Here is a 143,081-nt window from a genome sequence, read left to right as displayed (position 1 = left end):
CCCCCTACCATCTCCCTCAAACCTCCCCAAAATTATTCTCCCCCATTTCATCAACACATTCCCCAAAGCCAAAGAGGCAATGAGGCTCTCAGAAGTGGTTGATTGAGGAGATCCTGGTATCTGAGCCCCAAGTCCATCCAACACTGCCGCCAACTCATAAAATCCCCAGTCCAGAAAAGAAACCGTCTGTGTCAGCAGGAGAGAATCTGAAGCCAGGCTCTGAGGATCACAAGTGCCATCTGTGGAGGCTGGAACTGCATTTCCTGAAGCCCTGTCCCCTGTAGGACCAGACTGCGGCTGGCCACAGGAGAAATGTACCAGTTATGGAAGGCAAAGGCAGGCAGGGAGACCTTTGAGATGACATTGCTGCCACTTAGCTCACTGGAACACTGATGCTTGAGAGTGGTTGCCCTGTGCCACCATGCTGTGACTGAGCTGCATATGGCCTTCCTTCAGCAGTCCTGGGCTTTAAGTCGTCCCAGCACAGGCTGGGAAGTAGCAGCCATCTCCACTGTTTCCTGGGCAAATTCCTGACCTTCTGAATCAAAAGCATCCTAAAACAGATGCTGAGGGGTAGAGCGACTTGTTAGGCAGTAGCAGTCACTGAAACACTGCCTCTGACAGCAGCAGTTTCATTTTTCTACCCATACCAGAGGTGCAAAGCTTTGGACAAGAAAAAAACCAGAAAAGTCTCTACAAGTGTGATTTGTTCTTGTGCCAAGGAAGAAGCGAAGTGCTTCCCCAGCATTAGCAACTGTTCCACAGCTTCCTTCCTCCCTCTTCCTAAGCAGGAGAGTAAATGGTGTTTGCCAGGCATGAGTAGCCATGCCTCGCCCAGCCTGGCTGTAAGATAGGCAAGTGAGAGAGTGACCAGTTCACCGTCACCATTGAAGGCTGCTGGAGGACAATGCAGACTCCTGGATGGGTTTCCTGGGATTCTTGCTCTTTTGTTTCTCCCTTTCCTGTGGCAGCCTTAGGCAGTTTTCTGTTGACACACCAGTCTTCTCCTGAAGGCTACGCCTTAATTCAGCACAGGGAGGGAGGAGGGTACGCACGGCGTTTAGCAGAGCAGCTTCAGCTGGCGTTCAATTTAGAGAACGTTTATTGCAATAACACACCAAGATGTTTCTTCAAGGGTGTTTGACAGGCAATCTCTGGAGGCCATCTTCCCACATCATTTTTCCAGCAAAAAAACATGATATTTATATCTTTATTCTAGCCATGGAAGATTTACTTCCTTAATAATGGAAATCTTGACGCGGCCAGGCTTTGCTGTTTGTTGGAGTTAATGTTCGCATTTGTGTGTCATTCCATCGTAAGCGTTTAATTGACAACTAGAGGTTTGCCATCGTGCAGCCATGAAACATCTGGGAAGCTTGAGAGACTCATGCTTTTATGGCCTTAAGGCTACTCGCAATTTGATAAACATAAGATATGGATAATTTAGATGTTTAAGCATTTAATTACTAGTAAATGTGAGATGTTTTGTTTTATGATGTGGAGTTTATTCTTTCATAAGTTTTCGTTTAAGCATCGGGTAATGGAAGCCAACTTTCTGTCTTTCAGCCTGGCTCTGCTGAGCCTTCCTTTCTCCGAAGGCAGCACAGGATGCGCTCTGGGAAATGTGAACAAATCCAGGACAGGATTCTACCCTTTGCCTCCAACACCTTGAACAGAACACCTGGCCTGGTGTGGCCACTACTTTTGCAGTGGCCTCTGAGAGCATCACTGTTAGAAGCACTGCCCACCTTCTCTCTTGTTCCCCTTGGGGTGGGAGCCTTCTCATACCAGCTCCTTAGGCTTGGGAGCAGCAGAGGTTGAGGGGAGGCAGGCGCTCCATGGCCCCAGGGAGAAACAGCCAACCTTCCCTTGGCCAGGCACAGACCTTGGCTTTACCCTTAACTAATTGGGACACAAGATCCAACAACAACATAATTTTTTTTAACATTTGTATTAGTATATGATAGTTATTCAGGGGGTTTCATTGTGATATTTCCACATATACATATATTATTACCCTGGTTTGGCTCCTCCCCTCCATTATTCTCCCTCCTACTCCATTCTCCTTCTTAAAATGACTTCAACAGGTTTCAATGTTCCATATTCACACATGTGTAAAAAATCCATCAACCATATCCACTCTCTTTTACCCTCCTCATTTACCCTCCCCATCCTGTTAATACCCTCCTCTTAACATGACCTGTTTTACTTTCCCGCCCTTCATTGTTTGTCTGTTCATTGCTCAGTGGGGTTTTGCCTTGGCATTTTCCCTGTAAACATATTGAACTTAATCAGTCTAACCCCCTCCACCACTCTTCCTCACCCTTTCCCCATCCGGTACTGCTCAACAGTTTTCAGCATTTCATTGTGTCTTGTTCCTACACAGATGTGATGTATTTTATTATTATTCACTCTCTATCATTCTTCTTCTTCTTTTCCTCCTCCCTTATTCTCCTCCAACAGTCCCACTTCTGGAAAAGTGTCTTTATACATACATCCACAGATGTATAATTTAGCCAAATTGCATCTGTGTGCTTGCAACATACGAACTTTAAGTCTAACTTCTTCTATGCTCGCTGTTTTACCACCTCCTTTCTCCTCCTGACTGCTTCTCCTCCAGCCTAAGCTGGTCTTCCCCTGCCCCCAGGTAACCAGTGGTAAAAGCGGGATATGAACATGGAATTTAAAAAGATAGAGAAAAAAGTGGTATATAAATTTGTCCACTTTCAGACATAAGTGCGGTGCTATTTAGGCACATATAATTTAGAGGACTTTTTTTCTCCTTTGTTCTAGAAAATAAGACGATGACTGGTAGGCTTTTCTGACTTTCTTTTCTCCCCTAACAGACCCTGGGCTGCATTTCGTGCTCTGTATTAGCTGGCTGGCCTGCAGCCTGGGTCAGTGTCTGTCTGGACACTTGTGCCCAGGACTCTGCTTCCATGAGCAATGTCCAGCAAGCACTCCAGAAGGAATAGCCTCTGCAGGCACAGCTTTCCATGTATAACGCACATTCGCAGTGGAGTAACTGGGTCAAAGAATGTGTGCATTTTCAGTGCTGGTGGGTTGCTGGGAGATAAAGCAATATCTTGACTGTGAGCAGCAGTCAACATGTGAGTGCAGCCACCGTGAAGGGAATGGCAATGAAGAGTCAGCGAGTGGCAGTCACCTCAGCTGCCTCCAGCTCAGCCCACTGGACTAGGAATAAGGTTCCAGCTCAGCCCACTGGACTAGGGGCTAAGGCTCCAACTCAGTCCACTGGACTAGGGACTAAGGTTCCAAATTCAGCACAATGTCCAGTTGCCACACCCTTTGTTACCGCAGAGTCTGAGATCTGCAAGAATTATTGGCCAAACCTCCAGGCAGCTTCCAACTGTGGCCACTCCAATCTGTCAATGGCTCAATGACTTCTGCTCTCTGTGCACAGAGCTGGTCCCTGAAGACTCCTCTATGACCTGCACACTTGGCCAGCTCCCCAGGCAGGATCCACCTGAAAGTTGCATACTTGTCCCATCCATCATTACCACCGAAAGCCTTCTCAGGCTTAGAGGGGAGATTAGTGCCCAGAGCCCAGCCAGTTACCAGTCACCGGGACACCCCACTGCACCACCTGCTGGTCAATGACTCTGGGGCAGCACTTGGTCATAGGGGCTCCCAGGTGAGCAGGTCAGGCACAGAGAGGTCAGCCAAGTATAGAGAACTGGGAAGAAAGAGACAGGAGGACTTGGTCCAGCCCTGGAGCAGGTGAGGACAGCACAGGATAGCTGCTGTCCCACTGCCCAGCACCTGGACAACAGGGAGGGCAGCTAGGTCCTTCTGGCACAGCTGACACTTCGGGCCATTGACCTCAGCACCACCACAGCACCTACCTACTCTGGTTAAGATTTCATACTCTTGATCCTAAATGTGGTACTTTTAAATTGGGTTGCTTCCATCCCATTAAGTCAGCAAGGAACAAGCTGCAAGGAAGGTTACCACGAAACACAGGGCAGGCTGTGGGTAGCCACCATTCCTGACTCTGGCCACAGGAAGAGTGGCTTTCCCATTACTTACAGCAACACTGAATTCCACCAAAAAAAAAATGGAGAAGCAGGTCAGCAGTGTAATGAAATCAGATCTCATGAGTGGGGCCAGCAGGGGAGAGCCTAGTCCCAGTGCAGACCCCAGGTAACCAGTGCAGAATGCTGACTTGACACTGATTCAGGGCACGAGGTGGAGAAGAAGCTGCTGCTGGGTACATGTGGGAAACACAGAATACTGCAGTCAGGCATGGATTTCTCCCAAGTTCACTATTGGGAGCATCTTAAGAACCAGGCAAATGCAGGAGGAGGACAGGCCGTGTCCAGGCTGAACCTACAACCTTGTGCAAGGCCCTGAGGCCACCCCCTTGTCTGTCCCAGGGAAAACACCCCAGCAACTGCCAGAAAGAGAGAACAGGAGTCACCTGGGCCTCTGGATCTTGAGGACATGAGGGAGAGGGACCACCACACAGCAGCAAAGGGCCATGAGCTCCACCCTGGGTACAGTACCTGCTGGGCCACCTTCCCCTTGGCCACTCCCATAGGATCACACTATGGCCCATACAAAAGCCCAGTCACCTGAACCAAACTATCCTAACTCCTCCTCACTCTGTGAGTCTGGGTCTAAGCTATTTGGTATCCACTGGGTGTAAAGTGTTAGCCAGTCCCCTCGCAAAACCTGCGTCGTCCAGGCTCTGTGGGTCCCACACCATCTGACAGCATCATGAGAACAGAGACACTTGAAATTGAAGTCAACCAGGGAAGGCAGGAAAATCTGAGTGTGATCTTTGTTCCAGCCAGGCAAGAGCAGAAGAGCACCAAGGGTAGTTGTTTAGTTTGGATTTTAAATCATAAGAGAAATTAATGGCTCTTGTACAGCTTATAACTCACTTTGTGCCCTTGGGACAAATGCCATGGAAGGTAAAATAGCACCAGTTGCACCCCCAGTGCCCCCCACATATGCCACCAATCTGCATGGAAACCAGATGGGAAGGGAATGATGGGTGGGGCGTGTGCTGGGGGAGCCCTGCCCCAGAATTGGCCACTCTGCAGTGGCAAAAGCAGGACGGACTCCTCCCTCTGGGCACTGTATGACCAGAGGGCAATCCCATAAAAGCTTCCACAGATCCAGCACCAGAACTGGAAAGTGACCAGTGCCTAGCTGAGTGCTTCCCATGGGATGCTGCCCTGGCTGGACCTGTGCTGTGCTGAACCTGTATGAGGTTCCATCCCTGCCCATTCCTTGAGGGTTCCCAGGACCAAGCACTGAAGATGGTCATTCAGAGGCCAATGGCTCTCCTGTGAGGCAAAGGAATATAAGTCACTTACCTTCAAAATGCATGTTGTCAAGAGCATGGGAGCCAGGCAGATGGATCTGCCACCCTTCACCTTTCTTTAGAAGCAGGGGACATATGGTGCCTAGCTGTCACACTTCCAACATCTGATTCCAAGTGAAAACCACAGACAGGGGAAGGTTGTCTCACTAGGCAGAGTCCGGAATAGGGTGTAGTGACAGAGCCACCTCCCCTTAGCCTCTGTGGACAGCAGGACACATTGCAACTGGCTCTTTCTGCAGGCCTGACCCTGGCAGGAACACATGGACCATGTGTCACTGGAAGCACTGTGCATCTTGTGTGACCCAGTACATTGGGCCCCCTCCCTTCCCTTCCTTTCCATCTGCCACCTGGAGACTTGGCAGGCTCCAGGGACTGTTTTGGAAGGCAGGCCTATTCACAGCAGAAGCAGGAGCCCCAGCTACACACAAATGCACAAAACCACGGGGGAGGATCAATTAGGAATGTGTCTTCTGTACCTGAGAAAAGGAGGGGTGGAGGCAGCTGCAATAAAAGATGCTGAAAGCAGAAACACAGCAGCAGGGAGCAGGAGCAAGGCCAGAGGACAAAGCTCAGTGCTCACCTTGCCGGCTCCAGGCTCCCTTGTAGGGCCCAAAATCCACCCCTGGAGCTGTGCTGGAACAAACACCGGACACTCTCTGTGTGATAGCATGCAGGCTGGCTCTGCAGGGAGCTCATGCAATGCAGGATGGCTCAGGGGACACTGGGGCCTGCATGAATCCCCAAGACAGCCACAAGATTTGGGCCCTGGGCTGCAGGTACATCTGGAGGAGCACACCAGTGCTCTGGCTGAATGACCGGGGCTTTCGAACTCTCTTACATAGAAGCTGGGAGAGCTAGACAGGTAGGTTGACCATACTAGAGGTCACAGGTCACTGGCCAGCCTAGAACTTAGCCACCTTTACCATGGATCCTTGACCCAAGTCTGTGACTGAGTGGCCCCTCGCATGGCTGTGGCCCCCAGCAGTTGGGGAGGGAAGGAAGTTTTCCTGGGACCAAGTAATATAATTACTTAAATAAACTATGTGTCAGTCACTGAAAATGAACAAAAATGCAGTTCTGCTTCCCAATCTCAGCCTCACTGTCCACCCAGGGTGCTGGATGCCATCCTTAAACAGACACCCACAAGAACCAACAGATACCAAGGCCCAGATGGAGTTACCTGCCAGGTTCCCTGGGGTCCATGAAAACAGCTGCCATGGTCCCTCACTGGAGGAAAACTTACTGAAGATCTCCTAGGAGCAGCTGCTTCTGAGATCTCGGCTGTTGTCTTAGGGTGCCATCAAGGCCACCTGCCACCAAGGCCACCTGCCAGGAAGTCCTGGGAAGGATTTTTCCCATAGGCTGACTCAAAAGTCCTTGCTTGGCCGCCCAGGTAGCTTGGGGTGTGAGATGGCTCTGAACACAGAGAAAAATGGCAGTTGGCTTTTCACAGTCACTGCTGTGAAAAAGCCTCTGCTTCTCTTGAAAGCATCAGCTCCATGGAACACCGGCAAACAGTGCAAAGCACTCAGGAAGGATGTGGCTTTACAAACACCCATCACAGAGCCTTTGTCACATGCAAAGGACCTTGATTTCGTCCCAGTAACATGCCTGTATGACAGGCAGCTGCCACAACACAGCCCACACGGGTGACTCAGGAAGAGCAGGCTAACCTTTATGCAGCACCCCGGCTACTGATTCATGGTGATGATGTTATCCTGAGAGCCCGAGAGCCCCTGATCAACAGCTGATCAACATCCACCAGTGAGGAGCAAAGCCAAGCGCCTCAGGCCTGGCTGAGCTGAACCCAGTCTCCCCCTCCGGGCCAAATGATCTAAAAGGCTTACTCCAAGAATAACAAGAAGTAACTAAAAGCTTCCAGAAATCACACAAGGCATACACAAAGAAAGACAAGGTGCCTAAGGAATCAAAATGACACCAAAATTCTCAAAAGCAGCCTAGAAACTGAAAGCCAGTGACGCTATCCTTCACTGTCAACCTAGAATTTGCAACAAAAAATTCAACAAAAAAATATGCTCAAGTGATTTCCAGATCAGCGTTCCATGCCCAGCCAAAGTACAGTTTGGATTTAGAAGAGAGACAATTGCACACACAAGAATCCGCTACCTCACCTGCCACGCACCTTACTCAGGTGCGGTACTCCATCAAAATGAGAAATGAAGCCAAGCCAGAGAAAGACAGAGAGATGGGGTCCAGAAAACCAGGCCCAACACAGGAAAGAGGCAAAAGGATGTCTCAGGAAGATGGTGGTGGAGAAAGTCCCCAGATGACATCTGCATATCCCAGAACAAGAGCCAGGTGGGAATAGGAGGCCAAAGAACTTGGACCGTTGCCTCAGGCAAAGAAAAACACACCAAGGCCCTGCAAACACGGCAGAAAGACTCCAGAGGGTTCAGTTCCCCTGGACAGAAGGGCGAGGGCTAGAAAGGGAGCTGGGACATTGCCCTTGGCTTTGAAATGCTACAAAACTTTTCCAAAAACTCTGCACTTGTAGATTTTTGATAAAAATAAAAATTTGCTTCAAGAAGTAGAATCAGCATTCACAAAGACTTCTCTGTAAGGACAGGCACCGCAGACTTATCAGTCTCTAAAAAGCAGTCTAACTCTCCAGCCGCAGAAGTAAACCTGTGGATTTCACACCAGGCTAGGGGCTGGGAGAGGATCTGCCCTAAAAGCCCTACAATCTTAAAGACACTCATTTGTAGGAGGATTCCAGAGTCGTTTAAATGGGGGGTGGAGGAGCCATGGAAATCCACCCAGTAGAGCTTGCCTTTCTCTGTCTCTCCACCCACCACAGGGGCAGCTCGCAGGGTTGGTGGTCTCTGCCCAGCACCAGGCTCATGGCTGCTGCATCCCTTAGCCACTAAGCATGACTTTGTGTCTATCAGCATCACATGATCCAGACACAACTCCGGACCCACAGAACGTGGAGAATAGCTCATTCCCACCAGCACCTGCAAGGTCAGTGTCTCAAAGCTGGTGACAGCCGTGCTCTGCATGTGCATGGTGAAAGATGCATGCCAACACAGACAGGGATCCTCGATGCAGCGTCCTCTCCTGGCCCCACAATCCCAGTCCCAGAAACTTATCCTTGGGAAGTGCTCAGAGGAGCTCGCAAACATAATTGTCCAGCGATGACAAGGGCACTTTTCAGGCTGGGACTCAGGAGACCATTGAAACACACACTCACCCCCAGCAGTACTGAGAGCTGTCTCCAGGTTGGCATTGCAGGTGAACTTTACCCCTCCCTTGGTATTTTCCTGACCTCACCATTTAAAAAAAAATACTTAATTCTGAAATCAGATGCTATGGCCAAGAATGTGTTCCATTTATATCTTTGAGGAAGTGCCCCCTTGAGGTGTCACCATCCCTAGTGGACACTGATGCTGGGTCCTGCATCTTCCAGGGGGGCTCTGGGGCTTGTCAGATGCTGGATAACTGGGTCTGGTCTCAGGCAAGTGGAAACAAAAACGATCTCAGGAACCACTACCTGTCCCTGCTGAGGTGAGAATCTGCCCTTCTCCAGCACCATGAGTCTTCCCCCAGGATGGCCTGGAGCACAGTGCCCATAGGTGCTTCAGGACAGCTTGGGACCCACCCTCACTCCAGGCTCTTCAGGCTCAAGCTGGCTGCCTTCTTTGCCCAGGAGAGTCACGGGGCCCTTCTCCGGACCTGGAAGCTCCACAGGCACCAGGCTTTGGTCTGAGCAGTTGACAAATTGAAGCCACTATGAGTCCCAACTCAGGAGGCAGGGAGCAGCCTTCCATCTGCATCTGGACACTGCCCTCTGTCGCCTACAGAATGAATGACGCTGCTGCTGGCAGCAGATCTGACTGGTCCCTGGGGTTCACCTCCCCTGTCTGTGCAACGCGGACCCTTAGGCCCTCATGTCCACCCCATGGGGGCCAGGAAAGGATGGCCCCTTGGACCACCCAAGGCTCCAGCACAGCCCAAGAGCAGTTAGTGAACTAACCACCCAACCCCTTCCAGAGGACAGGGATCTTCCCAGGCCTGGATGACCTGAGGCGAAGCTCCCTGGGTCTCCCTTTCTCTCCCATTTTCCTAGGTCTTTGGACAAATCTGCCTCCCTGGGGATGTGGCACTGAGTGCAGACAAGTTTTTAATTGAAACAAGATTCAAGAATCCGATAGCAGCGTTGAGGGGCCAATTCTTACACTTCTGAGAATAAAATCTGCAGGACGGGTATGAATATGCACAGCACTGTATGCATGGAAGTTTCCTTATGCCGGTGGGTACTGACCTTGAGAACAATGGAAGGAACTCAGTGCCCTCCCATCGGGCACTTATTAGGCTGTTATTTAAAATGACATAAAGGCAGAGGCAGCACTTGCCTAGCATGAACAAGGCTCTTGGTTCCAACCTCACCACAAAAGAGACACAAACTCATTTTTAAATATGAGGAGAAGTGGGATATAAAGCAGAATGTATAGTTTAATAACAAATATACTTAAATTGCATAGGAAATAAACTGATTATTTTTAGGGAGGTAAAATGTAGGGTTTTTTCCTCCTTTTATCTGGCTTCCCAATTATGATAGTAACCTACACACAGAAATAAATAATTTTTTTACAGTTGACAGTCAATGCTTCTAAAACTTGAGGTCTCTAGGAAGTCATGGCTCGTTCTGAGCATCTGGGCCCACTCAGAGTTGCATAGACCACAGGCCCGACAGGAGCTGATGGTCAGCACAGAAAACTCCTGCCGGGCCCTCAGGTGAGACAAAGAAGAAACTCCACTGCAGGAGACCAGTCTCAGTCTCATGTCCCCATTTGTGATCCTACATCATGGCCCACCCCCAGGGCCTCTCTCCGTTCTCACACACCCCAAGTGGGACTTCATTCTAGGAAAACAGTGTCGAGAGGCCAGGGAGGGTAGTGACAAGTGACCCACAGCCAGCAGCCCACAGTCAGACAGCTGGGGAGCAGAGGCCAGAGCCAGGAGCCATCTGGGCAGCAGGATCCACATGCTGTAGTTGTTCCTAGGAGGAATGGCAGAAGGACAGTCCTCAGGGTCCCTGAGGAGGCTGAGCTGTCTATGAGCCAGAGTGTGGTGACCACACTGTGTGTGCCACACATACACATCTAGACGACCCTATAAACTTGTGTTCTAAGGGTGAGGGGGACAAGCCAGCAGGTCCTGGCTGTGTGGAGCCCAGCATCGAAGGAGCATTCAGCACCTGCTGTTGCATAGCAAGTCACCTTGGACCTGGAAGCTGAGAAACACCTACTGGCTCACAGGGATGCACTCAGCAGCTGACATCTGCTGGGAAAGCCAGAGGCTCAGATCAGAGACAGCCGGGAGCCCTCATCTGGATGGCCATTCAGGATGCCAGGTACCAGCCATGGGGCAGAGTCCACCCTTGGCTCAGCTCAGTTCCCAGGGCCCCTTCACTGTGCAGGGGCCAAAGCATCCCTTGCACTGAGAGCTTGTCTCTAGCAGGCAACACTTCCAGAGGAAGGGGCAACTTCAGCCCTGACGGCACACCCTTTGCACTGGGGACCCTCCATAAGGTGAGAGAATCAACTGCTGCTTTTAAGGTCCAGTTGTGCCTCTGTTATGGCAGCACTGGCAGGCCAGCACACAGGCTTGAGGGCTCAAACCTCCTCTTCCATCGTGTGTGGTCCCCTCTGTGCCATAGGAGGGCACCTGGCCCAAGTGCTGGAGGCCTAGTGCAGCCTTTGATCCACCTAGAAGGGGCATCTGATGAGATGACCTGGGGTGGGAATGTAGGGGGCGCTGCTCCCTCCAGCTGCCTCATTCCACAATTTACCTGCCAGGTATGGGGCCAGGAGGAGGGGAGCCTCCTGTCAGCTGCAGAAGGAGCCAGTCAGGGACCCAGCTTCCCACTATCCATCCTGACTGGCAACCCAAGTGTAAATAAGCAAGATAAAAGCAGAGAGAGGGATCACTATCTTAATTGGTTTCTCCCTGAACCCATTGAAAAAGCACCTGTGGGTTTCTGTTTCCGCCCCAGGGTTTCCAGAAGTCACTGATAATATCCAATCCTATAACAAATAAGCTTCCTATCTAATAACCCAATCTGGGAGGAATGTGTTCTGGAACGAGGTCCAGGCCCTCTGGAGTACGCTTTCGAGGAAGCCACACTGCTCAATCTTGTTACACGGTGATTGCCAACTGAGATGGCATAACCAGGGAGCTCCCAGTGCCCTTTGACCCTAGGAAGAAAGGGACTTGTTCCAATGCAGAGGAAATAATTCCAGCACACCACAGTGGTCAGAGGACGACAGGAAAATGCTGTCCCCACCACAGATAACAGTGGCTGCCACGGTTCAGATGCCAAGCCACCTTCACTCCTCCAGGACGGTTCTGCTGCTACCACACAGCACCCCAGAACCTACCCAGAACCTTGAATTCACAAAGGCAGCTGTAAAGATAAGATGAAGGATGAGTGTGCAATGGGTTGTATGGGTCTCCCAAATTTGTGTGCTGGAAGTTTGGTCCCCAAGGCCGTGGTGTTGAAGGTGTGGCCTATTAAGAGGTGACTAGGTTATGAGGACAGAGCCCTCATGGATGGATTGAGATCACTCTTGCTCTTGGTCGTTATAAAAGTGAGTCCACCCACTTGTCTTCCCCTTTGCACACGTTCACCCGTCCTTTCACCTCCCCCTACGTGTTACGGACACACATGCAGGCCTCTGCCAGACACCACTGCTATGCCCTTGGACCTCTCAGCCTCCAGAGTCAAGAGCTTCTCTTTACAAATCACCTGGCTTGCAGCGTCCTATTACAACAGCAAAAAAATGGACTAGGATGTCCACAGAGCAGCAATAATGCTGAACAGCAGCAAGGAGGCCTTTCCCTTTGTTCAGCCTCCCTTCACCGAGCAGGCACTGGGGACTCCCGGGGCCAGGTCCCATCCTGGGTCTAAGGAAAAATAGGGACAGCAAATTCAAACATCTCTTCCCGTGAAGGTTGCATTCCCAGGGGGGGAAAGACACTAGCGGGTCTAGATGTGATAAGAGGTTTGTAGCAAGATTATTTAGTGAGGGGGCGGGGAGGGAGGAGGAAGCAAATGTACAGGTGGATGGGACAGTTCAGTGCCTGGACCCCATACAGGTCTGTTGGGACATTCAAAGTGGCTGTAGACACGTCCAGGAGTGCACCTGTCACTAGAGAGGCTGATGATGACCTAGGCCAAGGCTGACTAGTAGCCTCACAGGCTATCAAGTCCATCTGTTACTGGTGGATGGTCTCAGAAGACCCTGGTTGAGAAGATCTCGGGTCCTGGACATCTTGAGAAAAGAACCAGATGAAACCATGCCTTGAGTTCAAGTCCCAGTTTCTCTCCTCCCCTCACCCAAAACAGAGGGTGGTAACAGTGCTGTTCTAGGAGGGCCTGGGCAAAGGACAGGTGTGGAAAAGACGTTCAGCTGCAAACAAAAGGCTGCAAGTGTTTGCTCATCCTGGGCAGGACAGCGGCTGTGCAGAAGAGCATAGCGCTAGACACTAAAATACTGGCAAGTCTCTGGCACTAGACTGTGGGAGGCTCTGCTTCAGACAGGGAAACCAAAGCATGGGGAGGCCACAGGACTTCCCAGGGTCCCCTATAGATGGGGGTACAGAGTACCTGATATCACATAGGAAGCAGTGACAACCAAAGGGAGCTCTGTCTCAAAGGACAGAGGGGGTTCAATGCTCAGAGTCCCCTTCATGGAGTATTATCAACGAGGTAGAGCAAGCTAAGATGACAGACAAGTGTGTCACATTCCAGCCAAGGGAACGCCATCAGCACACTCAGTCAGAAATTGGCTCCATCCTCTGGTTTAGCTAAGTTTCCCTCTGACAGGGATGGAGCCTTCCCATCCAAACTGCTCTCCTCCTCGATGGCTGACAGGCTGTGTAGAGAGACCCTAAAGCAGCCTCGCTGGTTCTGTGCCCGCCAAGAACGAACTCACTGCCCTGACTTGCTGCAGGCACGCCTTGTCCAAGACTGACCTGAGCACTGTCAGTGGCCTTTTCTCTCAGTGTGACTGTCTTGGAAATGGGCTCATGAGCAGCCTCTCCCAGACCCAGGGCTCCTCCAATGAGCACCTATGGACAGAGATATTTCTCTTTGGCGCACCAGACTATCTCCTAAAGTAACTAGAGCCGAGGACCTTGACGCTCCACCTGTGCCATCACGGTGTGACAGCCAGCCACACCTGCCTGCTCCCCCAGGGATATGCCCAGTGAGGCTAGAGAGCTACCCTGTCCCTGGGTTCTGGTCACCTTTGCTGGTCTTGACTCATAGCCCCCAACCTGGCGCTCACTGATCACTGGGAAGATGGGCATCTTGGTATCTGGTTACCAGTCAGTGTGTTTCCTCTTCTGTGGAACGCCTGTGCACACTCTTTAGTGTTTATGTCTTTTCATCAGTGTGCAGGAACTCTTTAACATAAGAGACATTCACTTTTTTTGTTTAAACTCATTGTTTAAATGTTGCAAAATATACCAGAAGCAAATTGAGAGGGGGAAAATGTTGTAACTCACAGGACAAAATCTAGTTTCCTTTATGGCCTGCAGATAGCTCAGCTTACAGAAGCCCGCTCCTGTCCCAAGGACATAGAATGATATCTTCAGTTAACTTTTAATATTTTTACCTTTCATTCCATGTGGACTTTATTTCTGTGCATGGCAGGATGTTGGATTCTGGATCTCTTTCCCTCACAGCCAATTCTGCCAGCACCTATGTCAAACAAGCCACCACTCCTACTGACCTGTCTGAAGCACCTGCGTGACCAGGTCACATCAGGCACTTCTGGTCCTGCTGCACCTCTCACACTGCTGGGCAGAGACCACGCAGTCACAATCCCACAGGCTGTGCTGGAATCTTAAATATCTGATCATGTGTGATTACTGGCTCACTATTCTTTTAAAAATTTCCTGTCAGGCATAGTGGTACATACCTATAATTCCAGCACTCAGAAAGTAGAGATCGGGAAGATGACAGTTTGAAGCCAGCCTGGGCAAAAAGTTAGCAAGACCCCATCTCAACCAATGATCTGGGTGTGGTGACATGTGCCTGTGATCCCAGATATGCAAGAGGCATAAATAGGAGGATTTCAGTCTAAACTGCCCTGGCAAAAACGTGAGACCCTATGCAAAAAAATAACTAAAGCAAAATTGGTTGAAGTAGTAAAGCACGTGCAAGGCCCTATGTTCAATCCCTAGTACCACAAGAAAAAAGGAAAACAGCACAGTATTGGCCAAATAGAGTCACAGATCAAATGAACAAGACAGAGTCCTTGCCATGAGCTGCTTAAACATAACCGTCCACTGACTGTTCAGCAAAGGTGCAAAGGCAACTCAAGAGTGGAAAGATAGTCTCTTCAGCGAGTGGGACTGGAACAATTGGCTGCCATATGCAAAAACCTGAGCTGCACTCAGACCTTACACCTGGCACCAGAAATGCACTCAGAATGAGTCACTTCTAACAAGGCTTCTTTTTGAGGTGCTGAGAATGTCCTGAATAATAGTGATAATTACACAAACTCGTCTGCTTTCAACGTGCGAATTTTGCAATATATGATTATACCACAATAAGATGACATTAACTCAAAACGTTCAGAGCTGTAAATGCCAAACTGTAAGCCTTCTGCAAGAACACATGGGAGGTCTACGTGACTCTGCTTGGGATGAGTTTTTGAACACAGCACAGACAGCACAGTCCATGAAAGGACAAATATGGTAAGGTGGACTTCATTAAAGTTGAAATTTTTGGCTCTTTGAAAAATCTTGTAAAGAGAATGTTTGTTCTCATCATACAGAGCTGAAGAGAACTGAACTATCAGCCATGAAGACATGGAGGAGACTTAAAAGCATATCACTAAGAACCTAGTCTGAAACCCTACATGCTATATGATTCCTTTTCTATGACATTCTGGAAAAAAACAAAACTGAGAGCAAACAGTGGTTGCTAGCAGCTCTAGAGGGGGCAGGGATGGAGCCAGTGGAATGAGTGACACACGGGGGACTCTGGGGAACAGTAATGAGCTTCCAGGTTGGTGAACACTTCCAGGTGCTGGGAGAGGTGTTCAGACAGGCCATGAAGTTCCCCGTCCCCATGAACCTGGCTGTTCCTCAGTTGTAGCCTTTGTCATAGACCAGTACAAGCAGGTCAAGTGTTTCCCTGAGTTCTGTGAGCCACCCTAGAAGTCATCAAATCTAAGGAGGGAATCATAGGAACCCCTGATTTATAGCCAGTAGCTCAGAAGTATGAAAGGCCAAACCTGAGACTGGTGTCTGAAGCCAGGGGCAGACTGTGGGACGGAGCCTGTAACTCATGGCCCTCTGATGCTAACTCCAGGTAAGTGCTGTTAGAATCAGGTACCTCCTCATGCAGCCTTAGAAAGATAATAAGAGCAACCCTTTGAGACCTGTGGGGTCTGCACTTGCAGTAAGAGGTCATGATGGTGGTCTTGGTAACCACAGCTTGCAGAGAGATGAACAGCAGGAATCCTTCTCTTATTTCCCAGTTTGTGTCATCCTCTGCTCCCTTTTACTTTGTGAACTGTCCTCAGCCACTGAATCTGTCCCTCAAAGAAGCTGGGGTTCTTAGAGAATAGGTTCCCTCCCTGGGTGGCACGGGGTTGGGGTCAAGGTGCTTGGGAATCTCTGTTTTCAACACTCTGATGCCAGATGGAGCTTGGGTGGCACTGCTATCTGCCTAGAATTTAATGCCAACAAGTCCCTCGGGGTGTACTGGGCCTGCTTTGGTCCTTCTACGAGCTCCTAACAGTCTTCCTCTGCTCTGCTGGCCTTTGGAGGAGAGGACAAGGTGAACTCCACTCAGCTCCTGCCACTTTCTGTGCCAACAGAGAGCCAGGTGGCAGGTGTGTGGTCAATGCTCACTAGCCACTGCACTGACTGGCACCTGACTCAGGCACCACCCTGTACTTGTCCAGGGCAAAGAGAGCTGTCTTGAAAGCAGTGAAGACACGAGGTCAAGGCGTTCTCAGCCCAGCATGTCCTTCTGGGTTCATTCTGAGCACATGCATAATGGACTATTTTAATTTTGCCTTGCCTCCAGCCCTGTGTTCTGAAATTAATTCAAGCCAACACCCAGCCTGATCCTTCCTCATTCGGATCCTTTCTCGTGCCCAGAGGTCTACAAAGAAGAAAGTTACAAGAATGGCTGTCAGCCCAGGGCATGAGGGGCTCGGTGGAACCACGATCCTGGTGAAAACTGCCAACGTGATCAAGCAGAAACAGAGCCACCTACAGGTGGTGCCACTCTACCTGGACACCAGGGTCTGACTGTAGAATTCAGGCTTCCCTGACTGTCACTATGACCACCAAGAGGGCACTTCCCTGGGGACAGAAGAAGAAAAGAAAAGGATCTCTTGGGCCTAACAGAAGACCCTGGAGACAAGAATCACACTCTGCTAGGCAAAGCTCCTGGAACACCCAGCGCTCTGTGCCTCCACCTCCATGGCCCGGAGAGAGTGAAACCCCAGTGAGCATGGCTGGGACACAGGCTCCCTAAGGTAGATCGGGAGCCTTCTACAGCCCACTATCTTCCAAGGGTCACCATGTGCTTCTGGCCTTTGTTGTCCTGAATGGGGGGGGGCGGGGAGCGGGCAGTAGTTTCCCCTCCTGTCTCTTCTTGTTGATTGTGGAAGATGTTTGGTCTCTGCTCTCTGTACTGGGCTGAAGTTCAAGTGTACATAGAGCCATTGTTAGCGGTCTCTCTAGGAGGCTTCATGTTCCACTAACTGCATGTTGCATCACAACAGTTACTTGGCTTTGAGTACAACTTCCTCCTCCCCCTCACTCTACAGTAAGTGAATGGGAGCCTTGGGTGCAGCCCTGATGTCCCTTTGAGCTCTCTCTCTCTCTCTCTCTCAATTCTACTCCTGTACTCTGTGGCAGGTGGGTTTTCTGCCTGTGTTCTAGAGAGGAGGGAGCTGAGGACCTGTCAGAACCTGTTAAAAACCATCATCCGGGCACATCTGGAGAGTCTGGTGAGCCACCAGCACACCCAGCACCAGTCACTCGGGCTTCTCTGCTCACCATTTGGTGCCCAGTGGCAGATGGGCTGCATTAAATATGGAGTTAATATTGGAAGGTAGTCTCCTGCAAAAGCGACTGGATTCTTACATTTAAATTAAAACTGGATCCAGGCACCTGTGGCTCACACCTGTAATCCTGGCTACTCAGGAGGCAGAGCTCAGGAGGATCGTGGTTTAGAAGCCAGCCTAGGCAAATAGCTCCTGAGACCCTGTCTCGAAAAAACCCAACACAGAAAAGGGCTGGTGGTGTGGCTCACAGTAGGCCCTAAGTTCAAGCCCTAGCCCTGCAAAAGAAAATAAAACAAAACTGGCATTCTAAGTTCCTCCCACCTGGAGCAAGCTCTAGGTTTTCAGCAGAATTCCATCTCTGGGTGACCATACAATTCCCAGTGAGACAACGCTTGACCAAATCCATGGGCTCTTCCTATGACCAACTCAGTAACCACGTGTTTGTTGAGGGTTCTGGCTGTGTTGGGGACACAACAGAAATCCCGAGTCAGAGATCAAGCTCAGGAAGAGATGCAATGTGGAAAGAAACCACGTTCGGGTGAGTTGAAATTAAAATCTGTTGCACTTCTCCCTGTGCAATGTAGAACTGTGCACTAAGCATGGCACATGCCCTTGTTACCTCCCTTGCCACTTCAGGGCACTAAATACTGAGCACGTCACTCTGCAGCCCAGCCTGGCCCCCACCACCCAGGTGGGAGTGCAAAGCATCCTCTGAGCAAGGAGGGTGTGGGAGACCAAAGGTAGAAGCCTTGACCCAGGCTCCAGTCTGCAGGGCTCACCTCCATCTGCTGGAGCTTCTCTGTGACCTGCCTGCCAGCTCAGGGCCTTCCAGGGCTCGTGCCTGCCTACAAACAGCAAGCATGAGAAGCTAGCCAAAATACCCTGGCTAGAATGGCGCAAACCCTGGGCTCAAGCTGGAGTTACCCCTGATGCTCAGAGCAGACTGCAGGACGTAACTGCCAGGCAGCCACCTGAGGTCAAGCAGCAGAGGCACCACTTCTGTCCCAGGCCTACAGTAAACCTTTCCATGGTCAGATCCTACCGATACCTGAAAAGGATGGGACATGCTGCCAGGTTAAATCCAACCTGTCACCTGGTGCACCCAGGTGCAGGTGACAGGACGACCTGAGAAGAGGCCATAGTTCTTCCACTCACTCTGTGTGTGGCCTTGGGCAAGAATGAGACTTTGCTGAGCTCCATTCCACAAAGCTCACCAGCTGCTGTGTGACATTGGGAGGCTCAGCAAAGGCCAAAGGGGCCTGCAGTGGCCTTTGGGGGTGGCAGGACACTGAGGATGCTACACTTGAACGCCCTGCCCTCGGGACCTGGCAGGTCTCTCTGGCTGGGCTGGCCCAAGACCTCCATCCCAGGAGTGTGGCAAGGATCCAACCAAGAAGGCGTTGTCAATCACCAAGAGCTGAATAACTGCTGGGGTTGTTATTGTTATTTCTTATCAAATTAACTGCCCAGACTCTATAATTGCAAAGTGCTCCTGCGCTGAGCAGAGCAGGACACCAGGGCTCATTAGGGATTCTAGGCAATTCCACATCTTTTGCTAACCTTTGCATTAATTCCTGCCTTTTCTCTCCTCATTAAACCCTATTCCTGGAGCTGTTATTAGCTCCCCAGTCCCCCCCCCCCGATTAAATAATGGCCAGGATCAGTTGTTGAGGCATTTCCCGCTTTCATGCACCCCCCACTTTGAACAAGTCTGAGGTTGCCGTGAGCCGAGCAGGTGAAGCAGACAGCACTAAGTCAAGTCAATCCTTGTGCTCAGAAGACGCCTCTCACCACTTAGAAAGCTTGCGATTTGAGGGGGGAGGTGAAGCTGCACTTTTACAAATAATTAGGTTGGGATTTGATCTTCCCTTCAGTCACAGGACACTAATGAATCCTGTTCCATCAGCCTAACTCTCATCTTGAAGTTTGGGACAGCACAGGAGTTCTCCTGCTGATTGTACAGAAGTGCACCTCGCCAGGTATCCTGAGCCAGCTGAGACCACCTCATTAACCTGCCGCTGAGCATGCAAACAAGTCTTTACCATGTCCCAAGGAAGCATTTCCTCCACAGCCCCTGACCCAGGCTTCCTCCATCTCACGGACCTAACTTAGAAATACTGGCCCTGACTGGGTGCAGTAGCTCACTCCTATAATCCCAGCTACTGAGCAGATGGACATCAGGAAGATCAAGGTTCAAGACTAGCCCGAGCAAAAAGTTAGCAAGATCCATATCACACCTGTCAATCATGCTGGCCACGGCCAAAAAAGCAGAAAATCAGAAGTGCTGGTGAGGATGTAGAAAGATTGACTTTCTTGTGCACTGTTGATAGGAAAGTAAAATAGTGCAGCTTCCATGGAAAACAACACAGCAACTCCTAGAAGGGGAAGAAGAAGAAGGAGGAGGAGGAGGAGGAGGAGGATGGTTTTACTATATGGTCCAGCAATTCCATTTCTGGGTACACACCCGGAAGAACTGAAAGTGGGGATCCAGCCACATATCTGTAAACCCGTGCTCACCACGTCGCGATTTGCCGAGGTGGAAGCACTCGATGCCCACTGACAGATGGATGAACAGGTGAATGAGGGAACACAGTGTGGTCATCTTGGTCCATTCAGGTTGCTATAACAAAGTGTCATAAATTGAGTAGTTTATAAATAACAGAAATTTATGGCTCACTGTTCTGGAGGTTGAAAAGTTCAAGATCAAGACAGCAACACACCCTCCCAGCCCCTGCACCCACCACTCTGCTTGTCTCCATGAGTCTGACTACTCTAGGGGACTCCTGCGAGCAGAACCACACAGTGGTTGTCCTTTTGGGACAGATGCTGCTTATTTCACTCAGTGTCCCGTCTTCCAGGCTTTATCCACGTTGTATGGTGTATCAGAATTTCATTCCTTAGCAAGGCTATATAATACTCCATTTTATGCATGTATCACTGCTATGGTCTGAACGTTTATGTCCTACCCCCAAATTCCTGTGCTCAACCTAGTCCCCGATGCAATAGCAGTAAGAGGTAGGGCTTTAGCAGGAGATTAGGTCACAAGGACCAGCCCCTGTGGGTGGCATTAGCGTCTATGAAGGAGGCTCCTTTCATCACATGCAGCGTGCTCACAGCTCCTACCCGATCCATTTTCGTAACACACACTGAAAGTTGTTGAATAATAGGGGTAGCAGAGTAATAGAAGGGGTTGAACCAACCCAAGTTCAGTATATCCACAGCTGATACATCAAGAAACCCCTGTGAACGCTGACTTAAATGACTTTCAAATGGAAGACACGACTGTAGAATAGGTATGTGGGGAGGGGGTACATGTGGGAGAGGGGATGGTGAGTGGAGGAGATGAAGGCCAGGGAAGATGGCTGATGGGCTTAGTGTACTTATACAAAATAGAACAACAAAATATTTTGCAATTGTTTTAAGTAGGCAGGAAGGGGATGAGGGGAGAGATGATGGGGGTGAACAAGACCCATGTACAATGCAAGGCTTTTCAGAACTGTCACAATGACTCCCTCTGTACAATAAATATATGCTAATGAAAATGAAAAAATAAAATAAAATGGTCCATTTTATGCTATGTGCAGTCTACCACAATTTTTTAAAAGTTCAAATGAAAATTAAATGTACCAGGGGGAAAAAGTTCAAAGTGAGGTCCCCAAACTCCCCTAGACAGAGCCTGGACATAAGCTGTCAGGAGTGGCCAGACATGGCTAACATGTGGCCAGCATCACAGACACCCTTCCCCAGCCCCACCACCACCCCTAGGGGCTGAGGGAAGACACGCTGCCTGAGACTCAGGGTCATCATCATCCCTGCCCTGCCCATGTAAGCACCTGCACCTGGGTTCAGCCTCATACAGATGCTGAGACAGCCAGCTCCACGAGGGTGGTCAGTGAGACCACTCACTAGAGGAAGAAACCCTGAACCCGGGGAGGCTGTAGGGGAGCGATGAGGGAGCAAGGTCTGCCGGGCGGATGGCCCCAGGCACTAGGGTCCTTGTAAGGCCCCTGGAACCAATAGGGAGGGAAGGTGAGCTGAGGACCCTGGGTGTGTTTGACGTTAAAGGGAAACCACTTTACAATCCGGCCCCTAGGAAGGACAAATGCTATTTTCTCTTCCAGCAATCGTTAAGCACAATTATAACATGACTACACTGAAACCATCCCCTACTCATGACACAACACATTTTGAGCCAGTAGCAAAACAGACCTTGAAACAGACTTTACTGTGTGGCTCCCCAGAGTGGCCGGGAGACCCTACCTAGAGGCCAGGCCCAGGGACCACAAGGTAGTCTCCATTTGACCGAATGAAGGAGATTCTGCTCCTGTGGGAAAACTACGAGCTCTTCAACTAAAGGCTTTGCTCTAAAAACTAGACAGATGCCCACTAGACGCCTGGGAGCAGGTCTTTGAGTCCTAAACTTCATACCCAGGAGTTCCCAGACCCATCCTTGTTGATGGAAGCCAGGGCTGCTGCAAGGGCCTTGGGAAGGGATGGCTCGAAGCTTCTAGAAAATCTGAGGGATAATAGGACTGTAGGTTAGTCAGCTGTTGTGTTAGTCAGCTGTCCATTGCAGTGACAAGACACCTGAGGTAAACAGCTCGAAGGGTGAAACATTTATTTTGGGTCATGACTTCAGAGGTGACAGGTCACGGTCACTTGGTTCTGTTTCTGGCCTGTGGTGAGGCACAGCATCATGTCAGGAGTGTGTGGAAAAGAACTGCTCACCTCATGGTGGCCTGGCAGCAGAGACAGCAAGCAAGGGACTGACAACGAGGACAAGACACACCCTTCAAAGTCACACCTCCAGTGACCTTCGTCCTCCAACTAAGCCCTACCTCCCAATAATCCATTCAGCTGTGATGACGTCACTTATCAGTGCCGCCAGCTGGGGACCAAGCCTTCCACACACGAGCCTGTGGGGACACTTCACATCCAAGCCCTAACAACTGACAGTAAGAATCAAAATGACCTTGATCCTACATGCACATTAATGGAGGCAATAAGACCCTGACTCATTCAAAGAAGAATTAAAGAGGCGGAGTCAAGGAAGGATGGACTTGCCACAGTGGAAGTAGTGGCCATTCACAACCTCTACCTCCTGAGGCCTTCAAAACAGTCAGATCCTCAGTGTGGGCAGGACCACACTCCTGACCCTGGGATTCTCCCAGCATGCACAGCCGTGGGCAGGACCTTCGCCTGAGAGAGAAACGAACCTGGTGCCTACAGGCCTTTGCTCGTCTGTAAAGACCTAAGCCTCTCGCTAGAACTGCACTTCCCCGATGGTAGCCACGAGCCACACGTGGCAGCTACATTTTGACTCCAACAAATTCCAACTAAATAAAATTCAACAAGTCTGTATAATTTACAATTAAACAAAACATACAAATATAACATGAACTGTACAACCAAAGCTCACAAGAAAATTACATTTAACGGTTCAGCTCTCAGCCTCAGGAGCTACACTTGAGGCACTCCATAGCTCTGGGGGGCTGACAGCCACTGCCCTGGGCAGCCAAGACCCCGAACTCTCCATCGCAGCAGGAAGTTCTATTCCTGGAGCTCTCCTAGAGGTGAAACCCATTCTGACCTCAGGGGTACCTGCCCCCAGCTAGGGGGTCAAGGTCATCTGGAGAGTCTGTGGTTTCGAGTCTCAGCAGCCTGAGGCGCTGAGCAACTGCAGCAGCCAGGAGAGACCAGGAGGGTCACCCTTCACTCCGCTCAGTGCGGCCCGGGATGTCCCCGTGTGTGAGCAGCAAAGTCACTCTCAGCCATGAGGGTCTCCCAGGAAAATGCGGGACGGCTTCAAAAGGCTGGCAGGAGAGGACAGCACGGTTGGCCAGTGCCATGTTCACATGACAAAAGTCCACGTTACTAATTAAGCCTCCAACACCATTGTCTAAGGCGTAGAGCTGAACTTTCACCTGCAAAAGTCTTCATAATTGCTTTTATTGTCACACTGCAATTTTTTCTGCACTGAAAGTTTCTTTTGCACCCTATTAAAAGTGTTAATAAGCTGAATTTAAGGCTTTGCCTCGCAATTATGTTGAACAGACTAAATAAATCAACTGGTTCTGCGTTCGTTTAAGGGGGGATTTCAACTGCTGTGAGTTTAAATATTTTAAAAGTTGGAGCGGACGAGCATTTTAATGCTATCCAAAATCAGCAGGTTTCATGTACGATGACCAACCTGTGAGCCCGCTACCGCAAAGCCTGGGTCGGCCAGGAGCGGAGAGAAAAGAGTTCAGCGGAGCCAGGCTCGGGAGTCCACGTCTTGCTCATTCACGGGTCTCGTTCTTATTTCCACACGCAAACTCCTCTGAAAAGCAGCATTTTTTTTCTTTTTGATTTTTTTCTTTTTATGTACGTTTTTTGTGACAGCAATGAGGCTTGAACTCAAGACCTCATCCTTGATAGGCAGGCACTTTAACATTAGAGCCACTCCACCAACTTTTTTTTTTCTTTTTGCAGACAGGGTCTTGCTACATAACCCAGGCTGGCATTGAACTTACAATCCTCCTGCTTCTGGCAGTGTGCACCACCACGCCTGGCAGATGCTGTGTGGGGTTGTGTTGCGCGCTGTGGGAGCCCCTCGGGAGAGGGCACATCTTGTCTCCCCCAGAACTTTGCAAAGCGCAGCTCATTCTCAACAGTGCTGCCCCACACCTCTCCTGACATGGTAAAAATATGCCCTAAGACTAAAACCCAAGTCCATTCCCAGACAAAAAGCTCCAACCCACTCAGGTGGTCACATCTAGAATACAGAGAGCATCCTGTCTGAGTGGTGGGGACTCAGCACAGCCAGGATGGTAAAGATTTAGCCAATGGCAAAATTTCTTCCCAGCCACCTTTCTTCTCATCAACCCAGATGGTGCCCCAAAAATGAGGCACGAGCAGCCTCCACACAGAGGCATGCTCCCTCACCTTCCACTTGTGTTCCACGGGAAACCCTGCTGCTCCCAACTGCACTGCCTGAGAGTCACAGGTGGCACCTGGGGCACAGCTGCCCCAACACAGTCATACAGCATCCTTCCAACTAACAGAAATGACAGGCACCGTCTGAGTCCTCAATATTCTGAAAGTGTACCCAGATTATCCATTTGTTGGTATTTACATTACTTATAAAGTCTCATTTTTCCAAGTAAATTATTCTCCCCGACTCTGTTATATTGATTTGAAATGACAAGTGTTGAAATACCGAACAAAAATGAGCTCCAAATTAAAGAGAAATGAACCTTCAGATGTGGTGATAGAGGCGTCCAGAAACCTATTCAAAATTTGTGTGTTAGAATAGCGGGTAATCAAGAGAGGTAGTAGGACTTAATGAGTTTCGGGAGATCTGCTCTGACTGTCACCACCCTGGGGGTCTCGTGTGTCTACAACGTGGGCACTCTCTGTTTTTTTGGCAGGTTTTTAAATTCGCAGGCCACTTCTAACCAAGGGTAAGTCAGGTGGGCTGGTTGATCAGCCAAGAAAGGTGTCCCTTGGCTTACACCGTAGCCCCTGGGCCAGGGTCCACGAAGGTCCCACTCTTGTAACCTGCAGAGGTTTTCTGTCCAGCAGCCATGTCTCAAACCCTAGGGAGACTTGGGGTTGCAGAACTCTTAGCCATGTCAGGGGCTGGACCAGTGAGCCGCCCTTCACAGCAAGATGAGGGGCACACAGTAGGGAAAGCTGACTGGCCTGGAGATACAGAGGGCTCCAGAAAGTCTTCCCCGGGACCTGGGGTCTGAACTGAGTTAACCCACAATGAGAAGAATCAGAAATTCTGATTCTCAGGGTCTCACGGTGACCAGGTGCTAAAGAGGCCGTAGGGAAAGGCAGGCGTGAAGTCTTTTAAGTTCTGGAATTAAAAACAGTACATTTGGAGCTGGGCGCCAGTGGCTCACACCTGTAATCCCAGCTACTCAGGAGACAGAGATCAGGAGGATCAAGGTTCAAAACCAGCCCAAGCAAATAGTTTGAGAGAGCCGATCTCAAAAATACTCAACATAAAAATTGGAGACTGGAGGTATGGATCAAAAGGTAGAGACCTTGCCTAGCAAGCACAAGGCTCTGAGTCCAATCCCCAGTACTGCCCCCCCAAAAAAAAGCACAGGAAATTCATCCTTTAATTTAATAGATGTGCACCTAATCCTAAACTGGACTTGGCACTAAGGGACACCACACCTGATGCCATCTCCAAGTGGCCAGGGCTAATGGCAAATCCTGGGAGTCCCTGAAGCTGTCCTAATGATAGGCCACCTACACCCTGGCCCAACCCCAGCTCAGTTCCCCAGAGGGTCCCCCAAGGGTCCTCTGTGCTCGTACACATCACCAGTAGAGAAGTCCAGTCGCCCCTGGCCCTATAGGCACTCAGAGTCTGGAGGAGACAACTGGGCTGTGGCCTGTGAGCTCCAATGTGGCCATGTCCCTTCTCTCTGTATTTTCCAATAATACCTTCAGAGATCCCCTCTAGAAAGGCCTCCCCCCACCACATGCTGACTTGTTTCTAAGTCTAATCCAGCCACACTCACTTGCTCCTCAGTGTCACTGCTGGAGACAAGTCCCTTGTGAGGCCTCCTCCATCCACGCTGCTGGGCCCCTGACCTCCAGGCTCACAGCAGTGCCCTCGCTTAGACGCTGCACTTGGAGCATTCTTGGCTCATGCTTCAACCATCACGACCACTCCAGATGCCCTCTGTGTTAGGGTGGCATCCATGAGGCCCAAGATGTCACGCTGCATATTCCAGCCTCTTAGTCCCACCCAGACAACCACATCTTCCTCCCCTTTTCCCAGTGTCTTTGACACCTCTGGATTCTTCCCTGCCTTGGAACCTAAATGGGACCCTCCCGTCAATCAGAGAAGCTGCCCGAGTGCCAAATTCATTTCTGTCCTCCCAACGGCTCCAGAGCTTCACGTCAAGATCTGGTCCTACTGTCATGGGATCTCTCAGAGGGAGATCTGCCCATCCTCAGCAGTCCTATAGCTGCCCCTGTGACTTGCATGAAGTTAGGAGGGGCTGATGGTGACCCTTCCCAGCACCGTGACATCCACTCCTAACTGCCAGGGGGACAAAGCAGGCCCCGGCTCAGTCTCATGCAGCACTTAGAGCAGGCAGCACCAGAGGCTGTGGCGCCTGGCTTGCCAGTGTACCCAGAGCACGTGTCATGCACTGTGTGGGATGCCATCCTCACAGGGCGCATTATCCTCAGCTGACAATGGTGTCACTGCCGTGCCAAGTAGGTGATGGAGGCGATGTGGCAGCCCTGGACACTAGGTAGAAGGGTGGGCTTTGCTCCTCACTGTTCCAGGCACCCCCAAGCCCAGGTCCCTGGCAGCGCTGAGCAGAGACCCTGAGGGGCTGGGGCTCCTTCTGAGCCAGCGCCTGTCAGCTCCCTGCTGAAGCCTGGCCATCTCCCGCCCGCACCGCGGGGGCACCTCATGGACTCCTTTGAAGCCAAGGTTGCTCCAGGCTCAGATCCACACACGCTGCTTCATGAAGGAGGAAGCCTTTCTGTAAGTAGAGCTTCCCAGAGCCCAGGACCTGGGGGGAACCCAGGAAACCCAAATGCCAGGCCAAGGGTGAGGACCCGTGCCCACGCCAGGCCCACCGATGGGGCACGAAGACCCAGGGCTCTGACCAAATTTGCCAATGAAGCCATGCCACCCCGGAAGGAGGACAGCCCTGGTCCTGGCTTGTGCTGACAGTCTCGCCAGCATCTCTTCTCTGTGGAGACTGACTCCAACTCTCTGGTGTGCAAGGGTCTGATGGTGTAGGAACCCAGCGCAGCTTTGCCCGGGTCGCGATGCACCACCAGGGGCCTTCAGGAGCGTCCTCACTCACAGCAAGGGTACGTGGCCCGGTTCCCACAACACTGCACAGTTGTAGAACTGTGAAAACTGAGAGGTGCCCGTGGGATCAGGGTCTCCTCTGTAAGTACAGGGACGATTTGGTAAACTTGCTTCTTTCCTAATTTGACTGGCCTGAGTTCATGACACCAATATAACCAACAAGTTCTAAACCTATCATTGCAAGACCTTTTTTGAAGACTCACTAACGACAGAATTTTCTCTGCCTCAGAACTCTAGAGGACACCAGAGCCACACAAAGTTGGCAGAGCAGGTGGGATGTTTTAGTGGCATTGCCTTAGAGATCAGAACTGTACTCCCCTTTAGCCGACTCGGCACAAAGATTAGTGGCCAGCCCAAGAGAAATGTGCTTCTTGTTCGTTTCTCTTTCTTTCAGAGGGGGACAGCCAAGCGCCTCTGCTTCTTGTTTCTCTGAAACAGCGAGAGTTAAAAGAGGGCAAAGAGAGAAAGGAGAATTGGGGTTGGGGGGAGAATATTCTCAAAATCCAGATAACCCCACCAACACTCTGTCTCATTTTCCATGTCCAACAAAAATTAAAGTTACTGTGTGCAAATCCCCCTAAAATGAGGTACAAGAGCGCCACCCTGTGGCAGGCCTCTAGCACCAGCGCTTCTGCGTCTGCTGCTTGCTGTTCTTTGCTGGGCGACAGCACACACCACTGGCTTGTGCTCCCCACCCCTGACAGGGAAGAAGCTGGGCCAGACCCAGGTGCCTCCCTGGGGCAGCCCTGGCTTTTCTCTTCCCGGGGGACTCCTGAACCCCACCCCACCTAGCCAAGGAAGCTTGGTTAAGAGTGGAGGTGTGTCTCAGAGCTGAGTGGCTCCAGCCCTGAAAATGGGAGTGCTCAAGGTGCCAGGACCTCAATAGGGTTTGGGGTTCTACCTCCCACACACCAACACCGGGGATGGCCTCCCAGGTGTGTTGCGGATCTCATGTGATTTAGGGGTGGTCTACATGGGCCTCCCAAAATTCCCAAAGGTGTTTGACCCTACCTGCCCCTCCCTCTCCCAGAAGGACAATGCAATGGAGTGAACAGGGCAGATTCTCACCTCTGATGGGGTCCTGAGAACTGAGCTACCGCCTGCCATCAGGGACTTCAGCTGCTACTGTGCTGAGGGCCAGGGGAAGGGTGCGTCTGCTTCTGTGCATTCTGTCATTCTGTGTGTCTGTGGGGCAGGACCAGGCCTAACCTCTCAGGCAGGCTTTGTCTCCTACTGGATGTCTGCAGGTGGCCCTGTAACCCTTGGGGTGCCACTCCAATCCTCCAGGGGTGGGAAGAGGAAGGCACACTCAGGCATTAACACACTGTCTCTAGGAGCCACCTCAGACAGAAGGGCCTTCCACTTGAGCCCAGGTAGGTTTAGGCCTCCTTCTCACCTAGAACCCCACTGTGCACATCAAACCTCATGGGCTTGGGAAACCAAGCAACATATCCAGGAAATATCCTAGCCTCCCAAGTAGTTAGGGTCACTGTCACGAGCCTCCAGCACCTGGCACTTAGTTAACTTTTAATAGAGTGGAACTTCCCCCAAATTACCCAAAGTTCCCCACAGAATATCTACCAAAAAAAGTCCAGTTAACATCTTCCTCAGTGGTGAGAAAGGAGATCCTATCCACTGAACGTCAGGAAGAACGAGGCAAGGATGTCTCTCACTACTCGATGCAGCATCACACTGCAAGTCCTAGCTAGCACAAAAAAACAAGAAAGGAATAAAACCTACATACACCAGGAAAGAAGAAAAAAACTGTCTTTATTCACAGGTGGCATGACTGTTCAGATGAAAAATCCCAAAGAATCAGCAACAACCGAAAAAAAAAAAAAATCCTGGAAATAATAGGTGATTATAGCCAGGTTGCAGGATAGATGGTCGATGTAGAAAAGTCAGTTGCCCTCCTGTGTGGCAGCAGCAAACAACTGGCAACTGAAATTTGAACACAATAGTCCATAAACACTGAAAGAATTAAATACTTTGATATAAATGTAACAAAATATAAACAAGAGCTATATGAGGAAACCCATAAAACTCTAATGAAAGAAGTAAAAGAACCAAATAGATAGCCCAAGTTCACAGGCTGGAAGATTCACCACTATCAAGATACGGCTTGTCCCAAGTTTGTCTACGATTCAACAGAAACCCAACTGTCATCTCAGCAAGTTATTTTGTGGATTCTGCTTCTAAAGTTAATACAGAAAGTTAAAATGCCCAGAATCACCACAAAGAAGAGGAAAGGCAGAGGACTGACACTACCCAACTTCAAGTCTTACTATGAAGTGACGGTAAACAAGACAGTGTTTAGCTGGATGCTGGTGGCTTGTGCCTATAATCCTAGCTACTTGGGAGGCAGAGATCAGGAGGATCAAGGTTCAAGGCCAACCTGGTGAGGGGAAGGAGAGTTCTCGAGACTCCATCTTCAAAATAACCAGAGCAACATGGACTGGATGTGTGGTTCAAGTTGGTAGAGATCCTGCTTTGCAAGACAAAGCCCTGAGTTCAAACCCCAGTCCCACCCACGAGAGAAAGACAGAGTTGTATTGGCAAATAATAATAATAAGCAAATAAATAATGGAACAGAGTAGAGAACCACATAAATAGCAGCTGGTCTTTGGCAAAGGCTTTGCAGTTAGAAGACGATCTTCTCAATGGAAGGCGACACAGCTGGACGCCCACATGCAAAACAGTGACTGAGACCCAGACACAGACCTGCCATTCACAAAAACCAACCAAAACGGATGATAGACCTGAAGGCAAACCACAAAACTGTCAGAGTTCCAGAAAATAACCTAGGAGAACCTGTGTTCTCCTAGACTTTATTAAAATCTAAAGCCTCTGCTCCATGAAAACCCTGTCGAGTAAGTTAGAAGACAAGCCACAGACTGGGAGGAAATAGTTTCAAAACACGTATCTGCTGAAGAGCTCATAACCACAGAATGCAGGGAAACTAGGTTTATGGCTATATTCATTCCCATGGCTGCTGTGACAAATTCCCACTAACTTGGTGACTTAGAACAACAGAAAATTATCCTCTCTCAGTTCTGGAGGCCAGAGTCCAAAATCAGCATCACTGCGAGGTGTGGCAGGTCTGGGCTCTCTCTGCAGGCCCCGGGGCTCCTTCCTTCCCTCTTCTAGCTGCAGGGGCTGCCAGCGTCCCTGGCTTGCAGCAGCATCACCCAGACGTCCCCTCTGACTCCACCCTGCCTCCTCCTGTGTCTTTTTCCTCTGCCTCTCGGTAATAAGGACATTTGCCATGGCATCTGGGGCCTCCCGGATGATCCAGAATGAGCTTGTCATCTCAGGACCCTCAGCTTGATCACACTGCAAAATTTTTGTCCAAATAAGGTCTCATTAACAGGTTCTGGGAAATGGGAGCCACTATCAGCCCTGGCAGCCACCTTCCAAAGGATCAGCACACAAGAGGAGTGGCACATCCAGACACTCGGGGAGCAGCGAGGGAGCCTGCAGCCTCCTGGCTAGCTTCGGCGTCTGGGTGAAGGTTGGAGAGAGGCCCAATGCGTACAGGAGAGACCCTGGGGGAGAGACCCTGGGAGGGACAGCAAGGCTCCAGCCGAGCTCAGCTGCACCTCGTGCCGTGTGGCTGTTCTGCATGGTTTCTGAGAGGCTGCAAGAAAGACCTCCAGCTGCTTTCCATGCCCTCTGGGTGCCAGCCTCCTCCTCCGTGTTCTTCCGGCAAAGGGAAGCATAGGCACATCTTGAGGATGAGGAGTCACAGAACATGAAGAAGATACAGGCAGCTGGAGCCACCTGTAAGTTCAGTCATATCAGTGTGCACCTGGTCACATGCACACACATGCCACACACACTTCACTACATCTATGTATGTGGGGCGGTGCAGTGTGTGTACTGACACAGGTTCCATGTGACTGACTGCCTTGGCCTGTCATTGTGTCTGTCCTGTGGAGCATCTCGATTCTTGTCAGCGATATCAGTATCGCTCGTATCATATCTCTCAGATCTCAGATCTGTCTCATCTGCCTGGCAGACTGTCTCAGCAGTAGGTTGCAGTCGGCCAACATCAGTGGCTGCTAGGAAGACATCCCAGGGCAGAAGCCTCCCTGACAGGCCGCCTCTGGGAAGAAGCTGCTGGCACTTGATTTTCACCCGGGAGGCACCCGGTTTTTGCCCTGGGGGCTGGAACCACACGGACCTTGAGGAAGGCACAGCTACCTCCTCAGATACAGGCCTCACTCAGCATGAGCCTCAAGCTGCAACAGGTTGGGGCAGCTTCTGCCTTTCTCTGAGTCTAGACTTGATTGTCTAAATTAAAGTAAAGATAAATCTCAAAGAGCATGTGCACAGCACTGGAGGCTGTGGTCCGAGAGCCTCAGCCCTAGACCAAGCACATGACCACAAGTGTGCATCCAGTGGTGCAGCTCTGTGTCTAGAGCCCCAAAGGCCAGGGTCCTGTTCTGCTCTGCCAGGTCAGCTGTCAGCTGTGCACTGCCCTCCTACACCACCTCTGCTCCTCCTCCCCCTCATCCTCATCCCCCCTCCTGCACTCACCACCAGCAGGCAAGGATCAGGGCCAAGAGTGAGGCCTGGGTGTCAGGGCACATCCGTGGTCCAGGCACATCCTAATGGACCTCTTCCCCATTCATAGGCAGAGACAGATAAAGGGTTTTTGTATAGCTCCCCTACACCAAGGGTCCTGGAGTGTGGACAGCTCATGCCAGGAGTGCTTGGCCTTGGACCGCCTGGGCTTTTCACTTCCAGGGTCCTTTTGTAGGTACAAAATGACTACCGCCTCCCTGGTCCAGCCCCGGCTCTCTTCATGGACAAAGTGGGCACTGAGCGGCTTCCCCTGACTCTGCCAGCAGAGGGCAGCAGTGCCCTGATCAGGAAAGCACCAAGGGTGGTTTTGTGCAGGACATAACCAGTCAGCAGGCACCAGACTGGATCCAGAGCGTGCCCGTGTTTCCTGTGGCTATTTTTACTGGGACAATAAGGATAGGAGACTGTAAAATGATTTCCCACCTCTCTGAAGCTCAACAGTAAAAACAACTTATACTGGGGCCACATGCAACCATTTGTAGTGTGGGAATCATTATTCCTATCAAGGATGAAGAAACAAACTCAGAGAGGCAAGAAGTGCACTCAAGGTCCTCGGATTCTGACAAGCAGAAGTTCTGATTCTGTGCCTCAGAGTCCCAGTACCCCTGCCCCTGGCCACCAGGGTGTTACTACCTGCACCAGGATTGCCAGAACTGTTCACCAAGGTCCTGCCTGGGGGATGCCAGACTGATGGGTCTCTGGATAGACACCCATTTTAGAGCAAGTCCAGGAAGCTGATGTCCTGCTTGCAAAACCAAGCTTGCAGACACACACTTGGCTTTTTCTTGGGACTCAGACGATGCGAGCCGCTCCCTTGAGCCAGGACCTTTGGGCCAAGCCAGGAAGAGCACACCCTTGCCTTTCCTGCCATTGCTGATTTTATCTGTGCTCGCCTCTGAATTTCTTACATGAGACTCAGAATGGGGCCTCATGTTACCGTGTCAGTGTGGGCTCTGCTCCTGGGGGGCGGTACGTCTCTGAAGGTGACTCCCAGGCCAGAGAGCAAGTGTAGCTAATGAAGGGGCCGCCCTGCAAGGGCTTCCTTCGGACCAGACAGAGCTGAGCTGAGACTGTAGAGGCCGCAGGTGCACGGGGAGCCTCTCGAGCAGCCCTTTCTCCCTGGAACAAGCAATTGCTCTCAGTCATCACATCAATCCAGCTGACATGTCCTCCCACGAGAAGATGAGATGACACGTTAAGGGGCTTTGATGTACAAAGAGGTTTTTTTCAATACGCAGAATTCCTAAGTTACTAAGATAAATGGGGGGGGTAGATTTCACATTTATTGCACATAATTTAAATTCAAATAGGCTCCTGGTAAAGGAGATCACAAGGCATTGAACTGGGTCTGTGCCTTCTGCTGATGGGCCAGCAACGTGCTGCCTTAGATCTGCTTAATTCTTAAAATTTAGAGAACAAAACCACACTGCAGAACATTCAAAGCTGTATTTTTAATTTTTGAAATAAAGCTATCTCCATCCACAAGTTTTTTTCTCCTTAAAGAAGCACTTAAAACGAGCAAGAGTTTTTCTCATTCTTAACTTTTTTTTAATTATTCAATTTAAAAATAAGAAACATCTCATCACTAACAGTGTTCTGAAAATATATAGAACTGCACAGGTGTGTATTAAACTTAGAGAGGAAAGGCATCCCCAGTGGTCTCTGTGGGCCTGTCGCCGACCCAGCTGTCCATGGGTGCACCACCATGTGGGTTATCCTTGGAGCCAGTGACCCTGCTCCATTGCTTCACGATCCAGAACAGAAATTTCTGAGCACAACCATGAGCTGGGTCTCCCTCTACGCTCAGCCCAGAGATGTGGAGTAGCCACACTGCCCCTAAAAGGCAGGACAGCAGGGTGCAGTCCTCTGCTTCTGCCTCTCCTGTTCCTTCAGAAACAGAAGGGTACTGGTGGCTCACGCCTGTAATCCTAGCTACTCAGGAAGCAGAGATCAGAAGAATTGCAGTTTGAAGCCAGCCCTGGACAAATAGTTCATTAGACCCTATTTCAAAAATACCCAACACAAAAGAGTAACAGAGTGGGCTCAAGTAAAAGAGCACCTTCCTAGCAAGCATGAAACCCTGAGTTCAAACCCCAGCACCACCAAAAAAAAAAAAAGAAAAAAGAAAGAAAGAAAAGGAAAACAGAAAAGGAATAAAAGGGACAGCACCGCAGGAGACAGAGGGAAGCAGAGACCAGCATATTCCTGTGGGGGACCTGACCAGTGTTTCCTCCTGACCCCAATGCTCATGGTATCCTAAAAGACTTAAGAACCAGCTAGCAGTCCTGGGTGGATGCTGTGGGGTGTGATGAAGGAGGTCATCAGTGAGCTGAGGGCTTAGAGGTCAGAGTCACCTTTTCAGTTCTTCAGTGACCTCTGACCCGCCAATGACAGGTGTGGCCACAAGGAGAATCTGCCAGAGCCAAATGGCACATCTTATGTAACCCACCTTGCCCTTGCTCCTGGTGTCCCGTTTATCACCTGGACATTCCAGCCATGTCATTAGAGCCTGGTCAAAAGGAGGCTCAGGGTTCACAGGTTGATAATGTGATCGATTCAAAGTCAACTATTTGTAAAATACATTTCCCCGTGGAAACGAAAACTGTAAAACACTGCAAACAGACCAATCAAACGATTTCTCTGTATAAATGAGTTGTACAATTTTTTAAAAGCACACATATGCTGGGCACAGTGGCTCACACCTGTAATCCTAGCTACTTAGGAGGTGAGATTGAAAGATCTTGGTTCAAGGCCAGTCCAGGTAAACAGTTCTCAAGACCCCATCTCCAAAATAACCAGAGCAAAATAGGTTGGCTGCTTTGCAAACATGAAGCCCTGAGTTCAAATCCCAGTCCCATCAAAAAAAAAAAGTACATACACTCACAAACAAAAGAGTCTCAGAGCTCTTTTGGAAGAGCAGGCATGCAAAGGGGAGGAAGGGGGGCTGGTGGATACACCATGCCAGCAGGTGAAGCAGAACTTCTGCACCCTTTCTGCCCCACAGGGTCCCACCTGTGCTCACCTGCTCCCCAGCCTCCACACTGCCATGCTCAAAGAACCTCAGAAACGGGGCCAATACTCCAACTGAAAGCATACAGGAGATTAAAACTCCAAGTCAAAGACATAGCCCCAATTGTGCAAATCCCAGTGCAAAAACAGAAAGGACACCATGACTCCTTCAAAATTAACAATTCCAGGTTCTAATAGGAAAGTGGATGAAATTCTGGACAAATTATTAAAGTGAATGATTATAAGAATGGTCAGTGAAATTGAAAAGGACATGTATAAACACCTGAATGAATTCAAAGGCAACACAAATAAACAGCCGGATGAAAAATGGAAGACTGGGATATGAAAGAGGAAATCTGAAAAAAAAATCAAATTTAAATTTTGGAAATGAGCCAAGTATAAAATTGAAAGCCTCACCAATAGATATTATCAAGTGGAAGACAGAAAATCAGGGCTTGAAGACAGATGAATTAGAACATTTGAATGATAATAAAGAAAAAATATTTTAAGTTATAAACAGAACAGACAAGACCCTCGTGACACCACTGAAAGTCCAACTTACAAGTCATGGACGTAGAAGAAGTAAAAGAGGTGCAAGCTAAAGGCATGGAAAACATATTGAATAAAATAATAGCAGCAATTTTCCCAAATCTTGGGGAAAATGGACATCCAGGTACAGGAGGCTTTTAGAATGCCAAACAGACGACGCTAGAAACAAACTCCCACTTTATACTATAGTTAAAACATCAAGTGTACAAAACAATGAAAAATACTGCAAGCTACAAGAGAGAAGCAGCAAGTCACAGCAAAGGAAAACCCACCAAAATTATAGCAGATTTCTCCCCACAAGCTCTAGAAGCCAAAGGGCATAGAATAATGGACCTCAAGTCCTGAAATAAAATAACTGCCAATCTAGATTGCAATACCCCATAAAAACTATTCTTCACAAATGAAGGAGAAATAAAAACTTTCCATGATAAAGACAAACTAAATTCATGACCACTAAGCCAGCACTGCAAAATATAATTAAAGGGATCCTACACAGAGAGAGGAAAATAGTCACAACTGTGAGAATATGCTAAAGAATAAATTCCATAGAAAAGCAGATGAACAATGAGGATAATCAAACATTAGGAAAGTAACAAAATGACAGGAATGACTACATGACCTTTCAGTAGTAACTCTGAGTGTTAATGGTCTCAATTCTCCAGTTAAAAGACAAGCTAGTGGAATGGATCAAAAAACAAGACTCAACTATTTGTGACCTGCAAGATATGCAACTCAGTGACAAAGATAAATACCGTCAAAAAGTGAAAGAAGAAGGAAAAAAACAATTCCAGCCAGGCACTGGTGTCTCATGCCTGTAATCCAAGCTACTCAGGAGGTAGAGATCAGGAGGATTGGGTTTGAAGCCAGCCCTGAGCAGATATCTTGAAAAAACTCATCACAAAAAAGGCTGGTGGAGTGGCTCAAAGTGTAGGCCCTGAGTTCAAACCCCAGTACCACACACACATACACAAATTCCAAGCCAATGAAACCAAAAGCAAGCAGGAATAGCTATACTTATACGTGACAAAGGAAACGTCAATCCAAAATTAGTCAGAAGAGACAAGAAGGTTACTTCATACTGATAAAAGGTACAGTCCATCAGGAGGATATAAAATTATAAGCATGTATGCCATTGTCTAATGCTCTATTCATGACATCAATGTCCCACTCATACCAATAGGTAAGTCATTCTGATTTTAAAAAAATCAACAGAGAAAAAACAGGGTTAATGAACCACGGAGCAAGTGGACCTGACAAACATCTACAATATTGTCCATCCAATCAGCCACAGAATGATCATCTTTCTGAAGTCCATGAAACATCCTCCAAAATGGATCATATTTTAGGATACAATGCAAGACTTACTGCACATATAGGAAATGAAATAATTTCTTGCATTTTGTCATATCACAATAGACTAGAACAAAACTGAGAAACCAACAACAGGAGAAACTGAAGATTGTACAATGCACATCTGAATGATCAGTGGTCACTGAAGAAATGAGAGGTATTTAAAACTTCCTACAATCAAATAAAGGTGAAATCACAACATACCAGAATGTGTGGGATATAATGGAATTTCTAAGGGAAAGTTTGTAGCTGCAAATGCCTACTCTAAAAAATCAGACAGATCTCAAATAAATAACCAATGACGTACCTCAAGGTCTTAGAAAAACAAGAACAAACCAATCCCAATGCTACTAGATGGAAATAAATCGTAAAGATCAGAGTCAAAATTGACAAAATGAAAGCTAAAAGAACAACATAAAGCGTCAACAAGACTTGCAGGAGTAAACAAGATGGCAAACCCTTAGCCAAACTAACCAAAAGAGAGAGAAGACATGAATTAATAAAGTGTAGACAAATGGGCTGGAGGTGAGGCTCAAGTGGTAGAGTGCTTGCTTAACAAGTGTGAGGCCCTGAGTTCAAACCCCAGTACTACCAAAAGCAATTTTAATTATAGACAAAAAGGTGCTATTATAACAGATACCACCAAAATCCAGAGGATCATTAGGTAATATTTTGAAATTTTATACTCCACCAAATTGGAAAATATAGATGAAATGGAGAAATTTCTGGAGACATTTGACATACCAAAATTGAACTGGTAAAATATTTTTTAAAACCTAAACAGATCAGTAATGAATAATGAGATTGAAACAGTAATAAAAAGTCTCCCAACGAGCCATGCACTAGTGATTCACACCTATAATTCTAGCTTCTTGGTAGGCTGGGGTTGAGAGGATCACAGTTTGAGGTCAGACCAAACAGTTCAAGAGACCCCATTTCCAAAATAACCAGAGCAAAATGGACTGGAGGAGTGGCTCAAGCAGTACAGCACCTGTTTTGCAAGCATGAAGCCCTGAATTCAAACCCCAGTCACACCAAAAAAAAAAAGCCCAGGACCATATGGATTGACTGCTAAATTCAATCGGACCTATAAAGAAGAGCTAACACCAATGTTCCTCAAATGATTCCACAAATTAGAAAGGAAAAGAGCACTTCCAAAATTGTTTTACAAAGCAATATTACCCTGATAACAAAACCCAATAAGGACACAACAAAAAAGAAAACTATAGACCCGTTTCCTTGATGAACATAGATGCAAAAATCCTCAAGAAAATACTTGCAAACTGAATTCGACAACACATTAAGAAGATTACACATTGTGATCAAGTTGGATTCATTACAGGAATGCAAGGATGGTTCAACATATGCAGAACAATAAATGTAACACAACATATAAACAGAATCAAGGGCAAGAGTCACACAATCATGTCAATGAATGCATAAAAAATTTCAGGAGATGCAGTGTCTCTTCATGATAAAAGCCCTGAAAAAACTAAGAATAGAAGGATCCTACCTCAACATAATAAAGGCTGTATATGACAGACCTATAGCCAACATTATACTAACTGGGAAAAAATTGAAAGGATTTCCTCAAAAATCAGGAAGGAGACAAGATTGCACACTGCCACTACTCTTAAGATTTTAGCCAGAGCAGTGAGGCAAGCGAAAGGAACAAAAGGGATACAAATAGGAAAGGAAGAGGGTTAAGGATGTAGGTCAGAGGCATGCTAGGTAGGCATTGCACCGGAGGAGGAGGATGAGGAGGAAGAGGAGATGGAGGAGCGGGGGGTAGGAGGAAAAGCCAAATGGTGCTAGGAAAATTTAATATCCATGTGTAGAAGACTGAAACTAGATCCCTATCTCCTGCCTTGCACAAAAATTAACTCAAAATGGATCAAATACTTTGATGTAAGACTTGAAACTTTGAAATACTAGAGGAAAACATAGGGAAACACTTGACAATACCTTCAAGTGTTAGGCATGGGTAAATATTAGGGATAGGCAATGAATTTCTGAATTGGGCTCTAATAGCTCAGGAAATAGCAACTAGAATTGCCAAGTGGGATCGTTTCAAGTTAAAAAGCTTCTGCACAGCAAAAGCAACAATCAGCAGAGCGAAGAGACAGCCTACACCCTGGGAGAAAATCTTTGCCAAATATTCCTGCAACAGGAAATTAATATCTAGAGCACATAACTCAAAACTTAAGCAACAAAGAAGCAAATACGCAATCAGTAAATGGTCAACTGAAGTGGGAGCAAATCCTTTTCAAATGAAGGTATATGAATGACCAATAAATAAATGAGACAGTGTTCAACTTCTTCTGCTCAGGGAAATGCAAATCAAACTACATTGAGCACTAGGGGGTATGGCTTCGGTGGCAGAATGATTCCTAGAAAGTGCAAGGTTTTTAGCTCTAACTCCAGTGTGTGGGGGGGAGACAAAAACCCTACATTGAAATTGCATCTCACCCCAGTCAAAATGACTATCATTCAGATTACAAAAAAAAAAAATGTTGGAAAGGATATGGTGGGGGGAATAACCTTTATTCACTGCTGGTGAGAATGTAAAATAATCCAGTCAGAACTTCCATATGATTCAGCCATAACACTTCTGGAATATATCCAAAAGAACCAAAGTCAGCTTATTATACAGATAATAACAGCATAGCCATGTTATTCCTGGCACTATTTATGATAGCCAAATTATGGAATGAGCCTAGGTGCCCATCGATAGATGAATGCATAAGAAAAATGTGGTATATATATATATATATATATATATAGAGAGAGAGAGAGAGAGAGAGAGAGAGAGAGAGAGAGAGAGACAATTGAGTTCTACTTAGCAATAAAGAAGAATGAATGTTGCTTGCATAAAAATGGATGGAACTGGAGATAGACAGGTTAATTGAAGCAAGCCATAAAGTCCCATAAAGACAAGTATCGGTTGAGTGCCAGTGGCTCACGCCTGTAATCCTAACTACTTGGTAGGCTGAGATCAGGAGAACTGCAGTTTGAGGCCAGCCTGGGCAAATAGTTCATGAGACCCCCATCTCTAAAATAATCAAAGCAAAATAGATGAGTGGAAGTGTGGGTCAAGTGGTACAGTGCCTGCTTAGCAAGTGCAAAGCCTTGAGTTCAATCCACAATCCCACTCCTGTCTCCACATCCCCCAAAAAGATTTGAGGTCTGAAGGTGAGCATGGATCAATAGTTGTGTCTCAACTAAGCTGTGATGGGTTGGGATGGTGGGAGTGCAGGAGGCCTCACTACAGGAACACAGTGTAGACATTGGTCAAACTCCGAAACACAGTGGGGAACAGGCAAAGCAGATGCAAAGTGATTTTTAACTGTTATCATGATATTGGAGGAGACTGCATTATTATTGCATAGTCCAAGACTATGGGTGTAGAGGAATAAAGAAAATGAGTGAAAATGGGACAGTCTAGCTCTGTCATTCCCTAGTCCCTGAGAAACGATTTGGGTGTGAAAAAGGAGAGAGAGATGTAAAAAAGAAGATGATAAGTAAAAACTTACAGTTCTTTCTCTGAATTTAGAAGTCAGCATGATCCTGGGAGCATTTTATTCTAAATATAGCCCATCTCTGTACACCAAAAAGGCCCCAGAGCAATGAGAACCCTTTTCACCCATGTCATGTTCTTTAATGCCCATTTCCCACTAGAAGGTACCACTGATTCCTGAGGAAGTGGCCAATTCCAGGTCTAGGTAAGGAAGTGAGCAAAATGGGCTTGGGACTTCTTATCCTACCAAATAGCAGGAGGCCCCAACAGACAGTCAGGACCATACAAGAGGAAAGTAAGTGCTCCCATGAGCCCCAGGAAGCAAGGTGAGGGCAATGAATTGAGAGTGATCAAATGTACTTGAACCTGTCCATCCACAATGGCATCACTAAAGATAATTAATTGGTCACCTTTAGGGCTGGGAGGAGCTCAAGTTGTAGACTGCCTGCCTAGCAAGCTTGAAAGCCTGAATTCAACCCCACAGTACTGTCAAAAAAAAGGTAATTGGACACTTTTACAGGATAGTAGGGAACAATTTACCATCTTAAAAACTGGCAGATAAAAGAATCAAACATTTACATTTCCTTTTCTCTATGAACTGGACCACCAGACAGCCCAAAAGCAGACAAAAGGAGGATCTTCATAAAACACTATTATCAACTAATGTGTAAAAGTAAATGACAGGACCCATCGTTTTACAGCCCAGGGGAAAGTGGGCTTCCAGCAGCTCACATTGGAGAAAGGATGGCAACCAGACCCTAAGAGTCTCCCAAGGGATTGTCACCACCTGCTTCAAGCCTGCCAAAGTCTGATGGAAGCCTCTGAACCCACCTGTAGTTTGTCAGGAGGTACCAGAGATGCCTGTGCTCCTTCTGGGAGGGTCTGCTTCTGGGAGGCTGGCCAGCTCTGTCTTGTGATCAGGGATGATGTGAAAGAATTTCTACAATAACTCAGTAAGCTACACATTTGTTTTGTGTGGTGTTTTGTCCCTGTGTTTTATTTAATAATAGCTGGATGAAACACTTTGGGATCTGAGAACTCTGGAGGTACTTCCCAGGTGTAGCCCCATTGCAGACCTGCCCCAACTTCTAGGAATTTCCAGCTGCTCCACTGCTGGCCCAGGCCTTCATAAAGACCACTTCCTCTGGCTGAGCAAGGGTTGTGCCTCTGAGGAAGACAAAGGGTAGCCCCAGGGAGGCATCTGTGGGGGTCACAGTTGTCCCAACAGCTCTGAGTGGGCCACCATCTCCACCCAGGCCCCGCTGTATCCTCCAGTTTCCGGCTTCTAGTTTCTTTATCTGATGCTCTCACATCAGGGCCTTGCTGACCCTGGAGAGCCGGCTCTTCCCAGTGCTGGCCTATTTCTGCAAGGAGGACACAAGTGTGTACATGTGAATGTAAATGTGTAATAGAGGAGGAGGAGGAATTTCTGCTCAAGTGTCCACAGAGACTATTCAGACAGGGACAGTGAGAGGTGGGGGCATCAGAAAGTGGGACCCTGCATTTGGTCTACAATGTAACCACAGTAATGAAAACCTTTTAGAGACTATTAGAAACAACCCTGCATTAGAGGAAGAAGTTTGTGTGGACAGTTAACCTTTGTCTGCTTTGTTGTTATCATTGGTTGGCAAAGGAGGCCCTGCTGATGCCTGAGAAGGGTAAGGGATATTAGAATAGGTCACCAGTGGCTCTTCCCTAACCCTCACCCCCACCCCATCAACCTCAGCCCAAAGTGCCCACCACCCCTAGTGTTAGGCGGGAAGGGCTGTGGGCATCTGTCCTGCCGCCCTGTGGCCAAGCCCCCATCCTGCCCCCACTCAGGGTTCCTGATTGGGTGCTCAGGCTCCCCAAAACAACCCTAGGCCTTTCCTAGCTCCACCCATATCCACCTGTTTGCCACCACAGGCAGATATCTGTTAATTGGGGAACAGCGGCGTCCCTGCAGCGGTTTAGTTTCGTGCACCCTTGACCTAGTCTCTGGTCCATGCTAAGTAAAACCACCACAACCCACGTAGGCTTCTGCTCTCGTCCAGGATGTCGTGCCTTGGCAAAGACCCCTGGTCTGGTCCAGAAGACCCATGGCCAGGACACTATGCCTGAGGGACTACTGTGCTCTTGGTCCCACCGTCCGAGGGGACAATTCAGAGGGGTTGTCGGACCACCCCTGCCAGGACCTCTTACTGGGCGGGATGCGCAGGCCCCCAGTGCCAGAAGGTGGAGGTGCAGCACACGGGGAATAGATGGAGAGGCACAGTGCACTGGGCACTGGCACCACATAGGATGGAGTGGCCTTCAGCTTCTCCTGGAGAATGGAGGGGCCAGGACTCTGAATCTCTCTCCCAGACCCTAGAAGCCGCAGATAAGCAGAAGTAGGCAACCAATGGGGTTGGCACCATACACCCTGCCCTTCCCTGCGGCCCTGCCAGAACCCACCAGACACTGTGGCCCTCAGACCTGCGCTCCAGCGTCTGGGGGGGCAAGGCCTACTGACCCCTAGTTTCCCACAGCGGAGGTAGAGCTGACCCGTGGACCTGGCACACTGGACTCCCACTCAGCTCGGTTGGATCAGGACTGGAGAAATTCTGGTGGGGACACGGATACAGTCCTAGGTCAGCTCCCACTGTCCTGAGCCCCCCCTGCTCAGCATGTGCTTTTGCCTTCTGTTGGGTGGGTCGGCCCCCTGACCTCCTGGTCCCCGGGCCTGGACACCACGGTGCCCGCATGGAGGAAGGGAAGCCAGCTGAGAACTGAAGCTCTTGCCTCCCTGTACTGCGGCGAGGTTTTCTCAGTGGAGTATACAAATAAATTCTTTGACAAGACTCAAGTCAAAATTTAAGTGGACAGTAGGAAAAGCTGCCTGGTGCCACTCTGGGCACAGTGATCCTGCCCCTGATGACAGCAGCATCAGGTCTGGTTTTGCATCACCTCACAGAGGCTTGGCTTACCCCTGCATGAGATGCATCCCTGAAAATGGCTCCCAAAGGCCACTTCCCAGTTCCAACTTATTTTTCCTACCCTTGAGATGCCCTTCAGCCCACTGTGAGAATCAACTAAAGTTAGGTCTTTTCTGTCAAAGGAGTTAATGTCCAACTATCGTTGTGTAGTTGTTGGCTAACCCCCCCAGTTGCTGCCTACGTGCTTTGCGAAAGTTGCTTGACCCTGCAAGAAGACCCTGCAAGGTTCTTGCGGTCAGACAAGGAGCTGTTTACTACCAGATGCCCTAATCTCAAGTTGCTTGACCTATCTTTTATGTAAACTATAAGTAAAATGTCAACCCCAATCCCCCATCTACAGGGGACCTTGAGAAATCACTTTCTGAGTTGTAAACCATGAGTAATCGCTCACTGAATTGTAAAATGTCACTGTGTCTGAAAACCTTGCCTTTACGCCAAATAATAGCTAGCTGTGGAGTGTTATGAACCCAAGCATGGACCAATCCTCACGAGGGACGAGGGATTGAATGTCAGGAATATAATCTGGGTGGACTTCCCACCAGGTGTGTTCTATCAGACTATGGTCTGTGGCTGCACCCTTCTGCAGAAGTAAAACTTTTCTTTTTGCCTTGCTGAGTGACTCCCGAGTGTTTCTTTGATCATTGTTTGGGAATGGCACTTCTAACGCCCACCTGGTAGCTAAAGCCCAGGGTGGTACAGGAGCCAGGACCCTGTGTACTCTCATGCTCTCTGGGTGCTTTGTTCTTGGAGACTTCCTGTAAACTGGGAAGTAGCTCTGCCGGGAACCAGTTTCACACTCCCAAATCAAGCTGCTCCTACCAGTCACAGAGCAAAGGCTGGATCTTTCATCCATGTGCTGACCCTCCAGAGCCTCTGCATCCAGTGTGCCCACCTCAGGCCACTGACTGTTAGATAGCAGTTAGCCATGAGTGAGAGGTGAGGCAGGATAGATAGGTGAGGAAACAGGGAAATTACATATTATTTTAATAAATATGAAAAGGGCCAGACTCAGACATTGGAACAAGAAAGTAAAAACTGAAAAGTCAGCAGCTAGTCCCCTCCCCAACTCCTTTTAGATGTTTAAGTTACAAGAACAGGGTGACATAAAGGGATTGTCTGCACCTTTCTTCCCCTTTGAAATGTTAACAAGCTGCAAGGCTCCTTGGATGGCTTATCTAGCAAAAGGAACTCCTAAAACCAGATATCTAGCTGGTGGAGTGGCTCAAGGGATAAGAGCAACAACCTAGCAAGCTGAAGCCCTGAATTCAAATCCCAGTGCTGCCAACAAAATAAATAATAAAATAAATAAAACACGCATATTGTTCTTGTATTTTCAATACACCTAGATGACATCTCTCTGTTTTAGCACCCCATCTTAGCCACCCAAATCCACTATTTTAATGATTAGAGGTTGCTAGATATGGCCACGTGTATTCCAACTGGGAAAGTATAAGACTAAGAGATGAAGACCATTTTGAGTCTTTATTCCCATTTCCTGCTGCATGGGGAGCAAGAAATGTTTCTCCCTTTGTCCAATTTCTCCCAACTTTTATTATGATACTACATTTCTTTCCTAATGAACTTTGCTATAATTTTCACTGTATTTTCCTGGCTTGCCTGAATTATTCTCTCGCTGGAGGTAAGGACTAGATAGCTAGCTGTACTACCTTTCTGGTAACACTGCCCACCCACCTGCTGCACCTGGGAGAGGCAGGGTGCTGTTCCTATAGGCTTCAAAATATGAGTGGGGAGAAGTGGGGGGGGTGTGGGGCGGGGGACACTGAATAGAAGGCAATGCCTCATGCCACCTATTTATCTCCCTAAGAGAAGGTTGTACCCCCACACACACGCTCAGGCCACACTTCCAGTGATAAAAGGGTCACTTGAGACATGTTTAAAAATGGGCAGAGTTTCTTTCTCTGTCTGGTTGTCAACTGCTCCAAATCTCTGCTCCTGATACACATTTTAAGTATCACAGCAACAAGGGCCTTTGTCCCTGTCCCTGTCGATGCTTGGTATAAAACAATGGGAGCTAGTTGCGCACTCAGTTCTCTTCCCCAACATTAAGAGATTTCTGACACAAACAGTAATAGCACAGACATGTTGTGAGGGCTCACGAACACCATGGGAGCCCCATTATGAAGCCCATTTTAGAGCTGAGAAAATCGAGGCTCCAAGAAGTGGAACTCACAGAGCTGGTGAGAATGGCACCAGAGCCTATCTGGCTTCCAAGTCTGTGACACCACCACAGTGCTGTGTCTAAGACAGGGCTCTGGATGGGGAGGAATGCACAGACCACCAAGATCTTGAAAGATCTTCAAGTGCTTGGGATTGGGTGTGCTGAAGCCATGTGCCACCAACTTGTGAAAACAGATTGTAAATGGGACCCAACTCTTCCCAACTGCATGTTTAGTGATGTCACTTTGGTAGCTTGAATTTGGTTGGCCATTGTGTTAAGTATTTATACAATGGGAACTTGCAAACACTAAAAACCAGGGCTTTTTTTTTTTTTTCTTTGAAAGTTGTTTACCCAGAACACGCTGCTTGTAAGTAATTATCAGGGAAGCTATTTACAAAATTATATCCACTTGGTCTGTGTTGTCTTCACATAAAAATATATCATTGTGTACACAGACACACACCCACAGCAGTGGGAATTGGTTTTAATCATAGCTCTCTACCTAACTACTTTAAAATGCACCTACCATTTGGCAGAAGGGAATACTGAACAGCCCTGATATTAGTTGAGATCCCCATGCCTGAGCCTCTGAGGTCTCATTAAACCTGGCCTAGACCCCAGTTCTGCAGTCTTGGAAGCCTCAGTGCCTCCCAGCTTATCACTCAGGGTCTGTCCAGGTACTCATCAATGTGCCTGCAGCATTGAGGACTTGCCTGGCACAGTCTCCCCCTACTGCCTCGTCATTCTTCTCCTCAAGTTTCACACACCTAGATCCCTGCAGCCCAACTTCTCTCTCCTAACACTTGTTACTTTTCCCCACAATGGTTTCTTTCCCAAGAAGCAATCTGGTGTCAACTGACAATGGAACTGTCCTATACTATTAAAACGGCATTCCTTTCCTTCTTGGTTTTTCTCAGTCTATAATTTATAAAATAATTCACAAAGTGGGAGACCTCTTGGATGGATATAATTAAAGCTGATATTTTCATGAAACCTGACAGGCTCTGAAATTTTCCAAATCACATTAGGGAAATCAGAGCACTTCCTATAGTGAGTTCTGGAAGGATCTAGGCTACGGCCCAAGGACTGTGATGCCCTTTGGTGCCCAAGGTAGGGGTGGCTTACACAGCAGCTCTAACATGGGAGACACCTAGCTGCCTGCACTGAGCTGAGCCTTGAGCCAAATTTAAACACTTCTGATGCAGGAGAACACCCGACTCCCCAGTTTTGTTGGAGGAGGGAGCACAGTGGGAATTCAGGAGGGGCAGAGGATCCCTAGGAAGGAAGGGGGCAGGGGAGAGAGAAGAAAGAGCTGGAAAGCTGCAAAGTCATTGTCCGAACATGTACAGTAGTGCCACTGAAAGCAGCAAAGAGGAGAAAGTAAGGGAGCATCCAGCCTGCTACTCAGAAAGCAGAGGGAACACTAAATATCTCAAAATGCTTTCATCATCGATAAGCCTATAATATTGAAATGTATTCATTTTTAAAAAGATGACATTATAAAAATACAAATGATAAATTTTAAAATGTGTGAGAATTAAAAATGCTGGGTCATGAGTTTTAAAACATGTCTACACTCTAGAAAGGACATTTAAAAATGCTTTCCTTAAGGCTGACAGAGTGGCTCAAGCAGTAAGAGCACCTGCCTAGCAAGCATGAGGCCCTGAGTTCAAGCCACAGTGCCACCAAAAAAGGAAAAAAAAAATGCTGTCCTTGGTCACTGCAAGGAGACCACCACATGTATTGATGGAGACACTAGGAAATAGGGCTGGCTCTCGAGGTCAGGCAGCAATCTAGAACCTTCTGCCAACAGGAAGGCTCCTGCCCACCCTGTGTGCTTGTTCTCCTGTAGAACCTACATGCTTCATTCTCTCAGCCTAGAAAGAACACTGACAGTTAACTGAGCAAGTGACCTGAGCAAGACATTGCCGGGTGGCAGGGTAACTATAATGGACTCAAAGTTTCTGTTTCTTCAGAACATGATTCTGAGGCCTTAATCTAAATTCTTAACACTTAGTTGATGAAACACAGGAAGCACGTCTATGTTCAGTCCACTCTCCTAAGCTTGGTGGGTGGTCCTCAAGAAAGGTGCTAATCATTTCAGAAGATGATGCCCTGGTATTCCAGGAAGACCCATGTAGATGTTGTAACTGAACTGTTCAGTTGGGGATATGGAGCCTGTGGGCCAAATGTGGCCATAAGGAGCTGGAATGTGATTTGGGAGTTCGAGGCCACAGGTCCAACTCCAGGGTTTCCCGTCACTCACTCCAATACACCAAATGAAGACGTAAGTACTGGTGAAGGGCAGAGAAAGGAGATTTATGAACATGGCATAGGGACACCACGGGATGAATTAAAGGAAACACTGAGCCTGTGTTCAGGTACAGGCACGAGCTTTAGGTTTAAGTAGAAGAAGAATCGGGCAGGAGGTGACAGGTAGGCATAATGAAACAGTCCCAGGCAAAGTGAGGCCTGGTTGGTCATTACCTCAGTTCTGGGGCTGGAGAAGGTGTTATCACTGTCATTACTTGGGATCAATCTGGTTCCCATGAGGTGATTACTCCGGCTCTGGGATACAGCCTCATCATTACAGTAATTGTCCTCATTTGAGGGATGGTCTGTCCTGGGAGGCTCTGCTGTTCTTTTCCTTGGGAGACAGTTTTGGTCCCTTGTCATAAAGATGCTATCCGTCAGTCCTGTCTGTCCTGGAAGCCAAGGTGATAGCAGAGGAGAAAGACTCAAAGTAAAGGAGACAGATGTAAAACAGAGGCAGGGACACTAAGCTTTTCTCCTGCTTTTAGTGAAATTTATTCCAAGTAAGGAGTCAGTGCTTTTTCCCAACAGCAGCTTTTAAGTATCTGTTATAGGAAGACCAAGCCTCAATGCTGTCTAGGCTGAGATGCGTTGGTCAAAACAGACAGGGTACCTGCCTGCTCCTAATTTACCACCTAGTGGAAATCACTTATGCAATCATGGACTTGTTTGTAACAAAGAATACATGGGGGAGAGAGCAGAGTACAATCCCATAGATAAGTGAGAGCTTACGTACAGTAAGAACAGTCTTGGGTGGTGAACTGGTGTGAGGCTTTCCCTCCAGCTCAAGTACCCAAGCAGTACCTGACTTCTCTCCTCACCTATGAAATAGGAACAAAGCAATCAAGTTAGCTAAACTCATCCTGGCTCTCCATGGCCACAGGATTACATGGGAATCCTCTGTGGGCCAAGTCCAGTCTCTGCCCAGCCTTCAACTACCTGCTAGGTGGTTTGATGGAAGGAACATATAGCAGCAGGTGGAATGGGGCACAAGTCCATCATATCCACTGCTTCAATGATACAAACCACAGAGTGAAGCACAGCCAAATCTTGACAAGTGAAAAAGGAGTTAAGACATGGTAACGATTGCTTCAGACTTCCCTTCAAGAGCCACACAAGCAAGATAGAAGTGGAGTGAAACAGCCAACTTACTGAAAACACCAAGTCAGAATTCTATATCCAGCAAAACTATGCAAAAGAGAAATAAATACTTTGTCAACACTTTCTCAGGAAAAGAAAAACTGAATCTGTTACCTGTCTTGTTTGTAAGAAATGTTAAAAAGAAATTCTTCAGAGAGAAGGAAAAGGATACAGGTTACCATATCCGATCTATATGAAGAAAGGAATATTATCAGAGTGGGAATGAGAGATAAAATAAAAGGCTTTATATTTCTCACATTTCCTCCTAAATGACAGAGTAGAACTATGTTAGAAGTAATAATAGCAACAATGTAACAGGAGACTGTAGCATTAAATAAAATGAATGACAGGAATGTCCTAAGAGATGGGGGCATACTAGAAGTTCTCTAAGATACCTGCAGTGTCTGAGAAGTGCTAGAAAGCTATTTGAATGAGGGCTGATTGGACTTCAATCAGTTGTAAATATATACTGCAAATTCAAGCCCAACCACTAAAACAGTAAAAAAAAAAAAAAAAAAATTAAAAGGCTAAGAAAGGAGAAAAATGTAATCATGTAAAATGTACAATTAAAATAAGAAAAAGAAGAGAGAGAGATTTTTAAAAGAAACAATGAATAAGGGCAACAAATGGAAAACAGTAACACATATGGTAGATGCTAACTCAACTACAAACACTAACTTTAAACATCAGAGGATAAGTATACCAATTATAAGACAGAGGTTGACACAGTACATAAAAATAAGACCTAACTACCTGTTGTCTGCAAGTAATCAACTTTGTGTGTGTGCATACAGGGCTGGAGATGAACTCAGAGCCTTGAGCAATCTAGGCCAGTGCTCTCTACCACTGAGTTATGCACCAGCCCAAGAAATTTACTTTAAATATAAAGACACAAATTAGCAGTAAAGAGATGAAGAAAAGTACACCACACTAACACTAATTTAAAGTGGGAATAACTATATTAATCTCAGCTAGAGCTGACTTCAAATGAAAGAAAATGATGAGGAATAAACAGGCCATCTCATAATGGTAAAGGTATCAATTTTCCAAGAAGACAAAACAGTCCTTAATATGTGTGTGCCTAACAACAGAGCATCAAACTACATGAAGTAAAAACTGGTAGCCCAGAAAGGACAAACACAGGAAATTACTTACAGATGGAGAATTCAAGAGCCTCTCTCAGAAACAGACAGACCCAGCAGGCAGAAAAATCAGTACAAATGAGGTTGAACTCAACAGCACCATCAACCAACGGGACACAATTGTTTCTTTCTCTCTCTCTCTATTTTTTTGGCAGAACTGGGTTTGAATTTAGGGCCTCAAGTTTGCAAGGCAGGCATTCTACTACCTGAGCCACTCCACCAGCCCTTTTTTGTATTTTTTGAGATAGGGTCTGGTGAACTATTTGCCAGGTCTGACGTTGAACCACAAATCTCTTGATTTCTGCCTCCCAAGTAACCATGATTACAGGCTTGAGCCATTGCTACCCGGCACAATTGTCTCTTAGAGTAACTCATCTGTCTTGGGTCTGGAAACTTGCCACTCCAATCCCCTTTCTGTCCCACTGAATCTATTCCATCTGCAGATTCTGGAGACCCTGCCCTCCAGGTACTATGTCTGAACTCTAATGAGTTCTCGCTACTCACCATTAAGTCCCCTGTCTCCTGCTTCACCCTTGGTACCACTGGCTGTCTCAGCAAAGCCCAGTGTTCACGGCCTGCAGCCTGCTATCCCTCCTGAAGTCCATGTCCTGGAAAGGGCCTCCCCTCTGTCTGTCCTGTCCTGTATTTGCTGCTATCCCCAGCCTCCCCTCCATTCTGCCCCCTGAACAGCTTCTTGCAGGTTGTCCCAACTTCCTGACACCTTCCCCTGCTGCCTGCAGGGCTTGCTCTCTGGTCTCCTGGAGTCTTCCCAATCACCCCGATTAAAATTCCAGCCCTCTTGCTACATATCCTCTTTCCTTCCTCCCCTGCTTTGTATTTTCCTTTGCTCCACCTGACTTCTTGCATATTTTTCCTTACTGCGTCTTCCCCACTCAAAGGTGGGCTCCACCAGGGCAGGCTCTATTCAAGCTGCATCCTCGGCACGTGCCAAGGGCCCATCAACAAATATTTGTAGAGAGGTGAATGTTCCTGTCTTCTAGTGGTGCAATATGCTCACGCCAACTTCACGATATCCCTGAACGAAGCTGTGATTTCGAATATACCAAACCCAGCAAGTGAAAAATCTCTTCTTATGCCAGAGAAACACACCCACGAATGAAGAAACAGTTGGCCACGTTTCCCTAGGGCTACAGCAGGAGCTCAAAGAACCCTTAAAGTAGCAATCTGGTGGACAACGAGGCGCTGTGAGCAGGGGACGCGAACCAAGGCAGGTAAGGGTCCACCCCGGCTCTTGGGGAGGCGTGAGACTGAGGGCGGGACGGCGCAGGCCCCGCCCCTCCACCGAGCACCCTCCATTGGCTGCTCCGTCGAGGGCCCACGCTCCCATTGGCCAAAGAGCGGGAAGGGGCGGTGCCCACCCGCGGCGGAGTGCCCGAACGGCCACGGAGGCTGTCCTGGAGCTCCTAGAGACGTAGGTGACCTGTGGCGGTTGGTCCTCAGGGAAGTGCCAGGTACACAGCAGCAGCCGGGCGGGCCGAGAGGCCGGCTGTGCCCCCAGGCTCTGCAGCATCACCCCCACAAGACGACTCTTCTCGGCCCCGGGCAACGCCAGGCTGCAGGGAGAGAGGCTCGCGCAGGCGCAGTCGGCGCGCGGCGCGCCCCCGGCAGCCCCCGCGGCCTGGGCCGTCCGAGGAGGCGGAGGGGAATGACGTCATCCAGAGGAGCGACAGGCATTGGGCGCCATTTTGAAAAGGGAAAAAAATCCCTCCCCGGCAGCGGCAGCGGCAGCGGCAGCGGCGGCGGAGGCGGCCGGGGGCTGAGCGCTTGGCGGACGCCTCCGGTCCGCCGCGCTGGGCTGGGCGGGCGCCGTCCCGCGCCGCGTCCATGGCAGGTGAGGGCAGCTCGCGGGCGGGGCTGGGGGGTGGGGGGCGGTGGCGGCCGGGCGGGCGGGGCCGGCCTGACCTCCCGATGTGTTGCAGGAGCCGGAGGCGGCGGCGGTGGCGGCTGCCCCGCGGGCGGCAACGACTTCCAGTGGTGCTTCTCGCAGGTGAAGGGCGCCGCGGACGAGGACGTGGCGGAAGGTGAGGCCCGCCTGGGCTCTGGGCGCAAGGTCACGCGGGAGCCGCGGGCCGTTCCGCGGGGACCCGCGGGCCGTTCCGCGGGGACCCAGGCCGCGGCCTGGCGGGCCCCGGGGCTCTGGCGTCCCTGCGTGGGCCGGTGCAGCCCCTCCTTCAGATTTTATTCTTGAGTCTCCGGCCTTCTTCCTCCGGCTGCCTGGTCTGCCGAATGACAGCCTTGAGGGCGCCAGCAAGAGGGCGGACGGGGAGCCCGGGGAGCCCGGGGAGCCCCGAAACTGAGCCTGATGGAGTGTGGAACTCTTTCTTAGCAACTTGAAGTTTAAGGTTTCGTCTTCACGGTCACTGTCGCTGTAAACACCGCTCCTTTCACTTGCTCTTGTCGAGGATGTGTCCTTGCGGCAGATTCACAGCCTCTGGGCAGAAGTCCTGACTTGGTGCTTCCACCTTGACCCCTCATGACCTTTGGCTCCTCCTTTACCCTGGCAGCATCTGGCCTGACACGTGTCCCAAACTGGGCCCAGGTCATTAAACAAGTAAAACTTGCAAAGAGGGCTGGAGGTGTGGCTCACGTGATAGAGCTCTTGCCTAGTAAGCTCAAGTCCTTGAGCTCAAACCCCCAAACCAACCCAGAAATTTGCAGGACTGTGTGGCTGAATTTGTGTAACCTAATAGGTTCTTCTCTGTCCATCGAAGAAACATTGCCCTGTTCACTGTCCATGCGCCTAGTGGCTAGCAGTTCAGCCTCCCTCAAGGGTGGTTTCTGTTACTGGAGCAAAAGCAAGTCTTGCTTTTGTGGGGTGGACTGCTGAGTTCTTAATTTCTTGTTTCTTTACTTTCTCTGAAGTTTATATTGATAAGCGGAACGAGTTAAAATTTAAATATAGTAAGAGTGGTGTGTTTTAAGTGTAACTCTGTATTTATGAAAGTTGCATTCTTCCCTTAAAATGCCCTGACCAAAATGTTTCCTTGTTTGCGTTAAACTGATTGGAACTCTTCGCCGCCGTCTTAAACCCCTTAAGTGAATCTTTGAGTACATCTAAAAGGTTAGTGTTCCAGATGTACTATTTTTTTGGTAACATTACTTTATGTTAATTACCTGTGTGGGTGGGGATCTCATTGTGTAGTCCAGGCTGGCCTCAAACTCTCAATCTTCCTGCCTCAATCAGCCTCTTGAGTAGCTGGGATTATAGGCACACCCCACCATATTTATTTATTGTTTTTATTCAGAACTTTCTATTTTAATCCACCTATGCCTTAGACATGGTAATCCATCAAGGTTAACACATTTATCACTTTTGTCAAGTGGCTGTGATGTTGTTCATTTGAATTATTACTATACTGTGGATAGATTAAAAAAAAAAAGGAAAATAGTCATTAGCAACTAGGAATTATTAAAGCATCAAGAAGATAGTCTTGGGGCCAGGCATGGTGGTATCCACCTGTAATCCCAGTTACTTGGGAAGTGCAGGTAGGAAAATTGAAATTCGAGGTCAGCCCTGGCAAAATTAGCCAGAGACCTTATCTGAAAAACAAAAGGGCTGAGGGCATGACTCACATAGTAGAGCACTTGGAAAGCCCTGAGCCCAGTCTCCCTTAACCCCCTTCCCCCCTCAGATAAAGAAGGTAGCCCTTCCCAAACTCAAATTTGAAGGAGACATGTTGGTAAGAGATAATTAAGGAGGTGGGTCTTTCAAGGGGGTTATTTTTGTATGCTGATGCTTGTTCTGTAGAACTGTAAGGAATGATGAAATGTATCAGTTTAAAATTGTGGCTTGGGAAGCTTTTCCTTCTGCTCTAAGCCGAGCTCTGTAGAGTTCTGTGGAACCCTGCATGTTGGCCTGCCTTCCTGCTTGCCCTGTGATGGGGAGTCAGAATGCCTTAGAGCTGAGGCTGGGGTCCTCCTGACTTTGGGGGCACAGTGCACATAGTACTGGCCGATGAGGAGTGGGAGTGGGCAGGTCATGGCTTTGATTTTTGTTTTGATTTTCGTTTTCTTAAAATTAATAGTTTGAGCACCTCAGTCATAACTCCTGATGCAAATATTGAATTGTGTGCAATTTGATGCTTTATTTTTTTTTATGAGGTTTTGCTGTGGGTTAAATCAGCTGTCATGCCAAGAGTCACACTTGTCAAGAGCAGTTCTCACTTCCCTGCAAGTGGCAGTGAGCTGGGCTCACAAGGAAATTAGTGATTGTCCTGTTGGTGGCCAGGTGCAAGAGTGGTGCCAGTTAGTGACCTGCTTGTCCTGCCCCTGCTGAAAGGTGGACTAGGTGAGGAGAGTCAAAACAGTGAAGCCAGACACTTCAGAGGGTGTGAGAGTCTCCCTCTGAATGGTGACTATCTTTGGGATTGAGTATTTGTGCAGTTTTTATGTGTGGTGTCACCCCCTCCTTAAACATGCTTCCTGAAGCTAATGTCACATAAGGTTACTGTCCTTGTAGACTGTGCTCCTCAAGCTTAAAGGCCAGTTCTCTCCCCTCCCCAGCACCTTGTAGAGGACCAGTGATAGCTGACAGTTGTTGGATGCTTTTGGGTGCCAGAGATTGCTCAGAGGACTACCTGTGTCAAGTGATTTAATCTTTATAAAACTCTGAGAGACAGGAACTGCTCTTCCCAGTTTCAGATACAGAAATCAAGGCACAGTGAGCAGTTAACTTGGTCACCGAGCCAGGGTTTGAAATTGTGCCACCTGGCTCTTGAGCCTGTGTGTGCTCCAGGGATTGGTTGTGGCCAGTGCTGACAGAGCCCATTGTGGGATCTAGCTGTCCCAAGAGAGATGGCACCATCAGAAATTTTCCTTTGAAAACAAAGGAAAATGAGATGCCTTAAAGGGAGTGCTTATCAAAATAATACAAGATTAGCAGTAGGTTCCAGGATAGTGGTGTTTCCTGAGAATTCTCAAATTGAAGAGTAGGCATCCAGAGATGAGTAACTAGAACCCTGCAAGCCAGATGCAGGCTACTTTTGTGCATGACTCCAGTCACTTACTTGCAGGGAAGCTGTGGCTCTTGCTGCTTTTGAACGATTGTTGGCTTCCTAGAGGAACTGGGGAAGGGCTAGGGAAAGAAAGGGTCTCATGCTGAACTCGCTTTTCTAAAGTTTGGCATACTTGGTAACAGTTGGGTTTTTTCCATCTCAGAACTTGTAGATTTAAATGTCTTGAATTTTTACTTGATGATTTTGCTGTAACTTTCTTCCCTCCTTTTTTTCTTGGCAGTACAGGGGCTTAAACTCTGGGTCTCACATTTGCTAGGCAGGTACTCTACCTCTTGAGCCAGCCCTGCTCTAATAATTTTCTTAATCCATAAACTAATCTATTACTTTAAATTAGACATTAACCTTTTTCTAAAGGTAATACCAGACAAAACTAAAGGTTTGTCTTCTTAACTCGAGGATGAATCTTGGGAGTTACATAAATGACCTGGCTAGCTGGCTGGTTGGGTAGGTAATCCATCAGGACCATCAGGACAGGCATTAGAAGTTACATGGAGTTTTGAGACAAAGAAACATTTTAAGTTGGAGAAGGTAACAAAATTGAGGAACTTGGGCATTGTTCAAGAAGTTACTGCCTTTCATCTTATTTCAAAGATGAGGGAAAAAGTGCTTCTTAGAGTCAGTGAGTTAGGGTGTTGGAAACACAAACACAAACTTGTAGTTACTGTTTTATAGTACAATGATTGATTTCTTGTGCCTGTAGAAAATGGCCATTCAGGGCCCGGCATGGTAGTGCATGTCTGTGGTCCCAGCTACTCACAGGGAAGAGACAGGAGGATCTCAGGGTAAAACTAGCCTGGGCAAAGTTAGCAGGAGACCCTATCTGAAAAAGAAACTGAAAGTAAAAGGACTAGGAGCATCATGGCTCAAGAGATAGAGCACTTGAGACCCTCAGTTCAATCCCCAGTAACACTCACACACAAAGACAGAAAATGGGGAATTCAGTATTTATCATTGGGGTTTTTTTAAGCCTCAGTGTATTTGGTTATTTGAATTACTCCCAGTATCATTTCTATGCTCAATTGTAGAATTTACACTTTCTTCATATCTATACTTGTGTCATTTACAAAGGCCTTCAGGAGAGTGTTTTCAGTCAAACAAGCACAGGATTGGTGTAGTAACATGTTTACAATTTGACTCATGCAAGCTTCATAGTGTAAAGATGTAAGCATTCATGGTTCCCAGCCTCCTTTAATGTCTTTGCTATTCATTCATTGACCAGGCAGCTGGCCTGGTCACAGGTGTAGGGAGATGTCAGTTTCTAAGGTTGATGGTAGTAGTAAACATTCCTTGAGTCTCACAGTCTGTGTTTGATGAGAGGTGCTGGATGCCGTGTGTGTCTGCTGTTTTGCAGTTCTCAAGGCCCCTGCTGAGCCTCAGCTTGGTTACCTTGAATTTATACCAAGAGATTGCTTTTGTAACCTTTAAACTATTGTTCTAGTTAAAGTGTCTAGGTTCAGTTTTAGCTGTATTTAAACACAGAGATAGCAGTTTCTTGATCACACACACACACATCCCATCTGTTGGGCCTGGCCTCTTGGTTTTTCCACTGCTCTGTGACTTAACTACCCCTTTGTCTTTGCTTGTATTTCTTTCCCAACCTAGGATGTTCTTTTGCTTCCTGTGTGTGCTCCACACCCACTGGTGCTTCTAATTCTATCTCAACTTCCACCTTGTTTGTAGTTCTGCTCCAGCTGAGCTTTATATTAGAATTCTGTCTTGGACTCTGGGCTTTCTCTGCACTTAATATATTGTCACTTGACAGTTAGCTGCATCCTGCCAGATGAATTAGAGTGTCTCCTCAGCTTGATGTCAGTCAGGGTGTGTTTCTGCATCTGGAAACCGAGTACTGTTACCTGTTAGCAGTACAGAGTTGTTGAAGAGGTTCCAGAGGAGGTCCAGAAAGCTCTGGACAACAGGAAGTGGTAACTGTTCAGATGCGGTGTGCAGACACTCTTGCGCAGAAGAGAAGAGCTGTTTCCGCACTGTTCACAGGAGCCGCACAGAGAATAAGGAAGGGTGTCCTAGGGCTAAAGACCTCACCACAGTGCTCCGGAGGGCTGGCTGCCAGGGTTGGGTGTTGGAAGTGGAGAAATACAGTGTAGAGAGACAGGCACCAGAGGCAGCATTGTGCCACAGCAGGGCCAAAGCATATCTTGGGAGTATGATAGAGGGGACCATTATGCAGACTTGGGAAGGGACGGAGGGAGGAAGAAAGGAGAGGAGAGCAGAATGTTCCAAGTGAAGAGGGCTGAGTGGAGAATGGAGAGCATAGTGCATTCTGGGAAGGCAGTACTTGGCCTGCTTCTTGGACAGAGGTCCTCTGGCAGCTGGCGATGTTAAAGGCCTTGAATGCTATGCTGAGGTCTTTTAGTTGCGCTTTGAATAACTGTTCCTGGAAGGTCCTAAGAGGACTGTTGTCAACACTGATGACTCTAGGAAGGTCAGTCTGGCCTTTGGAAAATGGCTAATGATTGGGTAAAGGTAGAAGCAGAGGTTCCCTTTGGGAAGCTCCTGAGGTAATAAGTCTGGAATCTTGAACCTGCTCTTAATTCAGACGGCCACATACTATTTTGTAAAGGGCCAAGAAGTAAATAATTTAGACTTTGCATGCTAGACCATCCCTCATCACCTGCTAAGCTTTGGTCTGCCTTTCCAGGAGAGAGCAATTGCAGGACAGCAGAATGGGCCTGGCCACGGACACCACACCTGTTCACATAAGCGGGCAGCCAGAGTTGCCCCCAGGCTGTAGGCAGACACTGCTCTGAATTACTGTCTCAAAGCCTCTTGGAGGTAGTGATGGAGGTGAATATGATTGGAGTATGTTATTATGAAAGTGGCACAATGAAGCCCACCAAAAAGCTGTAAAGAGGGTGATGGAAGACAAGAAGTGTGTGAGGGGGTGAAGTTGACCCAAGTACGATACATGCAAGTATTGAAATAACCACAATGAAAACCTTTGTATAATTAATTTTTAAAAGCCTTTTGGTTCCAGGATACTTTTTTTTGGTGGTGGTGATACTGCCTCACATTTGCTAGGCAGACGCTTTTACCACTTGAGCCGCTTGCGCAGCTCTTCTAGTGTACTCTCATACTGTAAACAACCAGGGATCTGGACAGCTTTTGTCTGTGTGGTTTATACCCAGGAATATTTACTGTACTCGAAATTAGAACAGCTTAAAATATTTATTTCACTTAAAATAATAAATTACGTTAGAATATTTAATGAAAAACAACTTTTCCAAAGCAAAATTTTAGCAAAAGAAGTACCATTGTTTTGCACTTTGTAAACTCTTTAAAATAAGTAGCAAATAGGAGCTCTCATATTTGGTTATTACAGTTGCTTTGTTGAACTATATAGAGAAAATTTGACCTCAAACATATATAGTTAGAGAAAAGAGAAATGGTTAACAGTCTTTCCAGGTAATGTGTATTTTTCTCTACCACAGCACAACTCCCAGGTGAGGGCTTGTACAAGTTTAGCTATAATTTGGAATCTAAAATCCTATTGATGAATTTTTTTTTTTTTGTATTGGAGTTTGAACTCATGCTTGGTATGCAGGCACTCCACTACTTGAGTCATTCTGCCAGCCCTTTTTTGTGTTAGGTATTTTCTGAGAGAGAGTATTGCAAACTGTTTGCCCCAGCTGGCCTTGAACTACTATCTTCCTAATCTCTGGATCCCAAGTAGCTAGGATTACAAAATGTGAGCCGCAGGTGCCGGTCTTTAATGAACTTTTTATACCCTGTTAGGTTAGAATCCATAGTCTGTCTTGTACTTTGTTTTGTTTTGTTCTGATTTTTTTGCAGTAGGTTTTTTCCAGAACTATTTGCCTGGGACTGACTTCAAACCTCAATCCTCTTGAACTCTGCCTCCTGAGTAGCTAGGATTACAGGCGTGAGCCACCATTGCCCAGCTTGTCTTGTACTTTGAATGACTTTCTTGTGTGTATGTGATTTGGTAACATTACCCTTTGCTCATTTGGGATTACTGGTATAAATGTTGGCATGTTTCATTGTTAGAAAAAAGAAAATCATGTTTGTGACTACCACCACTGACCTCATCTGAAACTTCTTAAGAGTGGAAAGCTGTCCAGTGAACAGCAGTAGATACAAGGATCCCAAAATTCTAATTTGCTCTTGAAAGTCTACATTTTATCCTTGGGAACCAATTTTGTTTGTTATTTTCTGTGACGAGTTTCACCTTGTTAATTTTCAAGAAAATTTTTGCTAAATACCAAAGTTGGTCAGTCATTATTGAAAATATATACATATATACACACACACACACATATACACATGCATATGCATATATCTCTCTCATCCTGTGAGGAGAAAAAAAAAGGCTAGTTCAGCTTCCAACACTAGCATCTGAGCAGGTGCTTTTCCTGGGGTGGTTGTACTTGAAACTACTGTAGAAGTGCAGTAGATGTGCTGCCTGTCCACACAAAGAACACTGAAAAGACTCAATACTACAGGATTGGGACGGAACCAAATAAATTATTTGAACTTTCACCAAGGACACAACTGAGTAAAACTGGCTCTGTCTCTTTTCTTGTGCGGATGGCATGGAGAATGTGACTGCTGGTACAGTGTGGGACCATGTCAAGCTAAAGTGCCACACTCCTGCCCTGTCGTACCTCCCGTGCTACACAGGTGACACCATGAAAGACAGACGTGTGTTAGGATTAATACGAACATGGCTTTGGCCCTCTGGATCCTTCAAGAGGTTCTTGGGAGCACGGTTCCACAGACCACAACGTGAGAACCATTGATCTTACGCAAGCTGTGAGTGGTGGAAATGTTGGGGACAGGGAATATCTCGAGCAACCAGCCCCTCTCATCTGTGCTAGATGTTACTGTTTCTCTCAAAACACAAAATAGTGTTGTTTATAGAAACCCAAGTGATAGAACTATAGCAAGTCCTGCAGTCCTCAGAGGTACCTGCTCCTACCAGTGTTTGTCTTTATTCTGTATGCATTCACCTCTTTATTTGTATTTTACTGTTTAGTTGGTATAAAAGCAACAGGGCTTTTTTTTTTTTTTTTTTTTTTTTTCATTCCTTATCATCATGGAGTCCTAGTCTAAATGTTATTTTGGCTTGCTTTCTTCAGTAACAGTGTGTCATTTGACATCTTGATAGTGAATCTGGCTTTCCAATACACTGTGTTTATAGCTTCTTGGAGCCTAGACACTTTCCCTTGAACTATAAGTCCTACAGTGTTGCTGGCATTGTACAAGTGAAAAAACTGAATCCCAGGAGAATTCAGTGACTTGCTGAGGCCACAGAGGTGCAGGGGCTGCAGTCAGGATTTCAGTCATGGTGCTGTGTCCATGGCCCATGCTTAGATGTGTTGTACTTGGCTGCCTTTGTCCGCAGCTCCAGTTCATCCTTGCTCATGACTACATGTAGTTCTTGTACAGGTGACCTCACGTTCCATCTCATCCATCCATCTTCCCACACGAGGATCCACCCAGGAGTGGGCCTGTGGGATCAGAGACCATGTACATGGACGTTTTGGTGCTACCAAACGGCCCTCCAAATTATGGTGCCAACTTAAACCTTACAGTCTCGCTGAAAACATCAGTCTTTTTATTTGAGCTGTTTTAATTGCAAATCTAAGCTTGTCATTTGCATTTCCTTACCAGTTGTGCCATTGAGATTTTGAAATGTTTTCACTGTTTCTATTCTGTGAACTGTTTGGACATGTTTTTTGTTCATTTTCCTGCTAAACTTCAAAAATAAATTTGTAAAGCCCCTTATACACCATGAATATTAATCTATTTTTATATTGACCTTGAATTTTAGTGCTCTTACCCCCATACTCTCCTCTTCAGAGTTCATGTGAGTTCACTCTACATGTGTTGTTTAATTACAAATTGTGTATGTGTGTATGTGTGTGGTATGTGCGTGTCTTTTTTTTGGGGGGCGGATTGGGGTTTGAACTCAGGGTTTTGTGCCTACAAAGCAGGCAGTCCGCTTGAATGACACCTCCTCTAGTCCATTTTTGTTCTGGTTATTTTGGAGATGGAATCTCATGGAGTATTTGCCCAGCCTGACCTGTAATCCTCCCGATATCAGCCTCCCAGGTATCTAGGATTACAGTTGTGAGCTGCCACCGGCAACTGTCTGTTGCTGCTATTGAGAAGAAAAAGAGCTGAGATCCATGGTGGATCCGTAATGGTATAGAAGAAGAACAGTGTAAGGGACAAAAAGCAATTCACAGGATGAATGCTCAGGTGCTCAGGGCAGGGAACACAAATAGTCCTGGAGAACTTACACAAATCTTGAATTTAGTTTCTGCATGAAATAGACTTGCTCTCATTTTACCCAGATCTCCAGCTATGATCAGACCTCGGCTAAGAGAAGAGTGCAGTCACGTGAAGACATGGGTGTGTTTTATCTTTTGCTGTTTGTGCACCATGCTTAGCACTGGCACATAGAAGTGTTTTAGTAGCAGGTGAGTCTCCAGTCTCCAGTGAGTTTGGATACCTGTCCCAGAGGAAGCAAGTGTCCTGGTATTAGGAACATGTGAGTGACAAAATCTAGGTGATAGGTCCACATTTTAAACCACATCTATAAGATTTTTTGTTTGTTTAAAAAGGAGTGAGCAAAAGAATTAATATAAATCATAGAAGAAATGGTGCTAATAAGCAGTCTAATTAAAACAAAAGGCAAGAGTCCCTTTGGCTTGACGTTTCTGGAAAGAACGTATCTACACTTGCTTTTTGGAGGCCAGTTTGCCTTTTATCTGTGAAACTAAGGAAGAGCCAAGACCCCAGGATTCCACTTACAGGAATCCTACAGGGAGGTCCTGGACAGCATTTCACAAGGAGATTCTTAAGGTGTGCACTGCAGCAAGAAATGGGAGAAAACCTACAGCCTAAAAGCAGTCAGAGTGCACTGCAGGTGAAGGGCTGTGCCTGTTGGAAAGCAGCCTGTGACACATTGGGTAACCATCAGTGCTTGCAGAATAGTGAGCAGTGAAAAACCACAAGTGGTTGTGAATGTCCAGGTCCAGAGGACAGAACCAGCCACTAAATATCTACCTACCTGTGGAAGTGATGGGTCAGGTATGCCTTGAAGAGAACTTTCTGCTTTTCTGCATGCCTCTGCCATTTCCATTCAGCACTAAGCGTGCATTGTTTTATGTTGGAATAAAAAGGGCCAGTTAAGAGGAGGCAAAGGGTTCAGGGTGTAGCCCAAGTGAAGGAGATGGTTTCAATCCCCAGTACTTGAAAAAAAAAATTCTTGTGCTACTTAAAAAACTTTTTTTTTTTTTTGCGTTACTGTGGTTTGTTGAACTCAGGGCCTCATGCTTGTTAGACAGGGGTTCTCTCCCATTTGAGCCACTCCACCAGCCCTGTTTTTTTGTGTTGGGCATTTTCAGAGCCCCAGGCCTGGCTTCGAACCAGCCTTCTGGTCTCTGCCTCCCAAGTAGCTAGAATCACAAGCCTGAGCCATCAGTGCCTAGCTTCTTTCTTAGTTGCTCTTCTCTGGGTACCTAGAATAATAAAATAGAGATCTGTAAAAGCATGTCTAATGCCATAGCTAGATTTAAAATCCCAGTTAAATCCTGGTGCCTGTGGCTCACACCTGTAATCCTGGCTTCTTAGGAGGCAGAGATCAGAAGCATCAAGGTTTGAAGTCAGCCGGGGCAAAAAGTACACCAGACCCTAACTCAAAAATACCCAACACAAAACAGTAGAGTGGTTCAAGTGGTAGAATGCCAACCTAGCAAGCATGAAGTCCTGAGTTCAAACCCCAGCACAGCAAGTTTAAAACAAAACAAACAAAAAAAACAGCTAAAACTGCTGCTAACCTGGGGACTTCGTGCCTAGTGTATCAGTGCAATCACAAACATCCCTAACTATTAAACGTCAGCACTACTCAGCTTTGTTTCGGCTGTTTGTAGTAACTTGTGTACCAAAGTCTCAGTGCTTTGCCCCTCACATCTTGATAGACCTTATACATTGCTTTAAAAAGATAATGTTTACATATTAATAGAATAATAAATAATAATAGAGACCCATGTTCTCCACACCTAACAACTGTCAATATTTGGTCTTGTTTCAGATTTCTTTAAGAAGTGAAAGCTGCCGGGCCTGGTGGTGTACACTCGGGAGGCTGAGGCAGGAGGATTGCGAGTTCAAGGCCAGCCTGGGCTACATAGAGAGACCCTGTCTAAAGAAAAATAAATAAATAAACAGAAGCAAAAGCCGCAGTTAAAGTTGAAGTCCTTCATTTGTAACTTCCCAATTCTAATGCCTATACATCTTCCCTCACCAGCGGCAGCTTTTGCTGTGACCTTGATACACAGCCTGCCCCTGTGAGTTTGTCACAGTTGGTGCACAGGTTGCCTCTGTGGAGCAGAGATTAGCATAGGACTCCCTTCACTGCATGTATTGCATCCTCCTCCCTTGCTTCCTCAACCCCTGTGTGCTCTGTGCAGTGTCAGGTTACAGTGCTGAGACTGCACCTGTAGAAATGTTATCTAATATATATATGTGATGTGTCAGTTGTCAACATCTGAAAAAAATCAGATAATTCTTGAAGTAGTCGTGCTAACCAAAATTACTGATTTCATCTGCCACAGAACCCTGGTTAAGTTCAGGAGTGAAATCGTGATCTTGATTTGAAACTGAGAGAATGAGAAAGATTTCACCTTCATCATCTTCTGTTTGCTTATTATTTAGTAAAGAATACAAAACTCAGTAGTAAAAGGAGTAATGGACTAGCATCATAAGAGTATGTGCTGAAGGCTTTTTATGTTCCCTGCAAAGTACTGTTAAGGGTAAAATGTGTCACTAGGTAAAAGTAGTTAGTCATTGTGTAAACTGTCACTATTTACTTTCGAGGTACTAGGGATTGGACCCAGCCCTTGTGCACACTAAGCAAGCACTCGGTGCTTTTGAAATTTTGTTTTGAAGATAGAGTCTGGCTCTTGCCCAGGCTGGCCTCGAACTTGCCTTAGTGCCCCCCGCCCAACCTTCATTACAGGTGTCATCTACTGCACTGGGCTAATTGTCACTTTAGAAGACCATTGAAAGTTACACTTCGAGGTGGGGCAGCGGGAAGGAAAGAAAAGTGTTTGAGCCTGTGCTTCTGGCAATTTGCGCTAACCGCCTGACTCTGGGAGGGCAGCCTGGGGGAGCAGTGCACTTGTTCCCTGCCTGAGGATTTGGCTTGGCTCCTGACTTTGCATCTCTATCTCAGTAACTGCTTCTCTGCACTGTCATTTCCTGACTACACAGAAATGTGACTCAAAGACAGGCATGGATTTGAATTTGGTTTTGGTCTAGAAATAGTTTTTAAATTTTGATAAAATACTTAAAAGGTGATACTTAACCATTTTAACATTGGTCCATTGGTTGTCAACAGTTCAGGAATGCTAAATACATTCACAAAGTTAAAGAACCATCACCAGTTGTCCACACCCAAACCTTATCAAAAACAAAAGCTTTGTACCAGTGAAGAAATACCACTTCCCTTCTCATCTCCTTTAGCCCTGCCAAGCATTGCACTACTCTCTGTCTGTATGAACTTGATGTTCTAGAGTTCTCATATAAGTGGAATCTATCATTTCCATCCCTCTGTGTCTGCTTATTTCACTAGTGTTTTCAGGATCCATGGTATAGTGCATACCAGAACTTCATTCTAGTTTCTTCTGTTTTGTGCCAGAATCAGATATGGATTTTTTTAGGGGGCAGGAGTGAGACCAGTGTTTGAACTCAGGGTTTCATGTTTGTAAAGCAGCTCCTCTACCCCTTGAGCAGATTTGGATTTTTTGAAACAATAAGTGAATTTTCCTAGTCAAAAATAGCTTGTTACTGCCAGGTAACAGGCTCATGCCTGTAATCCTATCTACTCGGGGAGGCAGAGATCAGGAGGTTTGCAGTTAGAAGCCAACCAGTGCCACCAGAAAACAAAAGTAACTTTTACAATTTTTTTCTAAAGTAAATAATAATAAACTAAGAATTGGTAATTGTTGACTTAAAGTTTGATACAGTTTACTTGTTTTATCATTTCTGTAATAGGCTTATTGCTAACCTGATAAGTGTACCTGTTGCAGAGTTTCTGTCACTTAGAGATAACTTTGAGTTCTTGCATATGCATTCAAATATACTTAGGTGTTCAGTTAGTGCAAGGGAGCATTTGGGGTTGAGTGTGTTCCTGACAGAGGAACAGTTGTTGGGAGAGAAACATCACCCTCATTTTGCTACTATTAAGGAGGAGGTTTAAAGATCATTCCCAAATGCTGGGGTTGTAGCTCAGTGGTTGAGTGTTTGCCTAGCATGCACTAGGCTCTGGGTTCAATCCCCAGTACTGCAAAGATAAAGGTCATTCCCACAGTTTGAGATGTATTCTTCCCTTTTGGAAACCAACTTTCAAAGCGATGGTCTGTTTACGCACATGAAGAAATAGTTGCACTGTCTGTGAAGTGTGCAAAGAGCAGTCATGTGGTGTGTCTGGATGTGCAGTGGGGAGAGGAGCAGAAGAGAGGTTCTGCAGAACTGCAGGGAGCCCCTGTGCGCCTCACTCTAAGTGCTGGAGCAGCAGCACCATGCTAGTTGCTAGTTAATCAGCTGTCTTTGATGACAGCCTGGAAGGAGGCCAGAGGTTTCAATTTTCCAAGGAGCCTAGCAAGTCTGTCACTAGCGTTGTGAAGACAGTGACCTGTTGGTGGTGGTTGTAGTGCTTTGATTTGCCTGTGCCTGTGACTGCCACAGTGCTTCTAAGCATGAACTTAACTATAGAATCTCCTAGCTGAAATTCACATTGGTTTTATTTTTTATTACTGTATTGGTATATTGTGACATTTACAGAAGTTCTTATATCATATTTGAATTCCCCCCCCCCATCAGTCTCCTTTATCCTCCCTCCCCCATCATTGTTTTAATGTTTGAGAGAAAGGTTAAGATAGTCAGCCAGACTTCACACTTGCTAGACAGGCACTCTGCCACTTGAGCCACACTTCCAATCCCCGGTTTCTTCAAATTTTCATCAACCCTCAGCCCTTCTTATTGTCTAATTTTAACCATTGAAGTAGTTGTGAAGTCGTATCTCATGGTTTTGATTTGCATTTGCAAAGGAAGTGTTTTTATGGTGAAAAGATTCTGGATTTGTCAGTGAGTTTTCTGCATTTATTGAGGGAAACACCGTGGTTTTTGTCTTAATTCTGTTAATGTATTACTGTTGAGTCATTTTCATGTATTGAACTAACCTTGTGCTCCTAACATTTCACAATACTATTCCTTCTATTAAAACATTCATTGTTCCTGTAGCAAAAAAACTGAGACTTGGTTGTCCATTCTACCACTTGAGCCATGCCTCCAGTCCCCAAAAAAGATATACTTAGAATTGTGTATGTATGTGTGCACATGTGTGAGTGTGTGTGTGAGTCTGCTGGTAAGACACAAGTCTGCTGGAAAGAAAGTTTTCCACTTTTTCTTTATGTAAATGTGTAGTGGTATCCTGGAGAACCCTGTGATGGTACTCAACAGGGTACATGGAAGTCTCTGCCTTACCTGACACCCCGAGGAAGCTTCACGTCTCTGGAAAGCAGCTGACACTCCATATCTGGTTATACAGTGAGCACCTCTTCTTTTTGTGTGTGAGGGAGTTGTGATTTGTCTCCTTTCAGTGCATTTTTTAGAAGCATCTGTGTCATTGCTTGAGTCCCTGTGATACGCATGTGCTGATGCACTGTGCAGAGTATGAACAACCTCGCTCAGCCTCGCTTTACCTCATACAGGTTCACAGAGAAGAGAGAAGACGGATTTGGTAATGGCTGCCAGGGTTTGGGTGGGCCAAAATAGGCGACCTTGCCGAGTAGTAGAGACATAACACTGATTAATGTGAGCTCAGGAGAGAACTGACCACCCCGCTCCATGGGGTAGAGGGCTATGGGACACTGTTTGGCAGAGGTGTCTGGTGAGCTGTGGAAGTCAGGCAGCTTGCTTGCTTGTTGGTTTACTTTAAGATGGGAGAACATACCATTTTCCTTTAGAGATGGGAAGGTCTAGAGAGTGAAGGGACGGTGCCCAGGAGTTGTTGTAGGACCAGATCCTTGAGGGGCAGGGTGGGGTAGATGCAGTGCCACTGTGGCTGGTCAGGGGAAACATATCCGTCTGGGATGTATTTGATGGAGGTCAAGAGTATTCTCTTCCACGTACTTACGTTTTTTAGCAAAATAAGTAGAGGTTTTCTAAGGGAAGTACAAGAGCCTGAATGGGGATGGATGACCTGCAGACAACACAGGGAGACACAGCTGTTTATGGGAGTGTGACAGACACATGCATGGGCTCAGACTCGAAGCGTCCTTCCTCTGTGGCATCAGGACCTCCCTGCTGCAGTGTAGCTACACCCCAGACCTCATGGTTAGATTTACTGCTTTCAACTGGATAGAAGTGGAATTCCACCATAAATTAACGTTACAATACTCTAGTGTCTGTCTCTCCTAGTACTCATCTGTTCATTGTGGTTGCTGTTCTGTTGCTCTGTTCTAAGTTGCCACAATTAATGCGTCTTTTCTGCTGTTGATGAACAGAGTTGTTTCTTTTTTTTTTATTCGTATGTGCGTATAATGCTTAGGTCATTACTCCCCCATGCCCCCACCCCCTCCCTTACCACCCACTCCCCCCCCCACCCCCCACCCCCGTCCCTCTCCCCTTCACCCCCTCGATACCTGGCAGAAACTATTTTGCCCTTATCTCTAATTTTGCTGTAGAGAGAGTATAAGCCATAATAGGAAGGAACAAGGGTTTTTGCTGGTTGAGATAAGGATAGCTATACAGGGAGTTGACTCACATTGATTTCCTGTGCGTGTGTGTTACCTTCTAGGTTAATTCTTTTTGATCTCACCTTTTCTCTAGTTCCTGGTCCCCTTCTCCTATTGGACTCACTTGCTTTTAAGGTATCTGCTTTAGTTTCTCTGCCTTGAGGGCAACAAATGCTAGCTAATTTTTTAGGTGTCTTAACCTATCCTCACCCCTCCCTTGTGTGCTCTCGCTTTTATCTTGTGATCAAAGTCCAGTCCCCTAGTTGTGTTTGCCCTTGATCTAATGTCCGCTTAAGACGATTTTTGGTCTTTTGGGCCAGGCTAACCTCACTCAGAATGATGTTCTCCAATTCCATCCATTTACCAGCAAATGATAACATTTCGTTCTTCTTCATGGCTGCATAAAATTCCATTGTGTATCGATACCACATTTTCTTGATCCATTCGTCAGTAGTGGGGCATCTTGGCTGTTTCCATAACTTGGCTATTGTGAATAGTGCCACAATAAACATGGGTGTGCAGGTGCCTCTGGAGTCACCTGTGTCACAGTCTTTTGGGTATATCCCCAAGAGTGGTATTGCTGGATCAAATGGTAGATCAATGTCTAGCTTTTTAAGTAGCCTCCAAATTTTTTTCCAGAGTGGTTGTACTAGTTTACATTCCCACCAACAGTGTAAGAGGGTCCCTTTTTCCCCCGCATGCTCGCCAACACCTGTTGTTGGTGGTGTTGATAATGATGGCTATTCTAACAGGGGTGAGGTGGAATCTTAATGTGGTTTTAATTTGCATTTCCTTTGTTGCTAGGGATGGTGAGCATTTTTCCATGTGTTTTTTGGCCATTTGAATTTCTTCTTTTGAGAAAGTTCTGTTTAGTTCACTTGCCCATTTCTTTATTGTTTCATTAGTTTTAGGAGAATTTAGTTTTTTAAGTTCCCTATATATTCTGGTTACCAGTCCTTTGTCTGATGTATAGTTGGCAAATATTTTCTCCCACTCTGTGGGTGTTCTCTTCAGTTTAGAGACCATTTCTTTTGATGAGCAGAAGCTTTTTAATTTTATGAAGTCCCATTTATCTATGCTATCTCTTAGTTGCTGTGCTGCTGGGGTTTCGTTGAGAAAGTTCTTACCTATACCTACTAACTTCAGAGTATTTCCTACTCTTTCCTGTATCAACTTTAGAGATTGTGGTCTGATATTAAGATCCTTGATACATTTGAGTTAATATTGGTATAGGGTGATATACATGGATCTAGTTTCAGTTTTTTGCAGACTGCTAACCAGTTTTCCCAGCAGTTTTTGTTGAAGAGGCTGCTTTTTCTCCATCATATATTTTTAGCGTCTTTGTCAAAGACAGGTTGGTTATAGTTGTGTGGCTTCATATCTGGGTCCTCTATTCTGTTCCACTGGTCTTCATGTCTGTTTTTGTGCCAGTACCATGCTGTTTTTATCGTTACTGCTTTGTAATATAGTTTGAAGTCAGGTATTGTGATACCTCCAGCATTGTTCTTTTGACTGAGTATTGCTTTGGCTATTGGTGGCCTCTTGTGTTTCCATATAAATTTCACAGTAGATTTTGCAATCTCTTTAATGAATGTCATTGGAATTTCGATGGGAATTGCATGAAACATGTAGATTACTTTTGAGTGTATAGACATTTTTACTATGTTGATTCTACCAATCCATGAGCGTGGGAGATCTCTCCACTTTCTATAGTCTTCCTCAATCTCTTTCTTCAGAAGTTTATAGTTTTCCTTGTAGAGGTCGTTCACATCTTTTGTTCGGGTTACACCTAGGTATTTGATTTTTTTTGAGGCTATTGTAAATGGAATTGTTTTCATATGTTCTTTTTCAGTGTGTTTATTATTAGTGTATAGTATATAGCTTTTTTGGTTTCTATTTTGTTGATTTCAGCTCTTATTATTTCTCTCCTTCTATTTGTTTGGGGTTTGCTTGTTTTTGTTTTTCTAGGAGTTTGAGATGTATCATTAGGTCATTGATTTGGAATCTTTCAGTCTTTTTAATATATGCACTCATGGCTATAAACTTTCCTCTCAGGACTGCCTTTGCTGTGTCTGATAGGTTCTGGTAGATTGTGTTTTCATTTTCATTGACTTCCAGGAACTTTTTAATTTCCTCTTTTATTTCATCAATGACCCATTGTTCGTTAAGTACTGAGTTATTCAGTTTCCAGCTGTTTGCATGTTTTTTGTCTCTACTTTTGTTGTTGAGTTCTAGTTTTATTGCATTGTGATCAGATAGTATGCACGGTATAATTTCTATTTTATTATATTTACTGAGGCTTGCTTTGTGCCCTAGGATATGATCTATTTTGGAGAAGGTTCCATGGGCTGCTGAGAAGAATGCATATTGTGTAGAAGTTGGATGAAATGTTCTGTAGACATCAAGTAGGTCCATTTGATCTCTTGCGTATTTTAGATCTTGGATTTCTTTATTGATTTTTTGTTCGGATGACCTATCTATTGATGATAATGGAGTGTTAAAGTCTTCCACAACCACTGTGTTGGAGTTAATATATGCTTTTAGGTCCTTCAGGGTATGTTTGATGAAATCGGGTGTGTTGACATTGGGTGCATACAGGTTGATGATTATTATTTCCTTTCAGTCTATTTCCCCTTTTATTAGTATGGAATGTCCTTCTTTATCTTGTTTGATCAATGTAGGTTTGAAGTCTACTTTGTCAGAGATAAGTATTGCTCCTCCTGCCTGTTTTCGGGGGCCATCGGCTTGGTAAATCTTCTTCCAGCCTTTCATCCTAAGCCTATGCTTATTTGTGTAGGTGAGATGGGTCTCCTGTAAGCAACAAATTGTTCGATCTTCCTTTTTAATCCATTTCGTCAAGCGGTGCCTTTTGATGGATGAATTAAGTCCGTTAACATTAAGCGTTAGTACTGATAGGTATGTGGTGATTCCTGTCATTTAGTTGTCTTAGTTATTTGAAGGTTTGATTGTGTGTACCTAAGTGAGGTTACTGTCTACTTTCTTGCTTTTTCTTTTCCTGTAGTTTGGTGCTGCCTGTCCTTTCATGGTTATGTTGGGTTTCACTTTCTGTGTGCAGAATCCCTTGAAGAATCTTTTGTAGTGGTGGCTTTGTGGTCACATATTGTTTTAGTTTCTGCTTATCATGGAAGACTTTTATTGCTCCATCTATTTTGAATAATAGTTTTGCTGGGTAAAGTATCCTGAGGTTGAAGTTATTTTCATTCAGTGCCCGGAAGATCTCACCCCAAGCTCTTCTTGCTTTTAATGTTTCTGTTGAGAAGTCTGCTGTGATTTTGATGGGTTTACCTTTGTATGTTATTTGTTTTTTTCTCTCTTACAGCCTTCAATATTCTTTCCCTAGTTTCTGAACTTGTTGTTTTAATGATATGTCGTGGAGTAGTTCTAATTTGATCTGGTCTGTTTGGTGTCCTGGGGGCCTCTTGCATCTGTATGGGAATATCTTTCTCTAGATTTGGGAAATTTTCCGTTATTATTTTGTTGAATATATTACACATTCCCTTTGCTTGCACCTCTTCTCCTTCTTCGATGCTCATGATTCTCAAGTTTGGTCTTTTGATGGAGTTGGTGAGTTCTTGCATTTTCTTTTCACAGGTCTTGAGTTGTTTAATTAATAGTTCTTCTGTTCTTCCTTTAATTACCATTTCATGTTCAAGTTCTGAGATTCTGTCTTCTGTTTGTTCTATTCTGCTGGATTGGCCTTCCGTTTTGTTTTGCAATTCTGTTTCATTCTTTTTTCTGAGGTTTTCCATATCCTGGGTGGTTTCCTCTTTAATGTTGTCAGTTTTTGTCCTGAGTTCATTTATCTGTTTATTCATCGTGTTCTCTGTTTCTCTTTGGTGTTTATACAGTGCTTCTGTGGTTTCCTTTATTTCTTCTTTGCTTTTCCAAATTCTCTATTTTTGTTGTCTTGGAATTTCTTGAGTGTCTCCTGTACATTTTGGTTTACCCTATCCAGTATCATCTCTATAAAATTCTCATTGAGTACCTGTAGTATTTCTTCTTTTAGATTGTTCTTGTGGTCTTCATTGGGTCCTTTGGCATAGTTTATCTTCATTTTGTTGGAGTCTGGATCTGAGTATCTATTTTCGTCATTCCCCTCTGGTTCCTGTACTACTTTTTTGCTGTGGGGAAACTCGTTTCCCTCTTTTTTCTGTCTTCCCGTCATTGCCCTTGGTGTGTTGTTGTCCCTGTACTGTGTGCAATTAAGTATTTTCTGGCTTGTAATAATAGCACTAGTGATATTTAGAATGTAAGGGTGAGAGGGGATGGAAAGCAAAGAAGTTAAAGGAAAAGGGAAGAACAACTAAACAAGTAGAAAAAAAACAAAACAAAAAGAAACAAACAAAAAAAGTTTCAAAGATATAAACAGGGAGAGACAGTGTGACTAATCAACCGTAAGCTGAAAAGGCATTAGAGAGACAGAGAGAGGATTGAAAATAAAAAATAAAAAGAATAAAGATAAGAATAAAAATTAAAAAATAAGTAAATGAAAGAAAAATATATATAATAAAATAAAATAAAACTTAAAAAAAAATTAAAATTAAAAAAAATCTCCAAGTTCAAATGCAATGAAGTTTCAGTCTTAAATATTTTGGTGTTCATCCCTCAGCCTTCAATCCTGGAGATGGTGCCTCAGATTTGTTCTGTAGTTGTCTCATCAAAGGGGAAAAATAAAATAGAACAAAACCACACAAAACAAACAAACAAAAAAACCCACAGTGTCCCAAGTTCAAGTGCAATACAGTTTCAGTAGGTTTTTCAGCATGCAGGTGTAATTCGGGTGTTCTCTCATCAAAGGTAGGGAGAGAGAAAAAAGAGTCTGGAGACAGTTCTGAGAATGGTATCTGTGGCTGTGGCTCGCCTGCCTGCTGCTGTCAGCCTGCTGTTGCTGGAGGCTTTTTGTGCAGATCTCGGGGGTGAGCTTAGCACTCACCTGGCCCCGCAGGCTTTGCTTACTCAGATTTCTCCTGTGTGGGAGCCTCTGCTACAAGCTTTCCCCTTTCCAAGCACACTGGGGGAGGTGACACTGCACCCGCTTTCTCAGGCCTGCGTGTTTATTTACAGTTCACGTGGGAAGTGGGTTTTCCCCCTCTCCTGTGGAGTTTTCCTCCCTCCTCCACTCTCGCAAGCTTTCCCGCTCCTGGTTGCTGGGCGTGTGCCGCCGCTCCAGCCCTCTCCAGCCAGGCCCGGCTTGTTTATTTACAGTCTGGGAGGGATTTCCCTTCCCCGCCTTCTGCGCTCATAGCTCTTTGCTATGTGTCTTTGTTGTGCTTATTGTTTATTATTCAGTTTCTCCTTTTTTCCCTGAGTGGGGTTGGTCTGTCCAGGGGCTATGCTGATCTGTCCAGGGTCGTCTGTGGGAGTACCATGTCCCACTTAGCTCACCTCGTGGTCCGCGTCTTCCCAAGCCATATAGGCGTGGGCGTCTGGCGGCGGCCGGGGTCCTCCTGCTTTCTCTGTTCAATGTGAAGTGGAGATGTTGTGCGCAGGCTGGAGGTGTGGAGGGGTCAAAGTTTTGCCTCTTCTCAGTGGCCTTGCCTGCAAGGTGTGTCTCCAGCGTCTCTCCAAGATTTCACTTTAGGAGGCACACTTTCTGCTTCCTCCCTCTAGCCGCCATCTTGGAAACTCTTGAGTTGTTTCTTTTGTGGACATCCTTTTTCTGGGTTTTGGTGAAGTGCATCTGGAGGGGAATTTCTGGGTCCTAGGACGTGTATGTAGTTTTCAAAGGAGCAGTGCCAGCTTTGCTGCTGTGAACACTTAGAGTTGTCAGTCTTGATGTCAGCCATCCTAGGGGCTACATGATAGATCTCCCTGTGGCTTTTTGTAGGCTTTCCTTGAGCACCATTTCATGTGCTTATGGGTCAGGCATCAGTTTTGATGCCTTGAGGGAAAGCAAGTGACTGGTTTCCATTGTGACTGCTTCCTGGAACTAGTTTTCTAGCTCAGCTCTGGGTGGTGAGTGGAGGATGTTATGAAGGGGCACTGGTCTCAACAGAGGAATGGAGGAATGTGCAGAACTTGGCCCCTCAAATTCTGCTGGTGGCTGCTTAGGAACTGGATCTTGTATTGGGACCTGGACTTGGCCACAAGCTGAGTCATGTGTACCTAACCACTCTAGAACTAGTTGAAGCAGAAGGGAGAGGCAAAACTGGACACTCCCACTCCTTTCTGCAGGGGCTTCCTTTTGTTTTGATAAAGACTCAGTAATGTCAAATGATCAGTTCTGAATCTTGTATCTTACATTTTGATAAATACATTGATTATGGAAGGCAGTGTTGATGGATTAGGCAGGTGATGATGATGTCTTCACCTGTGTACATCAGAGTTCCCCAGATTGAGGGCCAGGAGAGCAGTAGGAGGATATATGGTAGGTGGCTGCCACAGAGATTCAGCCAGGCAAGAAGGCTGCTGTGGACTTGGGGCTGTGACAGTAAAGACTGAAAGAAGTAGAGGAAATGAAATGGTCATGCTTATATTTGGTTTTGAAAGCTTAGTTTGGAAAAGTACAAGACTAGTATAACAAACACCTGTATGCTCATATGCTCACTATACAACTTATTACCAGAGCTGTTTGCCTTCCTTCATTTCTGTGACCCCAAGATCAGAGTGATACTCCACAACCTCCTTGACCAGATGATGACAAATGGTCTTGTCACCACTTCCTACCTGCCATGCCACCTCTGAGGTCCTGGCTTCCAGCTCCTGAGCCTCCACTGAGCCGCGCTCAGTGGAGTGCCTCCTCCCGTGCCACGTTTCCCTGCCATTGCCCAACCTGTGATCTTCCACAACCAGGGCCTGAATCTGTGTTGAGTTGGAACTTCATGGGGGGATTGCTGCTGTCACACGAGGACAATGCTCTACCTTCTTCCATGTGAGGATGCACCAAGAAGACTCTCACTAGACCCCATGTGCCACATTCTTGGTGTTGGACTTCCTGGCCCCCATTTCCATTTGCTATAAATGGAACACCCAAGACATGTCTGTCTTAGGTGTTCTGTGATAGCAGCACAGCTAGACTAGGACAGGGACTGCCACTCCCAGTCACACGTGGCCTTCTCTCTCCACCTCTGCACTTAATACCCAACCTGTTTTAACAGCCATTGGCTTCCCCCAAGCCACCAACTACTTAATGACCAGTCTCCTTTTATACTTGTCACTCCATTCATTCAAGGGGAAGTCCCCAGAAGGCAGGGACTTGCTTTGTACAGTGCATTCCCAGAGCTATGACCACCTTAGAGCAAGACATATGGGCACCCGTAGCAGGAGATGACCAGATCACATTTTATCTGGGAGTGGTCGCTCTTCTCTCTTATGAGCCAGCTTTCTTCCTGTGTCCCCCAGACCACTTGTGCCCCTCCTGCTCACATTCAGCAGAAAATCTCCTCTCATGCCTCAGAAAAATGTAGTCCAAAGAACTGTGATGCTCTTCCCTCCCTCCCCATCTTGCCCATCCTTTCCAGCTTGCTCCTTCCTAGATGTGACTGAATGCTAACCCCCATGGGCCTTACATCCCTTTTGAATCCTTCATTCCTACCTCCTGCTGCTCCTGCCTGCCCCTGGCTGGCCTTGAAGCCCCAGGCAGCAGCAGCCTATTTCCACCCAGTAGGCTTTCTGACTGACTTCTGCTTTCTTAGCTTTTTACTGGTATTTCCGATAGCCCAACATGAAAGAGCTGAGAGAATTCTGTTGCTATAAATTCTCTTTCATACAGGTTTTTGTTTTTCCTAGAGCTGATTGCCTCATTTTTTTCTTAGGATTCTGGGTGTCCTCGGTGCCTTTGTAAATGCTAACTGATCCATCACCCCCACCAGATGGTCCTGCAGCTCTTTTTCCCAGAGGTGAACCCTCACAGCCAGCACAGCCAGTCCCTTCCTGCCTGCTCTCAGGGTCTGTTGGCCACGTGGCGCAGCTCACCTCTTGGGACTTGCTTATGTGTTTACCAAGTCAGCTCCATGATCTTCTCGCTCTTGTTTTTCTCTTATTTTGCCAAATTATAGCTTCCAGCAGTTTCCTGAGGAAGAGTTTTTGTTTAGCTCTTTGCAGTGTTGGAAAAATTTTTATTTCTCCCTCCACATTCATTAAAAATGTACGTAGGTTTAGAATCCCAGATTGAAATTGTTTTTCTCAGGGAACTTGGCATGTCCTCCACCATTTTCCTACAACCTGTGGAAGCCATCAGGTCCCCTCCGTTTATGTAGAGCCAGTGAATTTCCTCTGGGAATCTGAGTCTCCTCTCTGTTGTACTAGCTCTCATCAGCCTGAAGCCTGGGGACCCCTGGATGCTCCAGGACACTCTGGTTGCAGCCCTTTGCAAGTTTCCTTTCTCTTTTTCTGTTGACTTCCTAGAAGATGTGACTCGGTGAGGGGCCACTGAAACCTATCCTTTGACTGTCTCTTCCTTCTCTCTGCATGTTAGAAGAGGTCTGCAGCTCTTACTGTTTTTCCTGTTTGGATTTTAGATAGCACTTCCTCATCTCTTTCCCTTGGACCCTGTTGGATTTGTGACTGAGACAAGCCTAGGGGCAGCTGCTGCTGTACCTCTTCCATCAGGCACAAGCCTGATAGGAGGCTCTTGGGTGAGCAGGGATTGTGCTACCCTGAAGGCTTAGGCAGCACTGGCAGTGTGAGCACTCTTAAGGAGCTGAGGAGCTCCCTGAGCCTCTCTCTTTCCTGCATAGTGTGAGTGACTTCTCTCACATGTTTGTAGATCCTGGGCTGTTGTTTTTTGTTGAGCGGAGCCCCTATAAAGCCAGTAGGCAGGTTTCTGAGCAGGTAGTCTTTGAGGACCTCAAATGCTTGTATATGGAGTGAGGCCTTTTCTCCCAGCCTTTGGTGTCTCATGAAGGAATACTGGGGGTGGTGGGAACATGAAATTGGCAGCCAACATGTGCTCAACAAAAAATGGGACTATCATATACTCCCACCTACCAGGGTAAGGTGGGGTCTCATATATCCAGCAGTTCTGTAAGTGGACTTCCTTCATCTCCGGGCTGGTGCCTGTTATAGAGCCTGGCACTGTGAGACCTAGGCATCTGAGTGCGCTTAGGCTGCAAGGTCCAGGCCCACTTCTCCCTTCCTGCCTGCTTGTGGAAGCCGCCTCACATTCATAGATGCCTTACGGTTTCCTTCTGACCCCTTGATGGAAGTGAGAAGGGCAAGAGCACATGCAGCCCACCACAGTCAGATCTGAGATCTCTCGGTGCATGCAGGGACAGTCATAGTTCTGATGTAATCTAGACGTTCAGCAGGACCTTCTGCATCAGCCAGACCATCACCTTGTAGCAAAAAAGCCTCAGACCATTTGTGCAGCCACAGTGGAGAAACACTGAGCAGAGACCCATTGCCCCATGGAACAGCTAGGAGGTGCTGTGCTGTGCTGTGGGAGGGTACTCCAGTAGAAAAAAGGAGACAGAGTTAGGTCACCTCAGAGAACATGGCGGCTTTGAAACACCACTCAGTATTCTGTTAGGTTCATGTTTATACGCTCACCATGAGTTTTGAAAAACAGTACCCATCAGAGTAAGCTGGTGTCGGTAATCCCCATTGCATTGGCTTCATGATCTTATTCATATTTAGTTCGCGTATTTGTTTAGGCTTCTCATTACAGGCCCATACATATTGACATGGCTTAATGAAAGTCATTCCTCAGCACTGGCAGTCTTAGGAGTTTCTACTTTAAAAGATAAGTCAATTCTAATTAAGTTTGAAAATCACTGACAGCTAGAATACCATTAATTCTATAATATTTTATGTCCTTTGGGTATAAATGACATAGATTTAGTCTTTTAATCTAATACAGAAAATTTTAGTTTCATTTAAACAAACTAGATTATTTTGAGTTTAAGCGTGATGGGATGGGGGTGTCACTCAGTGGAAAGTTGCTCACCTAGCATGGGTGAGGCCCTTGAGTCCATCTACAGCACCACAAGTCGGGGGATGAGCAGGGAGGGAGGAAGGCGCTTCTCATAAGAAGTAACCCAGTCCTTGTCCCAGGTCTAACTGAAGACTTTAAAGGAAAGCAGACTGAGGGGAGGCAGGTGTACACAGTGAGCAGAGTCATGCAGTCCAGCTGGGTCTTCAGATGTTGACAGGAAACTGTGTTGACTACTATTTGATTAGAATGTTTGTGCAGGCCTTTAAGAATTACGTTCTGATATGGCCATTTGTGACGGGTTCTTCAAGTAACTCTCAGCTTTGGCTCCATTACTTATTAGTGGATAAGTTACTTATGATACCATGTAGTAGTTTTTGTCTTTACAAACTTCTGACTTAGCAGTACTGTGGGCCTTAAGTGTGCATAGTGGTCATTCTGCGTACCCTGGGCATCGGTGACTCGCTGAGGGATGAACATAGAAAGCCAGCCATCCGCACCATGGCATTGCTGGCTGAAGTACAGAGCATTCCTGGCCACGGGACATGCCCAGACTGACCATTGAAGGGCTGCACCCAGGCCTCATCCTCATTCAGGCAGCAGGTGATACAGCTGAGCTACAGGTCACCAGCTTCCTCCAAGTCTATTGTAGGTCCTTTTCTTAAAAATATGACATCTTAGCTGGGCATGGTGTTACACAGCTATAATCCCATACTCAAGCTAAGACAGGAGGAGCAACAGTTCAAGGATTTTCTGTGCTACCAAGACTGTCTCAAAACAAACAAACAAAAAAAAATGACATCTTTTACCATGGCACAGACATGGAGTATTTTTTTTTATTTCATAGTCTGTGTATAAACCCAGATCAATTTCCTCTATACTGCAGAGGTGGATAGCCTTAGGGCACCGAAGGGTTTTTCCAGTGCTTATTTTTGTTCTTTACCTCTGGTGAACTCATGTCTGAGATCTTTGTGTCAGAAATCCCAAGTATCTTAATTATTTCACTTTATAATAATGTCACCATTGTCAATGGGTCATTGACTTTATCTAGACAATGAAATGGAACTTGTACTGCCTATAATACTACTCTGTACGGAACCAACAAGAGTTTCTGTGTAGTATGAAGACATTTCTGTCACTACTACATAAAAATCAAATGTATTTAAAAGTTGACCATAGGCCTAGGCTTATGGCTCAGTGCTAGAGTGCTTGCCTGTTGTTCACAAGGCCCTGGGTTCAGTCCTTAGTACTGCAGTTGACCTTAGATGTGCTTTTTTAAATTAGACAACATTCTAAACCAACCAGGTTTTTTTTTTCTCTTTCTCAGAAATTAATTTTCTAAATTTTACCCTATATCCTTAAATCAAGACAACCCAATGCATAAATACTGGTATACCTTGGACCAGGCATTGATGAGTGGAGTCAAATTCATAATCCCACATGTGCTGGTGGACTCTCTGTCCCAAAGACAAGAAGCAAGAAGCAGCTACCTGGAGCTTACAAGTTTGCCATGATTTTTTTTTCTTTATTTGGGGAGAACGTTTTGTATGTGTTCATCTTTCTTTTTATTTCGGACATTCCTTTTGTGACTTCTCGCGAAATTGTTGTCTGTGGCTCTTTCTGCTCTTTTATTGGCAGCTGACATCATCTCAACTGTGGAATTTAACGGCTCTGGAGACCTTCTTGCCACAGGAGACAAGGGCGGCAGAGTTGTTGTTTTTCAGCGGGAGCAAGAGGTCAGTAATTCGCAGTCCACACACCAAACGGAATCGCCCAGCCCTGCCTGTGTCCTTGCAGGAAAGGAAGCATTATTTCCAGTGCTGCATTCCCTTACATTGAGTCTCGTCACACTACCCACGTAGAGGCTTCTTGCAGAGATGAATGAGCAGATCTCCACACTGCAAGCTGTCCTGAGAACCCAGTGCCTTCATCTGGATGGGGTTGGTGATGACCTGCTCACTGGTTAACAGTGAGCAGATGAAAGGTGGAATATGTGTGCTTTCATCTGGAGGTAGCTAAAGGGGTTATCTGTGTAACACCCTGGCATGTGCAGGGTACTGAGCAGCTGGGCTGCACCTGCTGGTTGGGGTGGGGGACGGGGGAGACAGGCTTAACAGATTCCTAGAGATGAGCAGCTCTCACTCCTCCACCCCCAAAGCTTTCCTGTCAGAAGGACAGGGAATTGGAGGAGCCACAGGTGAACTGTTTCCTAAACACTGGGTTTTTAGGACATTTCTCTTTGGGGGAACAAGGGCACTTGTCACAAATAAGAGAATGGCAAATAGGACCAGGCTGTGAGCCGCCTCAGAGTTCTTAGTGGTGATAAAGGAAGATAGGTCACTATCTGTTATGCAAGGGTGCCAGTGGGAACCAGCCTGGGCCTCTGTAAATTACTGGTCTTGCTTTTTCCTTAACCGATTATAAGATAGGTCCTGCTCTTCCTCCATCTCTAAATACTGGTCTCTGAACTTTTGTGGTAAGGTTTTTGTTCAGAGGCTGGTGGACTGTGTTCCACATAGGTCATCTTTGCAGAAGACAGAAGTATTCTGCACAGGCCCCACTGCTGTAGAAGAGAGCTTTTGAGGATCTGTAGCAGGACCTGGTCCTCCTCCCTGTGTGCTGTAAGCTTGCTTGGTTAATTGGGAAAGGTGGACAGGGTGCTAATAAGTCTCGTTATCAAAGGACGCCTGTTGCAGCTTTAACTTTGATTGTGTTCGTGTTAGATTTTTTTTAAGTCTTGTTTTCCCCAATTTGGGATAGTGAGAAATTCTTTTGTGAATAAAATAAGTGTTTTTTTCATTAATCTTTCTAAATCTTCCCAATTTTAGATAAGTTTTTTCTTATCCAAAGGGAGACGATCACACAGCACTACTTAAAGCATACGCCTTAGCAGCACAACCATTAGCAAGCTCTTGGATCCAAGACTTGACCTTTACTCCCTATAGAAGTTTGCCACTATGGTGACATGCCTATGGAAAGTGGCCATCCCCTGGCCCCTCACAGGTTGTAGGCTAGCAGGTGAAGTTGCCCTGTTTTTGTGGACCATTGCTTGAGCCAGAAAGAATTGGCTTCAAATATAAAAGGAATTAAGATAAAAGTCAAACATCTTGTTCTAAAATATAATGCATATTGCAGAGTGTTGAGCACCTCAGTAGGGTGAGCTAAGTCATGGTGTGAAGAGACAGTCCCAGAACTGATGTCTCAGCTGTGGGACATCTTGGCAGTCAGTTGTTTGGAGTCAAGAGTGACTTTATTGTGTGTGTGGAGAGGCGCAGGGAGAGTATTTAAAGAGCATTAACCCCATAACATAGCACACAGGAAAACCACATGGCACAAGGATTCCCATCTTTTGCTGGTGAGCACTGGACTTGAGGGCTGTGCAGAATGTAGAAATGGGTGTAGTGAAGAGTCTCAGCTAGTCTTTTGGGATGTCTTCTTAGAGTATTTGCTCCCAATTCAGAAACATAAAGAAGCTCCTGTCCAGGCATGAAGATTCGTTCAGTTCAATTCCGTTGGCAGACATGCTAAGGTAATACCATATACATTTAAGGTTTTTATTTCTATTTATTTTTTTGGCAGTACAGTAGAGTTTCAGCTCATGGCTTCATGCTTGCTAGGCAGATACTCCACCACTTGAGCCACTGTCTGCCCCATGTAACCTTTTAGACATTGATTATAGAGCAAGAATCAAAGAGTAAAAGAAAGGAAACCGTTGGGATGCAGAGGACCCCTCCGTACACCACTTCTTTCTTTCACCTTTCTGTCCTCTCACTTGATTGCCCCTGACCCTCCCAGCATTGCCATTACTTTGAAGATAGTTACATTTTCCCAAGTGTGTTTTTCTTCTTTTCTGTAACTTACAGAATTGAGTTTTTGTGTGTGTTAAAAATGTACATGAGCAGCACTTACCATGGGTATTTTTTTGCAGTTTCTTCTGGTACTTAAAGGACTCATAGGATCTGTCTGCATGGGTCCCTGTATTTAGCTGCTGCATGGTTTGCATGCATGGCTCTGCCCTGCCACAGAGGCTGGCACTGCATCCATCTTCCTGTGAGCTGGCTCAGCTGGCTGTCCTTCAGCGAGCCCAGGTCAACAGCCTGGTGCCTCTGCAGGCCCCACACCTCCTTCAGAGAGCCAAGCCTCTGTCACTGCTTACGGCAGAAGCAGTCAGCAAGACACATCCACAGCAAGCCCAACCATGTTCTGGCAAAGCCAATTCTATGTAGCAGCCACCTTGGGCAGACCCTGCCAAATAGACTCCTGGTAGACTCCCGGAGCTGGGGTACAGGAGTGAAAAATGCTGTATTTGTTCCAAGTACGTTATATCTGACTTTCATCTGTTTGCGGTATTTTGAGGCAGGATCTTTTAACTTTTTGTTATTCAAGTTGGTATACTAAAACTTTCTCTGCATTATGCTTTATTCATTATAGCAGCTGTCATGTTTCCTTGCAGAATAAAAGCCGCCCTCATTCTAAGGGAGAATATAATGTTTACAGTACCTTTCAAAGTCATGAACCAGAATTTGACTATTTGAAAAGTCTGGAAATTGAGGAAAAAATTAATAAAATTAGGTGGTTACCACAACAGAATGCTGCTCATTTTCTACTTTCTACAAATGGTAAGAACTTTTTTTTTAAAGTGGCTATTTGGTTTATATTTTATCTAGAATTTTCTGTTTGCACAGATTATTTTAAGTAATTCTAGAAATTTCTGCTTTAAACTTTGAGCAGGGTAAATTATCAGCTAGGGTGAAAAGTGATAGGTTTTTAATTCAAAGTATGCAAAATCCCCTAGTATTATGTTACTCTTCTGTGCATGTGTCTCTGTCTTCATTTACTATACAGAACTGTTCCTCTGCAGTTGAAAATACGCGTGTTCAAACACCCCCAGCTTAGACACCAACACAGAGTCAGTTAGAGTTTTCTAGTACAGTACTCAAATAATAGTGATGCATGTGATTGATGGTTTTTCTTTTGATATGAAGAATGAGGTTTTTATTTTCAGATAAGACTATTAAATTATGGAAAATAAGTGAACGGGATAAAAGAGCAGAAGGTTATAACTTGAAAGATGAAGACGGACGACTTCGAGACCCGTTTAGAATTACAGCACTACGGGTATACTGCATTTTCTTTAACCTTCCCAGCACTCTTCAGGAATTTATCAAGAACAGTGTTCCATAGCTGTTCCGAGAAGGATGTTAATGGAAATGTCCTGGGCTCTGCCTTGACTCAGGAAAGTCATCCATATTAGAACTCATTTTTGTGTATGTGTTTAAAATGGGGCTCCTGGCTGGAGGCATGTCTCAAGTGGTATAGCACCTGCCTAACAGGTGCTATACCACTTGAGTACTGGGATTTGAGTGCAAATCCCAGTACTGCTAAAAATAAAATGGGATTGCTCAGATTTTAACCAAGGCAAAAAAAATCACACATTATCCTCTGGAATATGGCAGAACTAAGGGACACGGTCCCGTGTTTAATTCTATGACAAGATTCTTTCTGAGTAGCACCAGGGCAGGCTGGAATGCAGGTGGAATTCAGAGCACTTCCTGGGAAAGTGGTGTAGGTTACAGTTGGGAAGGTGGACTGTGGGCCAGCAAGATACTGCTGTGCTGATGGAATTTCCTCTACAGAAGCCATGGCAGACTCTGAGCACCAGTACCTTTAATTGATAAATACCTATCTCCTTTTTTGGGGTGTAGTATGAAATATCCATATTTCATCAGTTCTAAAAACTAGATTTTTTTTACATTTTGGCATCTGTGAAATTGGGTAAAACTCAAAATCTCAGTGTTTTATAATTGACCTGATGGTATCTTCACTCAGATGAAATGTAGCATAGGGGTTAAACAAACTTGGTTTGTGCCCAGATAAGTCTGGTGAGACACACAAAGTGTCTCCTAGGACCCCAGCACCAGGCACAGGTGCCCCAGAGAAAGTCCCCAGCCCTGTGGGTCAGCTAGTGTTTTGAAAATGGGTGATTGGTAGATTTTTCAATGACATTTAAGATGGCTACACTGTTCAAAGTAGTGAAGACTCATTAGCAAGCTCATTTTGAAGCAGTGATGGAGGGATGCTGCTGGGAGGGGTGCTGTATGACCGAGCCTTTCCCTGACCTGCTCCACCTAGGATTCTGTAAGCCCACACAACACACCCACCCCAGATGGGTCTGTCACCAGACCAGAGTGGACATAGTCTCACTGCCAGCATCTCTTGATCTGTGCCGGGGGTAGTGACAGCACAGTGAGGGTCTTCCCTATCCTCAGTAGATAGGCAGTGGTTCAGCTGGTGTGAGTATCCAAGGACAGTATTCCTTTGACCCCTTAGACTGACCACCTATTTCCAGTGATTTCCTTGAGGCAAGAAAGGCAGTGTAATTTGCTCAAATCTAGTGCATGAGAACCAGGATGTTGTGTTCCAAAACCCTGGCGATTTCTGGTACTCCATGCTGCTGTGTTTACATCAGTGGATTAGTATAAATCATGCTTAGTTTTGAGGTTTCCCATCATGTAAACTGCTGGTGCTATGCTGTCAGCCTCATGTTGCAGAGGAGACCTTGGTAGTGGAGGCTGCATTGAGTCCTGTCTTGCCTGCCACCAGCTCCGCCCCTACTCCTGTGTACATGCACAGCCCCTCAGGAATCCAGGCTCCTCCCAGTCAGACTTCCTGCACACCCCACGAGCACACATGCTTAATTTGAAAAACTATAGGTTTTGTTAGACCCCATTTGATTTTCTTCTCAGGATCATTTAATTTAATAGGATTAGCCTAAATTAAGCCAATCTAACTGGTGGCCAAACTGATGTATATAAGAAGTGTAGTTTTTGTAGTGACCTTAGCGTGAGGGTACAGCATCATAGGCCAGGTGTCTCTGTATGTGGACTTAGTTTCTTATTTGAATTCCACCTCTCCCAGAGTTCAGAGTGCACTCACTACTAATTTGTCTGACCTACCTGGGGAAGAGTGAGAAATGTTGCTGTTTTTAATTTTTTTTCTCTTAAATTACTTTAGTGCTGGAAAAGAGGGTTAATTAAAGACTCCTTCTATTAGGAGTATTATAGTTGTCACATGCTTTGGTTAGTTAAAGGCATGTTTGGAATCAGAGCAGTGTATTGTTGTTAATCCTGCTTATACCTGGCTGAGTGGCTCAAGTGGTAAGAGTGCCTGCCTAGCAAGCACTCCTGAGTTCAAACCCCAGTGCTGCCAAAAAAATTAATCCTGCTGGTTGTGAAACTAGCACTTCTCATTCTAGGTAACCCCAGGGCCTGGTCAGCCCTGACTGGATTAAAATGAGGGCAGCATCTCAGCACACACTTTGCCAGGTTATTTTTCAGAATTTGGCCAAAGGAGACTTACATTGAGATTCTCCATAGCCTTCAAGGCTCTCTTCTGCTCTGATAAAAAATAACAAAAAATTAGTGCTTTGCTTTGACTTAAAGCCAGTGCTTCCCTTCTATCCAGATGTTAGTGAGGGATGGCCTTTTCTCCTCATGTGGACACTGTCCCTTGTGACCGACCCTTGCCTCTGTCTTGGGAAAGGGTGTGCTGACTAGGGTGCCTCCCTTACTATCTTCCCTTTCAGCATTGCAGCCCATTCCTCGGAAGCCTCCCCACCCTTGGCACAGAGATTGGGAAGGGTGTTTTTGTCATTGTTTTAATACCCATAATGAACTACATTATACATCCTAGAAGTGCCGCTACTAGGTAAATGGCCATCTCCAACAAAATGTCAGATGGAACACACCTATGTAGCCAACTCCAGGTCAAAAAGTGGGGCGTCCTTGGCTCCCTGGGGCCTTCCTGTGCTGGCTGTCTGTCCCTAGGCGCGCGCGCGTGCGCACACACACACACACACACACACACACACAAACACACTGTCATCACAGCCATGTGGTCTCTGAAAACAGACCACAAGTGCAGTGATGGGCCTGTACACCCGGCTACAGGGACTAGGGTGTCTTGGTGCACCTTCCAAGGTGTTGCTGTCCACTTCTTGGTCATGGCCACCAGGGGACACACAGAAGAATGAAGTCTCAGTGCCCTGGAGGCCATTAGTTAGGGGCAGACTTTCTTCCTTTATTCATCAAGAACATGTAACCTCCACAAGGAGCAGCATTCCATTCTGTACCTATTGTCTCAGCTCTGCTAATTGATTGCCTGGGGTGTTGCCTGCAAAAAACTTAGCATTTGCCTCTGTTTGCTATCTGCTCTGTGTGCTTTGATCTTACACTGCTGTGACCTTCTGTTGAATTACTATTTCCTTCCATTTTTAGGTTCCAGTATTGAAGCCCATGGACCTTATGGTAGAAGCAAGTCCACGACGAATTTTTGCAAATGCTCACACGTATCATATCAATTCCATTTCAGTAAATAGTGATCATGAAACATATCTTTCTGCAGATGACCTGAGAATTAACCTATGGCATTTAGAGATCACGGATAGAAGTTTTAGTATCCTTCACCAGATGGCCTCTGCGCTTTTTTCAGTTCTTGTTCAGTTATTCCTCACGGGTATTTAAGTCACGTACCTCCTGGTCTGACCTTTTGCATACAGTTTACTCTCTAGTGGTGCATGACTTAAGGTCTCCATGAATTAGTGTCCCTGATACTACAAACGTCTTTAACCTTGGAGAAAGTTCTTTGCCCCTGGCTCACGTGATTCAGTCAGAGGCAGTTTTAAGTAGGAGATGTTTGAGAAATCAATATGTGTTTTTTCTTCTAAACTTGCAAATACGTAATTGAATTACAAGTGAGAATTGTGTGTGTTCCATGGCTCAGCCACTGCTTTACCTTGGGTTCCTGTAATAACATACCCTGCATCTGCCTCATGCCTCTTGGCCCCCAGAGTCCCTGCTTGGCTACACATCTGGACTCTGATGGTAGCACAGGGTATTATTGGCCCAGCCAGTCACAGTGGTTCTCCCCCAGTCCCGGGGGCTGCTCAGTTCTCTACCAGCATCCTCTTGGGAGGTCTCCAGTGTCCTGGCTCCAGAAAGCTTCTCTGGTACTCCACCCTGTGAACCCAAGCAAAAACAGCTTTCTGCCTGGTCCCCTCCCCTGCTGCAGCTTGTGCAGTTGCCAGCCTGACATGAGGCAGCTGGAGACATGCAGTGCATATCCCCAGCTCTCAGGTCTCTGCCCCTCCCTGTAGCAGCAAGTTGCCTTGGCTTTTTCTGCTGGAAGGTAAATCTGTTCCCCACAGAGCTGAATTCTGCCCTTGCTTTTCAGTTTACTGACTCCTGTATTTGACAACTGACGTTGGTGGTGGTCTGACAGCTCAGGGCAGGCTCTTCACTGCAACCAATTAAGAAGGCAAAGCTAGCAGTGCTCTTGTGTGGCACCACTGTGGAGAGGGGTGGAGGGCTTTACATGGGTGGTGCTTTGCTTGCCTTTCTTGCGTATGTCACTCAGTGTGCACTGTCCTACTGATGGTATCATTGGATAGTGGGAGTAGCTGCATGGTGAAAGCAGGGCTTGTGTCTCTGTTGGGCCTCAAGCAGGCGCAAACCTGGTCTGACTCAGGACCACTTTACTGTGTGTTTTGTTGCACTGTGTGTGTGTGTGTGTGTGTGTGTGTGTGTGTGTCCTCCACCTGACATCTCTATTAAGCCTTACTGTGCAGTTGTCTGAGGCTCCCTTGCCTTGACTCAGTAGCTGGCCACTCAGCCGTGCACTGTGCCTTAACCCTGCACTCCAGATATCGTGGATATCAAGCCTGCCAACATGGAGGAGCTGACGGAAGTCATCACGGCCGCTGAGTTCCACCCACACCAGTGCAATGTGCTTGTCTACAGCAGCAGCAAAGGGACCATCCGACTGTGTGACATGCGCTCCTCAGCCCTGTGCGACAGGCACTCTAAGTGTAAGTGGCCTGTGAGTCCCTTTGCTTTCCAGAGACTGCCCCCCACACCGGGGCACAGGGAGAAAAGGGGCTCCACAGCTGCTTCTCACCGTGACCGACTAGGACTGGCTGTTGTCAGAGAGTGCTTCAGGCACTAGTTGTTTATCTCTCTCCCTGGAGCACTTCAGTCAGGTGACAGAGCACTATTGTGGCCGCGGTGACCACTGTCAGCTGAGGGGCACTGCTTATGGTGAGCTTTGCTGGATTTGAAATCAGTTCCCTGGCATTTTAATCACAGCCTTGAAGTTCCTTGTAGATGAGGAAGTCTTTAGCCATAAAGAATAGCCTGCTGAATACAGTGCCGTATGCCTGATGAGGAGGATCACTTGAGCTTAGGAGTTCAAGACCTTGTCTGAGAAAACAAAGTAAAACCAAACCCGAAAAAACTCTTAACTTTGTAGAGAACCATAGTCTGTGTGATGTGGTGTTTCAGGACATGCTTCCTGGAAAGCTCGCTGACCTCTGCAGTGACAGGCATGAGAACCCTGCCAGGGAGTGTGACAGCCTTCACGGCCCAAGGTATCTTTGCTGACATGAAGTGGTTGGTCAGTGCCTCTCAAGTGTCACCACTGTTGGTGTCGGCACCAGCAGTACTGATGACGCGAGCTCACAAGAGTTCTCAGCAGCTGTCTGTCTTCCTTCCTGGAGGCTCAAGCATGATTCTGAGAATTCTGTGCTCGTATTAGAGTTCCTGAAGTGAAGAAGCAGTGTCTTCCAGATAATGACAGATAACTGTCTTTGTCTTCCAGATAACACTTTTCAGTATACAGTCTTAGATGCCAAGGACAGTAATTCGTTGAGTAAGTGCTTGGTAGTGGCACAAGATGGCTTCAAGTTAGTGCCCCGTGTAGGGCCAGCAAAGGTCACAGTCTCCCATAGTAAAAAAAGTAAGGGAAAGCTAAGGGAGCTTTCTTATTTTTGTTTTTGGTGGGATTGGGGTTTGAACTCAGGGCTTCATACTTGCAAAGCAGGCACTGTACCAGTTGAGCCAAACTTCTAGTCCTTTTGCTCTGGTTATTTTGGAAATGGGATCTCACAAACTGTTTGCCCAGGCTGGCCTCAAAGTGCGATCCTCCCCATCTCCACCTCCCAGTTAGCTAGGATAACAGGCATGAGCCACAGTGCCTGCCTTAAAGTAGTTGAAAGGAAAAAAAAACACACATGTTCACCTAACGTGTCCTGTGGCATAGGTGTGACCATCGTGTTGAGAGGTGTCCAGCGGGCACAGCAAAGGGAACATTCAGGCTGCCAGAGAAGGCAAGTTCCACTGAGGAGCAGTGAGTCTTTCCTTTACGCCACAGTAGAACATGACCATTCAGTATGGAAGCAAACCCCCTTTGCTGACTGGCTGTGACCCATGGAGCCACTGTGGTTGGTAACTGTGTTACCAGCTAAATGGTTGACACTCCAGACAGCAGGCTCTCCCTGAGAGGCCCAGAGTGCTGTGCCTCCCTTATCACGCCTCTTCCTTTGATGGGCACAGATGGGGCAGGACATCATGTCTGTGTCTCCAACCTGGGGCCAGGAGAACAAAGGCCTCTGTGGTTACAGTTCCAGGCTCATGCAAGGTCCTGAACCCAGACTCACCTAAGTCAGGATGACTAGAGGCCTTGCCCATGACGTTCTAGTTCAGAACTGCATGGGATTTGGGTGTCTGCGCTTCTGACGTCTATCCCTTGTCTGTACTGGTGGTGGAATGAGTGTTCTGCAGCTCTAGCCTGTGGAAGTAGAAAATGAAACAGAAGCCCAGGATGTAAGAGAACTCAGCCGCATCAAGGCTGAGCCCTCCAGAGTCTCAGTGAAGGTGCCATGTCCTCCCGGAGTCTGAAAATGATTTGTGTTGACTCAAAACAGAAGCTGGAAGTATTTACTTTGTTTTTCAGTTTTTGAAGAGCCTGAAGACCCCAGCAGTAGGTCCTTCTTCTCAGAAATAATTTCATCCATATCCGATGTCAAATTCAGCCATAGTGGCCGGTACATGATGACCAGAGACTACCTGTCGGTGAAGGTGTGGGACCTTAATATGGAGAGCAGGCCTGTCGAGACCCACCAGGTGCACGAGTACCTGCGAAGCAAGCTGTGTTCTCTGTATGAGAATGACTGCATCTTTGACAAGTTCGAGTGCTGCTGGAATGGTCCAGACAGGTGAGCCTGCCGTGTCACAGCATGCATCATCCAAAGCTCGGTCTCTAGCAAGGCCACTAGGGAGAGTGCTGCAGTCTGGAGCTGCAGAGGAAATGCCGATATGCTCATGCTCTCTAGGCCTTTCATTTGTTTGATGGTACCAAGGGGAGAAAGTGGGTCTCTGAGCAGATTTCTCACCTTGCTGACAGTACATCTGCATTAGGCAGAAGCATAGCATCAGGTGCGTGTAGACTTCTCAGGGAATGAAAGATTCTTGATGTTTTTTTAAGTCACGCCCAAGGTGAGTGCAAAGGAAGGAACTGAAGAGGTCACTTGCTGGCTGGCACAGCCATGTTTCAGTTTGCCTCTGTTTGGAGAGGTGCTTTTCAAACCCCTCTAAAGACCTGATTCACTGCATACTGTGGTGCTTTTAGGCCCTCCCTGATTTATTTTGTGCTCGTTCTTTAAAGATAATACTATTTCTAGTGCTGTTGAGAGTTAGGTCTTTAATATTATATTTAAAAAATTCATATTTTTAGGTGATGGAAAGAGATTATCTTACATTATCTTAATAGAGAATTTTTGCTCACAGTTTAAACAGAGGAGTTCTGCTAGTGGTCACAAATGACTTGACATTCTGAAAAACCTTTCAGCCTAAACACCTAGAGGTCCACATTGGTGGCACCCACCTGTCATCCTAGCACTAGGGTGATGGAGACAGGAGGGTCATGAATTCTAGCCCAGCCTGGGCTGCATAGTAAGACCACGTCTCAAAATAACTACATACATAAATAAATCTCTAGACATCTAGAAATGCTGGCTATGGTAATATCTCTTGAAATGCATAAGTGCGCTCACAGGTACTCAAGGGGAATTTTCACAAGGGCCACAAGTGAAGAGGGAGTTGAGTCCAGAGCAGAAAGTGACATCCAAAGCTCTGGCTGGCCTCAGAGGCCACTGGACACATGAGCTGCCTTGGCCTTGGCTAAAGCTGAGACCTTGAGGTTTAGAAGAAAGTGTCAGTCTGCAGAGACCATCTGAGACCTTGGACTAGGGTGACTAGTCTAGATGAGTCACCACAGCCAATCCTCGCAAGAATTCAAGGTGTGTCTGAGCCGTGCAGTATGGAAAGCCTTCATGCAGGCAGTGCTCTGGCATCTGAGCGACAAACTTTCTGGATCTGTTCACAAACTAACATGGTGGCCTGGAGTGTTTTGCAGAGAGGCCAAGGACCTTATTCCTGAGGTCACAGCAAGCTTCATGCCAGGACAAGTGCCCAGGGATGACACAGGCCAGGCAAAGGCCATTCAGACAGGTTGGCCTCACAGCCACCACACACCAGATCTAGAGGATCTTCTGCTTTTAGCAAGCAGCAGACAGGCCTTCACCTGTGTCTTGTTCCTGGAGGTGGGAAAACTCACAGTTCTCAAAACCTGTGAGAACAGGCAGGGCTCTTGCTCCCACGGTAGATCACCACCACCTCCAACCCCCGGGCCTCAGGACTTCCCAGAGCAAAGACAGCTCACAAGAAAAAATTACCAGGCCCATGTAGGAAAAAGCCTCCATGGGAAACAGAAACAATAGAACTTGTAAGAATTCAAATGTTGAAGTTACAAGTTACAGAATGTAGAGTAAGAAGTCTTGAAGTGTTTCCACCATTAAAGCCCGAGAAAGGAACCACAAGACTATTTGTTTCCAGATCTGGAAACAAAACTTGCAGGATGAAAGTCCATGTGGGGTTCAGCAGCAGATCCCCCTCTAGCTGAAGAGATCTGGAGTTAGTTATCTGCAAGGAGGCCCAGGGAGGTGAGAAATGGGGAAGTTCACAGGTCATGCAGCCCAGCGGAAAGAAGTGTCTAGAAGCTCACTGTTGTGGAGAGGTGGTACCCATGTGACAGGGAGCCCTTCATTTTACAGTTAGTATGCACTAACTATGATGATGCCTACAAATTTTGTGCAACTTAAGAAAGACTGATTGATGCATAAATTCAGAAAGCACAGAAATATGCAGCAAAATGGCACAGAGATGTCCACATCCAGGACATAAAGGAACCGCAGGACACTAAAAGCAGAGAGAAGGTCTTACAAAGCAGCTGGGGAGACTGGACACTGGGCTGAGAGTACACTGCACAGCCACAGTGGAAGCCTGCCTTAGTCTGTTTTGTGTTCAGTAACAAAACAAAGCTGGATAATGTTTATAAAGGGGTGCATTTGCCCTACAGTTTGGCCTGCAGGAGAAAGGGTGACAAATGTCATGCAAATAAGGAGAGAGGAGGCAAGAGATTTGTAGCAACCTGTGCTCACAGTGCAAATCCAGACCCTCCAGATCTAACAGTTTCAAGAGAACTAACCCCATCTTCTGAGAGAAACCTTGATCCCTCTTGGCCCCAAATCCCTGTCAGAGGCTCCACTGCTTCAGTACTGCACAGCACTAGGAGTTAGGCTTCAGAATGAGCTTTGCCATACACAGCCACACACTGCCATAGCACAGCCATAAGCCAGTGTACTGTGTTGTGAGCTTCTGGCTATCTCCAGTGTGCTGAGGGAATGTTACAATCAGCCTTAATATGTGTTGAGATAAGTGATCATTTACAAAGGCACCCAGGATAAAAGAATCCTCAGATGGAAAAGACTACCCATCCAGAGACAGGAGAGTGAGAGCAGGAGTCTCTGCAGGGTGTGCCTCCTGCAGGAGCAGGGTCCTGGAGACGGTCTGTGCTCAAGACAGGTGAGCAGAATGACTGGGAAACCGTAAGCCAAGCTAGTGCCTCATGGCCACATGGAACAGCATTGGCTAATCCAAGGTGATTGTTGGTGCTGGAGGCCAAAATCTAGAGCTGTCCCACACCATATGGTAAAGCAGCTCTGTGTGTTCAAAGACAAACTCCAAGGAGGCATTTTTAGTTCAGGCAGAAGGGCTTCTGAAACAAGGCTCCAAAGCCCAAACCCCAAAGAAAAACTACATTAAAAATTTAAGTTTTTCTTTGCATCAAAATAAAATGGCAAAAATAACAGCCACAAAAGCAGATGTATCCAGAATATGTAAAGAATTTCAAGTCAGAAAGTGGCATACTGCTCACTTTATTTCAAAACAGCAAAACTTGCCAGGCACTAGTGGCTCATGCCTATTATCCTACCTACTTAGAAGCTGAGATCAGGAGGATCACAGTTCAAGGTCAGACTGGGCAAATAGTTCATGAGACCCCATTTCCAAAATAACAAGAACAAAATGGACTTGGAGGTGTGGTTCCAGCAGTACAGCGAAGCACTGAGTTCAAACCCTGTTCCCACCAAGAAAATAAACAGAAATAAATAAAAAGAGCAAAAACCATTAACAGAGATGGAAATGCACATATTAAGATGCCAGGGAAGAGGGGGCCAGTGGTCTGACTCTGCCTTCTAGAGGACTCTGAGGTCAGCGTCCAGCTGGGAGTCTCTTATACGTATAGCTGTGAAAACTGTTGAGAAACCTGAAAACGTGGGGTCTTTGCTTCCATTTCCTGCATTGGGGCAGGAAATGTTTCTCTCTTCCTCCATACTCCCCACCATCTTTGTGTTACCCTATTATACTGAAATAAATGCTTGCTAAAACTTTCAAAAAAAAAAAAAAAAAACAGGAAACCTATAAACACACCTAAAAACAAACAGCCACTTACTTATCACTAGGGAACACACAGGTAAATTGTGTATTCTTAATTAGGGTACTAAAATTCAGAGAATTGGAATGACACATTCCACAGAGGTGGACCTCACAGACAAGAAGAAAACAAAGCAGCTTCAGAAGGAATATACACCATTTGATGTTTATGACACTTAAAACATGCAAGACAACTTTTTTTTGTTTTTAATAATGTGTACTTGGACTAGTGGTGAAGTTCAGTGGTAAAGCACCTGCTTGGCATGTACCGGGCCCAGGTTCCATCCCCATTTGCCACCAAAAACATGCATATGTATATTTTAAAAATAAAATATTTGAATTGCATGGGAATGGTGTACACCTGGTTTCATGAGATTGCCTGTGTGGAGACAAGGTGGGAGGCCTTCTTTCTAGACAGCATCGTGGGATTTAACTGCTCAGTGATGGCTTCTTCGTGCTTATGTGTTTGTGAGTGCATCTACACCTTTGGGCATGGCTGAAATTCTGCAAGCTGGGTTTCAGCTACACATCCGGAGGAATATCCAAAGGCTTACAAAGGATGTTTGCTGAGTTCATTCACTCTTGCAAATGCACCTCCATCTTCTCGTCCAGCAGCTTCTGTTGAGGGGTAGGATAAAGCGGAGCAGCGGAGCATGGTCTTCAGTCCAGTCCCTGTCCCTTCACCTGCTGCCCTGCTTCTGTGTGGCATTACCTGTACTGTACTCTCAGTCACCCAGGGAAAACAGATGCAGCTCTTGCTCCATATTCAGCTCTGTTTCCTGCCAGGGGCGGGACTGACTGGGACAGGGGACGTCTACCTCAGTGCAGGCACTGCCTGTCCAGAGTTAAAAGGTTGTAATAAGTGGTATGAAAGTTACTGTGCAGCAGCAGTTACTGCACAAGAGGACAAAACACCTCTGTTGGTTCTAAGCTGCTGTTGCTGTTGAGGTGTAACAGCATGGATGGGCCACACCTTTATTACTTACCCTTTCATGTCCACCATATTCTCCGTGGAAACTCATTTGGAGAACACCCAGTCATGGGCATTCATTTCAAGACCACTGCTGCTGGAGCACACAGCAGCACAGTCCTGTTTCCAGCCCTCTGGTGCCATGTTACCCAGCAGAGTTTGATGTAAACAAGGATAGCTGTGCACAGTTTTTGTTTTGAATTTTTCTGCTTTTCTGGTGTGGAGTTTTTGATGAGGTCCATCAGGCACAAAAGTATTTACAGATAACTGGAAAGAGTCCTGAGCCCCATGTTGACTGGAAGGTCTCCACTTAGACATTGTGAAGACCACCACTGACCATGTGGTGACGAAGCAAGTGGGAATCCTGTCAAAGTGGGAAGAAGCTGCAAGGCTGAGGACTGCCACATAGTGACAAGACACTGCTTTTGACCTTGCCAGGGAAGTGAGGGGGTTGTGGAGCACACCTTTCTCATCTAGAAAGCCATAGGTCAAGGCATGGCAGAATTTTCAGCCATTTCTGTCTTCAGTTCTGTTGAAATAAGGTTGCGTAAGCTTTCACCAGTGTAATAAAGTTGTGTCATGCATAGTTTTTAGTGGCAGGTTTTGTTTTGGTTTTGGTGGGACTGATATGTGAACTCAGGGCTTTGCACTCTGTCACTTGAGCCACACCTCCAGTCCATTTTGTTCTGGTTATTTTGGAGACGGGGTCTTGTGAACTATTTGCCCAGGCTGGCCCTGACTCGCAGCCCTCCCCATCTCAGCCTCACAAGTAGCTAGGATTACAGGTGTGAGCCACCAGTGCCCAGCTGCTTTCCATCTTCTGATGTCTTTGATTCAAAAGATTTTTTTCTGAAAGACTTGTAAAAAATTATTTTTGCTAGAGTATGTTAATTGTACAAAGTGGGGTTTCATTATGATATGTCTGTATATACATATATAGTGTGCTTTGATTCTCAAATGTGCTAACCCCCCTATTGTTTGGTTAAGTACAAGTGAAGGTACAGATTGACTAGCGTCTCTTGTCCACAAACACATGCAGGTCAGTTTGGCTCAGTCACTGGCAAGATGCAGATGGTGTAGCTTGACAGTAAACTGCTCCTGTCCATGACTGAGACAAACAGGTTATTTTTTTTTTCACTTAAAAAATACATTAATGTGAATGAATCCATTACTTTTTTATCCTGACATGGTTATACATAAAGTTCAATGGGAAGCCTTCCCTGAATTCCTTTTCTGATCTCATGCCTTACTGTGACTCAGCAGTGTACAGACTGGGCTCCTCGTGTCGCTGACAGGCGCGCCACGGGAGGGAAGTTCTCTGCCTGCGCTACCAGGCACTCACAGTCTCGCTTGTCCTCCTGTTTTGAACAGTGCCATTATGACGGGGTCCTACAACAACTTCTTCAGGATGTTTGATAGGAACTCCCGGAGGGACGTCACACTGGAAGCGTCAAGAGAGAACAGCAAGCCCCGAGCCAGCCTAAAGCCCCGGAAGGTGTGTGCAGGTGGCAAGAGGAAGAAAGACGAAATCAGTGTGGACAGTCTGGACTTCAACAAGAAGATCCTGCACACAGCCTGGCACCCCACGGACAACATTATTGCCGTAGCTGCCACAAATAACTTGTACATATTCCAGGACAAAGTCAACTAAAGCCAACTGAGGGAACACGCCCTGTCATACGTAGTCGTTTCCGAAGAAAGGCAGTATCGTCCTCTCCTCTAAGAACAGTGACGCACTTCCCTTCGCTTGGCAGACGTGGGAGAGGCGGCCTCGGCTGCGGTCCTGCGGGGAGAGGTGGGTGCTGCTCTAGGGAAAAGCCCACTTGAAGAATTGCTGGGCATTGTTCAGTAGAGACCATTGCTCAAAATAAATGTATTTATTTAAGTCTGAGCCTTCCTTTCCATTTATAGTCCAAAAACTAACATCTGAGAGAAAGGGTCTTGTCAAATCTCTCTCTCCAGCTCTTCCCCTTCTCTGCCACCCCTGGGCCTTCACCTGGACATGGTGTCCTCTCTGGCCTTGGAGCCGAGGTGGGCGTACCTAAGCACTGATGCTTGGATACGCCCCAGCAGCCTCAGGCAGCTTTACCTCCCTGTAGCCACTTCACACCTTCAGTGTGACCACTCAATAAAAACAGTACACTACAAAGTGTTTTAAACTCAATCAGAAGTGCTGTCTTTATTTGCTGCAATATAATGAGATTATGCAGAATTATTCTTTGGAACAGTGGAAATGGCTGTCCTCTCAGCAGCATGGTGGAATATGTGGAGGGTTCAAATTCTAGCTTCCAAACTGCCCTTTGCCCTCTGTGGAAACAGTCCGTCTGCTACACCAGGTAAGGTCTGGGAAAAGCCTTAACGGAGTCCACCTCTGAAAAGAAAATTACAAGGAAGAGCAACAGAGTTGCTCCCATGAAATTAACACTTGGTGTAAAGCAGGCCTTCAGTGCAGCACCCCTGAAAACAGGCTTGCTTTTCAAATTTTTTTAAACAGTACTTTGGGGGAAAAACCTACTTTTTAAATATCACTAAAATTATATGCATGCTAGATAATACTGCATTATTTCAAGTCAGCAGAATTACACAATTTTAATTATGTGATGCCACCAGTACCTTGCTGGATTACTTTAAAATGCCTTTGATATCAGAAGCCAGGATTCCCTAATACAAAAAACAGAGGTGTACCAGCGCTCTTGACCAAAGCTTGCTTCCGTGGGATTTGACTCGTGAGCCCGGCCACTCTGGAGGACGGAGCGCCAAAGCACACGTGCCACTGCTGAATTAAGGTATATTTTGATTACTATTGCTATATATGTAAGGCAAATGGCATTAGCCTGAAATAATGTTAACAGAATGACTCACATTAGTTCATTCTGAGTTAGAATTTGAGGACCTAAAAGTCCCTTTATTTTACTTAAGAGTAATTCTTTTATACTGTATCTTGGTTGTGACATATTCCCAGCATCTGAGATGTGGAACAGAGTTGTTCGGCCATTAGTCAACCCTCGTCCTTAAGAGAAAGCAGTTCTAGTAAAACAGGATTGGATGTTTCAACTATTTTGACGAAAAAATTTAATAAACTTTAAATGTTTAACTGGATTTGCACTGTGTATTTGGACACCTTCTTCCATCTTTTTAAAACATTTCCCACTGAATCGAAAACCAGCCTTCAACACCTCATTGCAGGACAGGGGTGAGTGGGAGGCTCTCCCTGTGTGCTCAGGTGGCCCCACAGGCTCATTCATGCCACATGGTCTCATGGTGACCATCTTACTTCTGAAGTCATACTCTGAGGCAGCAAGAAGTTTCTACCTCATTTTCTTCTTTTGGGGGTGGGGAATGGTACTAGGGTTTGAACTCAGGGCCACACGCTTGCTAGGTGGGTACTCTTACTGCCAGAGCCACCCCGCCAGCCCTGCGTGTCCTTTTTCTTGTCCAGGATCCACATTACAGTTGTCCGTCTTCCAGTCTCTTTCATGACCTTGAGGCTTTTGACGAGCGTCGACAGTTACTTTGTAGAATCCCCAGTTTAGACTCGCCTGATCCTTTCTCGTGGTTAAACTGTGCTGAATGCATTTGGTGAACACAGGAGAGCGGCTATGGCTTTCTCTACGAATCCTAGGAGTAGGTGCTGACTACCAGGCTGACCCACAGGAAGACAGTCAGTGACCCTTTTTCTTCCTTTCATATGCGAACGAACTGACAAGCCAGCAGTTTCTGTGTGTGGTTTTGTTTTGTGTGCTACTGGGGTTTGAACTCAGGGCCTACATATTTGCCTGGGCTGGCTTTGAACCTCAATCCTCCTGACCTCTGCCTCCTGGGTAGCTGGGATTATACCGTGAGCCACCAGCACCCACCAAGTCAACAGTTTTTGTGGTTTGCCTAGTGGGGATTTCCACCGCTCCTTCCATGTATTTTTTTTTTTTTGCCAGTACTGGGGTTTGAAATCAGGGGCCTTGCACTGGCTGGGCAGGTGCTCTACCACTTGAGTCACTCCCCCAGCCCTTTTTTCATTTATTTCTCAACTAGGGTCTTGTGGGTTTTGCCTGGGGCTGCCCTCCGACCACGGTCCTCCCACCTAAGGCCTTCCACATAGCTGGGATGTCAGGTGCCCAGCTACTGGTTGACATGGGGGTCTTGCTTTTTGCCTGGCAGGCCTCAAAACCTCTGTCTTCCAGGTAGCAAGGATTACAGATGTGAGCCACAACCCCTGGGACTTGAGGGTTGTCTGTTTTATTCTGTGGCTAGAAAGCATCACATCCTAACCTTGCTCCTCCAAAACTGTCCCAGTTTTGGCCACTAGAACCTGGAGGATGTATGTGACGCCCGCATCGTCACTGAACTAACGCTTCTTCAGCACAGCTTTCTAACCCCAGGGATGTTCCAGGTGCATCTTGCCCTGTCAGGTACCTTCCCGAGGAATGGGTCTCTATTGCAGAACAGTAGAAACCAGGACCTGGAATGAGGCGGCCCCTCTGCTTTGGGAGTGTCACAGCTTGGGATGACCCTGCTCCCACACCCACTCTCAACCAGCGCACTGCTGGTGCCTCCGTTTCAAGCTGCTGCAGCCGACTTCTCACAGCCTGCCCTCCAAGTCTTGTCTGCAGCAGTAAAAGCAGGTTCTCATTACCCACTGCATCCTTCATTTGCTCAGATCAGTGTACAGGCTGACTCAGGACAGTCACCCCACACCCGTACGGAACAAATCCTAGCAAGAGTATGTGAGGTGCTTTTTTCTCCTTTAACCTTGCAGTATCTAGTCAGAATAGTTTCCATTATTCAGGTTAGTGATTTTCCCCGCTCCCTTCGTGTGGTTTTACTCATTTGTGATGTAGTTAGGCTCCCTACCTATTGCTTTTGGCAGTACTGTAGTTCTCCAAGGGAGAAATACAAGAATCCTCCTACTCCCCCTTCCTTCCATTTGCCCCTACTGCCACCGCATCTATTCCCAAAGCACCTCATGTTTCTGCCTCTCCCCTCACATTCTTGCATGAATGAGGAAATAATGTATTTTCTTTAGTTCTTTTTGCATAAAGAGTATTTCTTTCCATTTTAAACTACCACCTTCTTCAACAGCCTGCAGTTAGAGCAGAGCTCAACTCAGCCCCACCTAGGTGTCATCAACTGAGGCAGCCCTTCGAGGTGAGATTTTCAGAAGGGACACCCTGGGATGTCACTCCTTAGAACTGTCAAAAAACTGGCAGCCATCTTAAAAGTGCCGCAGGTTTCTCAATTCAAGCACCTAATGTCATTAACTTTTTTTTTTGGATATTTTTTGCCTCTTGCTTTAACTTACTATATAAACCGGGGCTGGAGGTTTGGCTCAAGTGAGAGAGTACCCGCCTCGCAAGCACGAAGCCCTTTCAAACCCGTTTGGAATTAAACACACACTGGAAATCACTATCAGTTTATCAAACTTCCCATGCATACTGAACCGATCTCTTACACGGGTACTTTAGTTATTTTAAAGAATTCGACACACCAACAGAATAGAGTGTCCTCGTGCACTCGTATCTTGAAATTTGTGAAAGCTGTATCAGAGTAAAGTGGGCTGTAGGTTAGAAGGAAAGTGCCTGTATCCCACTAAGGCAATGCCCACTTCCTCTCTAGGGCTACTGCCTACAGCCCTGTCTACCTGGGTGTCCTCTTCTACAACCTAAGAGCAAACCCACTCACAAGTGGTGGCCAGAGGTTAATTTGAAGTCAGAATTATTTAGATGATGTCTAGTACGTCATAAACTGCCATTCGATAAGCAGTGGCGCAGTCACTTGTGTTAAAACAGTAGAGCGAGAATGCGTGAATGGATGCAATGTCAAGCTTGTCTTCTCATTGTAAATGAATAAGGTGTCTGTGATGTCAGGCCATGAGGAAGCCCTGAGTGACAGTGCAGCACTTCCTGTGGTCTTGCGCTCAGCTGATGCTATCAGTGAAAAGGACAAGTGCTGGCTTTGTGAAGCACCCCAACTGCCTAATGGGATTCACTGAAAATCTTTTTAATTTTTGACGATACTGGAGCTTGAACTGCCAGACAGGTGCTGAACCACTGGAGCCAATCCCTACTTCCAACGATAGCCACAGAACAAGCTTTTGGTGCAAAACAAGTTTGCTCTAAAACAGAAGGAAATTCACTTGTGCAGTGTGACGCAATCTGGCCCCAGATTTTTTTTTTTTTCTTTTTGTGTGTGTGATACTGGAGCTTGAACTCGGGCCCTTCACCTTGAGCCACTCCACCAGACCTTCTTTGTGTTGGTTTTTTCAAGATAGGGTCCGTGAACTATTTTCCCAGGCTGGCTATGAACCTTGATCCTCCTGATCTCTGCCTCCTAAGTAGCTAGGATTACAGGTGTGAGCAACAGCGCTGGGCTGGCCTGGCCTCAGTCTTGAGGCTAAATTGCATAAGGAATCCATTCCACCAGCTGTTCACCAGCTTTCTCCATAGAAAAGGGCTACAAGCTGCTTCCAGGTTAATGTCTCAGTATGAACATTTCAATATCAACATTTCAACAGTAAAATGATACATTTATTTCAACACCTGAAAGATGACACAAGATATATACAGCATATCAAAGAGGCAGCCTCTGAAAAACTTGGGATGTAGAAAAAAACGAGATAATCAACAATAGGCCTGGTTTAATAGAAGCCTTTATGATTTTAACTCATGTAAATTCAACAATCTCCAAAGGATTTGGCAAAGATTTACTTCTTACCCCTTCCCGTCTTTTAAAGTAGACACAGATGTGCTTACAATAAAGTTGATTTTAAGAGCACACATGATTGGTTAATCTAGCAATCCTAGAGGAAAGACCACAGAGGTGCCCCACAGAATCTGAGGCCGAGGTGGCCTGACAGTCAGAGGCTGCAGTTCTCACTGCAGAAGCAGCGCTAGTGCAGGTAGAGGCAGCAGTCTGCAGAGCGGCCTTGGTTTCCATTTGCTACTTAAGAACAAACAATTCACAAGGTTAAGTGGTCTTTACAGACAACCTGCATTCATTTAAACTAAACACAGTATTTTTTACAATAGTGTGATAAGGCCACAGTATTCCTTCTGAACAAACCCCCTCCAATGTAGTGAGCTTACTGTCAATGTTACTCATTCTTTTGAAATATAAAGTGTTTTAACTGAATTAAGGTTACTGATAATTTTTAAATACTACATACATCGTAACTAGTATATTAAAATTATTTGCACTATTTGTATCTAATATCCAAACGTTTACCAGAGGCCTCAGTCTAACATGCTTATTCATCGATCCCAAAGGCATTACAGTCACCACAATCTGTGTCTATTCTGCCGCACTTAAGAAGGAACAGACACAGGTGCTGCAGCCACCCAGGATCACAACAGCTCTTCAGCTGACTGTCACAGCTCAGCAGGAACCCGCACTGGGAGCAAGGTCAGACGCTTCATCAGAAGGTGCTGGTGGAGGCTGTCAGGCGCCTTCCAATGTAGATCCTAAACAGAAAGTGACTGGCAGTTAGTGAGGTGGCACAATCCTCAGGCAGTTCACCGGAGATGGCTGGCCAGCTCTGACCTACTGTAAAATGTTTTGCAGTGACCGTCTAGTCTTTATCACATGCATGCTTTACTAATACATCAATATGTATTTTGTATTACTCTCATTTTTTTTGTGTAATTAGGGTTTGAACTCAGGACAGAGTCTGCAAAGGAGGCACTCTATTGCTTTAGCCACACCTTCAGTCTGCGTCTATTTTTTTAAAACATCCAATTCTGTGTTAACAGTAAGTGTTAAAGAAAAAGGGACACTACCTTGGGTGTGGCTCAGTGGAGGAGTGCTTATCTAACATGTAAGGCTACAGGTTGAATCCCAGCCCCTCAAAAGAAAAAAATCAAAGTAGGGTACTAATCAACAGGAAAGCTCCTCCTACACAAACAACTTCTGGCTTCCTTTACTATTTTTAAATACATCACAAGGTGCTGGAAAAAGCACCCACTGGGCAGGCTAGTGTCACTAGCCCACAGGAAGTCAGCAGGTGCCACCTAGGGACCAGGGAGTCCTCTTCCAGGTTTGCAAGGGGTGTCAAGAGATGAGACTGCAGTCTATAAGCTAGCTATCTGAGACCAGTTAAAGATGGTGGCTTTTATCTTGACATGGGTGGGAAGGTGCTGAGGGCCTTTGGGTAGGGATGACACCATCAGGTTCTGAAAAACTACAAAGACAGAGGACAGGGACAGTGGCTGGGTGCTGGCTGCAGAGATCCATCCTAAAAGGATGACTTGAATATCTGAAATGCAGATTGTCAGGCCCTGCCTACAGTCTGCTCACTAGCTCTGGGGAAAGCTCCAGAATCCCTACCTAACCAATCCTGAGTGAGATGGATCCCAAACACACCAGCCAAATGACAGTGATGGGGTGGAGCCACCCATAAGACAAAGGGCCAGGAGACAAGTAAACACAGGGCTCCAGAGAGCCATCTGAGTTACAAGTTTCATCTTAGACAAGGTGACTTTGAGGAGCCTTTGGCCCACCCAGGGAGCCATTTCCACAGGCAGATGGAACTGTGGGTCTGGGGGTTCAGAAGTTAGATAAGGAAGATGGCATGGAACCCGAGATCCACGCACTCCCATGGGCCCAAGACATGCAACGGACCAGGTCCCATGGGCCACATGAATAGATTCTGAGGGGAAAGGGGCGACCATGCTGTGGGGCCTTTTTCATCCTGTCCCCTGGGCACCAATGTGTCCCTGACAACCTAAGCCAAAGCAAGCCACACTGACATCCCTGCCAGTCCAATCAGCTGCCTCCACAGAACACTGAACAGGGGATCTGGCGAATCAGGACAGGGCCAGACCTAAGGAATGGTAGCTCTGGCTTCCCTTCCCTTCCTGCTCTGGCTCTTCAGTGTTTCAGGGCTGTAAAGCATAGCTGTGTTCACCTAGCCTCTCACTATGTTTTCTGCAGTTGTTTAGGAAAAGAAGCAGGAAACTGGAGACCTGTTTGCTCCGTTAAACAGCACAATCCTGTCCATCAGGAGGTGTGCAAGTCACGACCCATCCATGCACTACACGGAATGACGCAGTGTGTTCCCTAAGTTCTCACCGCACAGGAACAAGGCCGGTCTCACTGCACTTAGCAACATGGGTAAAGGTGCGAGCCAGGAGTCATCATGCCAGGAGTCACCCAGTAACGTCACTCACCCCAATCCAATGGCCAGCAGATGAGAGAGCAGCAGAGACGGAAGGAAAACCTTTAGAAATTCTGCTGAGAAAATGCCCCCTTTCTTCATAACGCTCGTGTTTCTCATGCTGAGAGTAGCCGTGCGCTTCGGGTGTTTAAAGAGGAACTCCCTGGAGTGGGAAGAAACACGTCTGTCCATATGTCCAGGCAAGGAAAGACCCCGTGTCCCTGGAGAGAGACTTACTTGGGGGGGATATTCTCTGGTCGACTGGACCAATCCCATATCCAATCTGAGTTTTTCTTCAAGATGTTTTCGACTTCTTTCCTTCTCTCAATATAATCTTCCTCAGACTGAGACACAGGAAATATTGAAACAGGTTAGTCTGCCACACTCACACCAGAAAGCTCAAGGTCACAGAGCCCAGACAGCAGCATTCAGTGCAGGCACAGCCACAGACTGGATTCCACCCGAATGGCCCTGGACACTCTGCTCCTCTAAGGACAGAATGGGTGTCCTACCAGTCTGTTAAGACACTGGGCTCAACTGTGAATGTTAAGAGCTACAAACACTGCCCTAACGAAGTGTGACATGAGGACAAAGATGGTGATGGCAGCACTGGTTATGAAAATCAAAATAGCTCAAAACAGGGATGGTTAAATCAATGGAATACTATACTATAAGCAAGTTTAACAGCTTTTGAGTTAAGGAGGGAAAAGGCAGAAATTCATATAACCATGATTTCAGCTACATTTTAAAATTTAAGTGTAAAACACTAAGCAAAATGGAGCTTAATATATGGGATTATAGGTATTTTTCTCTGTTTTTCTGCATTTTTTAAATTCCAGACCTGAGCATACAGTTCCTTTTAAAATTTGTGTGTGGGGGGGTGAAAGCCCATCAAACATGGATGCAAGCTGGACATGGACTCCACCTGTCCGGGGGTATACAGCCAGGGTCTGACTGGCTTCCAAAATCCCCGCTCAACTCCAAGCCTCAGAGTTGTGATGGGCCAGAAAGGTGTCTCTGAGAAAGGTGGAACAGGACCCTGCGTCCGCAGGACTAACGCTGTGAGCCTGCCTCCCCTAAGATGGCTGTGCAAGTGACTAAGGAAGAAATTCAACTATTACGGTCCCACCAGTGTCAAACACCCATGAGAATAGACACCACACCTAACACACAGGCACGGGGCGTTACCAGATGTGACTCATCACAGCCTCAAAGTCCTACGAAGTGGAACGGAAAAGAACCCCAGCTCCCCTCACACCTTTGCAGTCATATGGTCCACCTCAACACTAAGTGGACAGGCCCGTTAGACATCCGTTGAGCTCACATCAGAGAAATGATCTTGTGCAGAAGTTACCAGGCTAAGGAGGTGCCAGTGCCAAACCACCCAACACCAGTTAGCACTACGTGCTAGCAAAGGCTGCAGTGTGTTCTGGCTATCTGTGTCTAAAGAAGACACCCAGATTCATGGCCACAGTGCCCCACGCTCAGAGGAGGGTCCCAAACCACCACGATGGTGATGTTGACTCCTCTCACTGACCAGCCCATAGCCATGAAGGGAGCACAACTCAGGCCATCCTCATCCTTCCCAGGGCCACCGGCTCCCTCCTGCTCCCGGCTGCAGACACAACAGTTCTGTGTCATGGACGGTGGGCAAGGCAGGAGGCTCCCTCCGTACATCCCCTCCATGCAGCATCTACTCAGCTCGCAGTAAAGCCTGTGTACTGGAGATGTTAGCACTCAGAGTTTTATTTAAAAGGCAAGAGACACCCTAAAAGCCAGACTTTGCTAAAGTAGCTGTGAAAGGTCCCTATACCATACAGACCTCAAGCCTGTCCCCTGCGCACACTCCTCCACTTACCTGAGAGCTGTTCTTTTCTGCGATGCTGTGCGTATCTGTCTCAGAAGCCCTGTTAGTATCCTGTGGAGTCTGTGAGCGTGGCGGGCTTGGTGATGAAGTGGACAGAACGGGAAAACAGAACACGTTAACATTGTCTCGAGACACGGAAACCCCAAAGGCAGGGGCCATCTCCTCAGAAAGGTCAGGAAGGACAGGATGGAGGGCTCCCCTTCCTGGGCCTTTTCAGCTGAGTACCACAGGAGTCAGTTGGCCATTCTTCCAGGGAAGAGGCAAGGGACAGGCAGGGGTGGCTGGCTCTGCCACCCACCAGCTGCACGGTCTGTGACACAGCCCTCAGGAGCTCCTGACCTTTGATCACTGAGTGCAGTCTGGCACCATGGATTCATTCACTCCCAAGTGCTGCTGACAAGGACCTGCAGCTCTGACAGCCTGCTGAAGGGCTAAATGACACTGTAACGTTGGGGGGCAACTTTACAAAGCCAACAGGGGTTCCCTAGCTTTACTATGAGCCCCAGGTTGTTTCCTCCTATCATAGGGCACGGTTCCTTGTGTGAGGACTGTCAGGATCCCCTCCAAGCGTGGGCTCTGAAGGTTAGCTATGAGCACTCGGGATGAACGGCTACCACTGAGGACCTCCGCACTAGCACATGCACCTATTTAAACCTACCTGTCACAGTGAGAACTCTTGGAGCTGCTCCTTCCAGACTCGTGCTGTGCATCCAGCAGTATTTTTTCCATGTCACCATTATAAATAGACACAGAGGCTGGAACACTACTGCTGCTCCCATTATTGATAAAGTGCAATTCTACCCAGGAGCCTGAAGAAAATCAAAAAAAGGCCAGGTAGTTGAAATTTTTTACCCACTTGGAATTTCATCCTCACACATAACCTGCCCAGTCTTTCATTCCTAAGAGGCACCAATGGTAGCACAGGATGAGATATTGCCTACACGTGATCTTAGCCAAGTAGCAGCAAGCCGATATGGACACCTCCTCAAACCCCTCTTTATAACATGCCCTCTGTGCCCACTTCCAACACTGGCATTACTGGTTGCTGGCCTGTTCTCCCGAGGCCCAGGAAGCAAGCCTGTAGGACTATAACACATCTGTGTGTCTTCCACTCCTTTACAATGCAGACACCCATACATCTGTGGCGTCATCACAGACCCATTCAATTATTTTTTGTACTCAAGTTTTAGAAAAAGACTGCCACGATGGAATGTAATAGTGCATGCCTATGATCTCAGCACTCAGGGATCCAGAACTCAAGGCTAGCAAGGACTATATAGTGAGACCCTGTCTCAAAACAAAGACTGTCAACAAAGCTTAAGGAATTTAAAAAAAAAAAAAAGTCTTTAAAAGATCTCAACTTGCTGGTGCTGGTGGTTCACACGTGTAGTCCTAGCTTTTTGGGCAGATCACAGTTTGAGGCCAATCCAAGCAAACAGTTCACAAGACCCCACCTTCAAAAATAGCCAGAGCAGTGCTGGTGAGGTGGCTCAAGTGGTAGTGTCCCTGCCTAGCAAGTATGAGGTTCTGAGTTCAAGCTCCAGTACCGGGGGGGGGGGGGGGGGGGGGGGGACCTTTTGAAAAACACAGCAAGCTATTGTGCTCTGGAGTTACATCACAGAGATGTGGCTCAAGCAGTAGAGCACCTGCTTTGCAAACACCTGCCTAACAAGCACAAAGTCCTGAATTCAAAACCTAGCTGCACACAAAAAAAGTTTTTAACTTGGCCTTTAACTTTGATTCTTCTTCCTCAGCCTAAGTGCTAGGATTATATGCAGGTACCACTATGCTTGGCAAGAGAGGTTTGAACTCTTAACCTATTTCCTTTTACCAGCATCACACAGTGACCCTGAAGCTATGTAACATTCACGTGACTGTTTTCTATATTTATTCATAGCAGAAATCAGATTAAGATACTGTGGACGGAGCAGAGTTAATTTCTGGTTGAATTTTACAGAATGAGCAGTCCTTTTGAGTTCTTGGACAGATCTTACTGGAAGGAAGCGCAGCATTAATACACACGGCAGACACGGGCTAAGGGTGGAGCTTGGTGGAAGAGCACTTGTCTAGCATTCATGAGGCCCTGGGTTTGATCCCCAGCACTGCAACAGAAAGTGGCCATTGCTTCACAGATAAATGCATGGCTTGCTCCCGGCTTGAGGCTGCCGAGCACTGGTTCCTACAGACCTTAAAGGGGCTTGCAGGTTAAGACACAATGACTTTGACGTCATTAGGAAACACCACTGCCCTTCCACACACCAATAAACAACTCCTCAACAAGAGTCAGTGCCACTTCACACTTGTGCCAGTATTTGGTCGTCATCAGCCTGTAACTGTCCCTGCAGCTTGCCTGTCCCATCTAAACCCACATGGATTAACGTGAACTTCAGGATCTGACACGGGGCGCGTTCACTGCAGACTGCCTCTGCTTTCCCCTCTGCTCTGTGGTGCCTGCTTTATTGTGTGGTACTGGGATCTGAACGTAGGGTTTTGTACTTGCAAGGCAGGCGCTCTACTGCTTGAGCCATGACTCCAGCCATGTAGTACTTACTTTGACAGAATCAGTGTGATTTCTGTTTTGTTTTATAGGTTCATTTGTTTATAGAAAACGCTTTGTTAAAGAAAAAAAAATATCTCTGGTAATACACAGAGGACAGAGAATGAACGCAGACCCACAAATGACAAAAAAAAAAAAAGTATGAATTAGAAACACTGAGTTACCTATTTTTGCAGTCACTGGATTTTTACTAAGTACAATAGTAATCAACCTGAACTACTCTCTGTCCTTAAACCACACAGCACACCCCACATCGTGCAATTAGGGGAGGAGTGGAGTGCCTACCCATCAGCTCACAGTGTGGAGGGCAAATGGCAGCAGTGTGGCTTTCCCACACATAGCCATCTTGAAAAGAGGCCTGGCCTCAACAAGAGGGAATGCATGTCACAGGAATGAGGAAAAAAGCGTGGGTTTACAGCTTACATACAACTTGTGGGCTTCTCCTGTTAGCTTCTCCCACTGCTTCAGGTCAGCCAAACCCACAGGACGCACACTGCCCACACATTGGCAGAGACTACAGTGCCTCTGGGATTTACATACTCCATTCTGGACACCCACATGACTATTCCAGGTACCCTGTGTTGATGCTGACACCTAACTCTGAGGTCCTAGAGCTCACACCTGAGTCCTGCTAGCCCTCCTTCCTCCCTGGTCTTGGAGATAACGCATGGCCAATCAGCCCGTTCTGGTCCACTGGCCTGCACAGCATACAACCTCAGCTTTGGGCATTTCCGTTTTTCTAGGATCAGTTCCTGTTATTCAGATTCTGGGCCTAGCTAAATTGACTTCACTAGGCATAAGTACTGCCCAGATGTGGTATCTCACATCTTGGAGTTTGAGGGATGTCTTTTTTCCAACACCACTCCTGACTCCAAATAAGTTTTCCTACAACAACTTATTTTCCAATGCCAACTGGGTGCCTTACAACTCAACACAATTCTGAAACTACCTACCTACCAGAAATGACTGTCAGACCCAAAAGATTCAAGGGCTCAGTCTCACAAGACTGCCCTACTCCAGACACCAGCTCCAACTGGGAGTCCCAGTCTATCCACCAATCTGCCCAGCCAACTACATATTTAGGGGTTCCCAAACCTCCCTTACATCCAGTAATTTGCTAAAACCCAAAGAACTCAGGAAAACTTGTAACTTCTGTTTCTAGTGTAAATCAGAAACAGCCAGATGGAAGCAACACATAGCAAGGAATGATGGAGACCCCTAACACATGGATTCACTCAACTCCAAAGTTCTATGAACTTCTGCTTCAAAACCTACAGCCTCCCCCACCTCCCTGGTGACCCTGAGTTTCCATGCCCTGATAACTTACTAGGTCTATCTGGTGACCAGCCCCAAGTCTGAGGCGATCTATCCTGTGGCCTCACTAGGTCACCTCATTAGAATAAACTTATGTATTCCAATTAAAGAGGGACTCTTTATGGATAACAAGACAGCCCCTACCACACAAGAAACCCCAGAGGTTTAGAATTCTGGGCCAGAACTAGGGACAATGACCAATGTCTGTTTATTACACAAGGGGCAAAACACATGGGGGATAACTGTATCTTTGTCTCAGTACTCCAGAGCAGTAATTTATAAAGGAGAGAAACTGAGCGCTCACAGTTGAGGAGACTGGAAAGTCCAAGTTCAAGGCTCCACCGTGTGCTGTCTGGTGAGTCTTCCTGCTGCTCCTCACATGGTTCAAGGGCAAATGGACCCAACACCCTCCATGAAAGCTCAACCCAGTCCACAGGGAGCAGTCCTCAGAGCTCGCCTCTTAATACTGTCACACTGGCAACACTTGAATTTTAGAGAGGACATATCCAAATCATAGCAATGCTTTTAAAAATCACTTCAGAGTCCCATGCATCTTTAAGAAAAAAGAAATCCCCATTCTGGATGGCTGCAGTGAAAAGTTCTGGATCTAAAAGCTGTATCCCAAGGAATGATTTATTGAGGACCAAGAGCTCTTTCATCAACCTGCAGCAACTGACAGGAAAGTGTACTTTCTGGAAAATGAAGACAGTATATGCTGCTACTCTGCTTACATCTTCAATTTATTCATCTTAAGCAAGAAAGATGAGGTTTCTTAATCTCAGAAAACCTCTACAAAGATGTCACAAATAATTTACTTCAAAAAACTTTAATACATTTAGGCCTCAGAAAGAAAGGTGGTATTTCTGAGTCAAGGTTAAGTCCTCATTCCTAACTCCATCCCACTTACCCATTTATGATTTATATTGCTAACAAGATACACAGCAAGTCAATGTTCATTCCTCTCTAAATCTAGATGAGATTTACAGAAAGCATAGGCTGCTGACATTTACATATTACAAAGAGAAAGCTGGTAAGTCAACCTCAGAGATCAATTACAGTCCAACACTTTTGCTGGGGTTTTTTGTTTTTTTTTTTTTTTTCTTTAAGACAGGGTCTCACTGTGTAGCCCAGGCTGGCCTTGAACTCAGGCTCACCAACCCACCCAGCAATACTTTTAAATTTTTTTTTTTTTTTTTTTGCTGTGCTAGGGTTTGGACTCAAGACTTTGTGCTTGTAGGCAGGTCCTCTACCACTTGAGCCACAACTCCAGCTCTTTTGAATTCTTAATCCATTTGTTTTCATGTTTTTCCTCTCATTTTATTAAAAAATAAAATATAATCCATCTGATCTCCAGCCCCTCTAGGTACTCAATCAAAGTGGTTCCCACTTCCTGTCTCTACAGTGACACTCCAGGGAGTTCCCCTAGCCTCACTGCCTCTGCATACCTCAGGGCAAACGTGCAGATTTCCTTCCCCTACACTGACAAGTGGCTGCAGGCTGCAGTCCCCCATGAGAGGGGGCTCTACCCTTGGGATGCTGTGGAGGGACAACCATGTGGGGTGCTTTCTCCCTCATTCTCCACTCTGATTTTTTTGTGTGTGTGTGTGGCACTGGGTGGGGTTTGAACTCTCATTCTCCACTCTGAAAGTGCTGATGTAGTGCAGGCAAGCGTGCAGCACTGCTCTAAGTGATGATGGGACAGCCAAGGTTGGATGACTGCCAGCAGAATGGCAGGCATCCAAACAGTTCCAAAACAGGAGCACAGATGTCAGAGCAGAGGGATGGCAGATGGCGTTAACATCTCTGAGAGATGAGGCAGCGGAGTTGCTAAACCTGGAGGGACCTAGTGCCCCCCAAATCACCACAGGCTGCTTCCCTGGAAGTGGGCTTTGAGAAACAAGGCCTCTCACGTTAGCTGAAGAGGACAAGATACATGACCGGCAAATGACTGATTTCAGCATAAGGTCCAGTGGGTGTCTAAGAATGAGCTTACCGCCCTGTACCTTTCTTTTGCCAGGCTTTGTCTGATGCATTCTTGGTCATTTGGGCTCCAAAAACCCCTCTAGTACTTACTCAGTAGCCGACTTCCCATAACTGCTGCCCACCCTACTTCTCACTTAATCACTAGATCTCATTTTGACTATCTGTACAGCACAGGGGTTCAAGGGCAGAGGTGCATGCCTGTGGTCCTGGCTACATGTTAAGCCAAAGTAGGAGGATCAAGATGAGGCTGGCCCCAGGCCAAAAAAAAAAAACCAAGCCCTTACATGACAAATAACTAAAAGCAAAAAGGGCTGGGGTGTGGCTCAAACAAGGTCCTGAGTTCAAACACCAAGTACCAAAAATAAGTAAATAAATAAAAAGCCTGGGGAGATGGTTTCAGCCAGAATCTAGCTAACTGAAACCCTTCACACGCTAAAACTGCATGTTTTTCTCCTGCCCATGGTGAGAACCACTTGGTAACAGCCAGCTGCAGATGGAGCGGTTGAGAGGCAGGACTGAGATCACTAAAAGCTGGTCCCATCTGGTCCCAGAGTGATGCACTGACGCACTCACACGTTCTGCAGTGGGTCCTTCAGGAAAGTCAAGTCACGTTCCCACTCTCCTGCATCACACAAACCCTGTCGCCCTTCTACATTTTACAAGTGCTGAGGTCAAAGCCCAATTGCTAGCAATCAGCCTATCAGTTTTGCTGTTAACACCTGGGGAAAAACATCTGGTCCACGTGGTCACAAGTGGAGTGTTTACAGTTCCATCTCCAAGGCTTCCCCAGTAGCTAGCTCAGAGGTAAACAAGAGCAACGGAACAGAACAGACAGGCAGAGGTTAGAGCTGCCTCAGCTCCCAGCCCAGCTCGGATTCCAGTTTCATAGGCAGCTCAAGGCCCCACGTGACCTGTGACCCCTCCCACACAAGGCAATGGAGCCAGTGCCCTGCTGCACTGCACGTAGACCCAGAACGGCCCAAATCCCAAATCCTTACCGTGACTTTCCACACTGTGTGTAAACATCTTTTTATAGAATAAGCAAAACAGAAAAACAAAAATCCCAACTCTGCAGCCTACGTGCCTGCCTTGCCAGTGACTCAGCAGTTCTGTGCATATGTCAAAGAACGAGATTAACTGAGCCCTTCAGAAGACTAAATCTGAGCGGGTCAAACACACACTAGAAACAAGGTTTGGTGACTGGACAAGGGGGGGTTTCACACCAAAGATTACAAAACATCCCTTGGCTCTCATTTTATAAGGAAAGGCAGAAAAACTCCTCCACTTATTTCAAAGGACAAAGTGCCAATGTTTGAAGTTAAAGAGAAAAACCCGAAATACAGTGCCACAGGAGCGGGCCCATGTCTGTAATCCCAGCATCGAGGAGGACCCAGAGTTGCAGGCCTTCCCCCCCCCCAAAAAAAACCACCCTGAATTGTAGGGTTTTTTTTTTTAATATGCCTGTAAGTCTTAAAATGCAGATTCTACAATGTATTACTAATTAAGTCCTGTCTAGTAAAACCTTATTCAGAGAAATAAAATCAGCAGCTCACTGAATCTGTCTTAATACAAGCTTTTTAAAAATGTTAATGAACGCTGAAAAGTCAGCACCAAGGCTTCAGGTACTGTCCAAAGCTCATTTACAGGCGCATTTTGCTCCGAGAACACAAAGATCCACAGTCACCAGGTTCCTGTGACCCCCCCCCCCCCGCCAAGGCTGGGCCGGCTCAGCTGCAGAGGCCTGCCCGGGCTTTGCACCCAGACCTGCCTAGCAAGGTCCTGAGTTCAAACCCAGTACCGCCAAAAAGCAATGATGATAATAAATCAGAGACACGAGGTGGCTGTGTGCCGGAGCAAGTCACTGGCGCTGCCCATCCAGAACCAGCACCCGCTGGGCAGAGGGCAGGCGCGTGCTCAGGCGCACTGGGCGCGTCGTGGCCAGGCGCCGGGTGCCTGCTGCCTGCTGCCTGCGCTCTGCTTAACCTGTAAGCCAGTGCCACGCCGTCTTGGGAGGCACCTCTAGCAGAACTGGACCTCGAACACCGCCGTCCCCGCCATACTGGGCAGTGGAGCTGCACCCACCTCCGGCCCCGGACCCCGTCTTTCAAAAGCTACTCGTGCTCATCCGGAGTCCCTACGGACGCGGACGTTAAGGACCGAAGCCCGAGGAGCGTCAAGCCCACTTGGAGCGCCCCCGGTTCCCGCGCACCCAGCCGGGAAAGAGCCCTGCTCCACCGCGAGGCGCATTCTCTCTAGGCTGGGATTCCAGCGCGGCCCTGACCCAGGCCGGGGCAACATCCAGGTGCGCGGTCGGAGCGGGCCGCCCGCTGCCCAGGGCAGCTCCGACGGCGGGACCCGCGACACGGACACGGCCTCCCCGGACGCCCGGCCTCCCGCCGGTCCCGCAGCGCCCCCGCGGCCTCACCCTGCAGGTTCTCGTCCTGCAGCCCCGGAGCCCCGCTCTGCGACATGGCGCCAGAGGGCGGCTTGGCGGCGCGGTGTGCGCCGGACCGCGGCTAGGCCTGGCCGGAGAACGCAAACGAACGCACGCGCCGCGGCCGACCGCGCAACACTGAGCCGAGGCGGCGCAGGGCGGGGGGACGCTCGGGGCGGCGCGGGGCGGGGACGACGTGGCCCAGCGGCGTCTCCCATAGGCCAAGGGGCGGGGCCTACGGGGCGCGGAACGCGGGGCGCGTGCGGCACGTGCGCCGCGTGCGCGGGGCAGGCCCTGCGGCGCGTGCGTACGGGTGGGTGTACGTGCGAGGGGGCGGGGCCCCGGGATCTGTGCCGCGGTGGGCGGAGCCTCGGGACGGAGGAGCTGTGGTGGGCGGGGCTTCCGTGGTGGGGCCGCGAGGAGGCGGAGCCTCTGCTGTGAGCGGGCCGCGGGGCGGCGTCCCGGGTCCCCTAGGCTGGGCCCCGGGGACTTTCGCCAGGCGCTGGGGCAAAGGGCGCGCAGAGCGCCGGCAGGCGCGGTTGCTGTTGCGGCGGGGCGGGACTCGCTCTGCTCCTCGAGCGGGTGGGGGAACAGAGGCACGGGGTGCGCGACGGCCGCCTTTGGGCACCGCAGAGTTGCACGTGCGCGCCGGCCGCGGGGGATCGGGCGGGAGCGCGCAGCCCGCGCCGGCCGCGGGTCTTCCGTGCTTCCTCTCGCCCGAGCCCCGCACCGCCGGTGTGCAGCCCTGGCCGCAGCGAGCCGGGCGTCGGTTTGTCCCGGGCGCCCGTGTCCCCGCGGCCTCTGCACGGCGCTGGCGCCCTTTACAGAAGCTTTGCTCCCGCAGCAAACCTCCCCGTCCTTAAGTTCACGGTGTCCTCCGCCACCCTCACCACCTCGGCGCGGTCGCACTCAGCCACTGTTTTCTGAACTCCGACCCGGCATTGCAGCGTCAGTGGCGAATGCGGGAGCCTCGCAGCACTGAAGAAGTAACGCAGGGCGAGGCCCGCAGGCGTCCCGCACCCGAGGGAGTCTGCGCCTCAGCCCGCAGGTTGCCCTGTGCTTTCATTGTTGCACTGGGTTTGGGGCAGGGTTCCCCGGAGGTGCCGGTGTTCTTGGACTTTGGGATTTCTTCTGGGTACAGCTTTGGGATAGAGGAATGGGGTGTGAAAACCCCAAAAACAGCCAACTTGGCACCAGTGGGGACAGTGAAGGCCGGCACAGGTACACTCCCAGTTTGTGGCGGAGGATTGTTTCTGCTTGTGTTTCACATCTGCAGTGCTAGGGATGCAGCCAGGGCGAGGCACCCACGCCACCTCGGAGCTGCACCGCAGCCCATCACCTAGGGGAGCGCAACGGCCAGTGTTGCTGTCCTAAACCACCTTAGATTCTGGCCCTGTCTAGAAAAACTAATTGAGGACCCGAGTTCAAACTCCAGTACTGCAAAGGAAAGCCGCTGCCCGAAAAACAAAACAAAACAATCATTCTTTCTCTTTGTTTTTCTTTTTCTGCAATACTGGGGCTTGAACGCCACCAGCCCTTTTTTTGTGATGTGTTTTTAAGAGATAGGGTCTCGCAAACTATTTACTCTTGTAAATCAGAAAAATCAAGACGTTACAGTCAATTTAGGAATAAAAGGCACTGAGTAACAGTTCCTAGATAGGTTTGTAGATCCAACTAGTAAATGAATAGCAGAATAATGAGAACATCGTTACTTTGCAGCTCTTCATGAGTTAAGGAACCCAACCATCCATCACGAACAGCGCCAATGTTGCAAAAACAGCCAAGTGGAAATTCTGTGCCTCCAGATGGAAGATCCTAAGGACCTGTGAAATAGTTTTGTCCTGTTCCCTGGTGGAACTTGGCCTTTTGTGATGCTTTAGAACTACACAGGACTTCAGGAAATACAGACATCAAAGGAACTAACAACATGGGGTGGGAACCAGCAAAATACAGAGTGGGAAACAAAGAGAAACAACGGCTGCTTTGCTGAGGGCCCGTGGCTCATGCCTGTAGTCCTCGCTACTCAGGAGGCAGAGATCAGGAGAACTGAGGTTCAAAGCCAGCCCAGGCAAATAGTTTACAAGAAGAGACTCTATTTAATCTTTCTTACTTTCTTGGTCCTTTCTCCTTTCTTCCTCCCTCCGTCCCTTCCTTTTTAATGTAGCATTGGGAATCAAATCCAGGACCTGAAACATCCTAGGCAAGTATTCTATCACTGAACTCCACCTCAGCCTCATGAATGACCATCATTTTCAAAGCAAAACTGGCCAGGCACTGGTGGTTCACGCCTGTAATCCTACTTACTCAGGAGGCAGAGATTAGGAGGATCATGGTTCAAAGCCAGCCCAGGCAGATAGTTGACGAGAACCCTTCACAGAAAAGGGCTGGTGGAATGGCTCAAGGTGTAGACCCTGAGTTCAAGCCCCAGAACTAAAAAAATTAAAAGCAACACCGCTTCAATACCCATTCACAACGTAAACACACATGCACACCAAGACCAAACTTAGCAAGCTGGAAAGAGGGGAGGGGAGTCCCCAGTTCACTGGTCAGTCTGCAGAGGACACTTGCCAATGCTTCATGCCGTGCCTCCCCTCCCCTCCCACTGCCTGAATCCCCTGTTCTTCAGTGAGCACAGAATGGAGATCTGAGCCCCAGGCCTCCCTTCCAGCCGTGGGGGGAAGGGGGGGTACATTCAGGAACCACCTGCAGCCTGGCACCATGCAGTGCAAGGTGCTAACACTCACAGCTGTGCGATGCAGTGGCCGTCTCCGTCTGACTGTGTTGCTCTCCTGGCCCCTGGCTCCTCTTCAAGGTCTCTGCCTGTCCTGCAGTTGTGTGAGCTGTCCGGTACTCTTTCAGACACCTCCTCCACTCAGCTCATTGAACACTTACTCTATAATGAAGTGCAATCCAATTCTAGAATCAAAAATAAAGCCAACTAAAATCCCTACATTTTTGTAATTTTGTCTCTTGTCACAGGGCACCAGCTAGAGGTGCGGTCTCCGCCACACCTTGCTGTGGACACCAGCAGTGGAAGTGCAGTAAGCATGCCACCCACCTGGCTTGCTGCCCAGTGCAATTGTCTTGTGCAATGCCAAAGACAGGAAGGAGAAAGGAAACTTCAAAATACTGAAGGGAGAAGACAACACCATGTCTGTTGCCTGGTCTCCCCTCCACCCTGGGTAAGCCCAGAAGGACAATGATGTGTGTCTTTTAGGTTCTCCGATGTATATGAGCATTCAGAACCATGCCTGACCTGTGGCAGGTGTCCAGCCAATATTTGTTCAATAAAAATTAGGAACAGTATATTTACCTTCAAATTCAAGATGATCAGTTGAAACACTATTTGAACAAATAATTCAATAAACTGCATTTACATATATGCTTACCTCAATGCATATGGCTATCTTACCCACCAGCAATGACCAACTTGACAACAGACACCTCACTGCAACAACAAAGTCTAAGGCCAGGCATCGCTGTCTCACACCTGTAATCCTAGCTACTTGGGAGGCTGAAATTGGGAGGATCACGGTTTGAGGCCAGCCTAGGCAAAAGTTCTCAAGACCCCATCAACTGGTAGTGCCTGCTTTGCACACGCAAATCCCTGAGTTCAAACCCCACTCCTACCAAAAAAATAAATAAAAGTTCAAGACACATACAAATAAGTTATAAGATTTAATAGGAACTTAGACATATATATATGTCTAATATATGTGTTAGTTAATTAACATCTATTTCTTTAAGGAAACAAATGACCTTGCAGGTGGTCTAGTTAATTAATATCTGTTTCTTTAAGGAAGCAAGTGACCTTCAGGTGGTCTAGTTAATTAATATCTGTTTCTTTAAGGAAGCAAGTGACCTTCAGGTGGTCATGAGGGCAGCTGAACTATGCCCTCGACACCCCAGAATCTCAATGACTCGTTTTAGCCCTCACACCAGCCCCTCCAGGTGGGGTCTGTAGCTGTCCTGTCTTTACAGAGAGGAGGTATGGTTCACGGAACTGAGGTCTTAGGCTTTGGCTCAGTGTATTAAGACCAGAAGCTGTCTAATATCCACTCGATAGCAGAGGATTGGAGTGTGGAATGTATAAATGGATCTAAACGTCACCGTCAAAGTACAGAGCAGCCAGTCCCATGAGATGACAAAGAACTGGTGTTTCAACCATAAAGAAGCTTAATGGGCCAATGACCAGTGACAGGATGCCCAGCCTTAGAAATCACCAAGGGATTTGGGCTACCCCACAAGAGGCCATTTCCCTCCTCAGCTGTGATTATTGCTGAAGTATTTATTTTTTCACTGAGACTGGGGCTTGAACCCAGGGCCTCATTCTTGCTAGGCAGGCACTGTACCACTTGAGGCATTCTGCCAGCCCTACTTTTGTTGATGACTGATTTGTTCCTCTTGTCCCTGCATCCACGATCCTCACTGCCTTCAGCTGCTCAACGTAGTTCCCACTCATCCTGTCATCACTCCCTGGCACTGGCCCTCAGCTCCTCTGACCCCCTCTTGGCACACGCCCACCTGTAAAGCCCCAGCTGGACACCATCCAGCACCAAGCAGCTGGTGTGGAAGGGGAAAGGACATAACATGCCAGCTGGCTTCACCTTGAATTCACGACCACTGGGAACCTGGACACATGATTACATTCCCCCAACTTTCCTCCTGCTGTGGCACATGGACAGGGAGGAGCCGGGCCACACGTGTGTCCCTCTGCATGGAGCGGCTGAGTGTGAGCCATGGTGCGTGCCTGGTGCCAGCAGGTGGCAGGACAGTTTCTGTGCCCTCGTGGATGTGCAAGGGAGCTGGCTGGGCACTGCCTCGGCTGCCCACCAGGATGACCTGAAGGGCAGAGCAGGAGGCTGCCATGCTCAACTGAAGTTCTGAGGAACCTCCAAGGATCCTGCAAGTGGCCCAGGAGGGACAGTCAACTCTGGTCACCTCTCAAGCCCAAGGCATGCACAGGTACAGGGAGGTCGGAGCTGTGGCACTGGGGGCAAGGGGTAAGGGAGGTCAGAGCAAGAGCAAGAGAACCCTCTCCCCCCTTTCCCACTGCACTGGGTTTTCCTGGGCATGGAGCCTGAGCTGGCGGGAGCTGGGGAATGTCAACCAGATTAAGGGGGAGAATCAATGGTCACCCCAGCCAGGGCACAGTGATTGCCACACTGAGACCCAAAAGCGAAAAGAGGACATTTTGTTTGATCCAAATGTGGCAGAAGTAACTGATGTGATTTTCACCAGGGGGCAGGGAGAAATCCAAGGGACCTAGGGAAAAGGGAGAATAAAAGGAATTTACTTCTCTTAGCCACAGGGCTGTAAAGGTGGGTGGGGAGCTGGTTGGATGACCACGGCCCTCTGGCTGTCCTCATGCAGGGCAGGTGCGGCTTGGCAGGTGGAACCAGCTGAGATTCCACCTCTCTGGCAGCTGCACTGTGCTCTCGAGGCTCCCAGGGAAACAAGCCTGCCGCAAAGACTGCTCTGTTCTGGTTCCCTTCCCTCCCAGAAAACCTTCTGTTTTGCGGGAATTCGCCTGTACTATGCCAGGCTATTTTTGGGAGTCGGTGTGTTGAAATATTCAGAAGTGGAAAGAAGGCGCACACCTCACATCCCAGGTTTCCGCTTGTGCAACGTCCAGTTGACTGCAGAACAGGATCCTAGGAAGGAAAGGGTGCTCTTCCATAAGAGCCTGGACTGCACTGGCCAGAGAAAGTTGAAAACAGGAAGCGGCTCCTAGAATCAAGGCACGTTCCTGCCAAGGCTGGACTGCGGTCCCCAGGACTGGTCAGGGAGTCTGTGGCTGGCGCTGTTGTTTACTGTTCCTCGGGTGCATGGAGCAGTAGGTCAAGGCTCCTCTCTGAAGACTGCAGGACGCTCTGCTCTGCGTGGAGTCACAGGTGACTGGGGACCAACGCACCCAAGGATGGTTCTGTGTGCACCTGCCTCTCAGCATGAGTCCACACTTGAGTGGCCGTGGGGGGAGGTGGCAGGGAGCAGAGAGAGGACAGGGGCCCCCCACTGTGAGAGAAGGTGGGGTGTGACATCTGCAGAAACCAAGGAAGTAGCTGCTAGAGCTCCCATGTCACTGGGGGTCACTGCACCCCCTTTTTTGGCTTCCAGCCCTTAGCTAAGAGTACAGGCAACAGCGCTATCCTCCAGGCGGCTGTGAGATCCTGGGTTAATCGAGGCAGAAGGTTCAGCGTGGTGCTTGACAAATTATGCTGCCAGGCGGGCAACTCTTCTGCCCGAAGCTGCTTTTCTGTGCCATCACCTCTATTCCTATCAGTCATGGACATCAGGTGCCCTCCTCTGATTGAGGAGGGCAGAGGCTCCCAGAGCCCATGGCACATGACTGGGACTTGAACACTGGCCTTCCTGACTCCGTGCCTAGCCTCATCTGGTGTCACATCACCAAAAGAAGATAGGATCAGCCATCAGCTCAGGGGCAGGTCAGTGGCACAATTGAGGTGTCCCAGGCCATGCCAGCATGGAAAGCCTGGGAGTCCCTGGCTGGAAGAGTGGAGGCTGCATTAGTCCCACTAGGGGATTAATCAGTGACAGGCTACAAAGAGGACAAGGTGCTGGCCTGGAGCTTTCCAGCAGGACGGAGCCTTGGTCTCATCAGAGCCCAGCCAATGCACAATTGCTTTACACCCAGAGTGGCCAAGCATGGAGTCACTGTCCCCATGAGCCTCATCCTTGCTTAGCCAAGCCCTCCCCACATCAGAAGGGCATGCTGGAGCTCTTTGGGGTGCTCTGGAGAGGACCCAGTTCAGCTTTATGGGAGGCAATGATGACCAGTTACTCAACCCAAAGCTGAAGCCGCCAAGAACGAGGCTGGCTCAAGAAGAGGCTTGGCTCTTTGCCAAGTGCGCATGTAGGGACAGGAGCAGCTCCAAGGAGGGAGTGTACTTTCTGCTTTCACTCCCTCCCTCCTCTCAGTAAAACTTTGCTGCTGCCTTCAGTCTGTGGGTCTCCATCCAGTTCTTTGTTCAGGACACCGGGGACCTGAGATCTTCTCAACCGGGGTCTTTTGAGACCACCCACCGGGAACAGCCAGCCCTGAATTGTGGAGCCCTGGGAGTTTGGGCCTGGGGCCTAAAACTCTGGTTTTCATCCCCACCACTCCTTGGTGGGGTGAGCAGGGAGTCTGGGAGGCCAAGAGGCTCTGTGGTGAGGCGGAGTAATGAGGGAAAAAGAGGCCTTGGAAACGGCAGCCAGGAATTCATAGAAATGCACATACTAGCCTAGAAGCTCACAGACACGGCCTCCTTTGCTTTAAACTTCGCGAGCTGCAACACTCAGTAAAGAAAAAAAAGAGCACTTCTACCTCTGACCTTGCTGCCTGCCCAAGTAGTTAGTGCGCTCTGAGAACTGCGCGGGGGCTTCTTGAAGAAAGAAACTTATTTTGGAGAAAGTCACCTGGGAAAGTGACTCCTCTGGGGACAAAAAGTTTGCAGAGATGGACAGCTACCTTCACAGTAGCATCCTCTGAAGTCTCTGGGCCCTGTGGATGACAGTGTAACAGCAAGAATGACAAAATGCACCAGGTGTCGCAAGAGAGGCGAGCACTTTTCCCAAGGTAACTTTGAACCAAACCTCAACTCACTTTTTCACCATAAACACCCTGATGTTAGGACACTCATTGCCCTGATACCAGCTGTGCCCGCACCCATGTCTGGGCTGTGTACCATATTTCTATCTTTCCTTTACTTTGTTTTACTAATAAACCTCTTGGTCTCTACTTCGACGTGTCCTAAAATTCTTTTTTTCAACATCACAAACTCGGTACCCAAGGGCCAGGTGGAGGCCCCCTCCCTTTTGGAGACTCTGTCCCTTTCAGAGGTCTCCTCCCTGGAGCCTCACTAATTCCAGTAAATTGTCATGTTTGTTAATTGACATTAAGCACCTCCAAAGGAAAACAACGAGAAAAAGCCTATGACAGCACTCCTACTTTTGTTTTGTTTTGTTTATTTTTGCAGTACTGGGTTTGAACTCAGGCCGACAACTTGAGCCATTCCACCAACCTTTTTTTTGATGGAGTTTTTCAAGATAGGGTCTCGAAAGCTATTTGCCAGGACTGGGTTTTTGGTTTTTTTGTTCTTTTTTTTTTTTTTTTGCTAGTTTATTTTTCTTTTTTTTTAATTTTTATTGTTTTATTATTCATATTTGCATACAATGCTTGAGTCATTTCTCCCCCCTGCTCCCACCCCCTCCCTTACCACCCACTCCGCCCCCTCCCTCTTCCCCCCACCCCCTCAATACCCAGCAGAAACTATTTTGCCCTTATCTCTAATTTTGTTGTAGAGAGAGTATAAGCAATAATAGGAAGGAACAAGGGTTTTTGCTGGTTGAGATAAGGATAGCTATACAGGGCATTGACTCACATTGATTTCCTGTGCGTGGGTGTTACCTTCTAGGTTAATTCTTGATCTAACCTTTTCTCTAGTTCCTGGTCCCCTTCTCCTATTGGCCTCAGTTGCTTTTAAGGTATCTGCTTTAGTTCTCTGCGTTAAGGGCAACAAATGCTAGCTAGTTTTTTAGGTGTCTTACCTATCCTCACCCCTCCCTTGTGTGCTCTCGCTTTTATCTTGTGCTCAAAGTCCAATCCCCTAGTTGTGTTTGCCCTTGATCTAATGTCCGCATATGAGGGAGAACATACGATTTTTGGTCTTTTGGGCCAGGCTAACCTCACTCAGAATGATGTTCTCCAATTCCATCCATTTACCAGCAAATGATAACATTTCATTCTTCTTCATGGCTGCATAGAATTCCATTGTGTATAGATACCACATTTTCTTAATCCATTCGTCAGTGGTGGGGCATCTTGGCTGTTTCCATAACTTGGCTATTGTGAATGGTGCCGCAATAAACATGGGTGTGCAGGTGCCTCTGGAGTAACAGTCTTTTGGGTATATCCCCAAGAGTGGTATTGCTGGATCAAATGGTAGATCGATGTCAAGCTTTTTAAGTAGCCTCCAAATTTTTTTCCAGAGTGGTTGTACTAGTTTACATTCCCACCAACAGTGTAAGAGGGTTCCTTTTTCCCCGCATCCTCGCCAACACCTGTTGTTGGTGGTGTTGCTGATGATGGCTATTCTAACAGGGGTGAGGTGCAATCTTAGCGTGGTTTTAATTTGCATTTCCTTTATTGCTAGAGATGGTGAGCATTTTTTCATGTGTTTTCTGGCCATTTGAATTTCTTCTTTTGAGAAAGTTCTGTTTAGTTCACTTGCCCATTTCTTTATTGGTTCATTAGTTTTGGGAGAATTTAGTTTTTTAAGTTCCCTGTATATTCTGGTTATCAGTCCTTTGTCTGATGTATAGTTGGCAAATATTTTCTCCCACTCTGTGGGTGTTCTCTTCAGTTTAGAGACCATTTCTTTTGATGAACAGAAGCTTTTTAGTTTTATGAGGTCCCATTTATCTATGCTATCTCTCAGTTGCTGTGCTGCTGGGGTTTCGTTGAGAAAGTTCTTACCTATACCTACTAACTCCAGAGTATTTCCTACTCTTTCCTGTATCAACTTTAGAGTTTGGGGTCTGATATTAAGATCCTTGATCCATTTTGAGTTAATCTTGGTATAGGGTGATAGACATGGATCTAGTTTCAGTTTTTTGCAGACTGCTAACCAGTTTTCCCAGCAGTTTTTGTTGAAGACGCTGCTTTTTCTCCATCGTATATTTTTAGCTCCTTTGCTAAAGACAAGTTGGTTATAGTTGTGTGGCTTCATATCTGGGTCCTCTATTCTGTTCCACTGGTCTTCATGTCTGTTTTTGTGCCAGTACCATGCTGTTTTTATTGTTACTGCTTTGTAATATAGTTTGAAGTCAGGTATTGTGATACCTCCAGCATTGTTCTTTTGACTGAGTATTGCCTTGGCTATTCGTGGCCTCTTGTGTTTCCATATAAATTTCACGGTAGATTTTTCGATCTCTTTAATGAATGTCATTGGAATTTTGATGGGAATTGCATTAAACATGTAGATTACTTTTGGGAGTATAGACATTTTTACTATGTTGATTCTACCAATCCATGAGCGTGGGAGATCTCTCCACTTTCTATAGTCTTCCTCAATCTCTTTCTTCAGAAGTGTATAGTTTTCCTTGTAGAGGTCTTTCACATCTTTTGTTAGGTTTACACCTAGGTATTTGATTTTTTTTGAGGCTATTGTAAATGGAATTGTTTTCATACATTCTTTTTCCGTTTGCTCATTGTTAGTGTATAGAAATGCTAATGATTTTCCTATGTTGATTTTATATCCTGCTACCTTGCTATAGCTATTGATGATGTCTAGAAGCTTCTGAGTAGAGTTTTTTGGGCGTTTAAAGTATAGGATCATGTGATCTGCAAATAGGGATGTTTTGACAGTTTCCTTACCTATTTGTATTCCAGGCCTGGTTTTGAACTGCGATCCTTCTAATCTATGCCTCCTGAGTAGCTGGGATTATAGGCGTCCACAGGGCTCCAGTCTTACGTAACAAGGATACTCACTATTTTTTTGCATTCCAATTTTTAAATTTTGATTTAATTTAAATTTTATTTATTTAGATAGGGTCTTGCCATATAGCCCAAACTGTCTTTGAACTCACAATTCTCCTACTTCAGCCTCCCAAGTGTTGGGATTACAGGTGTGTACCACCATACCTGGCTTTTAATGTTATTTTTTAAACACAGATCATATGTTTTAATGGGGTGACATATAATGTTTCAATATACGCATGCATTGCATAATGTTTAAATCAGATTAAATAAATTTATCTCCTGCAACATTTATGACTCCTTTTGGGTGAAAACTTTCAAAATCCTTTCTTAGAGCTCCTTGAAACGTTCCGTGCATTACTGCTGTGCACTGTCACCCTAGGATGTGCGCACAAAAACGTGTCCTGTCTAACGGCACGTCAGCAAGCATTGACTCCCCCTGCCCAACACACACTGAGTTCCAGGCAGTCTTCACAGTGGATGCCTTCAGGCTGGCCCCACATCTCCTACCTTTCCTGCCAGGCCTTCCGGCTCCTGCCTCCTCCCTCCTGCTCTTCCCAAGGTCAGTCCTTAGCCCATCCTGCAGTGAACCCCCTCTGTGGTCTGCAGTGACTATGGGCTGTCCCTCTGCACTCAGCTGGGGGAGGGGAGGTAGGCTGAGAGCTCCTCCCTGGGTTGAGCCTGGCCAGGGAGGGCACTGGCCATGGGTCTAAACAGCTTGCTGGCACATGTCCTTTGCTCAGGGTGGCCTGGAGTCTGCATTTTGAGCCTTACAGGGAATGGAACCATTCTTTGCCAGCTCTGGGAGGGGCTGCAGAGGACAGACTGGCTCCCGGGGCACACCCTGCCCACACCACTCTGCCTTTCCTAAGCTTTAGGGCTTGGGATCTGCAGTGGGAGTTCAGGGTGGCTCATTATCCCCTCCCTCCTCCCATGGCCTCTCTGGAGGGTAGCCCTTTATATGGCTAAGGGACAGGTGATGTCAAACCCCAAACCTTCTTCAATCTCAGGGCCTTCTGGGAATTGTCAAGCCTAGCTATCCTAACACCTTACGCTTTCAACCCCAAAGGAACCACTAAGTGGTCCAAAATCTGTAGGGTCTTGCCTGTCTTGTGCTTTTTGGTTTGTTTTTTTTTGGGGGGGGAGGGGATACTGGGGTTTGAACTCAGGCCCTACACCTTGAGCCACTTCACCAGCCCTTTCTTGGGTTGGGTTTTTTCAAGATAAGGGCTCAAGAACTGCTTACTCAAACTGGCCTCGAACCATGATCCTCCTGAGTAGCAGGATTACAGGCAAGAGCCAGGGGTGTTGAGCTCATCTTATGCATTTCCATGCTTGCAAACTTCGTTCCTCTCACCCTCATTTGGAGCACCATGCATATAAACATCTCCTGATGCATATCAGTGGCCACATCCGGCACCCTCAACTGACATTGAGAAAGGAGAAAAGAGCCAGAGCCCTTTCTCTTACTCGGTCTGGGGAACTAAAGGACAGACGAGTGAGTATCCCATCCCCCATGAGAGCACCATGAGCCCTGCACCCTGAGGAGTTATGAATCTGCATTCCTGCACCCTGACGAGGAGATACAGTTTCATAAATCTGCCACAGGGCTGTTAAACAGAATGCTCTCAAAGTCGTCCCCCCGCAGTGAGGGGCAAGCAGACCAGCTCATCGAAGAGAGCCTGTGCGTGTGAATCTATGACCAATGGAGAGAACCCATCTAACCCTTACCCTAACCCAGAGTTAAAGCGCTCATAAAAAGCCCCAGTCCTCACTGAGCGAGGAGCCACTGGTTTCTGGGTTCTGCTGCACTGCTCCAACTGCAGCCTTTTCTTTCTCTAATAAATCCTACTTTGTATGCTAGTCCATCAGCTGCCTCATGAGCCAATTCTCTGATCTGTGAAAGCAAGAACTCTCAACACCAGCCCTCAATACTCTGAAGTCATCTCGATGTCCCTAAGAACAACCCTCCTCTGAATCTACTCCAGTGTTTCTACAAGTAGGTCTGAAGACCATGGGCTTCAGATATAGTTGACTTGGTTAAAAATCAAGTCTTGCCAAGCGTGGTTGCTCATTCCTGTAATCCCTCCCAGCTACTTGGGAGGCTGAGATTAGGAGGATCAAGATTTGAGGCCAGCCCAGGCAAGTAGTTCGTGAGACATCCCATCTCCAAAATAACCAGAGCAAAATGGACTAGAGTTGTGGCTCAAGCGGTAGAGTGCCTGCTTTACAAGGCAGGAAACCCTGAGGTCAAACCCCTCCCCCCAAAATAGAAATGCCGACTCCACTCAAGGAAAAGTGAGCCACAGGCCAAGGAGGCCAAGGAGGGGTGTTATGCCTGTATCTTCTGAGTTCCCTGGAGTTCAGCCTGTTGATACTGAACCAAAGTCCATCAGCTCACTGCTCTAAGGCCAATACTCTAAGTAAAGAAGCAGATTGACTCAAGGGCAGCACCCTGAGGACATGGGAGGAGTCATTTTCCCTAAATGATATGGGGGGGGGAGCAGCACAATGTGACAGCACTTGGGAGGCAGAGGCAGGAGGATTGGGAGTTTCAGGCCAGCCTGGGCTACACAGCAAGACTGTCTCAAAAAAATAGTTGGGTAGCAGTTACACATAAGTGTTGGCCACAAGAGGGAAAAAATCATTGTAATTAAACTTCCTAACTTCACAGGTGACCAGTCTCTTCTAAGGTCAGAGCAGCCCATCAACCCAGGGGATCTCACCCAGGGGATCTCACAGGATGCTATGGAGCCAGTTACTCATCTAAAGCTAATCCTTTCTCTTTGTTTTTTGGCAGTACTGGGGGTTTGAACTCAGGGTCTCATGCTTGCTAGGCAGGTGCTCTGCCAATTGAGCCACTCTGCCAGCCTTTAATCCTTTCTTTATTCCAGAGTTAGCCACCCTCTAAACCTTGCCTAGGCCTGGGGCTGGGAGTTTCCCACAGGTAACTCTAATTTAACAAAACAAAGATCCAGGCCCAGGAGCCCCTCCAGGGGGCCAAAAGGACCTGGGACTGAGAATTCCTCAGTAAATATTCCAGCTCCAATGGTGATAACCAAGTTCTCACTGAGAACTGAGAGAGGAACCTGGTTTCAGTCCACTGAAAGTGTAAACTTTACTACTATTTTTACAACATTTTAGTGTCTTGCCTGAATTCTTCTCTCGCCAGACACAAGATTTGAGGTGTATGTACACCAGCCCTGGACTTTCCAGTGACAAAAAGACCGGCTTAAGAACTCAGACATGAGAAAGGACTTTTAGAGGGCAGAAGGTAGGTGCAGGGGGCAGTGGGCAGGAAGATGGTGCGTAGGCAGGGTCTTCACCAGTCAGTACTCCTGCTCTCTCTCCAACCTCAAAGTGAACCTTAACCTCCTGGGGTGAGTTCTCATTATTCTCTAGAGCAACCACGTTACTTTTCTGCAAAGTAAGCCTTGCAACAACTGAAATGCTTTGCTCTGGCTAATGCACAGCACTAAAGAATGAAGACGTCCGCTATACATTCTGATGTTACCTGGGTTCTGCAAAGCTGAACCCTAACCCTAGGTTAACTGCTTAGCAGTTAACGTATGGTCACTTCGGTGCAGCTTTTCCTTAGTTTAGAGGGCTGGGTACTCTCCTCCACCTCCCCCTGGCATCACATCTCCCAGCCAAGGATGAGCTCCCAAGTGTGGGTGGGTCACTGCTTCATAACCGGCTCACTGGCCATTTGTCATAACTGTCAAATTCCTTGCTACTTGACATCATGATGTCTTCCTAGGCTCTGTCACTGAGAAGGTAGTAAGGAAAGGTACCACCCATACTCCTTCCTAGGAGGGAAAGCTGAGCCCTGGGCACTCCAGGAGGCCATTCCTAAGCTCACTAGCACCCTCTGCTGTCCAAGATGCAGAGTCCTGAAAGTATCAAAAAGAAGGGCCCGTGCGTGTCACATTGGTTTCTGCCACTATGGTGGTTGAACTCCGGACCTTGCTTGCTAGGCAGGCACTGTACCCCTGGAGCCACTCTGCCAGCCCCACAGTGTTAATGACATTTTCTCCTAAGAGACCCCAACAGGACAGCACCTTAGTGCCACAGCGGGGGAATGCACAATGGTAAACTCACACAGCAGTGCAATAGCCATGATCAGTCGGTCAGCGTTCCATAGCTGTGGCAAAACACCTGGGAAAAACAACTTAAAGGGGAAAGAGGGTTGATTTTGGCTCATGGTTTCAGAGATTTCAGTCCATAGTCAGCTAGTTCTTGGCAGCTGGAAAGCAGAGAGAGGGCAAAGTGAGAGAGAGAGAGAGGGCCAATTAGAGAGAGAGAGAGAGAGAGAGAGAGAGAGAGAGAGAGAGAGAGAAACAACCAAGACAAGATATGACCTTTGCCAGTGCCTTACCTCCCCCAACTAAGTCCTTTATCTCCTAATACATATGAGCTATGAACCCATCAAGGGATTTAACCCACTGATGGAGTTAGCACCTCCACAATCCAATCACTGCTCAATAGCACCAAACCAGCTGGGGACCAAGCCTTCAACACTTCAGCCTGTGGCACATTTCATAACCAAACCATAGCATCCAGAATGAATAAGAATAAACCAGGGCACAGGCAGCAATTTGGAAACTTAACAAAACAGCTTAACACATAATTCCATGCATGGGTCAGCCCTCCATATCTGCCAGTTCTGAATCCACAGGTTCAACCAACAGCAGGAAAGTATAAAGACATTCTGTTTGCACTGAAAGTGAAGGGTGGACTGCGGGAAGTCCATGTATTCCTAAAAGGTGTCAGTTAGCCAGGGGAGAAAAAAACCACTCCTTCTCCTTCCCAAGAAACATGTTTGTGGCAGAGGGACACCTCTCCTTCAACATCTGTCCATGCCAAAATCCCCACCTTCAGGCAATAAAAAAACTATAAAACCCAATTTCCGACCTGACTCAGGGACCACCAGTTTCTGGGTCCTGCTGCATGACCCCTTGTGGCCTTTCCTTTCTCTTCTCTGCAAATAAAACTTCTCTGACCTTTGCTGCTTGAGTCTGCCTTTGATTTACATCTAAGTGCAGAACAAGGACCCTCACCACCACCCAAGTTTCCCAGCACCTCAATTTTGGTGACCACGAAGGGACACTTCTTCACCTGAGGCCAGTACAGGTTGTGCCAAATTGGAGGGGACTGCCTAGGAAGTCTGTCCTCCAGGAGAGGCTCCCACCATGGCTTAGCTATGGTGGATCTCTCAGGCTGACTTTCTCTCTCTCAATCTCTCTCTCTCTTTCAATCTCACTCTCTTTCTCTCTCGCTCTCTTTCTCTCTCTCTCTCTGTCTCTCGGGAAAAAGCTCTGATCCCTCTACAACTGTTAAGGTAGGCAACCCGAGAGATCAGGGGCTGGCCAGGGACTGCCCATGCTACATGGGCAGAGCTAAAACCTCAGTGCACCAAGGCTTTTTTTCCTCTCAACTTTCAGCTCCCTCCCTCCTTAAACTCTCTCCCTTTCTGATCTGACCCACTAAGGAGGGGGTCCACAAATGGCCAGTGGGAAGGAAAGTGTATCTTCAAGCTGCAAGGATGCTCTCACTGGGGCAACTCCCCTGTGGGACCTGAAGGATACAACTTCCTGACCGCCCTGAGGCTCCCTCCAGCTATGGCCATGGTACACGCTTTCTTCACAGTTCCTGTGACCTGAGAGTGGAGGTCACCCCTTACTTCCAGAGCGCCAGTACTTCCTCTGGTGGGAGCAACGTGGAGAGCAGTGATGGCTAATAATCCCTCATGCGTTGAGCCTGGAATCTCTCCTTCCCCCCAATCCTCAGCTTCTCCTTCTTCCTTCCCAAGTAGATCAGGATGAGTGCCCCCGCCCCCGTCCTAGACGGCACTGGGCTTCCTTCTTCATCTGAGTCTGGGAGAGATCCCTACATCCCTCTGTTCAAAACCTAATCCTTAGACTATGTCTTCAGGAGCTGCCATGTCCCTTCTGTAGCCCCCATTTCAAGTGAGTACACCAAAAAGAGCTACTCTCTAATTTGCGCTTAACTGTTTTTGTGAGGCATCTGGTTGATCTGGTTAAGAAGGTTACCATAGTCTGCCCTCAGGGAGAAAAGAGTGCTTTACCTAAGAGCTACCTAAGGAGACAGAGCCCCCAGTGGTCTTCTCTGTTTTTGTCCTTATCACCAGCAAAAGAACAATGCCTGCAGATATCCCTTTCTTGTCATATATGTCTCACGGGGTAGCCAGAGGGACAAAGTCTGCCTCATCAAAAGTCCCTGTCCATGCCTCAAGGGTCCTCCATCTGGCTATGCAAGCCCTCTTGGTTGCTTTAGAGCCCCTCACTGATAGAGTTATTTTTAAATCACAAACCTTCAGCTGGTAGAGGAGAACCAGTTACCTGGGTTACAAAGCAAAGAAGCAAAATAAGGCAAACAGGCAAAAAAAAAAAAATTATCAGGATCACACTGGCCAGGTGGCTGCAGCTGGATGTACCCAAATGTCCTCCACATGACCTTAGCCATAGGTGACAGTGGTGGGAGAGTACGGGAGAGAGAGACACCCTCTCCCATGTAGAGGACCTCCTCACCTGGGGATGCCTCAGTAAAAGGAGAAAACTCCTCTTAAGGTGATTAATTTTCCCTTGCTTCCCATTTTAGATGTGGAATCAAGGTTCCAGGATCCCAGAAGGATCTCCCCTTGCCTGCTTACTAAACCACTGGAAAGATCTTGATCCAGAAAGTCTTCATGAAAGTGACTCAAGTCTTACTGCACCCAGGCCTGTCCTCAATGTCCTCTGTGAGACCTGGAAAAATGGCCAGAAATAGAAGCATTAATTATACTTCCGTTCTTCAGTTAGATATGTTCTGTAGAAAGGAGGGAAAGTGGACGAAAGTCCTGTACGTTCAACTTTTCTTTTTCCTAAGAGACCACCCAGAATGGATGAGCAAATGCAAGCTAGATACCCAGACCCTGGTGACCTTTGCAACCCCCTCCCCCCGATTCCCTTGAAGAACCAGAACCCAAAATAACCATCTGATGTCCAAGGGCCCCCAACAATGTCAAAGGGAGCCACCCCCGTGACAGAAATCCAGGTTCCAGGGGAGTCACGGCATGTATCACACCCTGAGGACACTGGTTGATGCCCCATCAGCTCCCCTCTACCCCTTTACCCAACTGCCTCGCACCACCACCAACATCCCGCTCCAGTTAATTCCCGGAGGGGACAGGGCTCAGGTTCTTTTTAGATTAAGTGAGCTTAAAGAAATAAAAAAAGGATTTAGGAAATTACACATAAAACCCGGATCAGTACATCCACGCATTCAGAGAAGTCAGCCAAAATTTTGAGCTGAGCTGGAAAGATGTACTAATATTATTATCTCAGACTGTCACTTCTCTGAAGAAACAGCAGGGACCTTGGAGGAGGAGAGGGAGGGGGAAGAAAGACAGAGACACTGGATACCTAAAAGGGAATCCCAATTCCCAAGTCCCACAGGGGATCAGGCAGTGCCTATATATGATCCTAAGTGGGACCCTGAGAATGACAAGGATGAATGGACCCATAACCACTTCATCCACTGCATTCTTGAGGGTCTAAGGAGAGCCAAGGTAAAACCTCTTAATTACTCCCAAGTCACGGCTATACAGCAAGGACCCTTAGAAACCCCAGTAGCTTTCCTACAGAGACTTAAGGATGCTTTACAAAAGCATACCTACATTGTACCTGAGTCACAGGAAGAGGAAATCATCCTAAAAGATAAATTTCTGACACAGTCAGCCCCAGATATTCATAGAAAACTTCAAAAGCTGGTGGCTGAAAGTAGCAGAGATCTGGACCAATGGGTCCATGTAGCCACATCTGTATACTATAACAGGGACTTAGAAAATGAAAAAAAAGGACCTGGAGAGGGAAAAGAGAAAGGATAAATGGCAGAAGGCTCTGATTGCAGTGCTCAGAGAGGCTCCCCCATAGCAGAGTCCAAATCCAAGGGCATGTCAATGCCCTGTATAGCTATCCTTATCTCAACCAGCAAAACCCCTTGTTCCTTCCTATTATTGCTTATACTCTCTCTACAACAAAATTAGAGATAAGGGCAAAATAGTTTCTGCTGGGTATTGAGGGGGGGAGCGGGAGGGGGCGGAGTGGGTGGTAAGGGAGGGGGTGGGGCAGGGGGGAGAAATGAACCAAGCCTTGTATGCACATATGAATAATAAAAGAAAAATGAAAAAAAAAAAAAAAAAAAAAGAGGGATTGCCCCCAGAGGAAGCCACCTCCAGGACCCTGCCCCATCTGCAGCGGAAATCATAGGAAGGCACCCAATGACAGGTCCCTGGGCCTCCCATCCAGGCTCCCGTGACCACCATAAAAGCAGTGGAGCCCTGGGTGATACTTACTATTGAAAAGCACAAGGTCAGCCTCCTTATCAATACTGGATCTAGCATCTCAGCTATTCCTTTCTCTCCTGGACCCAGGTCCTCCAAGAAAATTACTGTTCAGGGCACATCAGGCTAGGGTGAGACCTTCTGTTTAAATTGGGGGTGCAGCTCCTCTTACTCCCAGGGAAGTACTTTTGCTTGCCCCAATAGAGGAACAAGTGGACACCATGGTGTGGACAGATGGACATACTGTGGGATGGGCACAAACAGCAGTCCCTGTCCTAATTTGACTCAAGGACCCTTCCTGGTTTCCCCATCAAAAACAATATCCTTTAAAACCAAAAGTTAGGGAGGGCTAATTCCCATAATCAAAGACCTAAAGAGACAGGGACTGCTAATAGAATGCTCCAGCCCATATAATACTCCCATTCTTGGTGTCAGAAAGGGACCTAACAAATGGAGGCTAGTCCAGGATCTCCACCTGATCAATGAAGCAGTGGTGCCTCTCCACCCTGTAGTCCAAATCCCTATATGCTTTTAGCCCAAATACCTCCAGGTACTGTTTACTATTCTGTCCTGGACTTAAAGGATGCCTTCTTTTGCATTCCTTTACACCCTGAAAGTCATCCTATCTTTGCCTTTGAGGACCCCACACAAAAGGCTGGACAGGTCACCTGGACTGTCCTTCCCCAGAGATTCAGAGATAGCCCCCACCTCTTTATGTTGGCTCTAACCCAAGACTTGGCAGAATGGCAATATCCACAAGCTACTCTGCTACAATATGTAGATGACCTCCTGCTCTGTGGACCAAGTGAGCCTGTGATTTCACAAGCCACTGAGTCCTTATAAAACTTCTTAGCAGATAGAGGTTATAGAATCTCTAAAGAAAAAGCCCAATTGTGTCAGTCTAGGGTTACATATTTAGGTCTTGTCCTGGAGAAGGAAATGAGGGCTCTAGGAGAAGATAGGATCCATCTGATTCTGACATTTGCTCTACCTAAGACTCTAAAACAACTGAGGCCCTTTTTGAGGTAATAGGATACCGTAGAATTTGGATCCTGGGATATGCAGACCTAGCCAGGACCTTATATCAAATCCTTAAGGAAGTGCTGAAGAATACCCAGCCCTTTATTAAATGGGATGACAAGTCAGAAAGTCCATTCCACCTTTTAAAAAATGTCCTTATGACAGCTCCCACCCTGGGTCTCCCGGTACAGGACCCATTTGAATTATCTGACAGTGAAAAGGGAAGACTGATTTTGGAATGGTGACTCAGCTCCAAGGCATCACTACCCAGGGTGGGCTACTTAAGAATTAGATCAGGTAGCCAAGGGATGGCTGGGATGTCTTCAGGCAGTCGCTACAATTAGCCTTCTAGTGCCTGAAGCTCAAAAACTCCTCTTAAACTGGTCCCTGACAGTTTACACCCCATACAACCTAGGAGGAATTTTAAACTCAAATGAGGACTTTGGCTGTCTAACAGCCATCTATTTAAATACAAGGCCCAGCTGCTGGGAGGGATAGAAATAACTTTAAGGACCTGTCAGAGCCTAAATCCTGCATCCCTTCTCACAGACAGGGGCAATCCTGACACTCCTGTGAGGAGGTGTTTATGGAGAATTATGCTGCCTGACCTGATTTGACTGACCAACCCTTAAAAAACCCAGATCTAGCATTATACACCAATGGCAGCTCCTTTGTCAAAATGGTGTCAGACATGCAGGGTTTGCAGTTGTGTCAGAATTTGTCACCCTCAAATCAGGTCCTCTTCCCCCTAATACACGTGCTCAATTGGCAGAATTAGTGGCCCTAACAGAAGCCATTTAAATTTCTTCTTTTGAGAAAGTTCTGTTTAGTTCACTTGCCCATTTCTTTATTAGTTCATTAGTTTTGGGAGAATTGTTTTTTAAGTTCCCTATATATTCTGGTTATCAGTCCTTTGTCTGATGTGTAGCTGCCAAATATTTTCTCCCACTCTGTGGGTGTTCTTTTTGGTTTAGAGACCATTTCTTTTGATGAACAGAAGCTTTTTAGTTTTATGAGGTCCCATTTATCTATGCTATCTCTTAGCTGCTGTGCTGCTGGGGTTTCATTGAGAAAGTTCTTGGCTATACCTACTAACTCCAGAGTAGTTCCTACTCTTTCCTGTATCAACTTTAGAGTTTGGGGTCTGATATTAAGATCCTTGATCCATTTTGAGTTAATCTTGGTATAGGGTGATATACGTGGATCTAGTTTCAGTTTTTTGCAGACTGCTAACCAGTTTTCCCAGCAGTTTTTGTTGAAGAGGCTGCTTTTTCTCCATCGTATATTTTTAGCTCCTTTGTCAAAGACAAGTTGGTTATAGTTGTGTGGCTTCATATCTGGGTCCTCTATTCTGTTCCACTGGTCTTCATGTCTGTTTTTGTGCCAGTACCATGCTGTTTTTATTGTTATTGCTTTGTAATATAGTTTGAAGTCAGGTATTGTGATACCTCCAGCATTGTTCTTTTCACTGAGTATTGCCTTGGCTATTCATGGCCTCTTGTGTTTCCAAATAAATTTAATGGTAGATTTTTCAGGCTTTTTGATGAATGTCATTGGGATTTTGACGGGAATTGCATTAAACATGTAGATTGCTTTTGGGAGTATCGACATTTTTACTATGTTGATTCTACCAATCCATGAGCATGGGAGATCTCTCCACTTTCCATAGTCTTCCTCAATCTCTTTCTTCAGAAGTGTATAGTTTTCCTTGTAGAGGTCATTCAAATCTTTTGTTAGGTTTACACGTAGGTATTTGATTTTTTTTGAGGCTATTGTAAATGGAATTGTTTTCATACATTCTTTTTCCGTTTGCTCATTGTTAGTGTATAGAAATGCTAATGATTTTTCTATGTTGATTTTATATCCTGCTACCTTGCTGTAGCTATTGATGATGTCTAGAAGCTTCTAAGTAGAGTTTTTTGGGTCTTTAAGGTATAGGATCATGTCGTCTGCAAACAGGGATATTTTGACAGTTTCTTTACCTATTTGTATTCCTTTTATTCCTTCTTCTTGCCTAATTGCTCTGGCTAGGAATTCCAGTACTATGTTGAATAGGAGTGGAGATAGTGGGCATCCTTGTCTGGTTCCTGATTTTAGAGGGAATGGTTTCAGTTTTTCTCCATTAAGTATAACGCTGGCTGTAGGTTTGTCATATATAGCTTTTATAATGTTGAGGAACTTTCCTTCTATTCCTAGTTTTCTTAGAGCTTTTATCATGAAATGATGTTGGATCTTATCAAAGGCTTTTTCTGCATCTATTGAGATGATTAAGTGGTTTTTGTCTTTGCTTCTGTTAATGTGGTTTATTATGTTTATTGATTTTCGTATGTTGAACCAGCCCTGCATCCCTGGGATGAAGGCTACTTGGTCGTGGTGAATAATCTTTTTGATGTGTTGTTGAATTCGGTTTGCCATTATTTTATTGAGGATTTTTGCATCAATGTTCATTAAGGAGATTGGCCTATAGTTCTCCTTTTTGGAGGTGTCTTTGACTGGTTTTGGGTAAGTGTAATACTGGCTTCATAAAATGTGTTTGGCAGTTTTCCTTCCCTTTCTATTTCATGGAACAGTTTAAGGAGGGTTGGTGTCACTTCTTCTTTAAAGGTCTGATAGAATTCAGCAGAGAATCCATCAGGTCCTGGACTTTTCTTTTTGGGGAGACTCTTGATTGCTGCTCTTTTATTTCATCAATGACCCATTGTTCATTAAGTACTAAGTTATTCAGTTTCCAGCTGTTTGCATATTTTTTGTCTTTACTTTTGTTGTTGAGTTCTACTTTTACTGCATTGTGATCAGATAGTATGCACGGTATAATTTCTATTTTCTTATATTTACTGAGGCTTGCTTTGTGCCCTAGGATATGATCTATTTTGGAGAAGGTTCCATGGGCTGCTGAGAAGAATGTATATTGTGTAGAGGTTGGATGAAATGTTCTATAGACATCAACTAGGTCCATTTGATCTATTGCATATTTTAGATCTTGGATTTCTTTATTGATTTTTTGTTTGGATGACCTATCTATTGATGATAATGGGGTGTTAAAGTCTCCCACAACACTGTGTTGGAGTTAATGTATGCTTTTAGGTCTTTCAGGGTATGTTTGATGAAATCGGGTGTGTTGACATTGGGTGCATACAGGTTGATGATTATTATTTCGTTTTGGTCTATTTCCCCTTTTATTAGTATGGAATGTCCTTCTTTATCTCATTTGATCAATGTAGGTTTCACGTCTACTTTGTCAGAGATAAGCATTGCTCCTCCTGCCTGTTTTCGGGGGCCATCGGCTTGGTAAATCTTCTTCCAGCCTTTCATCCTAAGCCTATGCTTATTTGTGTAGGTGAGATGGGTCTCCTGTAAGCAACAAATTGTTGGATCTTCCTTTTTAAGGAAGCGGTGCCTTTTGATGGATGAATTAAGTCCGTTAACATTAAGCATTAGTACTGATAGGCATGTGGTGATTCCTGCCATTTAGTTGTGTAGTTGTTTGAAGGTTTGATTGTGTGCACCTAAGTTGAGATTACTCTCTACTGTCTTGCTTTTTCTTTTCCTATAGTTTGGTGCTGCCTGTCTTGTCATGGTTAAGTTGGGTTTCACTTTCTGTGTGCAGAATCCCTTGAAGAAACTTTTATAGTGGTGGCTTTGTGGTCACATATTGTTTTAGTTTCTGCTTATCATGGAAGACTTTTATTGCTCCATCTATTTTGAATGATAGCTTTGCTGGGTAGAGTATCCTGGGGTTGAAGTTATTTTCATTCAGTGCCCAGAAGATCTCACCCCACCCTCTTCTTGCTTTTAATATTTCTGTTGAGAAGTCTGCTGTGATTTTGATGGGTTTACCTTTGTATCTTATTTGTTTTTTCTCTCTTACAGCCTTCAATATTCTTTCCCTAGTTTCTGAACTTGTTGTTTTAATGATGATATGTCATGGGGTAGTTCTATTTTGATCTGGTCTGTTTGGTGTCCTGGAGGCCTCTTGCATCTGTATGGGAATATCTTTCTCTAGATTTGGGAAATTTTCCGTTATTATTTTGTTGAATAGATTGCGCATTCCCTTCACTTTCACCTCTTCTCCTTCTTCGATGCACATGATTCTCAAGTTTGGTCTTTTGATGGAGTCGGTGAGTTCTTGCATTTTCTTTTCACAGGTCTTGAGTTGTTTAATTAATAGTTCTTCGGTTTTTCCTTTAATTACCATTTCATGTTCAAGTTCTGAGATTCTGTCTTCTGTTTGTTCTATTCTGCTGGATTGGCCTTCCATTTTGTTTTACAATTCTGTTACATTCTTTTTTCTGAGGTTTTCCATATCTGGAGTTCCTTCCTCTTTAATGTTGTCTGTTTTTGTCCTGAGTTCATTTATCTCTTTATTAGTTGTGTTCTCTGTTTCACTCTGGTGTTATGCAGTGCTTCTACGGTTTTTTTTATTTCTTCTTTGCTTTTTCAAATTCTCTATTTTTGTTGTCTTGGAATTTCTTGAATGTCTCCTGTACATTTTGGTTGACCCTATCCAGTATCATCTCTATAAAATTCTCATTGATTACCTGTAGTATGTCTTCTTTTAAATTGTTCTTGTGGTCTTCATTGGGTCCTTTGGCATAGTTTATCTTCATTTTGTTGGAGTCTGGATCTGAGTATCTGTTTTCATCATTCCCCTCTGGTTCCTGTACTAATTTTATGCTGTGGGGAAACTGGTTTCCCTGTTTTTTCTGTCTTCCCGTCATTGTCTTTGGTGTTGTTATTGTCCCTGTACTGTGTGCAATTAAGTATTTTCTAGCTTGTAATAATAACAATGGTGATATTTAGAATGGAAGCATGAGAGGAGATGGAAAGGAAAGAAGTTAAAGAAAAAGGGAAAAACAAATAAACAAGTAGAAAAAAACAAAACAAACAACTAAAAAAGTTTCAAAGATATAAACAGGGAGAGATAGTGTACTAATCAACAGTAAGCTGAACAGGCATTAGAGAGACAGAGAGAGGATTGAAAATAAAAAATTAAAAAAAGAAAAAGAAAATAAAAATAAAAAATAAATAAATGAAAAAAGAAAAAAGATATATAAAAATCTCCAAGTTCAAATGCAATAAAGTTTCAGTCTTAATAATTTTGGTCTTAGTCCCTCAGCCTCCCATCCTGGAGATGGTGTCTCAGAAGTAGTTCTATCATTGTCTCATCAAAGGGTAACCAAAACCAAAATAAAACAAAACAGCACAAAACAAAAAAAAAGACCCACAAAGTGTCCCAAGTTCAAATGCAATACAGTTTCAGTAGGTTTTTCAGCATGCAGGTGTAATTCGGGTGTTCTCTCATCAAAGGTAGGGAGAGAGAAAAAAGAGTCTGGAGACAGTTCTGAGAATGGTATCTGTGGCTGTGGCTCGCCTGCCTGCTGCTGTCAGCCTGCTGTTGCTGGAGGCTTTTTTGTGCAGATTTCGGGGGTGAGCTTAGCACTCACCTGGCCCCGCAGGCTTTGCTTACTCAGATTTCTCCTGTGTGGGAGCCTCTGCTACAAGCTTTCCCCTTTCCAAGCACACTGGGGGAGGTGACACTGCACCCGCTTTCTCAGGCCTGCGTGTTTATTTACAGCTCACGTGGGAAGTGGGTCTTCCCCCTCTCCTGTGGAGTTTTCCTCCCTCCTCCACTCTCGCAAGCTTTCCTGCTCCTGGTTGCTGGGCGTGTGCCGCCGCTCCCGCCCTCTCCAGCCAGGCCCGGCTTGTTTATTTACAGTTCCGGGAAGGATATCCCCTCCCCCACCTTCGGCACTCAGGACGCCATGGCCTCTTTGCTACGTGTCTTTTTTGTTGTTATTGCTTATTACTCAGTTTCTCTTTTTTTCCCTGGGTGGTGGTCAGTCTGTCCAGGGGGCTATGCTGATCTGGCCAGGGTTGTCTGTGGGAGTACCATGTCCCACTTAGCTCACCTTGTGGTCTGTGTCTTCCCAAGCCATCTGGGCACTGGCGTCTGGCAGCGGCCCAGGGGCCCTCCTGGTTTCTCCATTTAACGTGAAGTGGAGATGCTCTGCACAGGCTGGAGGTGTGGAGGGGTCAAAGTTTTGCCTCCTCTCAGTGGTTTTTCCTGTAAGGTGTATCTCCAGAGTCTCTCCAAGATTTTACTTTAGGAGGCACACTTTCTGCTTCCTCCCTCTAGCAACCATCTTCTGCTACCACCAATGTATCTTAACAAAATATACAACAGGTTTGAAAAAACTGTATACCTCTACCTTGCCACCCCTGAGCCTCCATCTTTCACCAGTAGCCTTAATGTCTCTGACTACCTGTTTCCAGGAGACACCTCCCAGGCCCAGGCTAACAACACCCAAGGGATTTTATGCCTTGAGGAAGGATATGTCTTTGTAGGGAGGTCATGGAAAAAGGACCAGGTATGGGGGCTGCCTTATCTACACCCAAACTATACTCAAGGAAATTGGGCAGTTGCACAACTGATTCCTAATCCTGAACACATCTCTTTTTGGAATAATACTATAATACAACAAACTGAATTTTCCTAACAAACAGGAACAGCTTCCCATAGAGATAAAAGAGAGGTTACTCTAATAGTTTGAGGGATAACTAAACCATAGTTTTAGGGATAAATAGTTTTAGGACATTGATTTTAGCCCTAGCTGGAATCAGCTATGGGGTGATTGGCAATCATGTAACTGCAAAAAACCTAACCGAAGTGGTAGAGGACACCTCAGACCAGGTAGGCATGCAAAGGTCTTCGTCGTCCCTTGCCTGTATGGTAATGGCCCTAGATTTTCTTTTGGACAAACAAAGGGGGGTATGTGCCATGGCCAATACCTCCTGTTGCACCCATATAAACAATCAGGCATTGTAGAGGAATGTGCAGATTACATTCTCCAACAGACTAAGTGGCTGCAGGAACAGTCCCTCAAAACTCAGATATCCACACATGTATGGGATCAAATAAAATCCTGGCTCCCTCCAGGTCATGGCTTCTACCCTTTCTGGGGCCTATAGTTGCCATTATTCTCTTGCTTGTGTTCGGGCCTTGCATTTTAAACTTACTTGTCAAGTTTGTTTCCTCTTGCCTAGGATCCATCAAACTACAGATCCCCTGATGGAGATGAAAACAACCTACTACCGCAGTCCCCTGGATTAGCCCCTCTCGTGGTCAGTCCTGACTCAGTGGGCCCCTTTGTCACCCCCTGTCAGCAGGAAGCAGTTACTGAATAGACTTCATCATCTCTATTCCTAACAGCAGTTAGGGCAATCATTGAGAGGAGGGACTTGAAGGGTGGACTGTGGGTGGTCCACATATTCCCAAAAGGTGTCAATTAGCTAGGGGAAAAAATGCCCTTTCTCCTTCCCAAGAAGCTTCTGTTTGCACCAGAGAGATACCTCTCATTTACATCCATCCATGCCAAAATCTCTGCCCTCAGGCAATAAAAAGGCTATAAAACCCAATTTCCAACCTGACCCAGAGGACCACTGGTTTCCAGGTCCTGGTGCATGACCCCATGTGGCCTTTCTTTTCTCTTCTCTGCAAATAAAACTTCTCTGACCTTTGCTGCTCAAGTCTGCCTTTGATTTCTATCCAAGCAGAGCAATGGACCCTCACCACCTCCCAAGCTTCCCAGTGCCTCAAACGTGTACAGACCTTTCCCTTGTCAGGATTCCTTGTCACTATTGTGACAGCATTTACACTGTGTTAGGTATCCCCAGTGATCTAAAGAGGGTTTAACGTATACAGAAGGATGTGAGGACATGCATAGGTTATGAGCAAACACTGCTCCATTTTATGATTTATTGATTGATTGCAATTTTCTACTGTATAATTTATTCAGAGTTTTATTGAAGTCCACATTCCTTTCTACATTTAACTATATGTCAAAAGATAGTGACTACTTTCTTTTTTTTTAACTATCATTTTAAAAATTTATCATTTTTATATTTACTCACATGTGTATACATTGTTTGGGCCACCTCCCTCCCCAAGTGAATACTTTCAAGGCTTACTTAAAATATGTGTGGGAAAACATAGATATTTGACATACCAATAGCTGCTTTACATTTTTTTTAAAGAAATGTCATTAACTTGAAAAGAGAGTTGGTGAAGTGGTTCAAGTGATAGAGCACCTGCCTAGCATGCAGGAGGCTCTGAGTTCAAACCCCAGTAACATAAAAAGAGAGAAATTTAATAGAATTCCCACCAATGATTATTTCTGAAATGTATAGTTTTTAAGTATAATTGTAAAAAGGTTAAAAAAGATTCATTCTTGCTTTCTTCTTAAAAAAAAAAAAAACAGGGACTGTTTGTCACATAAAGAAAATTCAAAAAGTTACAGCAGCTGCAGCCTTAGTCAGATTTGCTCCCCGTGGGACAGAGCCCAGCACCAAGGACTCCAACCCCTGTCCTGTCAGGTTCGTGCCACCAAATGCCAGAGGACGGAGACACGGAGCCTTGATGATGCCTTCAAGGTAAACGAACATTGTGGCTGATTCCTGGCAGGGTAACTGGGCATGCGGTTGTTGAAATGGCTTTGGTAAGTGACACTGATTTATCAGGGCACACACAGGAACCCCTGTTTGTAAAGGTGCAAAAGTACCCACAGCCCTCACCGGCCTTGTTAACTTCTTGGACACAGTTCTTTCCTGAGGTCCCCGAAACCCCTCCAAATTTGTTCTTCAACTGAATTGCTTCCCACCCGGCCAGTCTTCGCTGCCTGCACGTTCCAGCACCCGTTCACCTCCTCGGTGGCCACCCTCATTCTCCTCCAGCTCTTCCAAGGTCATGTCTTCCTGTTTTCACGACTGACTGCTGGAGGGTGCGCTGCTTCTGTTCCGTGTCGTTTCCCAACTCGTTCAGACTGTCCCTCAAAGGCAGGATGCCCACCCAGAGTCTGCACTGGGGTCCTGCATCTTGTCGCTGGTCGCTCACTCAGGCCAGTACAACCACAGCTCCCCGCTGCTCCATTTTATAGGAGGGACTTGTGCATCTGCAGATTTTGGTACCCTTGGGGGCTCCTGGAACTAATCCCCCCAAGTCCTGAGACAGTGGAATTCCAAGTCCCAGACTAAACTAATCCATGTTGAAAAACATCAGAACAAGTGGGTGCGTCTGAAGGTGGGGCAGGATGGAGGCTGAAGGGAGCTCTCTGGGTTTAAACCCAGGGCCTTGCTAGCTAAGCACTGACCACTTCAGCCATGCCCCAACCCTTTCTTTATTTATTTAATTTTATTTTTATTTATTAATCTTGCTTTGTGGTTCTGGGGTTTGAACTCAGGGCCTACAACCTGCGTCACTCCACCAGCCCATTCTTGTGATCGGTTTTTGCAAAAAAAAGATCTCATGAACTATTTGCCTGGGGCTGGTTTCGAACCTCGATCCTCTTGATCTCTGCCTCCTGCATAGCTAGGATTATAGGCGAGAGCCTGCCCGGCTTGAAAATGTCTATTTAACCTTTTTCTTTTTCTGTTTGTTTTCTTCTTGTTTTTTTTAGTGAAAATGATAGTAAAGTTTATTAACTGAAGAGTGTGCTTTCAATAGACTGAAAGCGGTTGTCCTGTCTTTGAGGACAGCTTAACCTGATTGTGAAGGACGTTTGCATTGGACGTGGAAATCTGAGTGAGTACACCTTCCCAGCACTTTAAAG

The 143,081-nt window shown here is 46.8% G+C and overlaps 2 protein-coding genes and 1 pseudogene across 4 annotated transcripts; 1 reads left to right on the top strand and 2 right to left on the bottom strand.

Annotated features, from left to right (window-relative positions):
* The first annotated feature begins 51,373 nt into the window (after positions 1–51,373).
* On the top strand, positions 51,374–96,496 carry Ppp2r2d (protein phosphatase 2 regulatory subunit Bdelta). Of its 3 annotated transcripts, XM_020182969.2 has the most exons (9): positions 51,378–51,842; positions 51,931–52,032; positions 79,336–79,433; positions 82,151–82,316; positions 82,703–82,815; positions 85,974–86,151; positions 87,398–87,562; positions 89,485–89,746; positions 95,704–96,496. In XM_020182969.2, the coding sequence occupies exons 1-9, from the start codon at positions 51,836–51,838 to the stop codon at positions 95,981–95,983; spliced, it is 1,371 nt and encodes a 456-aa protein (XP_020038558.1). In that variant the 5' UTR covers positions 51,378–51,835; the 3' UTR covers positions 95,984–96,496. The 3 variants fall into 3 exon arrangements, with proteins under 3 accessions (XP_073934138.1, XP_020038558.1, XP_020038560.1); XM_074078037.1 differs by lacking the exon at positions 82,703–82,815 and having other exon boundaries at positions 51,374–51,842; positions 86,101–86,151; XM_020182971.2 differs by lacking the exons at positions 51,378–51,842; positions 51,931–52,032; positions 79,336–79,433 and adding an exon at positions 81,242–82,012.
* A 4,335-nt stretch (positions 96,497–100,831) lies between these two features.
* Positions 100,832–113,784, bottom strand: Bnip3 (BCL2 interacting protein 3). The gene is made up of 6 exons (XM_020182966.2): positions 113,624–113,784; positions 106,003–106,153; positions 105,336–105,420; positions 103,715–103,821; positions 103,491–103,640; positions 100,832–101,786 (listed from the first exon to the last, which is right to left on the bottom strand). The coding sequence occupies exons 1-6, from the start codon at positions 113,667–113,669 to the stop codon at positions 101,741–101,743; spliced, it is 585 nt and encodes a 194-aa protein (XP_020038555.2). The 5' UTR covers positions 113,670–113,784; the 3' UTR covers positions 100,832–101,740.
* Positions 113,785–114,581: 797 nt separating this feature from the next.
* On the bottom strand, positions 114,582–142,347 carry LOC109698626 (phosducin-like protein 3; annotated as a pseudogene).
* Positions 142,348–143,081: the final 734 nt, after the last annotated feature.

This window comes from Castor canadensis, chromosome 7 (genome assembly GCF_047511655.1).
Source record: "Castor canadensis chromosome 7, mCasCan1.hap1v2, whole genome shotgun sequence".
NCBI classification, from domain to species: Eukaryota; Metazoa; Chordata; class Mammalia; order Rodentia; family Castoridae; genus Castor; species Castor canadensis.
Note: the sequence above shows the minus strand (reverse complement) of the source record. Positions and strands in the feature narration are given on the sequence as shown.

Bases quoted from the DNA above. Each gene is read 5' to 3' on its own strand.
- Ppp2r2d (XM_020182969.2), top strand. The intron at 52,033-79,335 runs GTGAGGCCCGCC...TTTTATTGGCAG, and splicing joins GGACGAGGACGTGGCGGAAG to CTGACATCATCTCAACTGTG. The intron at 82,317-82,702 runs GTAAGAACTTTT...TTTTATTTTCAG, and splicing joins TTTTCTACTTTCTACAAATG to ATAAGACTATTAAATTATGG.
- Bnip3 (XM_020182966.2), bottom strand. From the start codon at position 113,669: ATGTCGCAGAGCGGGGCTCCGGGGCTGCAGGACGAGAACCTGCAGG. The intron at 105,421-106,002 runs GTAGGTTTAAAT...TTCATCACCAAG, and splicing joins AAGAGTTCTCACTGTGACAG to CCCGCCACGCTCACAGACTC. The intron at 103,822-105,335 runs GTAAGTGGAGGA...CCTGTGTCTCAG, and splicing joins CAGAAAAGAACAGCTCTCAG to TCTGAGGAAGATTATATTGA.